Source organism: Calypte anna, chromosome 21 (genome assembly GCF_003957555.1).
Source record: "Calypte anna isolate BGI_N300 chromosome 21, bCalAnn1_v1.p, whole genome shotgun sequence".
In the NCBI taxonomy this organism is placed as follows: domain Eukaryota; kingdom Metazoa; phylum Chordata; class Aves; order Apodiformes; family Trochilidae; genus Calypte; species Calypte anna.
Window position 1 is genome coordinate 6501616 of NC_044266.1, and position 139677 is coordinate 6641292.

The following is a 139677-nucleotide window of genomic DNA, read 5'->3' on the forward strand; positions in this document are numbered from 1 at the left end:
CCAGAAGTTTTGCCTAAAAACCAAACCCAAACCCACAAAAATACCTGCAGTGGCACTTCATCCTTATTACAGCCCAATTAACTTCTCTCCCTCCTGCAAGCTGTGCACAGAACATTACTTCCATTTGCTAAAAACTACAGGAATCCACAAGGCAACTTCTCTTGACTCCCAACAGTTATCCTGGAGTCACAGCACACTCAAGAGTTTTCACCACTCAATCCTACAACCTCATGTCCTCATGATGGATGCCTGTGGAAATGCAAACCTCCATGTGCAAGGAGGTTTTCACTTGTGATCCACTAGTGACAAACAGCTGTGTTCAAGTGACAGCTCTTTGGGAACATGAGGCTCTTCCACAACTCCAGTCCTGCCTACACAGGTCATGCACAGCAAGGTTCGGAGGGGTAACACATTGTCAAGAAAATCTTACCTGATGGACAAACACATCTTCCTTGGTGTCATTCCTGCAAGACAGTAAGAAAATGGAATTTGTGTATAAAATGTCAGTCAGTCCAGTTTCAAAATTCAACTGTTTTGGGGTGGGGACAAAGCAGGAAATTATCATGACAACTAGCTTTCTGCATCAGCTTTGCATCTCATCCTAGTATCACCTATCCCCCTGCTAGCCTGCTGCCTGAAGAGACTGTAAGGGAAGAGACTGTGCAAGGGGCAAATCCTGCTGCATGGGAAAGCACTCTTCCTCCTCCTACAAACCCCTCTGTGCTTTGTATCCTACCAACAGAGATGTGTGAAGAAGAAAGAGCACCTGAGAGTGACCAGTCCATCATTTCTGACAGGGTTCAGTGTGGGAGATCAGCTGTCAGGAGTCTTTGTAAGAGGAGCACTGGCTGCTGAGTGAGGGCAGCAGGGTCAGTCAGGCAGCAGTGCTGAGAACAGAGTGGGACAGCTTGGATTTCTCCCCTCACAAGAAACAATCTGCACTCTGAGGAGTCCCAAAGCATCCTGCAGTGTGACCATGACACTTTCTGTAATTGCCATGCTGCAGCTGGATAACCACAGCTGGGTACCAAGTCAGTAAAGTTTCTGCTCTGCAATTATTCCAGAGGCACAGCAAAAAAAACCCAACCAAAACCCAAACCAGTCTCTGTGCTGAGAGCTGTGGGTGCTGTTTCCACCACTCTTGTAACAACCTCACATGGTACCAACAGCCCCTTGCTGCAGCAATACTTCCAGTGGCCTGTGGAATGGTAGGAATTGATAGCAAAGTGGCTTTCATTCCCTGAATGACTGATTAAAGACATCAGAAAGCAAGGTGGTGTGAAAATGTGCTCAGAATTGGAGAGCTTACAGGTACTGCTGACAGAATCAAGACACAAAAATTAAGATAAATGGCCATGTATCCCTCTCACAACTGCCTTCAAAGCAGGATGACAATTAGAACTTTTCCAAAACCACAATCCAAGCTATGGCTGTTCAGTCAGACAGCCCCACCAAAAATAAACCACCTTGTTTCCTCATGGAATTGATGCCTACAAACCTCAAAGGTGACTGGAAAAAAGAATCAAAAGGCACCAAAGCAGAGCACCATGAGGCAGCATGTCTCCAAGTACATCCAGAAGCCCTTACCAAGCCTGAGCTTAAATTCTTTTTTCTTCACAATGCAAGCTCTGTAACCAGATGCTGCAAAAACTGGAAACCTTCAGCAGAGCTCAGGAACAGGTTGTCAGTAAAAATCTGCTTAGCACCTTCCTTCTCTCTGAATGGTGGCACAACTCCCCAGCAGCTGTGCTCTGCAAGAGGATGCTCTTGCCCAAGTTTGATTTTGGACAACCATACCAGATGTCTGGTTTGGAAATCCTTTTGAAAATTAGTTTTCATTTCAGAGGACACTGGGGTTTTAGATCAATACATGAATTGATTACACAGATACAGCTCACAGCCTATACAAGGTTAGTTAAAAAATCTACTGGTAAATTCTGAAGCTCAGTGCCTGCCACATGAGCACTGGTAATGTTCTTCCAGCAAGTGCATCTAGAAGCAGCAAGCTGCTTGCATGATGTAAATAAAAGCAGTAGTGATCATTTTGTCAAAGAAAACTTCAAATGGTACAGGAGAACCCCCCCCTTTTTGAGAACCTAACACTTAACTGTGCACTAAATGATACCTCAATACCTTTAACATCTTAAAAAAAAAAAACCAAAAAAATGACTCAGAGAGGCAGACAGATAAAGAAAATGCCACTGGGAAGTTCTGCAGAGCACTAAATACACAAAACCAGCTACCAATGTGCAGCTCCAATTATGGTAAGAGGACTAAATCAGAGGCCTGCACATCCATTTCTTGCTTTGACAGCTGCAAGGAACACTTGACAGATACTCAGCATTCAAACCAGTATTTCAGAACACAAACACTCTGAATGTTAGAACACAGGGAACACTTGAAGTCAACCTCCATCTCCAGCAAGGCCACGTTTTTGGTCCAAAGCTAATTTTAGATGCAAGCAGACCTGGGTGAAGCAAAGACAAGCAAGGTCCACAGCTCCAACAACGTTTCCCTGGTGGTGAGGCAGAGGGATGCCAGAAGTGAGGAAATGTCCTCTAGTTTGGCTCTCCTGAGAACAAGAAACCACACTGGGCTTCTCACCCCAAATGGCAACCTCAGGGATTAAACAGTTGCCAAGTTAATGAGCAAGGAGCTGTACTGCTGCTCCTTAGGGAACCAGGAAAAATCCTGTTCCCAGAGGGAGAGCTGCTGGCCGAGGACTTGGAACACCTTTACAAAAGCTAAAGACCCTCAAGCTGACAGCACCAATGGCCTTTAACATTAAAACCCCCATGAAGAGTCCATGCTGAGACCCAGGAGTTGGTTTACAACTGGCAGAGACAGAACCAGCGAAGAAGCTGGGCAGACATTTAAGACAGGGTCCCAAGGGAACAAATACTTTTTAAAAGTAGTGTGGAAAAGAAACATAAATAAAAGGCCCAACAAGAGCACCTGTACCTACCCTGGACTTGGTTACCATCCCAGGACTCCTATGCTATGGACAGCTTCACCAAGATGCCAATTTTAAGTATTTACAAAACTCTTCCAAGTGCTCAAATTTTTCTTTAAAATCAACTACTGCCATAAAAAGAATTTTCTACAGCTATGTTCCTCAGGATCCCTTTACACATCCCAGGCTTGTGACAAACACCTGAATTTTGCTCATCTCCTTGTACATTTGGGGTTTCCTCATGCTTTTAACTACCAAGTGCTCCAAGCAACCTTTGCTTGCATTGATGCACCCGAGCTTCACACAATTACACAAACACAGCAAGCAGACTTTTATATCCTTCAGAGCATAAAAAAACCCTCTAAAGCACAAACCAGTATAAAAATCATCTTAACGTGAGAAACACAGCCACGAAATTAAACTCACAAACCGAGGCTTTCATCGGGATTAAGGCACTAAAAAGCCAACGCCGGGGAGGACGTAGAACCCCCCGGGGAGGAGGCAGAACCCCCGGGGAAGGGACAGAACCCCCAGGCAGGAGGCAGAACCCCCGGAGAGGGGGCACAACCCCAAGGCAGGGGGCACAACCCCAAGGCAGGGGGAAGAAGCTCCGGCGAGGAGGCAGAACCCCCGGGGAAGGGACAGAACCCCCGGCGAGGGGGCACAACCCCAAGGCAGGAGGCACAACCCCAAGGCAGGGGGCACAAACCCCGGAGAGGGGGCACAACCCCAAGGCAGGAGGCAGAAGCTCCGGCGAGGAGGCAGAAGCCCCGGGGAAGGGACACAACCCCCGGGGAGGGGACACAACCCCAAGGCAGGGGGCAGAAGCCCCGGCGAGGAGGCAGAAGCCCAAGGGAGGAGGCAGAAGCCCAAGGGAGGAGGCAGAAGCCCAAGGGAGGAGGCAGAAGCCCCAGCGAGGAGGTACAACCCCCAGGGAGAAGGCGAGCCTCGCCTGACCCGTGCCCAGGGTCGTCATGCAGAGGTGCCAGAGGTGCCAAAGCCCCGTCCCCGGCGCTCACCTGTTGATGAAGCCGTAACCGTTCCTCACGTTGAACCATTTCACTGTTCCCAAAACCTTCGTTGCTGGGGGGGTTGTGTGTGTCGGGAAGAGAAGAGAAGCGAAGCGGAGGCGGCGTCAGGCGGCACGTGGCGGCGCGCACACAAAGGCCGCGCGTGGCGGACATCTTGAGCCGCCCCGCCCCGCCCCCACCCGCCGACACGCGGGGCCCGGCGGCGGCGGCGCGCGGGGTGGGTGGGTGGGTGAGTGGGTGGGTGGGTGGGGGCCCAACGGCCGCCGCGGGCACGAGCGACGGGGGCGCGCACGGCGAGGGGAGGGGGAGTGGGGGGAAGAAGGGGAGCGGGAGGTGGGGGGGGGTTTGTGCTGTGAGGGGGCGGCCAAGAGGCGCGCGCCGCTCCTCAGCGAGGGGGAGCTCGCGCCGCCCGTCAGCCATGGCGGGCGGGGAAAGGGGAGGGAGACGGGGACAACGCGCGGCGCCGCCGAGGCCTCCCCAACCGCCTCCCTTCACACACACACACACACACACACACAGACACACACACACTCCGTCCCGCCTTGCTCACCGATGACCTTCTTGTCCCCGCCGGCGGGAGGCGCCGCCGAGGCCAGGCCGCTGCCCCCGTTCCCGGTCCCGCCGTTAGGCTTGGAGTCGGCGGGAGAGGCGGGGGCCGCCGCGGGGACGGGGGCGGCGGGCGGCTGGGTCTCGGCCTCGCTGCTCATGGCGGCGGCTGTTCGGTGCGGACGGTGGTGGTGACTGTTTGCGCCGCCTCCCGCGGTGTGATGGTGACTGAGGCCGGCCGTGGGGGGGGCTGCTCCCTGCTCCGGGCTCGCTGAGCTCCGCTCTCCGCTCCCGATACCGATCGAACTGCCCACAATGGCGGCCCTCACCGGCTAGCCACCCCGCGCGCCCCGCCCGCCTCACACGCTATTCGCCGTTCGGGCCGCCCGTTAAGCGACCAGCCAGCCCATTGGCCCGTGCCTTCCCGGCCACCTCCCCTTTCCGAGCGCCTATTGGCTAAACCACCTGCCTTTCTTCCAGAAAGCTCTCCCATTGGCTGTTCGCGACTCGGCTCCCAGGCTCGCTCCGCTTTACCGGCCTACCCCGAGTCCCCGCCCCCACCCTCTGATTGGCCGCCGCCTCCGCTGCTCCCGCCCCCCCACGGGCCCGGTCCGGTGAGCGCCAGCACCATGTGGTGGCGGCGGTTCCGTCCGCTCCCGCTGCGGGGCCGCCCGGTGCCTCCCGCTCGGCTGCGCCCGTCCCGCCGTTACCAACCGCTCCCCTCGCTCTCACACCGCGTGTTGAAGCGATCGAGCGGGAACCCGCCGCGTTCGGACCCTTGTGGCGGCACGTCCCGCCCGTGAAGGCGGGGAACGGCAGGGAGAGAGGGAGGAGCCCGCCGGTACAACCGAACCCGGGAGCCATGGCCCAGTGCTGGGATGTGCGGGTCCCTGCCGTGGGGATCAACCCGGGAGGCGGGCAGAGAGCGGGGCCCAGTGCTGCAGGGCGGGGATTCAGCTCCAGGAACTGGGATCCGGGGAAGCTGAAGCCCCCCCCCGCGCTGCAGGGGCTGCCACGGGCTCTCAGGGGTTCCCAGGGACTCTCAGGGGCTCCCAGGGACTCTCAGGGGCTCCCAGAGACTCTCAGGGGCTCCCAGGGGTTCTCAGGGGCTCCCAGAGCTCTCAGGGGCTCCAAGGGCTCTCAGGAACTCCCAGAGGCTCTCATGGCTCTCAGGGGCTTCCCTCCCTCTGTCTGCCTCCAGGAGATGAAGGTCCCTGCCTGGCTCCTCACCCACTCGGAACTGAGCCATTCCAGAGCCACCCTGCACCCCAGGCTCTGAGCTCTCTCCCAAGCCTTGTCTTCAGCCTTTCCCTAAGCGGCTCATCCCTCCCTCCCCAGTTATCTGAGGTGGCTCCCCTTGCCCTGAGCCCTTCTCCACACCCAGGCAGGCAGGAAAGCATCACCACTGGGTTTTTTTATCTCAACAGAGCATTTCTCTTTGCCTCCGTTTCCTAACTCCTCACAGCCCCTTCAAAGAGATCCAAGATCCCTGCTGGACTCTCCAGAGGGAAGGTCCAGGGAAACCCAGCCTTATGGCCACCAAATTATTTCCTTGGCCACCTGAAGAAATGTGGTGTTGGCCACATGCATAGTCCTGCCCTTGGCAGGGAAAAGTCACCAGCAACCCACCAGAAAAGTCTCTGAGAGCTGCTCCACCATCTCTGTGACCTCCCTTGGGATCAGCCCTCACACATCACCCACAAATAAATTACTGCTGGGTCCCCCATGCAAGGGTGAAAAATAAAAGCCAGGGACTTGGTTTCCCACATCACACCATGGCCAGGTGAGGAATGCAGACAGGGCCAAGGCCAACCCACCACAACAACCCACGTGGATTTGTGGATATGGGTCTTGCCAAGCTATCTTGTAGCTTCTCCATGAGATCTCCAACTCAGCTAACCAAGGAAAGAGCTTGAAAACAGTAATACCGTTTTGCATGGGATCTGCATCAGGATTGTGAGCTTGAAACCAGAATATCTAAAGTGGATGATGCTCACTGAAAATTAGTGTTAAAAGGGAATCCACCATGCAAGAACCTAGAGAGAGAAAATTGGGGAGAAAACATCAAATCTCAGTGATGAAACCTGTGAGGATTTCATAGCCATGCATACAGAATAAAGTGTGGGCCACCCAACAGCTAATGATGGGGTTTTTTTGGGGTGGTAACACTGGAGGGCCTAGAGCTAATCTGATCCTCAGATGAATAAAGAGAAATCCAAAATATTACCTCCAGTTTTACCATCCTCACCTGAAGGAAGACACTGGATGTAAGAGACAATATCCATCATCTGCTCCAGAGCAGGAGGTTCCAGGACTTGCTACACACAACATAACTGAAGGGGGACTTCATTTTGGGGGAATTACACCTAAAAATGTGGTCTTGGAGTAAACTTTCAACCAGCAGCTAAAGAACTGTAAGACAGGTGAGCTGGAAAGCTGAAACCCTGCACATTCAGCATGCAGGAGAAACATTCCCAGGACATGATCAGAAAAAACTTCCAAAGAGGTTGTGATGGATTTGCCACTGTTAATAACTTTGGAAAGCTCTGCTCCCTGGGAAGGGAGAGCAGCTGAGCACAGTGACATCAATCCCTCATGCTGAGAAAGTATTGCTGAGGCTAGGCCCAGAAATAAGCTATTCCTCTGCTGAAAAGTCTGGAGAATTCAGGTACCCACAGCCAGAACTGCAAACCTGCAGCTCCTGGGGGAGCCAAGCTCCTGCCTAAACCCCCAGGGAAACAGCTCTGGACACAGTGCTGAGCTCAGGACAGCAGCTGAGTTTCTCTCTTTTTGTAAGCTCTATCTCAGCTGTCATCTAGGTTGAGTTTTCTTGGGAATTTTCAACCTTCATCTCACAGGAAAAAGCCCTCTGCATGTTCTGCTCTGGTCTTTTCAGCTCTTTCTCCCCATTTTGCAAATGCCCAGCAGCAATGCCCCTGAGCAGAACACACAGCTCTGAACCAGGAAGGAAAATGTCCATTGCTAAAGATGCTCCAGCCCTTCTCACCTGAGGAATCTGTTTCCAAGCAGGTTAACTGATGTGCACTTCACACATATTTAACAAAATTCTTTACTTACATTTCAAAACATTAAAAAAAGACACGTGCCCATTATTAAATCATTTCAGAAGAATTGTCAAGAGTGCAGATCTGTGGAGAGGACTGGGGCAGGGGAAGAGCCTGGCTGGAACTGCAACTGCATGGAGCCAGCACAGGCCTAACCACTGGTGAAGCAGCACTGAAACAAAGAAGAAAAAGGTCTGAAGTGCAGGACAGACATCCTCAACTCACCCTGCAACACCAGTTGTACAGTGACACTGCTGGACAGACACCTTCAGGGCTGTGCTGCCTGCTGTGTGCTCATGTCAGCCTCAAGCCCTCCTGTGCTTCCATGTGGGGCACCTGCACCTACCTCTGAACCTAAAACCAGCACCTCCTGTCTTTCCTGGCTCATTTATAGGACCCTGACAAGGTAAATTAATTATTCAGTTGTCTGAAGATGGGCAGGACAAATGCCACTCTTGTTTCAAGGCAGTTCCTAAGAACTGGCTGGGGAAGAAGCAAGATGGCACCAGCCCTGTACCTAAAAATTAAAACCTTTTGAGTCTCAAGTTGGATGTTGGACATGGATCATGTACTCCAAATAGAAATGATCCACAAGTCTGGGCTTGAGGACAACCCTGCAGAGGCCCCAACCCCTCAGCACAGCCCCCTCTGCAAGAAAACCTAGTGGCAAGGTTGTCTCTTTCTTTCTTTAAAAGCTCTCAAGAGTCAGAAGTGCTGTAGATCTGAAAGACTTCTGGAAGTAGGGACAGGTCTTTGTGGGCAATTCCAGATGTCTTTGGAAAGCATCTAATGGAAGGTCAAAAAATGCAGGGATTTCATAGAATCATAGAATCATAGAATAGGCTGGGTTGGAAGGGACCTCAGAGATCATCGAGTCCAACCCTTGATCAGCTACCGCCACAGTCACTAGACCATGGCACTGAGTGCCATATCGAGTCGCTTTTTAAATGTCTCCAGGGACGAAGAGTCCACCACCTCCCCAGGCAGTCCGTTCCAATGTCTGATCACCCTTTCCGTGAAAAAATTCTTTCTAATATCCAATCTGAACTTCCCCCGGCACAATTTAAGACCATGCCCTCTTGTCTTATTGAGAGTTGCCTGGGAAAAGAGATCAACCCCTGCCTGGCTCCATCCTCCTTTCAGGTAGTTGTAGAGAGCAATGAGGTCTCCCCTGAGCCTCCTCTTCCTCAGGCTGAACAGCCCCAGCTCCCTCAGCCTCTCCTCATAGGATCTGTGTTCGAGTCCCTTCACCAGCTTGGTTGCCCTCCTTTGGACCTGTTCAAGGACCTCAATATCCTTCTTGAACTGAGGGGCCCAAAACTGAACACAGTACTCAAGGTGTGGCCTTACCAGGGCTGAGTATAGGGGCAGAATCACCTCCTTGGACCTGCTGGTGACGCTGTTTCTGATACATGCCAGGATGCCATTGGCCTTCTTGGCCACCTGGGCACACTGCTGGCTCATGTTCAGCTTCCTGTCAATCCAGACTCCCAGGTCCCTTTCTGCCTGGCTGCTCTCCAACCACTCTGTCCCCAGCTTGTAGCGCTGCATAGGGTTGTTGTGGCCAAAGTGGAGGACCCGGCACTTGGCCTTGTTGAAGCTCATCCCATTGGAGTCAGCCCATCTCTCCAGTCTGTCCAGGTCCCTCTGCAGAGCCCTCCTGCCTTCCAGCTGATCAACACTTCTCCCCAGCTTGGTGTCATCGGCAAACTTGCTGATGATGGACTCAATCCCCTCATCCAAGTCATCAATGAAGATATTGAACAGGACTGGGCCCAGCACTGATCCCTGGGGGACACCGCTGGTGACCGGCCGCCAACTGGAAGCAGCCCCATTCAGCACCACTCTCTGGGCCCGGCCCTCCAGCCAGTTCCTAACCCAGTGCAGAGTACGCTTGTCCAAGCTGTGGGCAGCCAGCTTTCTCAGGAGGATGCTGTGGGAGACGGTGTCGAAGGCCTTGCTGAAGTCCAGATAGACCACATCCACAGCCTTCCCCTCATCCACCAGGCGGGTCACCTGATCATAAAAGGAGATCAGGTTGGTCAGACAGGACCTGCCCTTCCTAAACCCATGCTGGCTGGGTCTGATCCCCTGTCCATCCTGCAGGTGCTGTGTGATTGCCCCCAGGATGATCTGCTCCATAACCCTGCCAGGCACTGAGGTCAGGCTGACGGGCCTGTAGTTTCCCGGGTCTTCCTTCCGGCCCTTCTTGTGGATTGGCGTGACAATTTCCTTTTGTTACAGCCTGCCTGCCTGCTGAAATTTGAAAAATCAGCAATCAAAAGGCTAATACAGCAGGGTTTTGATGAGCTGCAGCCTGGCACATTGAAATCTGGACAGATTGTTTTAAATACTTGTGGTTTTTACAGTGAGGTGGGTGGACAAATGGAAACAGAATACTGTACATCAGCCTGAGCTCTGTCTTGAGCCTATCAGTTTAACCAAAATGAAGCTTTGTAAAGCTTTAGCCATGTACAAAGCCTCGTTTGTAAAGCTTCAGCATAGTAAAAATGCTGGAAACATCTCCCTTTAGATGAGGACAGTCGTATATTTTTTGAGTTAAGGCAAGACTAGTGGAACACAAGGATTCCTCGGCTCTTCAGTGGTGGCAGACCCATGGTCCAAGTGCTCTTTCTCCTCTTTTCTTGATCCCTGCTTGCCCAGCACGCAGATATTCTGTTTTCTGTTGCAACTGGAGAGTTCCCCAACCTCCAGGTCAAAGTGAAGCCCAACCCCACCTCAGGCAGAGCTCCCACAACCCCATCTTCCCACTGACACCAAAATCCTATTCCCCCAGCACTGCCTGTGGGGCTCAAGGGCCTCAGAAAAAAAGCAAGTTCAGGGAGCTGAGCTGGCAGAAAACTAACACTGTTAGAGAGGTGTTTTCTGGTGTTTCACTGAACTGAGTCAGCTCTTCACAGGCTTGAAAGGGGAAATAAGTCAAGGGAAAAGTGGGGAGCAGAGCAGCTCAGCTGCACTGGGTGTCTGCAGACTGGGACTCACCACATCTCTTTCACTGCTTCACATTTCCCCACACTGGGAGATGACCACTGGTAGCTTGGGTTTGTTGTTGGGACCTGTGGGCACATTCTGGGGAGAAAAAAATACATAATGGTAAACCTTTAAAAAGTACAGCAAATTCAGTGAGTGGCAAGGACCTTAATACTGGTTAAGAGGTGTTTTTGCAACATGAGGAGCAGGGAAATCCAGACACAGCTCTGTGTCACAGAGAAGCATCAGCACACATTCTGGCAGTGGATCCAGCCAGAAGCTGGTGAACTCTGTGCACAGGTTTTTTGGGATACAGACCAGATCCTGATCCTTTGAATGGGAGGCAAGAAACAGCAAAATCTGGAGACACAGCAGGCATCATGTCACAAGGATGCTCTGGCTGAACTTTTTAAAGTTACTGATTTCAGCTTCAAGAGTCAAAGCAAGAAGGGGAATTCAAGTAAGAGACAACCACAAAGCAACCCTCATCCTGCACCTCTCATTCTGCTGTACTTGGCTGCTCTTTCAGCAGTCTCTGGTTTGCTTGAACTTGTCCCTCACTGCAGTGATGCACAAGCAGACACCACCACATCCCTTCTGGCACAGAGGGACAGCAACACAGGGATTCCTCCATGCCATACAGTTCCTTCCATGCCACCTTTTCTCAGCACCTAACAGCTCTCAGCTGTTTGCACCCCAATTTTTGGATTCAGTGCTGCCAAAGCCCTTGTGCCATGACTCAAGGAACACACCACTGCTTGTGAACTCTCAAGGAAAACACCCTGCCATGAGACCCACTCAGATCAGACACTGGTAGAAACCACCACCCCTGAGCCAATGTATCTTCAGCTCCTGGAAGCCACTCAGAAGATGGATTTAATTTTTTTTTATTAAAGGTGCTGATCACAGATCAGCAGGACTGATGATTTAGCACCCACTGAATAACTCCAGGCAATGGCACAGAAATGATCTGCCTTATGCTTTTGTCTGAGCTGCTGATGGAACAGCTTTCAGTTCAGCTTCCTGAACAAAGGCAAAGCAGTGCAAATACAGCCAAAACCCACAAGCCTCACTCAAAGACTAACAAGAGCACAGCATTTTTAAAGTCACTTTATATGACAGTTTGTGCCTCAACAGATTCCCTGCTATTTTATAATTCCAACAACCAATAATATCAACACTGCTATTCCCTGCTATCCTCTACAGACAGCAGAAGAGGAGAAAACAAGCCTGGTTAATCCTCTACATGACTTGGAAGGGTGGATATTCCCAGAGAAACAGGCAAATTCAACTTACTTCAATCTTTCTCATGACCAGCAGCCCATCAACGATTTTACCTAGAATGAGAAAATAAATCCACTTCAGGATGGCTGCTGCTCCCACACTCAGCACAGCCACACACACTGGTGTTCCTCCTGAGGAGTGCAGTGTAGAACTACTGGGCACCTCAGGGTTTGTTATTTATCTCTACAGTGATAAAGAAAACAATGAATTCTTAAAACATTTTAACATTCAGAACAGATCAAGCCCATTTCCCCACCACAGGAGCACGTACAGAAATACAGGTTCTGAGTGGGACCTACCACCAACTGTGCTAAAATACAGCAGGACTCTCCCTCTGTCAACAGAACCTTTGTAACAAGGCAAGAAAGGCAGTAGAACAACATCAGCTGTGCTCAAGAACCAGAGGCAGTGAGTAGAACATCAGCTTAAAGGCCCTGAAATCCTACAGCTCTTGTGGCAGGACGTGAGGAGTTAGCAGAGGTGGTTTCATAGAATTGTTCTCTAAAATTCTGCTGAGAGTGCAGAGAAAGCTGTCCCTTCCCTCCTCTGTCCCTTCTGCACCAGCACGAGGATTTCTGTAGCAACTTAATACACTGCTCAAGGAACAGATCTAGATTAAAGCTACCCTGGGAAAAATTCATAGAATCCTAGAATGGGCTGGGTTGGAAGGGAGCTCAGAGCTCATCAAGTCCAACCCTTGCTCCACTCCCCCCGTGGTTCCCAGCCCATGGCACTCAGTGCCACATCCAGGCTCTTTGGAAAGATCTCCAGACACGGAGAATCCACTACTTCCCTGGGCAGCCCATTCCAATGCCTGATCACCCTCTCCAGAAAGAAATTCTTTCTCATCTCCAACCTAAACCTCCCCTGGCACAACTTGAGACCCTGCCCTCTTGTCTTGCTGAGAGTTGCCTGGGAAAAGAGCCCAACCCCCCCTGGCTCCAACCTCCTTTCAGGGAGTTGCAGAGAGTGATGAGGTCTCCCCTGAGCCTCCTCTTCTCCAGCCTCAACACCCCCAGCTCCCTCAGCCCTTCCTCACAGCATCTCTGCTGGATCCCTTCACAGCCTCCTTGCTCTTCTCTGGACCTGCTCCAGCACCTCAAGCTCCTTCCTGAGGGGCTGAGGGGCCCAGAACTGGACACAGGACTCAAACCCTCACCAGGGATTTAATTTCAGCAATAATCCATCTCAGTATCTGATTTATAGGTATCTCTGCTGGTCTGAGCCACAGGGGAAGAACAAGCAGGCCCTGGGTGTTTATTTCAGGAGCTGTGCCAGTGTTCCTGAGCTGGTTCACCAGGTGTCCACACCAGGTACTCACCAAACACCACGTGCTTTCCATCCAACCAGTCACATTTGGAGCATGTAATGAAGAACTGACAGCCATTGGTACTTGGGCCACTGTTTGCCTGGGGGTTGAGAATGGCAAAATTAGGTAACAGGTACAAATTATGATTTCCCCATGTAGCACATAGGGAAGAGCTGCTACACCCATCCTCACTTGTTTTTATCTTACAGCTCTACAAACCAAAAAACCACAAGATCTACAGGAGAGAACCCTGTGCTGGACATGGCTCCCAGTCTGGTCATACCAGCATGCACAAAATCTGCATCTCCAGCTTTTTATTACACATCTGTGAAAGCTCGTTCTGCACAAGACTGTGCTGAAATCTGGGCTCTAGAGCATGCTCCTGAAAAAAAGGGTTACAATTATTGGCAATGAGCACTTGCTGGTGTGGTGTTGTCCAGGGGAAAACTGAAAGTCAGGAAACAAGGCAGAAAAAAAAAAAAAAGGAATCCAATTTCTGCTCTTTGGAAGGTTATAAATAATAGAGAATAAAAGTAATACAGAATAAAGTATTGGATAAAAAAGGTATCTGTTCTGAAGATCAGGATGAGAAAGCCAATGATTACAGTGGCACAGGCTTCACAGAACAGGGCTATGCAGATTTCAAATTTAATTCTCACCAAGCCCAACACCCAGAGCATTTGTGCTCTGCTAAGGAAACATCTCTGCAACACTTAAGTTGAGTTCTTTTGACAACCAGGAGGTGCTAAAGATGTTTCTGGGCTAACAAGTGAACTGGGCAAGCACTGAAGCTGCAGGACTGTAAGGACCAGCCTGGAAAGGTCCAGCAGGGATGGACCATGGGTTGGCCCAGCAGAACAACTCCAGTGCCATTCCACTTTGACACAAAACTGGTAATACTTGCATGGAATTCACTTGCATGGTGACTCTTCTGGGGCTCTGAGGAATAACTACTCCAAATTATGAATGCCCAGAGCAAGTAGTTTTAAGGGCAGGGCAGCTGAGCAAGCTGGGGGAGAAGCAGCTGCAGCCAGGAACACTGAACCACTGGTTCCACTTGCTTTCTATTGCAAAAGTCAGTGGATTGTTCCTACCAGATAATGTGCAATAGTTCCAGTTTTTCCTGCAAGGTTGAGCAGGAAGGTGTTATAAAAGATACTGTGATAATGCTGCCATGGCTTTGAGACTCCCAAAGCTCTTTGTTTCATCCTTACTGAGCTCAGTGTTTGATAACACTGCCAGGGAAGACAGAACACACTGCTTGCTGCTGTACAAACCCTGTAAGGATCTGCCTGTTCTGAAAGATGCTCAGTGCCTGCCCCAGCTCTCCCAAAAGGTAAGAAAGGATGGTGAAGGATCCCTCTTGTGTTACTCAACAGATTAACCTATGAAAAGCCAACGATAAGTGGAAAGTTGGTCTTCCAGATCTTGTATCTAATATTGGGAGATTTCCACTGCCTGGCAAATACTTTTCACACTTTAGAGAATATTTTTTTATTCCCAGAATGTCCCTTTTTTTCTACTCACCATAGAGAGCAGCCCAGGAGCAGAGTGTTTCAGCTTGAAGTTTTCATCTGCAAAAGGTCCCCTATAGATACTGGCTACTCCAGTGCCATCTCCCTGCACAAGGAAGGTGCCCAGTCAGACACAGCATTTGCTCTGTATCAGCTACCAACTTGAAAATCCCCAAGCATGACAGGGTTAAACTCAGACCAAAATCCCCAAGCATGACAGGGTTAAACTCAGACCAAAATGGATGCTGTACTGCCATTAATACACACATTAATATACTCATTAATATACACATTAATACACACATTAATACACACATTAACACACACATTAACACACACATTAACACACACATTAATACACACATTCAATGGTTCATTTCCAGAGAGGGACACCAACTGGTTTCTAACTACACAGAACATCATTTGCCATCCATGTGTTGGCAGAACCCCACTGGGATGGTAAGAATTGAGTTGAAGCCCCCCAGGATGAGCTGGGGGCTTGCATGAACCCACCTGAAGTGGGCAGAGAAAAGGGAGGAGCTGTAGAAGCATGAGGTGCTGTGAGAAGGGAAGCAGACATGGCTGTGTGGGACAAGTTTGCTGCTGGAATGGTTACTGATTTCACCTGGTATTCTGTGACTGTGCTGGAAACAGCAAGGAGAGCTTCTAACCTCCAGACTTTCTGATTTCTGTTTTACCTTTCCCCAAGCTGAGACATCTTATATTTAACTTCAGTCACTGGTTGTGACATGGGAAAATACAGCCTGTCTTTGGGGCCAGCAAGACTGTTCTTATTCCACATGTGGCTTTGTAGGAAGTATAATTGATCAATTATAAATCCTGGTGCCATCTGCAATGCTTGTTGAACTCCAGTGGAAGGAATCAGAGCAGCACCACAATTGCCAACTACCTGGAAACCTGGTGTGGCTGAGCCACCTGCTGGGCAGTCAGTATTTCCAGTTACTTTCATGCAAGTTTTTAATTAAAAAAGCCTTATTGCTCCCCCCAGATTTAGGAAACACTTCCAGAAATTAAATCATTTTACTGGGTTGTAGGACAGTGAAGAAACCCTGTGGTCCTCCAGCCTTCCCCATAGACTCTGCTAATCCTCCAGCCAGAGGGCACAAAGTCTTCTCTATTTTAAAACATTTCACTAACAAAAAGTTACTTTTGATTGAAACTCTCTCTCACTCTAGATACTTGGCTCTGTGGTTAGGCTGTCTCTCCACAAAGCTAGTAAAAACTTGCAAGGTTTCTTATTTGGGAGTACAGAAGGGGAAAGACAACAGGTAAAAAACCCCACAATCTTTGCAACTTGGAAAAGCCTCTAATTGCACTGCCAGGCTTTCTTTTGATAAGAAATGTTTTGGGAAGGAGAAGGGATGTTCACCACAGACTGGATTTGTTTTCTAGTACAAAAGGAATACAGAAGTACATACGTTGACAAAGTCACCTCCTTGGATCATGAAATCCTTTATTACCCTGAAGAAGGAAAACAGCACTTAGTTCTAACACACAAATGCCTCAGGAAGCTTCATATGTGACAAAAAGGAGTTCTAGCATTGAACACAACTAAAGTTGTTAGGTTCTAGGAATGCTACAGCCAAAAATCTGCAATATTCACCACTGGTTGCTCTCAGGTCATTTGGGACCTGCTGCTGTTTGGCCAGGGAGAGCCATTAGGTGACAGAAGTCAGAAAGCCACCTCCAACCAGGCATACCAGGAACAGGGGATTTTCCCAGTCACCCCATCAGCCTCATCTGCCAGCACCCCAAAGTGCAGGATGTTATCAGGCACAGCCTACAAATGCCTCCCAGACCACGAGTGCCTTGAGGCAGGTCTCAAAACCCCCTCTTACTCAGGCTGCTACTGCAGTCCCTACACAAAAGCACATGAATTACCTGTGGAAAGTGCTTCCTTTATACCCTATAGGGACACCATCTTTCCTACAAGGAAATAAAAAGGTAAAACATTGCAATTTACTGGATAAACCAACATAGAACCCACCCAGAAATTCAGAGTCCCAAAAGACTGCCCCATACCTTAGTAAATGCTTTTCCCTACAACCTAAAACCTCACCTGCTGGGGCCTGGCTCTCAGCTCCTGCCCTGGGGCCAAGGGAAACCTCAGTCAGGCACAGGCAATGCCACCATTCCCTACAACACCCACACCATCACCTTGACAGGATCTCACCACAATCTGCAGCACAAGGAGGTGGGGTTTGCAGACAAGGCTTCTTAGAGCATCCCCAGCACAACACAGCTGTGCCCAAAAGGCAAAGTCTGCAGCTCTGCACCCAAGCCCATCACCGTGGTGTCAGAGCAGATGCTGACAACCTTCCCTGGGTTTGTACTGACAGAGAAAGAAAAACACACTCAGCCTTCTTCCCTCTCCCTCAGCCCTGTTCCTCAGAGCAAGCTACTTCAAAGGACTGTGTAATGCTATGTTCACTTACCTGAATTCACCTGTACAAAACTGCCTGGAAAACAAAAGAAAAACAGAACCTGAGCCACATCTGAACTCTGAGGACACCCAGGGCTGCATCCAGCAAACAGGCACTGACTGGGGTGCAGCATCTCCCCCACTGCATCAGGGATGTCCCCAAGGAGAGGGGAACCAGCAGCAACTCCTCCCCAATTCCATTCCAAAACAGACTTGTGCACTTCTTCCAGCTGAGGAAGTCAGATATTTAACAGTGAGCTTGTCAGAAACTGAAGGTGGAGGAGGCACCTTGGTTCACAGAGAACACAGGATATTCATTTAGCCCCTGGCAGTGGGAAGTCCAAGTGTTACATCCTTCACCCAGGGGCAGAGAACCCATCAAGGTTCTGCCTTTTATAAACACACTGAGCAAATCAAAAAGCTTCACCTAAGGGGCAGAGAAGGATTGAAGTCCTCCAGCTGCCAGCCAGATGGGCTGCCCTGATGGATCAGAGTGTGGAACAGTGATGGATCAGAATGTGGAACAGCCACTGCTCTCAGGGAACAGAAAGAGCAGCAAAGGAGTTTCAGGCAGGGGGCTCAGGGAAGGGGATTCAGGCAAGGGGTCCAGGGCAGGGGGTTTGGGGCAGGGGGTTCAGGCAAGGGGTCCAGGGCAGGGGGTTTGGGGCAGGGGGTTCAGACAGAGGGTTCAGGCAGGGGGCTCAGGGTAGGGGGTTCAGGGCAGAGGGTTTGGGGCAGGGGGTTCAGGCAGTTCTGGGGGGCCCCAGAGACAGCCCTGCACCCTAAAGCTCTCGCAGCCCATGTCCAGCCCCTGCTGCTGGAACGCTGACTGCTCCCTACCTGAAGTTCTCTGCCGTTTTGGGTACAACATCAGCGAACAGCTCGATCTTCATGCGGCCCACCTCCTGGGGAGAGGGAGGGACAGATCAGCCTTCTGGCCCTTCACACACACCTCAGCACCCGGGGAAATCCCACTAATTCAGCTTCCTGACGCATTTCTCATTCCTGCAACCCCCACATCCTCCCAAGCCCCCCGATGCAACCTGCTGCACAACACCCGCTCTCCTGCCCACCCTTTCCATGCAATCCTGCAGTTCCCTCCTGCTGCATCACTCCAGCGGCTCAGCCTTACCCCGCAATGGCCCCTTCAGCCCCCCTGTACCCCAACTCATCCCTGCAGGACCCGCACCCCTGCGAACCCTCTCCCGGAGCAGCCCCTCCGGTGCATCCTCAAGGTCCCGGTGCGCTCCCTAAGCCCCCGCTGCTTCCCCGCCAGCCCCTCCACCCCCCCACCGGCACCACCCCGGCCCGGCGCTGTTGGGTCCGGGTCCGGAACGCCCTGACCCACCTGCCCGCCGATGCTGACATCGAAGAAGACCACGGGGTTGTTGGGGTTGGCGGCCAGCGCCGACATGGCGTCCCGGTCTGCCGGAAGCGGAAAGCGTGTCAGGGGCTGAGGGTGGGACGGGGGCTGTGCCCACCCGCTACCGGGATAACGGGGCTGGGCCGGGAGAGTCCTGGTGGTCCGGACTCTGCGGGGCGGTCCGTGGGTCCAAGAGCGGGTCCACCGCCCCTGCTCACAGCCCTGCCCCGCGTTCTGCCCCGTGGCACCAGAGGAGGCCCGGGGGGTGTCCGAGGCGTGGTAGTGGGGTTTGGGTGTCGGTGTTGATTGTTCAGGTCACTGGTTTTGTCCCTCGTGGGTCACTCCGTGTTTCCTAGAAGCACAGCGCTCATTTCCAGGGCCGGGATGCAGCCCCCCACCCACCGCTGCTCCTTGCTGCCGAGCATGCCCGATCCACCCGGGAGGTTCCCCCGGGGGCTGGGTTCAGGGCAGGGGGTTCGGGTCAGGGGGTTCAGGCAGGGGGTTCAGGGCAGGGGTCTCAGGGCAGGGGTCTCAGGGAGGGGGTTCAGGGCAGGGGGTTCAGGACAGGGGGTTCAGGACAGGAGGTTCAGGCAGGAGGTTCAGGAAGGGGGTTCAGGAAGGGGTACAGGCAGGGGGTTCAGGACAGGGGGTTCAGGAAGGGGGTTCGGGGCAGGGGGTTCAGGAAGGGGGTTCAGGCAGGAGGTTCAGGACAGGGGGTTCAGGGCAGAGGGTTCAGGCAGGGGCTTCAGGCATGTCGCCTCCTTTAGCTGAGCAGTGCAGAGTGGAGATAGGAAATCCCTGGTGCCTTGGTGTGAGAGTTTAATGGGTTGGGGCAAGTGGCACCTAAAGGGAAGGTCCTGAGGCATCAAAGCTTCCCTGAAGGTCACTGTGTGGGCTTTGATCAAGGACATCAGCTTCGTGTTCCAGAGCTTCAGCATCCCGGGGTGCTGAGGAAGGAGAGGAGGTTCTTGCTTCCAAAGAAGTGGATGAGGTGGGGGTCCTGGCTAATGCTTTTCTCCAAGCATGACTGGCACATTTTCAGTACTCCTGTCAATGCTTTTGCAGCCAGTCAAGGCTGTGGGCTTGGACAGGTTTTCCTTGGACTCATTAGTCAGTTCTGCAGAGTCACTGGAATGCTGCTCAACACCTGGATGGTCAGGTCATGGTGTTTCCAACAGCTCCTGTCCCTACACAGCAGGCAGGGCAGCTCCAAGCCAAACACTCACACCCCCAGACCAACCCAAGACACATTTATGTGAGTTACAAGACTTGACCTCAAGATAAAACTCTCAGCAAGAAGAGTGATGCTGGAATCCAAGACTTTTGGGCAATAAGACCTACAGCAATGCAACTGGAAAGCAAGGGTCTGAAGGGACAGATGCCCAAGAAGCCAAGTGCTGAGGACACAAGGATGCAGGGAACGAATCCCTGGGAAACTGGATGGACAGAGATCACAGATGCTGATAGAATTGTGAGTGACATTGCAGAAGAGAACCATCAAGAAACTTCCAAATCAAGAGACCAGTCTGCACTTTGGATTTGTCATGAGAGAGAAGACACTACCACTCAGCACTGTGCTGAGGAGTAAAAGGCTTTCCAGTGATGATGCCCGAGATGCACAACTTGCTCTGTGAGGACAAAGAGGTCTAAGGAAGCTCTAAGCACATGGGGGGGCTGGAGAAGCCAAGGAGCATTTGGGATGTAAAGATGGGGTGAGGTGGAGGAGATGGGGTGCAGGGGTTGCTGGAGAGGATTCATGGAGCTGTGGGGTGGTGTGAAGAAGATTGGGTACACAGTGCCCCAAAGAAGGGGCTGATGTTTCCCCTCCTATCCCCACCCCAGATCATCCGTGAGCAGAAGCACCATCAGCTGGGGAAGATTCAAACCATTGGCAGCACCAGCACGGCAGCCTCGGGGCCAAACACCTCCAGCTCCAGAGCAGGAGTCCCACTGAGTCTCTGGATGGGCTGAGGGACATCAACCAACACTCCCTCAACAGCTTCCAGATGAAAACCAGCAAGCAGCTTTACACACCCCTTCCATACACAGCCAGTCCCTGCACACCTGGGCATACACCAGGTGTGTGTGGCTCTGTGCCTCTTGCACGCCTCCTCTCTCTCACAAGTGTGGCCCTGGTGGCCTTGCACACCTGGCCTTTGCACACATGGCCTCTGCACAGGCAAAGCTGTGCACACCCCTGCCCTTGTGCACACCCTTGCACACCCTTTCCCCTTCCTGCACACAGTCCTCACACCCCCCTTTTGCACATGCTGGTGTTGCACAACCCCAAGAACCCAGGACAGGGGGGATCTGAGATGGTAGGGGAAGCCCAGGCAGGGTCCTGAGGCAGGTCTTGGGGGTAATGGGGAGCCCAGGAGGGGTGTGGTGGTTGGAACATTGGGGTGCTCAGGAGGGTGTGGTGGTTGGAACATTGGGGTGCTCAGGAGGGGTGTGGTGGTTGGAACATTGGAACCCCTGCCCCCCTTAGCAACCAGTGTGCATCAGAACACACAGTAGGAACCAGGGCCAGCGAGCACATCACTGGCTCCTCTCCTGCACTGCTCTGCCTCCATTCCTCACTGTGCCCATTACCGGCCAATTGCTATGGAGATCCCACGGGCTGGCATGGCTCGTGGCATGGCTCATGGCATGGCTCGTGGCAATGCTGGTGGCAATGCTGGTGGCATGGCTGGTGGCAATGCTGGTGGCATGGCTGGTGGCATGGCTGGTGGCAATGCTGGTGGCAATGCTGGTGGAAGAGCTGGTGGCATGGCTGGTGGCATAGCTGGTGGCAATGCTGGTGGCAATGCTGGTGGAAGAGCTGGTGGCATGGCTGGTGACATGGCTGGTGGCAATGCTGCTGGCATGGCTGGTGGCAGGGCTGGTGGAAGAGCTGGTGGAATGGCTGGTGACATGGCTGGAGGCATGGCTGGTGGCAATGCTGCTGGCAATGCTGCTGGCAATGCTGCTGGCATGGCTGGTGACAGGGCTGCTGGCATGGCTGGTGGCAATGCTGGTGACATGGCTGGTGGAAGAGCTGGTGGAAGAGCTGCTGGCATGGCTGGTGGCAATGCTGGTGGCAATGCTGCTGGCATGGCTGGTGGCAATGCTGGTGGCAATGCTGCTGGCATGGCTGGTGGCAATGCTGGTGCCAATGATGGTGACATGGCTGGTGGCACTGCTGGTGGCACCTCGGGCCAGCAGTGGTACTTCAGCCGCCAGCAGCTGGAGCAGAACCCTTCGTGCCGGGCCGGGCTGAAGCCTAGCAGGGAGCTGTGGTACCGGCAGCAGGCAGCAGGGCTCCTGCAGGACATGGGGCAGCAGCTCAGCCTGTACCCAGCCACACTTGGGCTTGAGTGGGGAGAGGAGTGGGGAGAGGTGGCTCCTTTGGGGAGCAGGGAGAGCTGCAGGGGGTGTGGGGAGGGCTGGGGAGTGGGAATGGAAGGAGAGGAGCCCAGCGTGGGAGCTCAGCTCAGGGACAAGGAAAGGCAGGGACCTCTGGGCAGCAGGCAGAGAGAGTGTAGGGGAGCCAGGGGGTGCCATGGGGTCTGTGTGTTTCCTTAACAAGCCCATCAGCTCCCAGCTCACCATCAACACGTCCATCCTCTACATGCACCGCTTCTATATGGTGCAATCCTTCACCCAGTTCCACAGAAACGTGAGTCTGCTGGGGCCTGGGGGGTGGAGGGCTCTGGGAATGCCCCAGCCCTGCTCCTGCTGCCTGGCAGCCAGCTGAGGGGGGATGTGGGGGCATGGACGTTGGGAAGGCACAAGGGGCAGCTTCCAGAAGTCACTGGAGACTCCAACTTCTGCTTTCATCTTGAACTTACTAGCATTACAACAAAATTTTAAAAAGCTGGTTTTTTTCTGTGCAGTTGGTTGCCTCAGCAGCCCTGTTCCTGGCAGCCAAGGTGGAGGATCAGAAGCGTTCTGCTTGTGAGGTGGTCAAGGTGGCATGGGCGTGCCTGCACCCCATGGAACCTCCTCTGGATCCCGAGAGTGAGGTAGGAGTGGGGATGGAAGAACCCTGCTCTGAGGAGAGGGCAGGAGGAATGGGAATGGTAGAAGTGTGCTGCATCCTCTTGTTCTCTGCTGTGCTGCTGTAAAAGGGGCTCAGCCATGCAGTGTGGTGATGCCTGGCTGAAAAGCAGAAGGCAAAAGTGGCTTCTTCCTCCTCTCTGCTGCTTGTACAGCCGTGGTGGGCAGTGCAGAGGAGCAGGAGGTGAGGGCTGTGCATCCCAATGCAGCCATCCCCCAGGGAAGCACAAGCATGAGAGCACATCCAGCCCAGTGCTCTGCTTGCTGGCAGGGAGTCTGTGCCACTTTCCCCAGTGCAGATCAGCAACAAGATTCCCCTTTGCTATTTTTACCTCCCTGAGAAAAGCAAAGGCTTATGGAAATGTGCAGGCTTTATACTCAGTGCCTCAGTGTCACTGACTTGCTCTCCACCCCAGGCTTTCCTGCATCAGACTGAGGACATACTGAGTATGGAGAGCATCATCCTGGAGACCCTGGGTAAGTTTCTGAAAGCCCACGGGCTGCCACAACAATCCCAGACCCGAGAGGCTTCCATGGAGAAGAGAGCCCAACCACACAGCTGGAAAGCAGATGTGGCCAGGGAGAAAGCAAGAGTCCAGACAACAAGAGCCCTTTTTCATGCCACTCCTCCTGCTTTCCTTTTAACCTCAGTTCTCTTCAGGTGTAACGTGGGTCAGGTTCAGTGCTCAGAGACATTAAAGTGTGGCTCATCTCTTTTTTTTTTCCCCTCCTCAAGAGGGTTTGAACCAAGCAGACTCTGCTCTTGAATGCTCTGGTCCTGTGAGGAGGAAGCAGTTGGTGCTGGGAGCCTTCTAACAAAACCTGGGCTGGAAGTTAATGTTTTAATCATCCAGCTGAACATGAGGGAAACCAAACCAGCCCAACTTCAAACTGCTTTCATCTGAGCAGAGAGCAGGGGCTGTAGGAGGGAAGGGGAGAAGGCCTTGTCCCCCAGGAGCAGGGAATGCAAGGTTCATGGATCTGTGAGGGTGTGCTGCTGATTTCTGATGGTCACTTGTCTGTGTCCTGCAGGTTTTGAGACCACTGTTGAGCACCCCCATATGCACGTGGTGAAGTGCACACAGCTCGTGCAAGGTGAGCTATCTTGTGTTTGGTGGTGAGAGGCCCAGGGTTCTTGTGGTAAGATGGAACAATTGTCAGGGTCTGCAGACTAACCCATGGCATCTGTCTTTTCTCTTTCAGCCAGCAAGGACGTTGCCCGAACTGCCTATTTCCTGGCTACCAAGAGGTTATTATTTTATAGTTGATGCCTATTTGGTGTTAGCTGGGGAAAAAGTGTGCTGCTGGTGACCCCTGGGGCAGTGGTCAGCCTGTGAGCCTCTGAGAATCAGTTGGTTTGGTTCAGCAAGAGCTCGCTGCTGGTGTCAGCTACCAGCCTGGACACAGGGCAGATGGGGCTGCTCAGGAGCCTCACTGCCTGCCTTGCTGGGGAGTTAGTTACCTCGGCTGCCAGGCTTCCTTGTGTGCACTCCTGAGTCACCCTGGTGCTCTTCTCAGCCAAAGCACCAGGGCTTTGCCCAAAAATCATTTGGGAAAGATGAAAGACTTCCTAAAAGCTCAAAAAAGGCCAGTTTGCTCCTGGAATGCCATGCCAGTGCTTGCAGCTGGAAGTATCTTCTCAGACTGAGCAGAGGTGAGGGCTGGATCCCAGCCTTTCTCTTCCTCCCTGGAAGAAGGGCTGGAGCAGGGCAGGACTGTGCCTCACTGCCCCTGCACAAGCCCTAGAGCCTGGAGGGGCCAAGAAGAAAGCTGGGGAAGGACGTTTCAAAAGAGTGTGTAGACAAGGGGTAGCTGGAAGAGAGGAGATTCAGGTTAGCCATTAGGAAGAAATTCTTTGGTGTGAGGGTGGGGAGACACTGGGACAGATTATCCAGTGAAGCTGTGGCTGCCCCATCCCTGGAAGTGTTCAGGACCAGCCTGGATGTGGCTTGGAGCAACCTGGGCTAGTTGGAGGTGTCCCTGCTCATGCAGCATGGTTGGATCTAGAAGATCTTTAAGGTTCCTTCCAGACAAACCCATTCCGTGATTCTTTGAGTTGATGGAGTTCCATGGACCCAAATAAGCTGCAGGGCAGGGGGGAAGAAGCTGGTGCAGCAGCAGGGTTCACCTAGAGGAGGGGAGGACTGGCAGGGTCTTTTCAGTGGGTCCTGATGATGAGGGCTGAAGTGTGTGCTTGAGAGCTCACAGCTTTCTGTTTCTCCTTCCACCTGGTGCCCTCAGCCTGCACTTGACCACGTTCAGCCTGAGGTACCCCCCTGCTGTGGTCGCCTGTGTCTGTGTCCACTTGGCCTGTCAGTGGTGCAACTGGGAGATCCCAGTGGCCACGGAGGGGAAGCCCTGGTGGGAAAACATCGATGACACTGTGACCCTGGACCTCCTAGATGGTAAGTTGTGGAGTAAGGTTCCTTCCCAAAGGCTGTTCAGTTGTTTTGGGATCTGTATTCCTGGCTCTGCCCATCAAACATGGCTGGCATGCCACATGGCCTCCAGGGATTGCCAAGGTTTGCCATGCAGCAGCTTCTCTGAGACAAGAGATGTCCCAGGGCACACAGGGAGATGAGTTTCAATGTGATGAGGACTCCCAATCCTCAGGGTTTCCTCTGTAGGAGCAGCTCCACCACCTTGGTAGCTCCACTTCATTAGTAACTGGTTTCCTGCTGGCCTGCTCACCTCTCGCCCTCCTGCCTGGGTTTGTGTTTCCTCTGCAGAACTGACCAACGAGTTCCTGCGAATCCTTGCCAAAACTCCCAAGCAGCTCAAACACATCAGGATATGGCGGGTAAGAATCTTTGCTTTGGAGCAAACGGTGCTTGCAGGAGAACAATTGCTCTGAGCTCTTCCGTGGCCCCTCTGGTGTCAGGAGCAGCAGCACAGCACCGGGGTGAACACTCTGTCTGCCAATGTCACCTCAGAGCTCATCCACCTGAATTAACTCCTTAGAGACCTTGGTTGTTTAAGTGCAGCAGGGACAGGAGGGACTTTTACCAGCAGGAGGGGTGAGGGCAAAGTGGGTCTGTCTGTACGGGAGAGCTTGTGCTGCACCAGGAGAGCTGCTTGCAGCAAAGCAGCTCTGGTGACAGCCCAAAGCAAATGACCAGTCATAGAATCATAGAATCATAGAATCATAGAACTGGCTGGGTTGGAAGGGACCTCAGAGATCATCAAGCCCAACTCCATCACTGATATTCTTCCAGCCCAAGAATGTTTTTGATGACAGTGAAGATGATTGCCTGTGGGAAGATGTGAAACCCTCGACCAGCGCGGGGCCTTCCCTGCTGCCCGTGGCTGACTCGTGTGCTGAGCAGAGCAGTGCAGAGGTGTCCCAGCCTGACCACTGCCATCCCTCAGCCACTCTGGAGATCACTGAGACTCGCCCTAAAACCAAAAGCTCCTTGGCAGCTGGAGGTTCCTCACATCAAGAGGGCACTGGCAACGGGAAGCGAGGCAGCAAGAGGAAGGTGTCCCTGGAGGAGTACCGGGCCAAGCACCGCAAGGAGCTGGCAGCACACATGAAGGAACTGGAGAACTTTGCCACCAACCTGAGATCCCAGTATGCCCGTGCTGCCCAGGAGCTGCAGGTTGAGACACTGAACGACATCCCTCTGCCCATCCCTCAGCAGGGCCCCCAGCCCAGCCCCGAGCCTCCCAAAGGCCACGCTCCCCACGGCTCCTCTCGCAAGAGGCCCCTGAAGGAGGAGGTGGCAGCCACATCCACAGCCAGGGCTGGCACCCTGGAGCACCAGCCCAGAGCCAGCAAAGTCCCCAGAGGCCCCCCCGGGCCATCCCAGCACCTCCACCCACCCAAGGACAGGAAATCCCAGGGCATGCAGGGCCAGCTCTCCAACCCCCAGCCCTCTGGCACCCCCAGATCTGGGGAGGGTCCCTCAACATCAAGGCGCCCTGCCATGCCCTCAAAATCTTGCCTCCGCCCTCTCCCCAAGTAAAAATCCTTATTGATCCTGAGTTTTCAGAGGGCCAAACCCCCAAAACCATCATGTGGTGATGTGAAAAGGCTCACCACTGCCTCATGAGGAACTAGGTTCATTATGTTATAGGTTGTTTTATTATTTCCTAGCAGTTTAATACACTAAACGTACTCCTGATGAGGCTTCAGATAGATACTTAAGTCATAGTGTGTCAGATGCTAAAATATGTCAGAACTATTGATGTATGTTTCAATGTCATAAAGTTTTAAACTGTTTTAAAATACTTCCAGCAGTGACGTGTATCTTTGTGTCGTGTTCAGTTGAATTTTCTGGTGCTGCATGGGGGCCCTGACCCTCACATGGAACCCTACCCACACCAACACCAAAAATCAGGCTATGGGTTGGAGTATTACCCAAACCCTCAAACATACCACCCCTCAACTCATAAATTAATGTAATCCAAGTATTGCCCTTTACTGAGAGCAGCAGTTGTTACTCTGGCTAAAGCTAAATAGTCAGGATTGCTCACATTTTCTTCCAAAAACTCTCCAACAAGCACCACCAGTAAGCCCCACATCACTAAACACTTCTTACCAACCTCTTTCAGAACGCTGAACTCCTCCAAAGAGCCTCTTGCTGTTCCACTGACCTCATTCCAGGGTTGAACCCTGCAGCAGTTATCATGGGGAGAACCCAAAAAATACCAAGACAGAGCAAACACCCACTGCACTGGCCAGAAGCCCCCAGCCCTGTTCTGCAGAGCTCCAAGCACAACACAGCCCCAGAGCAGAGTTGGTGGCTTAATTACCCTGGACCCTTCCCCACAGGCTCCTGGGAAAGCCCCACATCCACCTGAGTGGCCACACCTGGGCTACTCCATCCCCAGCTGGGAGACCATCAGAGAACATCCCCCTCTGCCCCTGCCACAGCCTGGAGCTCTGCCCCAGGGGCTGCCAACACCCCCAGGGCCACTCTGAAGGCAGCAAAATGTTAATTAAAGCTCCTCAGATATCCCAGCTGAGTTGGGGACAAGGTTCAGAGCAAGATTCGAGGGGAAGTGGGGACACCATGCAGCTGGGAGGGGGCATCACATGGAGGCTGGAGCGGGGAACTTAATTACTTTGATCCTGTTGAAAGACAACAATATTCAGTTCTCATCTTACACATCTCCAGTTTCTGGTTAACTCCTGTGTCCTATTTCTCATTTTCATACCCATGCAGATATCAGTCACATCTGGTTTTGGTTGGGTTTTTTTGTTTCTTCCTTTTTCACGTTTCTTCCTCTACAGCACAAGCTTTTCCTTCATTGCATTTTCAACTCTGTTTTTTAATTAGGACACACAAGTTTTGGGTTTTTTTTTTAATTATTTTTTAAAGATCTTTCTACTTAAGATTTCTCCTCCCAAATCCATTGTGTAGTACAAACCCAGGAGGAGGTAGCCTGGCCCTGGGAGAAGGGCAGTGATGTCACCAAGCATGAAATGATGTCATAGGAGGGTGTAGATGATGAAATCCATGGGGCACAGCTGTCTCTGTGGGGCAGGGAGCCAGTTGTGGGTCACTGGAGGCTGGAGCAGCCCCTGGTCAAGCAGCCCCCTCAAAGTCTGTGGGGCAGCAGCCCCTCAAGTCCCAACTCCAGTTCTGAGGCACAGAAAAAGCTCTCAGGGATCCAGAAATGATCCCAACACAGCCCCACAAGTGCTCCCCAGGCCCAGAAGCTCACAGAGCCCCCCTTCACCCTCACATCTCACCCCACAGAGACCCCCAAGACCCCCCAGATTCACATTGCCCCATAGTGTCCCCCCACAATACTATTTAAAACAAGAAATGTCAGTGGAGCTGGACTGACTGCATCTTGCTGGCTTTCCCCAGCCCAGCTCTGCACTGGGCTTTTTTCCCTAATGCTGTTGTTTTCACTTTATAAATCACTTTATGGTCAAAACATCAGCCTCTGGCCCCAAAAGTCCCCTATTTTTTTCCCCTTAAAAATCTTGCTTATAAATAGCTGCACACTGCCAGGTAAACACTTCCTTTTTCACATTACCTTGTCTTCTCAGAGATGAGCTGTGCAGTTCAGTTTGTAAGCAAGGTCTAACAGAAAGCACAGGCTGCTCCTCCTCTGGGCTGCTGGGGTTTGAGTCACTTCTCCTAAATCTCTGTTATTTTGGTGCTGGTTCTAGAGATGCCAAGAGGTTTCTCTCACACTGCACTGACATGTTGGGTCTGGACTTCAAGCAACTCCAAAAAGTGACAAGTTTAAGCTTAAGTGTGCTTGAGGCCACAGGATAAATGTTCAAAATTAGAAACAAGGCAACAACATGAGTGTCATTAGAGAAAAATGTGAATAAAAGTGAAACCAAGTAAGATGTTTTCCTTTTGGAAAAAAAAAAAGGGGGTTTAATGGCTTTAAAAACTTTTCTGTACAAAAAACTGCTCAGTGAATGGTATTTGCCTTCCATGGTGACAATTCTCCTGACTATTCTCTTCAGCAGCAACTCCCACAGGTCCTGTAGCAGGGACTATCTCTTTGGCCAGTGGTGTCTGGAAGCCCTGCAAGACAAGTTACAGGAAGACTTTTTACTTCTTGCTCTAAATTCACTCAGAATTTAACATCTACAGTAGGTTACAACACTCCTGAGAAAGGGTCATGATGCAGACAGAACCTTCCTCCCCCCAACTCTGCCCTTCCATAGTCTTGCTCTTTTATGACCAAACAACAGACAGGGCCTCCAGCCTTGTAAGCTCCACACTGTCTGCTCAGAACAAGAATGCTCAGATTTGTTTCACTTATCTCCCTCCCAGGCCAGGCAAATGTTCTCCCCACCTTTGAGAGAAAGCACCTTCCACACCTTCTATTAACACAAACTTTCACCTCAGCATTTCAAACCTTCTGCCCAGAATTGTCTTTGCATTAATCCTGACTAAGCTTTTTTTTTCCCCCCCTCCTCTTTTTTTTTCCCTTTTAACTGATGTCAAGCTGTGAAATGAAGGTGGGGAGGTGTTCTGCAACCTCTTCCCCAGCTCCCACAGCAGGAGGGGACAACAGCTCTGCTTTGCCCATAGCTCCAGAGCACAGGGATGAGAATGCTCCACACCTTTCAGCCTTCCCAGCCAGGTAGGACATGCTTCTGTTCCCAGAGTGTTGCAGTTTGTTAGCTCCAGCAAACTTCTGCAGAGAAGAAAAAACACAAAAACAACCAAACTAAACAAAACAAAACACCACCACAGCCAGGTTCCTGCCAAATACAGTACATTCCATGGGATTCATATGCTGCCAGGTCCTTCCAGCTTCAGGGAACACTGCTGGTTTACACTTTATGTTTTAGGACACAATGATCTGAGCACAAGGATTTGTACAGGTTGCCCAAAATTCACCAATCCTTTGGGTTTTTTTTCCTCTGAAACCAGTTTCAACTGGCAGAGCAAAGGGAACAGTTTCCTCCACGATCAGGCATAAACTTCTGAAACATAATGCTTTTAATAACCATCCAAGATGTTCCCTGGTACCAGTTGCCCTCCAGTTCAACACGGAGGAAGGCAGAATGCACAGGGAAGAGGCTGAAATGCAAGAAATGAGCTTCAGAACTTAAAATTAATGCTTGAGTGCCCAATGAATTCCTGCATGGACAAACTGCAACTTCATGTCTGCATGTCACACATCAGCACCCAAAGGCTCCACACATAAGGACCATTCAGGGTGCACCTGGGGGGGCTCAGGTAACCTAGGTCTGCAGGGTGACCTCAGGTGAGGGGTGACAGTGACACTGGAACTACCCTGTGGGACTTGAGGGGCTGCTGCCCCACAGACTTTGAGGGGGCTGCTTGACCAGGGGCTGCTCCAGGCTCCAGTGACCCACAACTGGCTCCCTGCCCCACAGAGACAGCTGTGCCCCATGGATTTCATCATCTACACCCTCCTATGACATCATTTCATGCCTGATGACATCACTGCCCTTCTCCCAGGGCCAGGCTACCTCCTCCTGGGTTTGTACTACACAATGGATTTGGGAGGAGAAATCTTTAGTAGAAAGGGAACTTAGGTTTCCCTAAGTACCTGCTGGATTGTTTATGTTTTACTTCTCCTTTTCAAGCTCTCATCCTCATTTAGGAATCAGAAATTAAGCAACATTTCTGAGGCCTTTTTCCTAATCATGGCACTTGGTGGAGAATGTGGATAACACAAAAATCTGCCATGGTGTGGGATAAATGGACTGACTCTGAGATTTCTGAGTGCCTTGAGTTTGGTCTTGGGAATCTGTGGTGGTTGTGCCTGAAATGCATGTGGGCATAGGTGAGAACAATGTATGAAGAGACAGGAAACAACAAGAGAGCCTGAGGGGTCCCCAAAATGTCCAACCTGAGTGGACAGAGTCTATAATACAAAGTATAAGCTTGTGACTGGAAGCTGCACCTCAGCACCAAGTGCTGTCAGGGAACATTCTGCAGATCCAGAACAAATCCCCAGCTCCACATCTCTGTTCCCTCTTTCATGCCATGTCCATACCTTGCCTGCATAACCTTGCTTGGCAGGATCAAACTGTGGTGACTGCTTGGGTTTGCTGCTTCCTAAGGGAGAGAGGAGAAAAGCTGCCATTAAAATTTTCCAGAAAGAACAGCACCTTCCACGGAGTTCCTCTGCTAATAAGGAAGTTTCACTGCAGTCTGACACATGCTAAAACCCACAACAGTCTCTTAAGGGCAGGAGATGCTCTTCAATTGACACTTGATACAAAGGAGACAAATCTTTGCCTGGGGTCCAATTAAACAGATGTTTTTTCTAGAGAGAAAAGCAACAAAATAGAAGTCAACCATCTCTTTGGCCTATGGCTTCAGGACTTTGTCTCCAAATCAGACAAGGGATGCTGAACTGTCCAGTCCCCAGTTTCTTTTAGTATTTCTTTTAGTATTTTCCCCCTGTAAGGTATCAGTCTGCACTGCCTTGGCACCTCCATTCACACACAGTCTTCTCATGGATCAGCTGGCAACGTTTTCCACAGCCTGCAGCCCCCTAGCAAGAGACCCAGATCTTACCTGCAAACACTTTGAAGTTGGACTTGCTGTAATCAAAGGGGGTAAACTGCTTTGGTGCTTCCAGCTCCTCTGGTTGCTGGGAGGCTTTTGGTCGTTTCTTCTCTTGTTTTGGCAACTCTGTTCCTGCTTCACTCATGACTCTCTCCCTCTTCTTATTAGCTTGTTCCTGCTGGGAAAGCAAGACACAGAACAGAAACAAGGGCAAGAATGAAATATCTCTGTGCAGGCACAAACACCAACATGCAGATGAGCTGCCCAGTGGGCTCAGGCCCCAGTGACAGCATTGCCTGTGGCACTAACACTGCAGGGGAAAAGCATTGTGCTCTTCTTTGGGCCTAAACTGCTTTTTTTTTTGCCTCACAGCAGGGACTTCTCAGGTGAAAAGCCAAGCTGTCATTCCACAGGATGCTAGAGGCTGAGATGTGGCCCCACAAGCAGACTTGGGGGAATCTACCCAAGTGAGGAGCAGAGAGAGGCATCAGTGGGAAAAACTCCCTGCTGAAGCACAGCAGAGTTACCAGAGGCTGCTGCTACACACAGGACAGAATCACAGAAAGTCACAACCAGAGACTGTCACTCAGGGATTTGAGGGCTGCAGGGCTCAGGGTTTTGTCCTTCAGGTCCAAAGGGGCAAAGCAGGGGACTCAGGGACATACCATGGCTTGCTGACGAAGAGACACAAGATTTTCTGTTGCCTCTTTGTATGCTCTCTGTGCCTGGTCACGAGCAGCTGTGGAAGCAAACAAGGAGTACTGTAAAAAGCAGGAGTAAGTTCCTCAGGAGCTTAGAAAAAGCTCACAGCAAGTCTCAAACCAAATCTTTGAGTAAAAAGCAGGAGTAAGTTACTCAGGAGCTTAGAAAAAGCTCATAGCAATACTCAAACTAAATCTCTGAGTACAAATCTTTGTCAAACAGTTTCATCCATTAGTAAAATCATCAGCTAAGGTTTTCTGTAACTGGGTAACAGCCTGGGTACATTGGGAAGAGCAGCTGGACAATACACTGAGGGAGGGAAGAACCTCTACCTGACTGCTGGGCTGCTTTCTTCTTGGTTTCATCCTTGGGCTCCTTCTGTGCCTGAGTTGGAGTCATCAACTTCCATCTATTGCTGATCTGCAATGAAAACAACGACCTGGGATCACTTTCTTGGAAGTTTTAAAGCAAAAGGGAGTTTATAAACTTGCTACCACAGGCTGGTCTTTGTTAAGAGTACAAAAAATCAAGTTAGATTATAAAAGAGATTAAGATCTGCTGCACCAGGTCAAGTAAAACCATGGGCTTTAGAAGTTGTGAACCACAAACAAGCCAGGAGAACAAAGCTACAGACTTCAGGAGTCTGCAGCTCTGACAGACAGGGAATAAATGTCTCCAATCCTTGGTTCTTCAGAGGACACAAAAGCTACAGAAACAACTAGCTACAGGTTCAGAAAGGGTTTTCTCAGAAGTTAAGATCCTTTTTCTATGGCAAAACCAAGCAGAAAAAAAAAATCCCATACTGCTGAGGTTCACCAGTCAAAATATTCTACTGATCTGGTTCTTTTGGACTATTTGGCAAAGCTTTTTAGCACGTCTTACTTCATAAATTTTTGAGGATGGGTCAAACTTTGCAGCCTGGGAGACACGGGCAGGATTCTGGTCTGAGGGCAGGTACTGCAGAAAGGAAACAAACATTTTGATTTAAAGCCAGTTCATTGCCAAAATGCTGCTTAAAATGTTCTAAAAAAAGAGTTCCTTATTCAAGAAACACTCTACAGATAGATCACCTTCTGGAAAAAGAAGTTACCACAGTTATGACCAAGAGAAATGTCAAAGAAAAATCACCACCAACAAAAAAACCTGAAAAAGAAACTCTACACAAGGGAAAAAGCTGTTTTGGTACTACTGCCCAGCAATCTGCCAAGCCAAATCTATAACAAAGCATTCCATTGTTCTGATTTATTACAAGAGCAATAGCATCAGCTCACTAACTCTGGCCATAGAGATGAAAATGTGATGCAAATTAAACCTCAAACTTGATTTAAAAAAGAAACAAAGAGTGTGAAGTCTGTTTACTGTGTAGAAAGATAGATCTCTAAGAGGCATTTTCACTTGTTTTGAAAACAACTCCACACGTGCATGCTCTGCAAGGATGCAACTTGTAAGAGATAGCAGCTGATGCTGTACCAAGCTCCTGCAGATATGCCTGGAAAAAACAGCTCAGAGCATCTTCTGCATGAGGAGTTCATGAGTCCCACTAAAAATCTGCCCTGGGAGCTCTCACCATTCTGAAAGGGTTTTCAAAGGACTCCATGATACGCTGAGCTTTCTGCTGTGCTGTGGTTAAAGCCTTCTCATTCCCTTCCTCTTCATCACATTCCTAAAAAAAACCAATAAGGAGGAGTGTGGGGGAGAAAAATTAATATTTATTTTTAATTTTGGCTACTTCCATTATTATCAGGTAATTAATTGTGCTTTCTAATACTTAAATACCAGCACCATCATGTTCCTTACACTGAATATGCTGACAGTAGCAGTAGCAACAAGGGATATTGACTCTGGCTGAACAGCCTGAAGCTTCATTGTCCTCTCACTGTCTGAGAAAAGACAACCATGCTCCAGAACTGGTGCAGGTTCTACATGAAAAGGAGACAAAATTTGTATCAGTTACACCTGCATTTTACCACTCTTTTTTAATGAGATTTCACTGACAGTTTCCTTAGGGCAGCTTATTTCCTCCTGACAAAGCCCCAGCATGTCATTATTAGCACAGTTTTTAGGTTAAGTCCAAATTACCCCAGGCAGAGTTCTTCTGGAGTTCATCCACAGGCACCCGGGAACTGTCATGAGGTCCAAAGAAGGTATTCTCCAGCCTCTGCAGAGAAATTCCAATTTAAAACACCATTAATACACTCCTCTCTGAATCTGTATGTGTTATCAAATAATGTAGCTGATAAAAATTCAATTAAAAGGGTGAAATTAAGAGAATGAATATTCTTAACATAGCTCACCACTCAGAACACATTGCATCAGACATCAAAAGGGGATCTGTACAAACAGATCTGTGCAGTGGATGAGACTAAATGTACTAAAAGCTAGAGTTCTGCTACACTGGTTTCTGAATTTAAGGTTTAAATGTAGGATAGGATAGGATAGGATACATCAGGTAGGATGTTTTAGGTAAACCATACCTCAGGGTTGGACACAGTTGCTTTCCTCTTGACTGCCACAGCAACCTCAGACTAGAATGGGAGAGAAAGGAAAGTCAGGTAAATGCAGCTGCTTTGTTTCTTCTAGGCTGGCCTCCTTAGCAATGTTTTCAACACATTTACTACAGCTAGCAGGCTAATAAAATTACATTCTTACTTCTTTCCTCGCAGCCTTAGCTTGTGGATACATTTAAACACACAGAAGACACATCCATGCTCACTAACAGCTTTGTTTCACTGAAGCAGCAAGAGGATCTTGCTGACAACAAAACTGAACTCATGAACCTCTTACACCTGGGGTTTTGTTTGGTTGGTTGGGGTTTTTTTGCTTCACCTTAGGTGTAAAAGATTTATGCATCCATATACATGCACCCAAAAATTCCACAAGGTTCTTCCTCACACAGGCAAACGTGATGTGCAAGGTTACACAGACAACTGGAGTTCAAGTAGTTTAAGACAACTGTAGCCTGTTCAAGTAGTGTCTTTTCTTTTGCTGCTCTACTACACTGTGTGCAAGCCAGTACACAGCAGACAACAGCCACAGAATCCTAGAATGGGCTGGGTTGGAAGGGAGCTCAGAGATCATCAGCTCCAACCCTTGCTCCACTCCCCCCGTGGTTCCCAGCCCATGGCACTCAGTGCCACATCCAGGCTCTTTGGAAATCTCTCCAGACACGGAGAATCCACTACTTCCCTGGGCAGCCCATTCCAATGCCTGATCACCCTCTCCAGAAAGAAATTCTTTCTCATCTCCAACCTAAACCTCCCCTGGCACAACTTGAGACCCTGCCCTCTTGTCTTGCTGAGAGTTGCCTGGGAAAAGAGCCCAACCCCCCCTGGCTCCAACCTCCTTTCAGGGAGTTGCAGAGAGTGATGAGGTCTCCCCTGAGCCTCCTCTTCTCCAGCCTCGACACCCCCAGCTCCCTCAGCCTCTCCTCACATGCAAGAAGAAGCTGCAGTTTATCTTTCTGCTCTATGGAACACCACAGTCAGTGTTCAAAAAGCAAAGTTCAGCACAGACACCATCAGAGGTCAGCATTTTGCTCCTCTCCCTGGGTTAAGGGAAGCAGTGCTGAGTGTCTTGGGTGGTGTGAATGATTCCTACCTTGAGGAGAGGCATCTCCCGGGCCTGCCGGATGAGGAGATGCAGCTCATTGATCTGCTGGCGGAGCAGTGGTGGGACTGGGTTACAGCAAGCAATGATGCCCTGGGGCTCTCTAAGGAGAGGTGAGACAATGTCAGTGTGCTCTTTGAGGAAGATTCATCAGGCATTTGCATTCACACATTCGAAGAATCCCAGAATGGGCTGGGTTGGAAGGGAGCTCAGAGCTCATCAAGTCCAACCCTTGCTCCACTCCCCCCGTGGTTCCCAGCCCATGGCACTCAGTGCCACATCCAGGCTCTTTGGAAATCTCTCCAGACACGGAGAATCCACTACTTCCCTGGGCAGCCCATTCCAATGCCTGATCACCCTCTCCAGAAAGAAATTCTTTCTCATCTCCAACCTAAAGGATGTGGAACCAGACACAGCCATGGTCCTGACAGTGAGAGAAGGGGACGAGCCAGATCAAACCCGTTGGAGTTTGTTCTCTGTGATGAAAAGTTTTCCTGCAGGTTTGTGGAGTTAAGGAGAAACCATAAACTCAGCTCTCTTCTCATTTGTCTTTTCTGTGGTCTGTCTTTCCCTATCATAATTTCATGCCTTGTTCACATCTGTGGAAGCTGAGCCCAGTAGTGGACTTGCATTTAAGGATGCATTTTTCTTATTTAATCCATTATTTATTCTTTCATACAAGTATGGGTGTTTGATGATGAGTGCCAAGAGTTACAGAAAAGTGTTGTATTAATTGGGTGTTGCAAAGGATCTGCCCTTTGCTCTGTCCCCTTTATGAACTGTAAAAAAAACACTGAAACAAATGTTATGGGGAAACTCATCCCTCTTGCTCTGTAACACTGGAGGAATCTCAGGGGTAATGAGTGACACACAGCAATGCAAAGGACTGTGTTTTATAAGTGGAATAAAATCAAAGAGAGATGTATCCCAGAAGTTTGGAGCCTTCTGAAGGAGTATTCCTATTTATTTCTCTCCCAGACTGAACAACTACAGAAAAAAGCAGTAGTGACAGCTGGTGCAGGAGTTATTACACACTAGGAAATAACTTGCAGGGTACTAAAGTCAAATGAGACCCTTCATGGGTGAGCAACACTTACTTGGGCAGTTCCTCTGCTATCTTCAACAGCATATGGTTTGGTAGCACATATCTACAACAGAAAGAAGTGGTGTGAATATGAGAGAATGTTAAAAACTTTAAAAAACACCTTCAAAATGCACACGTTGACTCAGGAGAGGAAATCAGTTAAAAAGAAATTCAGTAGGGCTGATCTAGACACCTGTAAGAATTTATTGGTAAAATGACAGGATTTCTGTGAATAAAGGGGCACAATCTTGGCACAACCCAAGAGACTCACTGAAGTGCTGAGCCAACCTTTGTCACTAAAGACTTCCTACCCTGTGCTCTCATCCTCCTGACGTGCCATCTTATCTCTCCATGCAAACAGCAACCGAAATGCTGCCAGCTGCTGGGTGTTGAGATGTTTTTTCTGCTTCCTGTAGAGCTCCAGGTAGGATTCATCTGTAAAGAGGGGCTTGACGTATTTCTGGACAGGAAAAAAACCACCCAAAACACTCATGGTCAGTATCAGATTTGTGCTTTCAGGTTTGCCTTGCTCAAGCAAGAAAGCAAATCTCATGCAGACATAAAGGGACTGAATAAACTCAGCTACAAGATGTCTTGGAGCTTTGGTAGGAGCCTATCCCTGGAAAACAAACATCTCATCCATTTTTAGGGATAAACTCACCAGCTCCAGGAGCAGCTTTAGACATGCAAAGTCCTCAAGCTTTACTACATGAGACAAAGTCTACTTTCATAGACTGTATTTTCCACTGGCCCAACACAACTATCTCATAGTGCAACTCCAGCTAGGCTTGGAACTTCTAGGAACATCCAGAAGAACTGGAAATTAACATCCTTCTTGGAAAAGACACAACTGGAAGCATTAGAAGCATTGAAAAAAACAGCAAGAAGGCACCTGAATCCAAGGAAAGGAAACAAATGCTTGCACAGAACTGAGTCAGTTTACACAGCTGCTTTCAGACACACAAAGAGGAAAAAAATCTGTGTCCATGCAGGAGATACAAAATAGGCAAAGGACTTTCTGCCCTATAAAGCCCACCCTGATCCAGGGAATTCACCCTTTACCTTCAGGCAGATGTCCTTGCTCCGTTGCCACACAACCTGGAGCTGGGTGGGCTGCTCATTCCCTTTCTCCCAGAGAGCTTCCCTCACTTTATCATAGATGTAGAGCAGGTAGTGAGTGTCATCCCGGGCATACTGAATCATTTCTTCTGGCAAAGGGCTGGAAAAACAGCCAACATTTCAGTTGCTCAACTGTCACTTCTCTCTTGCAAGGTGTATTAGGGCAAACTGCATGTAAAACACACCAAGAATGGACATGGAAACCTTGTTTACTGAAGGGTTTGTTGGGCCACAACAGTAAGATGCTGTGCACCCTCCAGTTCAGCCTCTTGTTCACAAGCTGGGGAGCAGGACTGCTGAGCAGTGAGGTCAGATGGCAGCACTGCCTCCTGTGGTGTTTGTCTCTTCTCTCTCTGCTCAGCCTACACAAAGCAGACCTGGGATCTCTGTGTGGGCACTGCTCTACCTCCTGTGGGTGACTGAGTGTTCTGTGGGGGCTCTAGAGCAGCAAATACCAACTTCCTTCATAATACTGCAGTGATTAAGTGCTGCTCCTAAGGAGTTAACTTCCAGGAGCTTTTCATGACTCATCTTTCAAATAAGAACTCATCTTCTAAAGACACAGGGGAAAATACAACACTCATAAAGCAGAGCCAGGTAAATGCTGTGCTTGTTCACTTTGAGACTGATGAGCAGCTATGGGACCTAAAACTAGAAACATTGCCCTGCTCTGACAAAACAAACAAGGGTTAAGTGCTACCTTGCAGCTCCAGCCCATTTAAGAGGTCAGTTTTTACCGTATCCTCCAGTCAGCCAGCTGGTACTGCTTGTCAGCATCTACCCCACAGTACAGCTTCAGCAAGTGGTCCAATGAATGCCTGCCAAGATTGAGGAGACGAGCAGCTTGGTGAGTATCAAACATGTTCACCAAGTACAGACCAAAGTCTTTTTGCAGCCACTCCACATCTGAATCAGCACCATGAAGGACCTTGAAAAGCAAAACACATTGAGAATCATAGAATCATAGAATCCTAGAATGGGCTGGGTTGGAAGGGAGCTCAGAGCTCATCAAGTCCAACCCTTGCTCCACTCCCCCCGTGGTTCCCAGCCCATGGCACTCAGTGCCACATCCAGGCTCTTTGGAAATCTCTCCAGACACGGAGAATCCACTACTTCCCTGGGCAGCCCATTCCAATGCCTGATCACCCTCTCCAGAAAGAAATTCTTTCTCATCTCCAACCTAAACCTCCCCTGGCACAACTTGAGACCCTGCCCTCTTGTCTTGCTGAGAGTTGCCTGGGAAAAGAGCCCAACCCCCCCCTGGCTCCAACCTCCTTTCAGGGAGTTGGAGAGAGTGATGAGGTCTCCCCTGAGCCTCCTCTTCTCCAGCCTCAACACCCCCAGCTGAATGATACACAGAACACTTCTTCAGGCTGCAGGTGGTGTGGTTTCATAACAGCCATGTGTCTAGGATCTGACTTCTTTTCCCTCTGTCCTTCACTTAAGTGCAGAACCACTAAATGAGTGCACTGGGCAAGGAACCCTCCACTTACATCAAGGGAAGGGGCACACAAACCAATTACAATGACAGCAGAGACAAGTGACCATGCACACAGTGTGCTTTTAACTGTAAACTAAGAAAAAAAAGGAAAATTCTGGTGGTGAATTGGTGAATTTGACAGCTGACCTTCACAATTGCAGGGTCTGTGAAGGTCTCGTTGAGAATGCTCATGTCACTGCGTAGCTCCAGGGTGTCAATGATGAAATCCTCTGCTCGAGTGGAAATCTGCATCAGACAGGTCAAGCCCAGGAAGCTCCTGTAGGAATGGTGCTGAAAAACAGGGACAGGGAAGGGAAAGGTAAGTTAGGATCCATTACAGCACTAATACCATATGGAAACAGCACCCTAAATGAAAGAAGGAAAAGTAACAGAGGACTTGCTTAAAGACAGCTGGGTAAATGAGCTCTGTCCTTGCAGCCACCAACATGACAGAAAAAACCATGGGATGGATTGAAAAAGGATGAAATTCAGTCTGCTGCATGCAGCCAGTACCACCACTGGAAAACATCTTACTGACAAGAGTTTCAGTCACCTTTCCAGATAATATCTGGCAGCTCAGGGTCACTTAACTGTTTTCTCACATCAGACATTACAAAAAGCAGGAAAAAGGCAAGACTACAAAACAGACACCAAGAATACTAACAGTACACATGTCACTTTTAAAGAGAAAAGGCAATTTGATTACCTCTAAGTCCAGGGCAAACTCTTTACAGTTCATAAGCTTCTCATTCAGTTCTACCAGCTGATTCAGGGTGGTGACAAAATGGCAGGGTGTTTCCTTGATGGGCCTGTACATCTGTCAGAGCAAATCATTAGGCATGGTGTGTTCTCAGTCAGTTCCCACCCCCAACCTCCACCCTCAGGTCTGAAATTCATCAAGTATGGCTGGCTGTAAACTTGGAATTAATGTGGGCACCAACCTGGGGTTCTGGTTTTGTCAGAACTCCATCTGGTGGAGAAAAATGCTCCAGTTCATACTGGTAAGGGTGAGCAAACCTGTGGAAATCAGGAAGAGAGGCAGAGGCCAAACTTCAGTCATCTTTATGAAGCTGGGTCACAGAGACTTTCAGAGCTGTGGCAGTCTGCCTGCTGAGTAGAAACCTTGTCTCTTGTTAATTAATCACTGCAGGTGCCTACAGCAACTCACACGCAACAGTCTGCAGACACACACAGGCAGAGCTGTTACACACCAACAGCATCAGCACAACAGGACCACACAAGTGCATGTTCCCCAAGGGGGCTCCTTGCTGCCATTTGGATTTCTTACATGTCTTGCTCAGTTTGCTGTGTCCTCTGCTGGTGTATGAAGTCTGCCAAAGCAGCTGGCACATCCAAGTCCTCGGGTCGCTCCTTTCGTTCCCGTCCACTTTTTGTCAGGGCTGAACAACCAACATGGAACAACTGGGCTGGGTCCTACACACCACATCTCCTCACCCTCCTGCTCTCTCCCCCTCCACCCACCACATGATCCTAATTAAGATGATGAGGTGTCAAAAAAAATATCTTAATTTAGGCATGCAGGATTTCTGCCTGCACATCCAGTGAGAACTCGGGGTTTCAGCAGGCTGCTGTGACACAAGGCACAGGGGGTTCTCTCTCTCTTTCTCTCTCTCTGTTCAGTAACTTGGAAGGAGATTGAAAAATCTTCAGGAAAAAAAAAATCTTTCAATCATTTCCAGGTACTAAAAGCTCAGGATGAATCAAGAGCAGTGGAATGACATGTTGCTGAGGCAGGAGGTGAAGTTGGTGGCTGTAGCAAAGCACCCAAAGCAAAGCTAGCTCTGACCATGCACACAGTGCTCCCAGTTAGAAAGAGCCACTGGGAATGCCACTTCCCTCATCCTGTTTGTTCAGTGGTGGCAAAGAGAAGCAGTGCAGCATCTGGAACAGATTATTTACTGCACACCAACAAAAAGGTGCTGTGTGATCTGCCCTCCCATGAGATGCAAACAGCAGCATCACAGAGCTCACTGCACCTCCATGGCCAACACCTCCTGCTCTGACTTGTTCTTACAGATTTATCCTCTAAACTGTGAGGGCAATTTGTGTTAAATCCTCTCAACAGGTTAAAAAAGCAAACAACAAAACAAACCCTTACCTTCAGGCAAAGGTTTCAAAGCATTTGGCTTGATAAAAAGTTTAGGTACAAAGGGAGTGTTGGAATTGTCAATTTTTTCCCGAAACTTGAGCTGTGGCCGAGAGATGTTCCTGGCATGGAGCAGTCTGAAGGTTTCAGACTGAGTCCTCTTGTGGGATTCTCCTGCCTGTTTAAACAAAAAAAAAAAAGATAAACCACACCTAAAACTCCTGTCACTTAACAGACCTTCAGTTTCTTTTTACTCAGCCAATATTCTGAGGAATAAATTTATACCCCAAACTCAAAAGTGAGCCAAAGCTTTTGCAGTGAGTCCAGCATTTATAAACACAAGTTCTGTGGATCAGGAGCCTGAGTTCCAAGGAATGAGCAAAAGAAAAGCTGTTGTATCCATGGAGCTGAACTGGCAATTAAAAGCCAACTAAATCTAGAAACAAGTGGGACAGAAAAAGGAAAAAAGGGGAAGGAATTTAGGATGTGGAAAAAAAAATGGATAGAAGCTTAAACTACTCATCTCCCCTGGAAAAATCAGCAGTGGAAATGCTGGGAAAAAAGGAAAAGTAAGAGGAAACTGAGCCCAGAGACCTCACCTTGCGGTTCCAGCTGGAAATGAGAGTCTGGGGGGGCTGTAACCCAGCAGGGAGCACTGGCTGCTGGTTCTTGTTCACTCCTCCTGCTTCGTCCAGTAAAATCCCCTGAATTCCAGAAAAGAGGTGAAAATCAAACAGAGTCACACAGGTGGAAACCTCTAGAGTCACTTCCCATGGGTCTGGTGCAATGGGAGACAGACAGAGGGGGGAAGATTGTGTTGGTGATGAAGTTTCCTCAAAAGAAGCTCTCCACATTTACAGACCTCTTCTCATGGTGTAAAGTTATTGTGCCAAAATGCATTTAGTTTCCCCCAAAAGTCACCTAACACCTTCCTTCCCTCTGGGCCATGACCCCTCTGCTGGAGCTGCTGGGACCCAGCACAGGGAAATGGTTTGAAAATGCAGAGGAAAAGTCAGACTGAGGAAAGAGGGAAATGGTTTGAAAAGGAAAAGGAAACTCAGCCTGGGGAAAGAGGGAAATGGTTTTAAAATAAACAGGAAGCTCAGACTGAGGAAACAGGGAAATGGTTTGAAGATAAAAAGGGAACTCAGGCTGGGGAAACAGGGAAATGGTTTTAAAAGAAAAAGAAAACTCTGTCTGAGGAAACAGGGAAGTGGTTTGAAAATAAAAAGGGAACTCAGACTGGGGAAACAGGGAAATGGTTTTAAAAGAAAGAGGAAACTCAGACTGGGGAAAGAGGGAAATGGTCTGAAAATAAAAAGAAAACAGCCTGAGGAAACAGGGAAATGGTTTGAAAATAAACAGGAAACTCAGGCTGAGGAAACAGGGAAATGGTTTTACAAGAAAAGGGAGCTCAGCCTGAGGAAACACTCAGTGTAACTCAGTTCCACCACTGAAACTCTTGCAGTGACAGAAGCCCTTGTGGCACCAGGGCTGTTTCTGAGCAGAGCCCCCAGCCCATCACCTGCTTACCACTCGTTCAAGGATGGCATCATTGGAGTCAACCAGCAAATCAAATTTATCTTCCAGCTCTGTCACCTTGCTGTGATCTGTCAGGTGGCTGTGGCAGCCATGGAACTGCATCACCTTGCTCATGCTTGGGAGAGAAGAGCAGAGTTTGTGTCAGCAGGGGGACAGCTGAGCACTAAACCATCCAATTCCTTCCAACTTTCTGCACTTTAAAGTGTGAAACTACACCCAGTGCAGTCTCTGTGGATACCTCCATGTGATCTGTGGACAGCAGAAACCCCTCTGCACTTTTAGGACTGAAATATTTTCTTACAAGCCATGAGACTTCTGCAGTAGAGCACCTCATGCATTTTGCCTCAGCCTCTGCTCCCCTCGTGGCTCTTTAGTCAATCATTACCAAAGGCAACCTCTTGCAACTTGTTATTTGTACTGCCAACTGCTAGAAAAGTAGCTGAAATTAGGTATGAGGTAAAAAAAACCCCAAACATTTGCCTATCTACAGCTAACTCGGAGTCTCCACAGCAGGGTGCCACCTTCTGGTGTGGACTGGGAGCTGTCAGAGGTGCAGGAGCCTCCTTACCAGCGCAGCAGACGATCCCCCTGTGCTTCACAGTAGGCTCGGAACCCGGGGAAGCTCCTGTAGAAGTCGTACTCATCCCCAGGCTGGGGAAGCCCATTTGATGCCTTTGTTGCAGCCACCACGGTGCCGAGAGCATACTGTGTGCAGGAACACCCCGGGAATTAGTGTTTTGTTAAGTGTTTTCTTCCTCTTTTATTTCCCCAGGGTACGACAGGGCAGAACTGCCCTTTTGCTCTGCTTGGTTTAACGCTGGGGTTCTAATACATAACAACACCCTGGGACTTTTTTTTTTTCAGTTTACGGAGAGTTCGTTCCCATTGCCTGAGTACTTAAGGTCTGAAAGAACGCTTCACTCTGAAGAAACACACATTAGGATTATTTAAACACAAACAGACCCCGGGGAGCAGCAGCAGAGGCGCCCACTGCCGTGCTCAGTAGCCCCAGGGGGATGCCCATGGCCACACGCCCCAGAAGGGCCCTCAGGAGCCTCCCCATCGCTCTGCACACCCAGGAGGGTGAGGGTGAGGCGGCCACAACCAGGGAAGGAGCGTTCGCTGAGGAACCAAGCGGCTGCCAGGCCCCAGCGCACCGGAGGAACCCGCAGCCTCCCCGCAGAGAGCACGCAGAGGGCTGGGTGGCACCCAGCGAAGCGGGGATCCCTTCAGCCCCCGTTTTCCTGTCAGCACTCCCGGCGGGAGCTCTCCTCACACTGCAGCCCGGCAGCGGTAACGCAGGCCGCACCCCCCCCCCCCCCCAAACCCAAACCCAACCCCAGCCCCGCCGCCGCCGCCGCGCACCTTGACGAAGGCGTCGGCATCGTGGAATCCAGGCAGCACCTCCCCCGTGCTGCCCCGCTCCGTCTCCTCGGCTCGTCCCGGCGCTCCGCCTTTCCCCTCCTGCCCCGCCGGGAGCTCCGCGGCCGCGCAGCCGCTGCCCCCCGCCGCCATGCTGCCCTCACGGCCTCTCGCGAGAACTCAGCCGCGCAGGGCAGCGGACGGAGCGGCGCGCCTTGCTCTCTGGCGCCCCCTGGCGGCTCGGAGGAACCGTCCGTGGGACAGGAGGGACCCGGGGGGGGGGGGTCTGCTGAGTCTGCTGAGGTGAGGGAGGATGGCAAGAGCAGGAGGGTCTGCATGAAGAGGTCACAGCTACAAAAGAGGAAAGTGAAAACATCCAGCCAGTGGATAATGAGCAGGATGGGGCTGAAATGAATGAGGCAGATAGTGTAGAACCTGCAGAAACTGAAAACGGCAAAGAAATGGGACTAGAAACAGAGTGTGATCCTCAGCTAGAAAAAGAGTGTAACGTTCCTTCTCCTGAGAAGGAGAAAAGTATCAAACCAGAAATTGATGCTGAATCTGAAGAAAAGCAGGAAAAGGCACCTGGAGCTCAGTCAGAACCTGTGGCTGAGGCGCTCTCTCAGCCACAGTCTGTGCCACTGTCACAGTCACCTCAGTTGTCTCAGTCCACAGTGCCTCAGGCAGACAAGGATGACACTGCTGTCCTGTCTGTGAAGGTGGCTGAGGCACAGACAGAGCAGAGCCAGACACAGAGTGTAGAAATTAAGAATAAGACTAGGAGTAGAAGCAGGGGTAGGGCAGGGCACAACACCGGCCATGGCCGTAGTAGCAGCAGTAGTAGAGCAGTAGTACTTCAAGCAGTACTACTAGTGGAAGTAGTTCCACTACTGGCAGCAGTAGCAGTCAGAGTACTTCCACCAGTAGCAGCACTAAGAGTGGAAGTACTAGTGAAGCCGAAAAAGGCCAAGCAAAACTGTTTAGAGACAGAGTTTGAGTCTTTAAACAGCAAAGGTATTTATTTTCGGATCCGGGGAACCCCCCAGCTTGCGCTGGACAAAGAGTTCCAAGGGTTAAGGGAAAGGGTTAGGATATTTATACAGTAAAAGGGTAGGTCACATCATCCTTACATACATATTCATAACAGGTGGAGTCTGGGCGGAGTTGTCTTTTTGGGGATGTGTTCAGGGGTCTTTGGGGGTCTTCAGATGAAGTAACGAAGTCTTCCTCAGGGTTGAACTTTTTCCCTTTCTTGCTCTTGATGACTTCATCCCCTTGTTATAGAGGATAATTGGACCCTTGCAATAAAACTTCCCCTTATCTGCTGGTTCTGGCAGCCTCATCCTGCCTTTCGTGCCGGTGTTTGCACTCCCCCAGTGCCCAGCTGTCTCAGTGGTGCCAGGACTTACACTTCTAATTATCTCCAAGACAGAAGTTAATCCCATTAGGGTCTTGACATGTCTCATCTGCTTTTGGTCACTTCTTTCTTAGTTTATCCCTGAATTCTACTGGTTATGAACACAAATTCATTAACATATATTACAAGTTCTAATTCTACATAAAGTCAATTCACACAAACAGTTTGGCCTGATCCACTCTCTTCTTCACTAGCAGGGACAGTAGCAGCAGTAGCTCTACTAGTAGTGAAAGGAGAAGCCGAGGAAAGGGGCATAACAGAGACAGAAAACACAGAAGGAGCACAGACAGGAAGCGAAGGGATGCTTCAGGAGTGGCTAGAAGCCACAAGTCCTCAAGTTTGGTTTGGTAAACTTGAGGGTTTGCCAGGGGACACCCCCTCCCTCAGACCCCTCCAAACCCCCTCTGTCCCCAGCCCTGCACTGCCCAGGAGGGCCACACCAGCACCTGGGAAGGGGTCAGGGCATTGCTGCCCAAAGCCCCAAAGTTTGGGGGTCATGGGGTCAGGGTGGCACCCCAGCTGCTGGAAATGAGAATTTCAGGGTCAGGGTGACATCCCAGCTCCTGGAAACTAAGATTTGGGGGTCCGGGTGACATCCAAGCTCTTGGAAACTAAGATTTTGGGGTCAGGGTGATATCCCAGCAGCTGGAAACTAAAATTTGGGGTCAAGGTGACATCCCAGTTGCTGGAAATGAGAATTTTGGGATCAGGATGATACCCCAGCTGCTGGGAACTAAGATTTTGGGGTTATGGGGTCAGGGTGATATCCCAGCTCTTAGAAACTAAAATATTGGGGTTATGTGGTCAAGGTGACATCCAAGCTCTTGGAAACTAAAATTTTAGGGTCAGTCTGACATCTCAGCAGCTGGAAATGAGAATTTTGGGGTCAGGGTGATATCCCAGTTGCTGGAAACTAAGATTTGGGGGTCCGGGTGACATCCAAGCTCTTGGAAACTAAAATTTTGGGGTCAGTGTGACATTTCAGCAGCTGGAAATGAGAATTTTGGGGTCAGGGTGACATCCCAGTTGCTGGAAATGAGAATTTTGGGGTCGGGGTGATATCCCAGCTCCTGGAAACTAAGATTTGGGGTCAGGGTGACATCCCAGTTGCTGGAAACTAAAATTTTGGGGTCATGGGGTCAGGTTTTGTTTGCCCAAGTGCCAGCCCTCACCCAGCCTGGGGATTTTGCCTCCAGCTGCTTAGGAAAAGGGAAAGACCTGGAAGCACCTGGACTGATGTAGGAAAAGAGAAGTCAAATCCCTGGGAAAAGGAAACTTCCTGCAGAAAAAATAAAAGGAATTTTCATCTGCTTCCCTGCCTCTTCCTAAGAAGTACTTGGGAATAAACAACACGAGTGTTAACATCTTGGTGTAATTTATTGGCACAAAAATATTCCCATACAACATGGCATCTAAACATGGCTACTCTGTTGTATTTTGTGCATTGTTTTTAATACGTTTAATTAATAAATCATAACTTTATCTTCACCCACCTGTTTAAACACCCACTGCTTTCTCTTTCAAGTTCTGACCACCTTGCCCTGTGCCAAGAACTACCTTGCCCTGGCTACTTCCCAAAACTCTTTTTTTTTGATCCAGAATCTGTGGGGAGCTCCCAAGGGGGATCCCATTTGCACCCCAGGTTTGCCATGGATCAACCCTGACACCTTGCTCAGCTCCAGGGCTGCAATTCCTGGGCTCCTGCAGCAGTGTAAAAAGCAGACACAAGAGATTCCACCTCTGCTGTGTGAGTCAAGTTTGAAAATAAGCAAACAGCATGAAACAACAGTAAAATTCTGACTCTTTTTGCTTGCTTTCCAGTTACCCAGCTCACCTCCAAACCTCCTGCATGGAGCTCACTGCAGCCACAGCACCAGGGCAGTAATTCACCTGCAAAGGACTCAGTTACATGGCAAAGGAAATCCAAACCCCTCTGAGGTTATTCCCAGGGGATCACCAGCTCTCCCAGAACCCAGCAGAACCACAGATAGCTGTGGTACAACCAGATCTTCACTGTCCTGGAAACCCAGATCAGGTGTTGTGTTCCAGACAGCTCCTGTTGTCCCCCCAGCAGTCATACATTGGCTGACACCAACTTTTAATTGACAAGAACTCTTTTTCATTTACATTTCCACATATTTGACAAAAAGGCTGTATTTCAGTCCAGTGGTCAGTTTGTGTTTGTAGAAGGAGCAAGTTAGGAGTGCAAAAGCCTCCAGGATAAAAGGCTGTGGATGCTTTGGATTCTTCTGTTACCAGAAAGGACACCTGAGGAAAACAAAGGAGTTGTAGTGGTGCTGACTTGGCTGTAGCTCCAGACTCAGATTCCACACCAATCAGACACCACTTCAGCACAGGGAAAGTTGATAGATCATCCCTCATGCTTCTTTCCAGCTAACCAGTGTTTAAAAATGAAAAATATACCTATTTTCTTAAGTGTAGTGCAAAGTTTGCTAACTCAAGATGACAGAAAATCAGCTGTTTAGTTGGGGAAACGTGGTGCTTCACTGCAGCTGACATCAGTGGTCACCACTGATGCCATTTCACACACTTAAAATGTTAATTTTATACACTTCAAACTGCTAATTGCAGCTTAAATGTTCTAAAATCCAACCAGTTTCTTCCTGTCTATGGGACAGAGGTTTGTAGATTCACCAGAGCACATCCAAGATGTGGTGAGGTTCCTAACATAACACTGACTGCACAAGTGACATTTTCCTGAGCTTTTCTCTGCTCAGCTCATTCAGAGAAGGATTTTGCAATTACAAACTCACCATCCAATGTAGCACTGGCACAGGTTCTCATGAGAAGTAGCTTGCTTAATGAGCAGTTCTACTTGTGTGGGTACATCAAGAGTTTCATCATGAGAGAAGTCTCGACCTTTGAGATTAAACAATGACAAAATAAAACCCATAAATGGAAGTCACAACTCAGGTAACACAACTTGCTTCTGGGTGGCAAGATAAGGATTGACAGGACTTTTAACTCCCCTCCCCTTACAGTATATAAAATCAAGATCCTCTGCAGGCACACAGAGCCCAGAACTTCATTTTCCCTTTTATTGTGTTTTTTTTTCCTTTTCTATTCTCCAAATAACAGAGAAATCAACAACAGAGAACTTTCCAGTAGCTGGAATCCTGCTCCAAATCCCTTAAGGACACTGTTAGGCAAATGGGGAGTTGCTCCTCAAACTTTAAGACCTGAAAACTTTGCAACTAAATGCTAGAAAGCCAGGACAGGACAAACCCAACCTGCACTAACAAATGAAGATATACAAAATACAAGCTCTGTTTATTACAAGCACCTCTGCACTTCTCAAATCAGTTCCTTTGTACCTAAGTGCAGCAGTGGTGGATGAAAATGGGGAAGCAGCCTCATCCACATGACCAGATTAAGTTAAATTCAAGGATTACCCCAAGCTCCAAACACAAAAAGCAGTGCTGAGCCCTCTCATCAGATTTGCTCTTTCAGGACAAGGACCAAAGCTCACCAGTCAGCTTATCTCGAACCCTGTTGATGATCTGAATTGCCTTCTTATTTAGAGCTTCTGGCTTCACCAAACCATCTCCTACTGGGAGACAGAAGTAAGAAAGAAAACTGGGACTTGAGCTGAACAATAAAAGCATTTCTACTGCTGTTACATCTCCCCAGCCACCCCAAATACCACTATGAGAGCAAAGCAGACACTGGTACATTTTCTGTCACCCTTCTGGAATTGAGAACAAACCCAATTATATTCCTCATTTATTGTGACAAGGAACTGTATCTGTCCCATCTCATCCAGACCATAAGGACGTTTTCTGACCTAAGAACAATTTCTGCATCAGCACAGAAATGACAGGGAAACTCACTGAAGGAATGGATGGATTCAGGCACTGTGGTCCCAGTTTTCTTATGGGCTGTCTCACCCAGCTCCACACTGTCCAACATTTCTGTTGAAAAAGTATAAAAGCATAAATGTGAAGCTGAAATGCAGAAAAAACAATATTCTTCTGGAAACAGCAACAAAGCTGTTGATCACCTGATTTGAAAAGCATAATCCACTGTGACTAATTGTACCAAACATCTCTGTCACTAAAATGGGAGCATGTCACAGGAGAAAACATTATTTTTCCCCTGCTAACACACTGAAAAGCCTGATACAACTTGTAGGAAGGTTTTATATAAAAGTGTAACTGAGGGATATTTTGAAATTATGTTCAATTAACCTAAAATTAAAATTAAATAAGTATCTTTATTTGTAGAGTTCTCCCTTTGTTCCTATTCTGCATTCCACGAGCAAACAGCTGCTAAGATCCAACAAGAAGCTCTCAACATTCAATCAGATGATCGTGTGCCAGGCTTCTCACATTAATATTTGGTAGCCAAGTAAATAACCATCAAACACTAATTATACCTTGCATCACCTCAGTTCAGGGGTGTTCTAGAAGGGCATTAATCTAACTGTAAAGGATCACCTGCTTTCTGAGCCCAAGTCCTGAACTGCCAGTCCTACAGCTGGTGATAGGAAGCTGTTCATCTGTCTGAATTTTGAGACAAGGACTGAAAATACTCACCCAGTCTTCTGCTCTCCTAGAAAATGAGTTGCTTCAAACATTTCTGACACACAGGATCTTTTCTACTCACCCACTGACTGGCTGGCTGAGTAGGAGTCTGTTCGTGTTCGGGAGCGTTTATTGCCCTTTGTATTTGCTGCAAAAAAAAGCAAGGAGTTGAAAAGTAGGAACTGAAGTTTCAGTGTTTCACAGCAGATTTGTCTACAAAGGAGACAGATTTGACTGCCTTTCCCCTCCTCCAGATTTGTGGCATAGAATCCTAGAATGGGCTGGGTTGGAAGGGAGCTCAGAGCTCATCAAGTCCAACCCTTGCTCCACTCCCCCCGTGGTTCCCAGCCCATGGCACTCAGTGCCACATCCAGGCTCTTTGGAAATCTCTCCAGACACGGAGAATCCACTACTTCCCTGGGCAGCCCATTCCAATGCCTGATCACCCTCTCCAGAAAGAAATTCTTTCTCATCTCCAACCTAAAGGATGTGGAACCAGACACAGCCATGGTCCTGACTGTGAGAGAAGGGGACGAGCCAGATCAAACCTGTTGGAGTTTGTTCTCTGTGATGAAAAGTTTTCCTGCAGGTTTGTGGAGTTAAGGAGAAACCATTAACTCAGCTCTCTTCTCATTTGTCTTTTCTGTGGTCTGTCTTTCTAATGTCCAAACTAAACCTCCCCTGGCACAACTTAAGACACCTTAAAGTCACCTTAAAATAGCTTTCAATCTCCTGATGACAATCAATACAAACCCAATCCAAAGAATTTTGTAGCTTAGTTCTGTGCCTGTTTAAGGGCAAAAGTTTTTTAACCCACTCTGCTAACTTCACATAACAATCCCTAAACCTCTGTGCACACAGAACCAGTACGTGCAAACCAACCCTTTGATCAGATTGTCTCCAAACAGACTCTGGATTTCAAGCTCCTGGGTTGGTTGTATGAAATCAGGCTGATTACTCTCTTGCTTTCTCAGAACCACTTACTGTCCATCAGCCTCCAGTTCAAGAGTGGATCATACACAAAGGCCTCAAGCACAGCCATGACACTGTCCTTATGCTCACGCAGGACTTCCATCACTGTGTGACAGGTGATTCTGTAGTTCCCATCAAGGCCAGTCACCTGCAGGAAAGAAAGAAGCCAATCAACCCCACTGCTTCACTCAACTCCAACCCTAACACTCAGAGGGCAAAAAAGTGTTTTGTGCCACACCAGAAAATACAAGAACTGAGAGCTGAGTGCCATTTTCCCTAGGAACAACTCCCTTCACACTAAACCCCACTTCTTACCTCCATGGCATTGGTCAGCATCCTTGTTAACCTAAATGGAATCTTCTCAGGGAATTTTTCTCTTGTCATTGCAACCTAAACACATGATGATGGACAGATGGACAATCAGTGAATTATTAGCTAGATTAGTACTTAAGAGTTAATAAGTATTGGGGGGGTTTTGTAGACCTTGAAGACTGCAACCCAGATAGGGAATAAATTCTCCCCTTCAGGTTCCCCAGTTTCCACAAATGTTTGGCAGAAGCCAGATAATTCACTTGGTAACTGGGAAAACTCCACCATGTGCCCAATAACACACACTGGGTAGCAGCAGCTCAAATTGCTTCAAGGATTTTCCACACAGTGACATCAGGGCTTTTCTGCTGGTGCAGTGGTGCCTCAAGACATGCCTCTGAGATAAAGTACCTCTTACTGCCCAAAAGAGAGCCAAAGGGCCTGCCCAAGATCACACTCCTAAGGTCAGTGTGTCCTGACTTACAGATTCATTCCTGTTTCACCAGAAAATTTGGAGTATTACAGAAAATACCAGGTCCAAATATAAAGATTTACCTCAAAACAGTCTCCAAAGTCAATATGCAGGATCTTTCCACTCAGTCTGTCTAACATCAGGTTGGAGGGGTGTCTTTGATGAAGGGGTAGGAGAGAAAACAGGGTGAGAAACCATTATAAAAACCCAAACTCAATCACAGCAGCTCCAGTCTGAAATGAGATTTATCTTCATGAACAAGAACAGCCACTGACAGCTTGCTTGTCTGAGATGAGCAGATCAGCTTCCTGACAGTGCATTTATCACATTCTTTCTGTAATTACCTCCCAGGAGCTGGAGATCTTCTCACTTTGGAAGATAAACAATCTACTGTACCAGGACCTTGAGTACATTTTGTGAATATAAACAGTTCTTTTTCAGTCAGAATGACTTTTTCTACTTCTCTTATGCTTTTTTGTTTTCTCAGCATAGAAAACCATAATGAAATATGCTACAGGTGTAGTAATGCAAACTGAATTACTACCAGAAGAGAAGCAATCCAGAGTAGGAAAAATAGAGTGCTGCTAATTCCTGCTGACTTGTTCCAACTTTCTTGTAATCCAGTTCTCCAAGGTTTATTATAATTTCAGCATAAAGCTCTTCCAGTTCAGGATTTGTTATGAGAACATGTGGGGGATTACCTGTTTCTGCCTTACAGACCTTAAACCTAAAACATTTTGGAAGTTATGGTGACAGAAAACCATACACCAACACCAAATCAAACTTTTGTTCATTTTATCTTGCTGGGTTTGGTTTGGGGATTTTTTTTGTGGTTTGTTATTTATCTGTTATTTGGTTTGGTTTTGGTTTTTTAATTATGTACCCAACCCATTTGGATTGTACATACTTCCCTTCAGAACAGGGCTGCACTGCAGATCAGAAAAACAAAGGAATTGTTAGGCAATTCCTAGGCTAAACCAACATTTTGCAGTCTTTAGGGAGTATTTCTGTATTTTTGGGACTTCACATGTCTTTGACAACTGTTCTGAACATGCATAGCAGTCGAGATGCTTCAGAGAGCACCCACCAAGCAAAAAAGTATGCAAAATAAGTAGAGGTACTGAACCTATTTGGAAGGAGACTCACAAGACCTCCCATGCTGTGACTGAAGGAAAAGACAAGATTAGAACTTTTGGTCCTTAACATAATCCTGTGTGTGTTTGTCTCTAAATGGAAGAAACTCTTATTTGTAGTCAAGATAGACCCAGCCCTACATGTAACACCTCCAGTGCTGAAAACAGCAGCACAACTAGGTCCTGACAGCTGGTATTAATAACCAACAATTACCTCAATTAAAGATGTTACCATAAGAACAGAGCCAAGGAATTAGTGTTAGGCCTACACCATCTGGGCTTTTATTTTTAAAAAACCTTTAGGGTTTCACTTACCTGTCCCCAAGGCCCAAAATATACCCAACCATTGACATCACAGCTAGTGAACGGGTGTAGTTGGTTCTTCTGTCAAACCACACCTGCAAGTGGAGACACAACAGAACAAAACAGGCAGGTTCACTGCATGTTTAAGATTATATTTTCATTTCAACATGAACTGCTTGCATTTGGCACAAGGATAAACTGTGATATGCTCTGGTTTAAAGACACACCAGAAGCCTGAGGTTGTTCATAGAATCATAGAATTGTCAGGGTTGGAAGGGAGCTCAGAGCTCATCAAGTCCAACCCTTGCTCCACTCCCCCCGTGGTTCCCAGCCCATGGCACTCAGTGCCACATCCAGGCTCTTTGGAAATCTCTCCAGACACGGAGAATCCACTACTTCCCTGGGCAGCCCATTCCAATGCCTGATCACCCTCTCCAGAAAGAAATTCTTTCTCATCTCCAACCTAAACCTCCCCTGGCACAACTTGAGACCCTGCCCTCTTGTCTTGCTGAGAGTTGCCTGGGAAAAGAGCCCAACCCCCCCCTGGCTCCAACCTCCTTTCAGGGAGTTGCAGAGAGTGATGAGGTCTCCCCTGAGCCTCCTCTTCTCCAGCCTCAACACCCCCAGCTCCCTCAGCCCTTCCTCACAGCAATTCTGCTGGATCCCTTCACAGCCTCCTTGCTCTTCTCTGGACCTGCTCCAGCACCTCAAGCTCCTTCCTGAGGGGCTGAGGGGCCCAGAACTGGACACAGGACTCAAGCTGTGGCCTCCCCAGAGCTGAGCACAGGGGCAGAATCCCTTCCCTGGACCTGCTGGTCCCTGGACCTGCTGGCCACGCTGTTCCAGGATGCCATTGGGATTCTTGGCCACCTGGGCACACTGCTGGCTCATGGTCACCTTCCTGGCAATCCAGACTCCCAGGTCCCTTTCTGCCACTCTGTGCCCAGCCTGGAGCTCCCCATGGGGTTGTTGTGGCCAAAGTGCAGGACCCGGCACTTGGAATGTTGAACCTCATCCCCTTGGGATCATCCCAACTCTCCAGTCTCTCCAGGTCCCTCTGCAGAGCCCTCCTGCCTTCCAGCTGATCCACACTCCCCCCCAGCTTAGTGTTCAAACATCCTGAGGCCTTGAATTAGATGCCTGAGCCATCAAGAGGAACACTCTGAGGCTCTTGCTCTCCTTTCCCTGTGCACAGAATAAGGAGCTTCAGTCCTGTGATCCCCTTGTGAGAGGGTACACATGTGAGGATACATGTTCTGCAGTCACTCCTTTGGAGTTTATGATGAATAAACACCATTTATCACTCACTCCTTCTGCAGAGAAGGCAATTCCACATCATGCTGCTTGCCAAACACAAGCCATGACTTGTGAACTCACCTCTGAGCTTGGGCTTTTCAGCCACAGCAGCTTGGCAAGGTCATCCCCAGCTGTGTTATTGACAGCATGCTCAAATACTTCTACTTTCTGCATCAGAGTCAGGTGGTCATAATCTGGAGCCATCTGAAATTGAGAAGTGAACACTCAGTAACCTAAGGAATCCACCTCCAGTAATCCCTGGGTGCACTATGAGAAACCCAGTAGCCATAAATCATTTCATCTCAAGTTTATATTGAAATTATTTGCAGATTAATCCCAAACACTGTGAGATGACCACCCAACAATGAAGAATTCATTTTAGATGGGATGGCAAATGATTTAGCCATCCAAAAAGTATTCCATAACCATATTTAATTAAAATGCTGCAAAGGTAATTATGTTTCAAAAAATCATAATCCAAATAAGTTTTCTGGGCTGGCACACACATTTTTCTCTTTGGCAGGAGATTCCACCTGCTTTAGTAATGTTCAGTTTCTCCAATTTTGGCCCTGTTGCTCAGACACAATGTTTGTTAATGCCAGCAGCAGGGCTTTTGCATAAGGCACATGATAATCACCTACAATCCCAAACACATTTTAGTCCCCAGATGGTAACAAGTTCTGGTGGCTGCTGAAACAGGAAAGGAGAAACAAAAAAACACATGGCAAACTTTACCTCCTGGTAGCATTTTACATCTCTTACATGATATCATTGCACTTATTACTGGTACTACCAACAATCAGAATCATAGAATCATAGAATCATAGAATCCTAGGGGTTGGAAGGGACCTCGAAAGATCATCTAGTCCAACCCCCCCTGCCAGAGCAGGGCCACCTAGAGCACTTCGCATAGGAACGTGTCCAGGCGGGTTTTGAATGTCTCCAGTGAAGGAGACTCCACGACCCCCCTGGGCAGCCTGTTCCAGGGCTCTGTCACCCTTACAGGAAAAACATTTTTTCAAATATTCAACTTGAACCTCCTGTGCTCCAATTTACACCCATTACCCCTTGTCCTATCACGCTGTGCATGATTATTCTTCATTAAGGCACTGGAGTCCTACAAGGATGTGCCAAAACCTCTGTTAGCTTTGAATTTACCCTCAGCATGATGCGATGCTCAATGTTGAGCAGGATCTTTTTCTTCTCTCTGTAGTCTCTGATCAGTGCATGCAGAGTGTCACAGTGGGGCACCCAGCCTATCAACCCTGAATTTGTAGACAGGGGGATAACAGCATATCTCTGGATGCTACAGGAAAAACATGGAGAAACAGAGCTCAGATCACTGCATGTTCTCAGTCACTGCATTTCAAGATACTTAGGACAACTGCTACTACAAAGCTGATTCTGTAAGTTATTTTTCTTCTTTTCAAACAGACCTGAAACGTTCATTTGGACAGATGCCACCAGATAATCTACAGATGTTCTCAAAGCTTACATGGTTTTTATTGAAAGACTTCTCTCAGGAGGTATGTGTCATGTCACCCATGATGATCTATTATTTGCACAAGATTTAATATGTTCATGCTTGGAAGGCACCATTCACCAAGATGTTTAGTGACTATAGTAAAAAACTCCTTTTTAGGCTCTTAAGGCAGCACCTCAAGGTCCCTTGAAACAGGAGTTGCCTCAAAGACCATAACTATTTAAGAGATGTGACTTCAATTAAATAAAAAAGATGGTCCCATCAGGATGCATTTCCTCTGAGTTTGAATTCTAGGAAATTTTTCTTTGTTTTAATTGTAATTTTTTGCTGCTCTAAATTAACTTAGTTCCAGGATTTACTCCTTCACAAACCAGCTGGTTGTGCCACAGGTTACTTGTGAAGCTGCAGAGTGTGCTTCAGGCATGAGGAGCTGGAGCACAAGGGTTTGGATTTCAGCTTGCCAAGGGCAAGCCATGTGCCTCTCAAGTCCTGTGGCTCTGCAGGGCCAGTTCAAATTCTGGCAGCTCAGTGAAGCTGAGGCTGTGAGCAGCTGCCTTTAACAGATTTGAGCCTCTTGGGGGCTGATGTGAGACTAAGGAAGAGTCTTCCATTCACCTTCTGCTTGATTAACACTGCTCTGCTGAAGTTGTGATCATCTGCCTGCTGTATTCACTTGGCTGCTCAAGATGTTTCATGGAAAAACCCTGATGGGAACTCATTGGGATCTCTGCTTTGAGTGGGGTGTTTTTTTCCAAACATCTAGAAAGCAATTTGATGGGGAAGGATGAACACTACTTTCCCCTTGCTGGTGGGACAGAATATCTTTATCCCCAGTGCTTTTTGTCTCCCTTTTGCTGACTGCAGGGCTGCTTTCAACTTTATGAAAAGCTTAGTAGCTGTCTGTAGTAGCCTAGAGGATTATATTTACTTGCTCAACTATTCATAAGCAGATTCAGTGATTACCCACAGCACATACCTGAGGTTTTTACGAAGAGAAGTTGGGTCATTTGCTAGCAGAGTGTTGACCAAGCCAAAAAGCTGCATCACTCTCTCATCTTGGCGAAGGTCCTCGTGACCTTTCAGGAGGAATACAAACTCATGCCCATTGCTTCCTGCAAAAGGATTAATACAAAAGAAGTTGACCCTTGCTGGAAAGTGTAGCAGCCAGACTGACAAGACTGCTAGGAAATACCTCATTTGGAGGGATTTTACCTGGTAAATATGCAGTATAAAAGCCACAGCTGTTTGGAGACTAGACTAGCTGAGGGAAAACTGCTGTCTCTTACCCATTAATGTTAATTTCCTGGGCCTTTGCTTGGAGGTGATGACCTGGAGTGAGGGTGCAATGGACTGGATACGTATGATGGGCTGGTTGGGATCATATGTCCCTGGCACTGCCAGTTCCAGGTCCCGACACATTAGGAGTTTTGGTGACACATATTGTAGTTCCAAAGAAGTGAGCTACCAAAGCCAAAAGAAAAACAGCCCTCAGAATTTGAGTTAAATCTCACTGAAACATCTGAATTTTCAGATGCTGCTGTTGAGGCAACCTACAACAGTTGAGTCAGGCAGCTGTATGTCAGAGGCTTGCAGGAAATGCTGTATAAATGGCAATTTTGCAGCAAATCCTATGCAGGCATTTCCAAAATACTGAGTTTGGATGTTTTGAATAACCAGAAAACATGGAACAGAGACTGCTGCTGCACAGCAAGGGCAACAGAACTGTAACTCTGCCCCTACCTGAGGCAGCTGCTTGGAGATGCGTCGGAACACGTGGTAATAGAGATCCCAAGCCTGAGTTAGGTCTTTGACATTTCCTGATTTCATGTACTTCCTGCACCATTCCTGAGCTTCCATTAGATCTCTGCCATAGGCCTAAGAAGGGAGTGAAAAACAGCAGAAAAAAAAAGAGGTTTCTTCAAGACTACAGTAGAAGAGGTAGAGACCACTTAACACCTATAAAGAGCATCACTCTCTGTTTTCAAACTGCATTAAGAATGCTCAAGATAATGTTATATTGCATATTGGAATTGCAGATCCAGAAATTCCTGGATTCTAGACATGTATTCAGCTTTTTAGACAATGTTGCTTACACACAGACTTTGTGATAGCAGGCAAGAGAATGAACAAATTCACCCTTTGGCTCAGATTAATTCCTTTTGCTGGCTTCAGAAAAGTCACCTCTAGAACCTGTGCAGGTGGTTACCATGGAACAAGGCAGACTGGAGTTAGAAGAACTGACTGCAGAGCAGTTGTCTGCTTTCCACACCCTCTCAGACTGTACAGACAAGATCTGTACTGCTATGGCCCCTGTGGTGTGGCAGCAACACAGATCTGAAGATAAACAATGAAATCTACAACTAATGCAATGAGTCCCAAGAGATTTACTCTTTGTTCTAGGTTACAAAGGTCCCTGTAACCCAGCTGGGGCAGCTGACTGCCCTGTGAGCTGCTGTGGGCATGCAGAAGGTTGAGGATTTGCTGATACCTGATTGAAGGATGTCTCCTTTAAAGTCTGAGGTCCACGTTCCATCATTGCATGGAGAGGTTCCAGCACCTCAAACATTCCCTTCACGTTCCTTTCCCCAAAGTAGAGACGTGAGGCTTCTTCCAGGCCCTCATGCCACATCTCGTGCCACAGGATGGCTACACGGATTAGCTCCTCACTCACCTGGGTTAGGACAGGGAAAAAGAAAGATGACATGCCTAAAGATCAACTGCTCACTGCTGGCACTTAAAGAATTCAAACTTCCTTCTCTGAGGATCAGGGAATAGTTGTTGCTGGCAGCTAGAGGGAGCTGTCAGAACTCCCACAGTCCCACTGCACTGCAAGAAGCTGATGAGGCTTTTCTTACCTTATTTATTGCCTTTAACACTTTCTGTATGTTTGTGTAGCTTGGTCAGACTATTAGGTTTTGTTTAGTCATAAAAAATCTTTACAAAATGAATAAAATTACTTTCCATGCTATTTTCTGTAAGTTTTGTTTCCAACTTCCATTAGGCAAAATTTTCTCCTTATAGAGTAATAATTCTTCATTTATTTCTTCTCTAAACTTGTTCATAAGGAGACAAAAGGACTTAGTGTTTAAATCTTATGGTCCTTATAAATTAAAGGATTTTCTTGACATTATACTAATACTGTAGCTTCTCCCAAAGGAAAGAAAACCCAAATTAACTGTACTTAAACAAAACGAGCAGTGAGTACTCATTCTGTGTTATTATACCTGTGGTACATCCATCCCTGAGACACAACAAACACCCCTCCTGGTGCACTGAGCACTCACCATCATTGCCTGCTGCACCAGAGTGTTGCTGTGCTCACACATGTTCTTCAGGATCTTATTTGCAGCATTGTGGCGAGCAGTGGTTGTGGATTTAGAGGCCACAGTCAAAGGATAGATCAAAGCCTACAAAGAACATGAACCAGTAAGGTTTTAGAACCACACAGAAGAGCTCCACAAATTGAAGATTATCAAAGCATTAGCAAGAGCCTTAGGGCTAGACAAGAGAAAGCAAGCTTGCTTCTGGAAACAGGTGACAGGAATTTGCTATTTAAAATCTTCCAGTGTGCAAAGCTGACAATATTAACTCACTGAGGAGCAGAATGACTCTGAGAGCCTGCATCACACTGGAAGAACAGAAAAGTGTCATTAGCTTTCTGTTATTTTCTACTCTGCAGGAAGGAATTCAGTTAAAATGTCTGTGGGGTGGCCTCTTAGCAGTCACTTAGTGAGATTTAACAAGGTGATTTGTACTACTTAGTGTTCTATTAGAGAGAACTCCCTCTGCTGCAAGGCTCAGCTTTCCATCTTTCAGTCAACACTGTGAGGTGAAAGAAGCAGCAGCAGCAATTATCCCCACCCTCACTATCCTCACTTGCTCTCTATCAGCCTGTAGAAATTCCTCCTCTAAGCCAAAGCTTACCTGGGGATGGTACCTCCCAATATCTGTGAGGAGCTGATGAATCAGACGTCCTACCAGTGGTCTAGGGGTGTCAATTCTTGCAATGAGCTGAGGGATAACCTAGTAGTAAGAATAAGTAGGATAAACATCCCATGCATGCTTGTCACATCTCTGTTCAAGCTGCTGGTTAAATCAAGTTACAAATTGCACTGCACCATTGGTCTATAGGTGGTTAGCAAAGGATCAACATGGGATTCTTGTAACAAATCCCCAAGTTCCCTCCAGAACTGAGATTTCTCTGAGCCTTTTGTGCTCCTTACCTGCAGCCAGGTGTCTATTTGGATTGCCTTGACTCCTTCCACCAAAGCCTCATTCACATCAGGCCAGTGGCCGTAGTCAAACCACAGAGTAAGGACTCTTAGAAGGAGAAATACATTTGTTAGGAATTAAAAAAAAACCCAACCAAACAAAAAATCCCCCCAAACAAATGCAAACCTTTCCAATCAAATACCTTCAGACCCATTTCAAGTGCCTCTTCTTCCCATAACCTAGAGATAAAGCCTAACCCACCTAACATAAATCAGCTTGGACTGAAGCATACTTAGTTCAACCATAAAAAAAAGCAAAAGCAGGTTCTGCTTCATCTTAAACCATGTGCCCTTAGCAGCTGGATTTCAGTTTTCTGGATTTTTGTGCTTTATTACCTACCTCAGAGTGTCCTGTAGGTTGTTTCCTCTAGACAGAGATATGGATCGGAAGAAACCCTGGACAGCAGGGACTGTGTACATCAGGAGGGTCTTGGATAAATCCTTTTGGAATGAAAATTGCTGCATTAGTTCTAGACAAGCACATCAGCCTATGAGAATCCTAAGCTTAGCAAGGGAGAAATAGGTGGGAACACAGATCTAAGCCACGTTATTGTTGACTTCTGCTCACACTCCTCACAGGACACGTTGCTCCTGGAGCTGATGTTTTCCTTGGCTACACACAGGTCTCTCATCCTGGCAGGAAGCTTACTGTGAAGTATTTTCATACTTCAGTTTGTTGGCAAAACTACAGACAGCAAAGCAGCCTAAAAACTACAACCCTTCTGTATCTGATAAGTGAAAGAGATGAATCTAGGCTTTTGCTTTAGTTCACAGCTAATTTACAATCCTTGCACTCATGTAATCCTCTTCCTTTAAGCTGAACTTCCTCATTTCTGTAAATTATGTGCATATATATGTAGAATACAGACAGCTTCCACAGGCCAGGTGCACACAGCAACTTCTTCCCTGTCACATTTTCCTGTGTCTAAGCAATAGGTACCAATCTGCTGATGCAGCCAGGGAAGAAGGGTACCTCAGTGACTTTCTTCTGCACTGGAGATGGGATGGGGCTGTTCTCTGTGCTCTCTGCATCACTCTCACTGTTGCTGCCCTCAGTGTTAGCACTGGTGATGCTGGCTCCACTGGCATGACGTAGTTTCTTCTTCTCATCCCTGGCCTGGTTCTGATGTTTGTAGTGAAGCACTGCTTCAAAGTTCATCACTGCCCAGGCGTGCCAGGCCTGCCAAGAAGGAAGAACAGAAGTCACAAAAACAGAAGAACCCTCTCTGCAATCTCTATTTTCTAATTATTAGAGATAATAATCCAACTTTTCTGAGTTCACTGACAAGAGTAGTGAGTAACACCCCGCAGACAACACAATGCTTTGCTTCCTTTAATCATTTGTACTTTTAACTGCCTTATTATCTTAAATAACATCATAATGAATTCTTGGCCAGGAGCTCCCTGTTGGATATTAAGGCAAAGGAGCTCTGTAGCAAAAATTAAACCACCCCATTCCATCTACATAAACCTTTATTTTTCAAAGCTGAAAATGAAGGTTAATATGCAAGGACTAGGGGAGATATAACAGGAAGAAATGCAGGAGACAGTTGCTTCAGAGAAGACCTGGCACCAAATATTAATAGAAATTTCAAAACCCTGAAATCAAAGGCTCTTTGGAGAACTAGCAGCAAGGCTACTTTCCTAGTTCAAGTTTACCAAGTGAGAATAAGGTATTTTTCTTCCATTTACATTTTCCTCTCTCTGCCACTGTTAACTGACAGAAGGGAAAGTCCCAAAAGCACGAACAGAAACTGAACCTTGGCCCAGACAAAATTCTAAACAAGAATCTTGTGGATGCCAGCAACAAGGCAGCCAGTTATAGAAGATCTCCCTATGAATATTCCTTTCCTGTAGCAGGGGGTGTGATCAGAACCAGTGACCCCTCTGCAGTGGTGCCTTTGCTGACCTTGTACCAGTTGCGGTCGTGCTCGGTTGCAGCGCTGTAGTACTGCAGGACTTTGGGGATGGTACTCTCATTGATGCCTTGTAGGTTCAGCTGCCACTCACCCAGCTTCAGGAAACACCTGGTGAAGGAAGCCAAAAGGATTATTGACTCAGAAGCCAGAAGGAGAGTGAAGCCTGCAGGATGAAGAGGTAGACTTGTTCTGAGGTATGGAAGCTGTTCCATGAGGTCAATCCCCTCAGTCAGCCTCTCCTGCAGGACACACCAGGTTCTCAACAGCTACACTTGGCTTTCAAGTGTGTTTAATTTCATTAAATTAGTGGCTAGCTCATTAGTGGTTTAATTTCTAGGGGGTCAGACTTTATTCCTCATTTATAAAAGTTATCAAATAAATGCAAGAATTAGCTAACAGCATCATCAAACACTCCCTGGGTACTGACAGCCTGCACACTGACTACCTCTGCTTTCTTACCACATGAAACTGCTTTCTGGCAAGAACACAGGCACTGGAAACTCAGCAACTGCTCTTCCCCCAAGCCAGAACCCCATTAAGTCATCCTCTTTCAGAGGAAAGGAAAAACATTTTTACTGCAGCAGGGTGGGGTTGTGAAGGTTTGTGCAGAGTTTAATACTTTACTCCCTCAGCAGGCTTTAAATACCACAGTTACCTTGCTGCCTTTTCTATATTTTCAGTTTTCCAGAAAGTATTGTGCAAGAAAAATACTGTGTACAACTGATTACTGATCTGCCATCCATGATAGTCACTCTGAAAAAGACCAGACAATGCCATCATCATATTATCAAGTTCCCATTCTCATCCATACAAGCAAATCAAGTGGGAAAGGGAGAGGAAAAAGGCAGGAAAAAACCCCAACAGACTTGGCACCTTCAGAGCCACAGAGGAAAATGGTATTTTAATGTCTGTTTTAAATGCAACATTTCTTTGTTTTTGTTTAAGTGACCATCACATGCTGGGCACCCTTTGCTGTTGTATTAACACAGTACCAAGCACAGATGTACCAGACATGTGGAAAATGCTTCTTTCCTACTGACTGGATCTCCTAAAAACCACAGAAATACCCTGAGAGGGCTGCTTTCTGCCTGTGAGACACAGTGCTGGAAAAACACAACCAGCCACCAGTGACAAACAGAAGTGTGTTTATGCTGATGTGTCCCAATAACACTGATTGGAATTACATGACAGGTAAGACTGTCACATCAAGTGGGTCTCAACCAGCTAAATGAGGAATCCCCTGCTCTTTCATTAAAAAGCATGAGCTTTGTCTGAAATGTGTCATCTGCAGGGACCCTGCAACCTCAGAAAAGAGATCAGTGTCACCAGAAGGCTTGGAGGGTGTCCAGGGACCATGTGCTGACCGTGCCATGAGCTTGTGGAGCTCCTGCTTGTGCTGCTGGTCCTCAGTTGCAATTGCATGCTGTGCCTGCTGCTGCATGGTCTGCACGAAGTGCTGCATGTGCTGGAATGCATCAATCTGTAATTGCAAAGTCATTTCAGGTCAGAAACTTTAGAATATGATACCACGAATCCAATTTACTTACTAAAGGAGTGAGCTACTTTAGAGTGAGACAAGAATGAGCTGAAAATGCTTCATCTATCACAATTTATTTGAGATATATTCTCTTCCCACATCTCCTTAATCTTTGTCTTCTTCCATTCTGCTTTCTACAACTGCAGCAGTTTCCTGCATTGTATCTGTCTATTCCTTTATCACAGACCAAACACAGGGAAGTTCAGTTTTACTCAAAGAGGCAAGTAGAAAACTCCCATGTACTCCTGGGGTAATTTACTAAAGAAAGTAAGAGACCATTACACTGTTTTACAAAGCCAGCAGAACACAGCCTCATCAGCAGTTCCTTCTGGTTTTGAAATTCAAATAAAAACTAGTTAGGTCATGGCAATCTTCCCTCAGCAATGGCTCTGCTCCCATGCTGGCAGTCCCAAAGACAGGAAAAATAAAAAAAGATGTGGCAGAATATGAGAATAAATTGAGGCTTTAATGTATATTAAAAAAAAAGGTAAGCTATCCAACCTGGAGCTTATTGGATTTGATTATGTAAATTCTCCCTGTGTTTCAATGTCAAAAACATTCACCCTAGGCTCTTTGGAGTCAAACTGTTCTCATGACAAAACTTTATGTACTTTTCAGCTGCCTTCCAGTTAGAATTTTTCAATAAAGTCCTTAATAAAAGTCAGTTCTGCTCAGCAGCTAAGTACAAGCTGTTCAGGATCCTTTTCTAAAAATGGTAATAAAAAAACAACTTGATTTCTCTCTTTCAGTATGCAGCCCTGACTACAGGTACAGTGTGGAGACCTGGCAATCAGGGGAAAGGAAGGTCAAGTGCCAAGCCTACACAGTAAAATCCTGGTGAGGACAGAAGAGCTACTACTGACCAGTGATCTTGGCTGCATCCCTTGGGTTTCTGAAGCTGGTTTGACAAAAATAATCTAAATAAAATTAGGAAATAAAATTAGGACCAGGCCTTCTCTGTCACCACAGAGTTTTAAAGGAAAATATCAAAAGCTTATCTTCTGAATAGCAGTAAGGAAAGGGACTGGTTGCTCTTTTTTAGGTGATCAGAAAGAAAACCTTCAGCCTTGACTGTGTTCTGGGGGGATTATGAGGAGCTCATGTGCATGGCAGCCCACAGAACCCGAGCACTGAAATGCAGAGGGCACCGCGCTCTCTGTACCTTCCGGGCGCTCTTCCACATGTGCTTCATGTATGCATAAGTCACTTGGGGATGGACTGTGGGCAGTGGGTGATCCAGCTGTCGAGATGGATCTACTCCCAGAAGCAGGACAAGTGTCTTGTGGGCCAAAGCCTGGAGAAAGTTGCAGAGAGAAAAGGAGGTTAAACAAGCTCGTTCTTACCTCTGCTTCATACTGACTGCCGAATGGCTTGCACCAAAAGTACCTCTGACTCTCTGGGTAAAACACAGACAAAGCAGCCTCATTAGCACTCTCTGCACTCATAAGAACATCACAGAATAAACCATAAGTCTTCATTGGGATGAGAGCACTACATTTTCATTTCAGAAGCCAGTGGAGTGTGAAGTCTCTCTTTCAAACATTTTCGGCAATCAATCTTGTGGTGAACATTGAGATGGGATTCTAATGCTCAATAACAACATCACCTTCTAGATTTGACACACAGGGCTTTAGCAGAGAGACCCATTATTAATAATTAACAGTGCTGCATAAAAACTTTCAGTTACAGGTGTCCTGGTTTGGTCCCACAAAACATCCTTGGCTACAGGTATGAACTCTACACCGGTTACAGTTTTAGTAAGTCAGCAGTTTCTGACCTTGGAGTCAGAACTGACTTGGAAATGCTCAAGGTTAAAGCAGCACAACACAGGCAATTGTCTAGAAATCTGCTGTAGGAGGTAAAGCTTAACAATGCTCACCAGTCTCCCACTCTTGCCACACAAGCTGGCATACTTGAGCCAGGTTCTCATGTCTTCATGAGGATTCACAACAAGTGACCGGACCATCAGGATTCTTTGCCAATCTTCCACAATTCTTTGGCAGCCCTGAGAGAAAAGAGAACTTGGTTAGTGTTTCATCTCCAATCTACTCCACAGAGACTTGATTCACAATCTGAGGGAGCTTTTCCCAAGGTGGAGAAACTCCAGTAGCCACAAGTCACAGCAGGCCAATGCTAGGAACTAACTGGCTGTTTCTTTTAGCACCACAATAAGGGAAGGTTAAGCCCTTGACTCTCATTGTCTGCAGCCAGCTCAGTGTTTTCAGCCTAAAGATTTCCTCTAATGGAAAAAGGAGGAAAAGTTCTAAAGCAGAAAAAGCTCTATGTGCAATTCTAAAACAACTGGAGTTTTATAACCCTTCTCAACCTACTTTTAAAGCCTATTTTTGGTTTAAACAGTGACAAATCTCAATATGGAGACTGTACAAACCCAAATGATTGCAAAGATATTTTTGTTATTGCCTTTTTTTATTTTTTCCTCCTTTCATGTGTTGCCTTTAGAGGCTGGCATGGCTGAACTGATATTCTGCCAGAAACTGCAGTTCCAACTGCTTCAACTGCAGCTCCACTGCCTGTGCAAGCACTGTCTGGTACTAGGCTGTCTGAAGAGAGAGGCACAACGTTGTCCATCAGGGCAGGATGGAGAATATTTCAGATATTCAGGGATGCTACAAGAGAAGTAGAATTGTGGAACAGACAGTAGCAACCAGACACATTGTGCTTGCTGTAATGACTGTATGGTAACAGTGATGTTCTGAAGTTTGTGTTGATCCAGAGGTGATTTAGACTTAGTTTTGAGGTAAACAAAAGCCTTCCAGTGGCAGCAAGCACCTCAGCACCAAAGTATCTGCTTCTCTTTTTCTTATTCCCCAAAACTGAGGGCTGGGAAGTTAGGCAAAGCTTGTTCCCTAACATCCAAACAGACCTCATCCACTAGGCATTCAAAAATTATGTAAAAACAGCTATAAAATGTGCAAGAACTGTATGTGCAGCCCTCAGGACTATAAACAGCTGTATTCAGACATGACACTTCCTCTCACTCTCGTTTTCTCCACCCCACTGGAATGCTCCTGATCTTTCCAGACAGGAGTGCAGAGGGGAGACTAAAAGCTTCACAGTTTCCCAAACACCTAAGAAATATGCAGCAGAAACAGACTTTCATTAGGAGGAAGTTAGCAGCCACAGTGAAGAACTCTGAATAGGGAGAAATTCTCCCTTCAGGCAGTATATCAAAATTTGGTATAATGAGAGCATTTTACCTCAATAATGCTTTTGGTTTTGTTCCCCTTCCCTTGCAGGAATAACCTCTCTAAACACCACTGCTGTATGTGCTACTCCATCTGATGATGATCACTTTCACCGTAGGGATGCCTCTTGCAAGGAAGTAGTCTCAAAATACTGAAATATTGGGCTGAGCTGAATTTTCAGAGGTGCTTTGGTGGACATATGTAACTTCCCTGCCCAGTTTTTCAGTGTTGTGAGACAATTCACTTCTCCTTAAATTGCAGCCAGGCAGGTAAAAAGTTCAAACTAGCCTCCTGGAAACCAGTATTTCCAGGTGCAATCCAACACCAAGATTTCACCACCTTCTCCTTTCTATGCACAGCTATTTCCAGGCTTCAGACCACCCTCCTGAAGTGTCAGACAACCCAGGATAAATGCAAAGGAGACAGAGAGCTTGCATCCATGTAAGCAGATATGCTACTGGCCAAGGAAGAGAAATGAAGATTTGCTGAGCCATCACACCAGCTCAAAAGGAAGCTTTTCATGCCAGTAAATCAGTCTCTCTGTTCCTGATCTTTCCCCAGATGTACCTGCAGTCTTTCCCACCAGATCTGGCGGATGATCTCCCGGCGTTCTGGTACAAGTTTGTACTGGATCACCTCTTCCAGCTCTGACAGCATCTGGCAGGACACCATAGCCTGAAGGAAACAATCACATTCCATCCAAATCACTACAGAACTAATTTATAATTAAGGAGCAGTATTTTGGCACCAAAATCTTCAGTACATGCACTGCCCAAGAGGTAAAGGACCCGATTCAAACTTTCTAAAAGTCAATTCTTATTTCTTTTCATGGGGGTGGACTCACTTTGCTGTGTGTCCCCAAGCTGCTCCTACAAAGTTATGCTGCTTCTCTGAGAAAAACCATCTAGTTTGTGGGTCTTCAATTGGACACAAGTGCTACTGAAACCTTTTTATGCAGCTTCTACATCCAGGCTGAAGCAGCAGCAAGGAGGATGAAGGCTCTGAGTTGGACACTCACCCCATAGGCTCGACTGTAGCTCTCTCCAGCCATGGCAGTCAGCTCAGCATCAAGCAGATCTCTGGCTTTGTCAATGCACTGAAATAGAAGAAGATTTTGGGAGTTGGTGGTATGTTTTACCCAGAGCCAACTGTTGGTACTGCTGTTATCTGCTCCATCTCATGAATAAAGCTGGAACTGATCCCATTCTCCAACAAGAACCAGGAGAGGATGTTACCAATAGAAAGACTTGACAAGAAAACAGTGTCCAGGGGCATGGATAGGGGAGGACAAGGGGGCTTAATTTATCACCTGCAGAGTCTGAAGTTTGTCTTTATACCAAATAAGAGTTTGCAGTATTGCTAATCCTGCTGGCAATGCAGAAATAATCTTTAGTAACATTTATAGAGAAAAAGAGAAGTTCACACTTCCATGCAAGAGCTTTGGTTACACAAAAGCTTCAAAAACTGTCTCTTGATAATGCACAGTGGCAGAAAATAGCTTTCACTTCTTTATGTAACCCAACAGGTTTTTATGGATTTTACAGGACAGCAAATCCCCTTTCTCCTCCTCCAAATAAGATACACTCTTCAAGCATGAAATAAATTCTGCTCTGGTTCCTGTCATTATATAATCTCTCATCTATAGTTTCTCCTGTTCAAAATGTTAAAGGTTAATCATAAACTCTACCTCCTTGAATGCTTGGCTAATTTTGCTTTGCACATCACCCAAAAATCTATCTATGGGTTTTGACAGAGCAGACTGAAGTGCTCCTTTATCTGAGTCAGCAAGCCAGCACAGAATTCTGAGAAATGGTACTTGAGCTTCATTGGAAAGTAAACAACATGCTTCAGGTCTACAGAGGGGAAAAAGTCACTCTGCAAATCTCCTCTGTGACAAACAAGCATACCAAGGCAGCTCCACTTCATACACTTATTACTTGCCTTGATTTCTCATCTCAGTTTAAGGTTTATCACTGCTACCAGAAATACCAAGGTTCAGGTACATGATATGTATGAGCACTTCAGTGAAAAGGCTGCAACAGACAGAAGAGCACAGAACACCCATGAAGACTCTTGTGTGTGTTTTATGTCATGAATGCCTTTGATCCAGCACTGGAACTGCTGCCAAGATAATTCTTATGCACTGTCTGTCTAGAAAACAGTCATAAAAATCAGTTTAAGAATGACTACAGCATTCTGAAACTACAGCACTGGAGCACTATTACCTCTACAAATATTCACTGCTGTTTCTGGAAATACAAGATAAGCTCAATCACCAAGGTCTCACACAGCAAGAGAAGAAAGAATGAGAATTACCTGCTGAGCCAGTGAGAAAAGGTCCTGATGAAGAGCCAGCACAGCCCTGTAGAAAGCACCATCATGGGTATCCCTTGGGATCATGCAGGTGTATTCTTCCATGCTATCCCACTGGCCTGCAGAGACACAGAAATCCTCAGCAATACATCAGGTGTCTCTACAAGAACAGAACTCTGCTACAGTGCTTAAGCCTCCAGCACCTATGGCTTCAATGCTGTGGTAATTTTATCTTTAAGTCAGCCCTCCAGCAGCTTGTCTGTTAATCACAGAGTCATACATATACATACACCTATGTCTATATACATACATGGAGTTACAGACAAGCAAAACCACATATATTTTTCTTCCAAGCAACTGTTACCCTAAAGGAGAAGGTTCTTGCATTTCTTATGATGAAAAAGTTGAACTGCTGACATTTCCAGAACATTTGAATGTATCAGTGTTTTACAAATTAAAAGGTTCATTTGTCTCAGCAAAGGCTGGCAGCCAGCAGGTGGTTTGTAAGTTTCTCTAGTAAATACCTGGCTATCAGGAAAGCTGGAATTTGGACCATTTATGGACTTATTCCATTTAAGACTGTCTTCTCAGCAGACACAATCTAAAATGCTGAACAGATATTGTTCTAGATTGTAAATAAATTTGTCAAAAATCTGAGAAGTTTCATTAATCTGATTTCAAGTCTGAGCTCTGTTCAATGTAAATAAGTCAAGGTGACCACTTAAGCAACTGATTATCTGCTCAGCCCAGCAAGGCAATCACTTCCATACTTGGGACCACACTGGGAGACTGGACATAAATGTAGTTGAATGACACTTACTGCATTCCCCACCATAAATAATTCTGTTATTTGATTGCAATCTGTGCTTCCACACTGTGGCTTCTCACATACTACACCAGGATACATTACCTAGCCCCCAGGCAGCAGCAGCAGCCATCCTGGCCATCTTAGCTTGTGTCTCATCATTGACCTGTGTCCACTTCTCACAGCATTGCTGGTGGAGCTGCCCCCTGAGAAGAATCCACAAGTTCTGATCAGTGAAAAGCCTTCTCTGAGAACTGCCACCTTGTTAAACAACCACTTTTCACAGGTAAGGTGACAACCAGCCCCATCAGTCTTTTAATATAGAAAAGGGAGAAGTCTTGTAAATCCTGGTGGGAACTGCCTGCTGCTAGAGATGACTGAGAAACACTCAGTAAGAGGAGCTATTTTTTCTTACTGAAAAAGCTATGCCCAACATGCCCCACCCTCCCCTAGAACCAGAAAGGGCAGAAGTATCCTGTCAGAATCAGGTTTCTCAAAGAGCTCTGTTTCTCTCAGAATGAAATGACTTTAGTGAAGAGGAATCTCCTTGCTGTGTGTCATCCCATGAGTTCATGTCAGGACCCATCAGGACAGAGCTCCAGTGACACGAAAAGTTCAGTAGAAAGGCAGAACCTGAAGCAACTCAGAGATGCCCCTGGGTAGAGCTGCATGCTACACTGCACAGCATGCCTGCTCCAATTACCTCCTCTGAGCTCAACAGGGAGAAAAAACCTGAATCCCCCAGTTAAGCAGCAAGCTAGAAGTCACTGCCAGCTCACCCTCTCACAAGAACCACCTCTGATCTGTTATATCTTGACAACACATTTAACAGGGTTTGAAATACCAAATGCCCACAAAGAGAATGCTTGATGGATGCTAAAAAAAAAAAAGAGTAATAATGCAAACTCAGGCATCACGTGGGTAAAAGGGTTTAAAGTGGGAGTCATCTATTTGGCATAATCTTACTCTCAGGTGACTACTGGGAAGCAGATAATTTCACTAACAGTTGTGCAAAAGACTGTATCTTCTGGACAGGCATAGGTCTGGCCACAAATAAATACAGAAATCTCATGTTTTAAGCAAGAGTTTAAAAAGAAGGCTCACAACCAGCTCCTCTTTTGATTGCTTTTGAACCAAGTGCTGCCCAGTTCATGTTTCCTGAATGGTCCCCTCTATTTACAGTTTCTTTCTTTGCTACAAATGGGCTTGATCACAAGACTGAAGTGTCTCTTTTAGAGAGAACCTACCAGATAGTCTGTCCCCAAAGACTTGAGAGATATTATTATCAATTCTGACTTCAATGAACAAAATGAAAAAGTCACTGGACAGTGAAGAGCCAACTGGAAAAACTCCAACTACAAAGTAAATAGGAATTCAGGCAAAACAAGTTCACCTGGAAGTGAGCATCCAGAGAAGAGTTAAGCACCATTTTTAAAGGCATCATTTTACTCATCCTTCAGGCAGTTCCCCCCTTACCATTCCCCAAGTGCTTCCAAGCAACGCATCCGTCCCAGCATCAGCTCAGGATCATCTTTGTTTGTGTCCATCTTCTTGTCATAGGCCACCAGAGCATCTTCCCATTCATGAAGCTTTTCATACCAGGTAGCTTGAATTTCCTAGGGGGACAAATATGTATCAGAATAAATAGTGGGATTAATATTCACCACTCTGTATTACCTACTGAAGGTTTTCCTGAGAAATCCTGTGCCTGTAGTGGTCACTCAGCCCTTTTTTAGTTCTAAATATCCTCATGGACTTCTACAAAGCAGAGAAGAGCCTTGAGCTAAAAAAAAAAAATCCAGAGTATTGCTTAACCTGCACAGAAATTAATTCAGTTTTACCAGAGGATCAATCCAACATCACTCCCCTATTCAGTGCCACTAAAATACTACCTCTGTAGCTGGTGCTTTTCTTTTTGGAGAGAGGGAGTGGCACATGAAAATGGGTAAATCTATAAAATATTCCACTTCCCATTATTGCACATGCTTGTATTTAACTAAGAACAACAGGCCTGCACTCAGGAGTGGAGTGTTGAACTGGGAAGAAGAAACCAAACCCAAAAACCCAAACCCAAGAAGCAAACTGTGCATCTGGCTACTGCCAGGCCATTTTTTAATGCAGCAGGTTGTATGATGTTGGGATCTAATCACAGCACTCAAAGGAAAGGCTGTTGGTTTGTAACAAAGACTGGAAAAGTAAGCCAAAGAGTGATCCTTATCAGCTGCACAAACTTTTCTTCAGTCTTGGTTTCTAGATTTTGTTTCTAATTTTCAAGAAATAAAATGCCCTAATGTCTTTTCCATACTTTTCTCTGCTAATGTTTTTCTGCTTAGTCCTTGGCAGCTCTTGGCTTGACCTGGGCTGCAGAAGGGATTCTATTCCCAGCCCTGTCAGCAAGGTCAACATAAACCTCACTCCCCACACCAAGTCTTCCACTTAGGATCTTTATATACCAGCCCTCTAACTTGTAAACTTGGTCAAATAAGCTCCTGAAAGCAGAGCTCTGAGCTCCTCTTTATTTCTTTTCACTGCCTATTCTGGCAAACCCTGTGTTTTGAACTACATTTAGTGCTACAACTACATCACTGCACAAGAGGGAGGTCAGAATTAGGTAACACAGAGCTTTGCTCAATCCACCCAAGGGATCATAAGAGGCTGCAAAGATGTTCTGCAGTCTGTACCTCTCCCAGAAAGGATTTCTTTTCCAGCCAAGGTCAAAATCACTCTACCAGAGGAATTCCACCATTTTGAGCTTATATCTGTTCCCACTTTTTAGCAGTTCCTAGTGAGATTCCAGGGTTCCCTTCCTGTTCCCAATCACCCCAGGACACTGCAAGAATTAACACTGCAAAAATCATCTCTTTAACACAGTAGAACTGGGCAGAAAACAAAGATGATTGAGTCTCTGAACACAAATTAAATACTTACAAGTAAGAAGAAAGAAAACAAAGGTAAGTTGTGCAAAGACAGACACAGAGCAAATACAGAATGGGGTTGTTTTATTTCTGTGAGCAGTCAGAATTGTACAGGACTGGCTAATTTCTTATTTTAAATTAAATCTGTGGGACAAGTTCATCTGCTTCCTGGAACACAGAGGTCAGAGGCACAACTTCCATTAAATTCTTACCTGGAAAGTGTTGATGCTGTTCTTCAAAAACCCTCAAGCATTCAAAGCTTGGAATAGGACCTTCCTCCCTCCCTTCCCAGCTTCTTCTAAATAAAATTACTTATTTTGTCAGGTTGCTAGTTACCCACAGCTGTATTTAGTGCCAACAACAGCTGCTAAATTCTCCCCCAACTCAGGTTAGAATCCTAGAATGGGCTGGGTTGGAAGGGAGCTCAGAGCTCATCAAGTCCAACCCTTGCTCCACTCCCCCCGTGGTTCCCAGCCCATGGCACTCAGTGCCACATCCAGGCTCTTTGGAAATCTCTCCAGACACGGAGAATCCACTACTTCCCTGGGCAGCCCATTCCAATGCCTGATCACCCTCTCCAGAAAGAAATTCTTTCTCATCTCCAACCTAAACCTCCCCTGGCACAACTTGAGACCCTGCCCTCTTGTCTTGCTGAGAGTTGCCTGGGAAAAGAGCCCAACCCCCCCCTGGCTCCAACCTCCTTTCAGGGAGTTGCAGAGAGTGATGAGGTCTCCCCTGAGCCTCCTCTTCTCCAGCCTCAACACCCCCAGCTCCCTCAGCCCTTCCTCACAGCAATTCTGCTGGATCCCTTCACAGCCTCCTTGCTCTTCTCTGGACCTGCTCCAGCACCTCAAGCTCCTTCCTGAGGGGCTGAGGGGCCCAGAACTGGACACAGGACTCAAGCTGTGGCCTCCCCAGAGCTGAGCACAGGGGCAGAATCCCTTCCCTGGACCTGCTGGCCACGCTCTTCCTGAGCCAGCCCAGGATGCCATTGGCCTTCTTGGCCACCTGGGCACACTGCTGGCTCATGGTCACCTTCCTGGCAATCCCATGAAAACATGAAGAGTTATCCAGCAGGACTCACCAGCTCTCCAAAGTGCTTCATGGCATATTCCAGTACCCCAGCAGCTGCTTCTGGCTGCTGCAGTTTGTTGTTAATGCTGAAAAGGTAGGAAGAGAAAGACCATTTAACACAGCTGGCAATGACTACAGGCTGGTGTGAGCTTCTGCTTGACAACAGCAAGCTCTATAATTTAGAAATACCAATGGAACACCCTCCTTTTTCTTTAAAACTTTCAAGTGGATGATGAGGCTACACATGACACACGTATGTAGGCAGGCAGAGTCTACATATTTGCAAACCAGTAGGTGCACACATATTCTCTGCACATATTCTCAAGACCTGTTACCCAAAATAGGGACTGGATATGATAAATTCTCAGTAGCAGCCTGCAAAGGGGGAAGAAAAGTTGCCATTAGTTTGAGAGCTTCTCCAACAGGTGCTTTACAGGTAAGAGCTTTACAGCAGTGATTTTAAACAGATCACCAACTCCTTTAAGGATCAAAGTTGAGATGTTAATGCTCCAGGAAAGAATCTGCATCATGAGAACAGATGACAAAGCTGGTGACAAAAGTTGGTGTCAAAAGTTGACAAAGTTGGTGACAAAAATGTCACTAACACAGTTCCTGACCTCCCAAACCAACAGGAGAACCAAGCTGTAAGACACACTCTGGCAGTCTGGGAAGGTCAAGTAAAACATTCTTGGGAACAGGACCTCAGAATGAACCCAAATCAGATTTTGTCAGACAAAGACAGCACCATAACCACAGCTGAAGAAGACAGGCACCCAGTAAATAGGAAGCACTTGAACTACATCCATGCTTTTTTTGAGCAAGGTACTGGAAGAACATGCTACCTCCATGCTTCCCAAGGGACAGGCAGGCAGCACTGCTAAATGACTGTCATGTTGCCCATCCTGATGGTTTCAAGAGCCACTGGCAGACTTATCACTTGCAGCATGGCAGAGTTAATTACTGCTAACTTATCCCTCTTGTCAAACACTTCCTGGGAAAACTGGCAGTTGAGTTCTTCCACAATCAGCACTGTTCTTTTGCTGATGTACTCTGGTGCACCCTGTTATTCACTTTATGTTTTATACTTCCTTGTTTGTTCAAAGCAGAATTAAATGTCTTAAAGCTGCCTGTGGCCAGGTTTAAGCAAAGGGAGGGAAAAGAAAGGAAGGAGAAGGAGAAAGACTTTGATTTAAAAGAATACACAGCAGTTAACCCATCCCAAATACATGTTTGGAAATCAGGACACTATTCTGTGCTTCCCTACCCTTTCACCTGCCCATCATTAGGGTATCATCCCTCTCTCTCTCTCCCTGCAGATTCAAGGAGCTCTGCACTCATTAAATTCTGTAACCCAAAGCACTGCAGAGCTGTTTCCCAGTTATGGTGCTGGAGACCCTGCAGAACCACCAGACCTGGAAAAAAAGCATACAGGCACACAGGAGAGGCCCCAAAGGGCTGATCCAGCCAGGTAGAGTTGCCAGGGGGTTTTAGTCAGTATTGCTGCTGGAAATCTGGGCAGTTGACTGGATTAGCATCAGGGGAATAGATTTATCCTTGTATCTGGGAAAAAGACAACTACAAAATCTTCCTGGATTAAAGGAGAGGATGGGAAAACATCTCTGAAGATCAAAATGATGCCTCTGGCTAATTCAAGCAGACAGTAACTCAAGTCTTTGTTTGCTGGGGGGCATACTTCCACTTGTCCTAATTAAGCATAATCTGAAGTTTACTGTTAAGGTGAAGATTGAGGGTAGAACACACTCACCTCTTCCTTTGTTGTTTAGAAGCTAGAAAAAAGCCACCACTGTCACCTACTGCACGTGAAGGCTTGGCAGCAGGACACAGAAGATGACTCCCATGTCTCCTTACTCACAAGTTTTCAGGTACAGGTTTGGTCAGTCGTGGTTCCTGGGTCCCCTTCCAGGTCCCTTGGGTCACTTTTCAAGTCCCCTGGGTCACTTTTCAGGTCCCCTGGGTCCCCTTCCAGGTCCCTTGGGTCACTTTTCAGGTCCCCTGGGTCCCCTTCCAGGTTCCCTGTGTCACCTTCCAGGTCCCTTGGGTCACTTTTCAGGTCCCCTGGGTCCCCTTCCAGGTTCCCTGTGTCACCTTCCAGGTCCCTTGGGTCACTTTTCAGGTCCCCTGGGTCACCTTCCAGGTCCCCTGGGTCACCTTCCAGGTCCCTTGGGTCACTTTTCAGGTCCCCTGGGTCACCTTCCAGGTCCCTTGGGTCACTTTTCAAGTCCCCTGGGTCACCTTCCAGGTCCCCTGGGTCCCCTTCCAGGTCCCTTGGGTCACTTTTCAGGTCCCCTGGGTCCCCTTCCAGGTTCCCTGGGTCCCCTTCCAGGTCCCTTGGGTCACTTTTCAGGACCCCTGGGTCACCTTCCAGGTCCCTTGGGTCACCTTCCAGGTCCCTTGGGCCACCTTCCAGGTCCCTTGGGCCACCTTCCAGGTTCCCTGGGTCACCTTCCAGGTCTCCTGGGTCACCTCAGCTGTGCTGCCTGGTACCAACCAGCAGAGCCTTCCTGGAGTAAATCTCAAGTGAAATACTTCCCAAATGCCACAAACACATAGATAAAATCTTCAGAATCTATTTCAGGGCAGAGCTGTCCTCATGTCTGCAGGTAAAATATTAATATTGGAGTCCCCAGAAATACCAAGACCTGTGGCCTGAGCCATAACAACAAGATTTTCATATGGCTTGAAATAATGCCCTCATTTCACTGCTTAACACCCACCAGTTGATTTGTATATTACAAGGGCTATTTCAACAGAAACCAGACAAAGACAGGGGATGAAAAACAACTTTACTGTCCTCAGCAGGAAAAGCACTCAAGTGATGGCCACAAGCACTAGGAACAAATGTCTAATGTTTACTAGAAATCTCTTTTATACAGTCCTGGGACCTTCCATTATCTTTGAAGATCTCTTAACAACATTCTCTGTCAATCAAAATATATTAATTTTTCAAGAAGTCAGAAGTAAGAGACTGGATTCTTCCCCATCTTCCTATAAAACCAAAAAATATTTATTTTAACAGAGCCTTTTCAGGACATCCCAAGCCTATGAGTGAGGGAACAGATTTCCTATTGCCAAAAAACATATCAAAACTTGAAAAACCTTATTTTTGAAATAAAGCAGTTTGTGTGCACAGTCTAAACAAGAAGCCAAGCTTCTTTTTTATTATTATTTTTAAGGTCTCCCCAGGTTTGTCTAAAAATCCCTTCTATGGGACTGATTTTACCAACCTAACTCATTATTAAGCCTGTTTTTCCTTCTGAAGAAATGCTGAGAGCTTGCTTCTGGGATTAGAAATGGAAGGCACTTCTACTTTGGAGATACTTTGGAGAACACATAATCCTCTGGCACAAGGAACTGGCTTCGTTGGACAGTTTCCCCAGCTCTACAGTTTGTGTTCAGGCATCCCTGATTAAACAAACCTCAGAAAAGAGTCAGTAACCCCCAAACAACTCTGGGAAACAACCCATTTCCATCATGCCACTAAAACTGATTCTCATGCTGGGAACATTTGAGAAAGCAGCAATAACCAGTTGTGAGGAATGATTGCTTACAGGGCAGAGGAGCAGCCCCTTCAGCTTTTCAGCAAGGGAGCACCACATTGCCTCCAGGCATTGACAGTGGCCAAGTTCCCAATCTTGATAAAAATGCTTGCAAATGAAACAAAAACATTCATGAGCTTTGAAAGAAAAAGCCATGAAAACCACTATGACACTGTCCTTAGCCAGCCCTGCTGCTCAGGCTGCAGCAGTTTTTCTATCACTTACTCTTTATTAACCTGATTCTCTGGAAAAAGAATTGCCAAGGAAGGCATTAAGCTGAAAAAAGGTGTAACATGGAGCCAGCCTGTGTGTATTTATTATGCAAAGGAAGGATATATTAAACTAAAAACAAAGCATAAAGGATTGTAGGAAGTACCAGTGGTTTGTTCCTCATCAGACCCTCTCACTTGTCCCCCTTATTCCTGTACAACTCTTTACAACTTGCTTTGACCTCACCAGGGATTCAGTTGCTACTCTGAGCTGTAGCAGAGTGTGTCACAACATTGATGAGCATCCCCAAAGCCAGAGGTGAAGTCTCACATCTCCTGGGAGGGGAAAGCAGTAATTCCCAGAGCATCCACCAAGAGGGGACTCTGCCAGCAGAGAGCCTTTGCCATCTCAGCAAGCACCAGGAATGCAGGACTGGAAGCCTCTGCTGGATGCATATTAAGGGTTTTGCAATGCCTGCCTACCAAATAAATAGCCACAGGGCACTGAGCCTTTCTTCTTGTCTCAGCTTCACCAGCACCTGCCAGAACAGCTTCCCAGAGAAGGCAGTCATTTAAACCCACCTCAGCTTTAATCTGGCCCTCCAGGGACAAGAGATACCTGGTTCTAATCAAGTAATGCTAATATTCTTCAATTTGCTAACACCAACCAACATTACAAGCATAGGGCACACACCAGCCACGTTCAGACTCAGTTCTCCCAGCCAGTTCAAAGCTGCAGCATTCACAAAATCCAAATGGATTTGCCTCATGCTCTTGACTTTAGGAGCTCAGCTTCTTAGCTGCCATGTAACAGATGATTTCCACACACAATATACAGTGGAGAAAAACAAAGGTGAAAGATATTCAGTTTTAATCAGTGTTGAGGGAAAGCTTAAAACCCCAAAAGAATAACACCCATTCAGTCATCACACCACTAGTTTCTTCCTAGGTATGCCCAAAGTTATGGCTCTTGCCAAAATGGAGCAACCCCCTGAGTTCAAGCTGTAAGTACAAAACCAGTGGAACAGTTTCCTAGGGTTAAGCTTCTCAGCTGATCTAACCCAGCACTGACTTGCATCAGTACCTACTGCTGCCTGCAGGAATACACTTGGTTCTCCATCAAACAGGGAAAGATCCAGCTCCCAAATACTCATCAAGTCATCCAATTCCATTCAATTATTCCTCTGCTAGAAGAGATCTGTCTGCCCTGATCCCTCTCAGTGCTTCCTCAAGAGTAACAACAGGGAGGTGAGTTCTGTTCCATTCCTGCACACCAGGTCTGCTCTCACTCCCTTACACAGAACGAAGCAAGAGGACAAAAGGATCATTTCTGCTTTAAAACAGGTAAGTCAAAGCATGCAGAAGGAAGATGGCCTGCCTTAGGATACACAAATCAAGAGTTTGAACCCAAAAGAAAACCTTGGCTGTCTCATTCCAATTAAATAATCCTGTATAGAGAGGATTTGGAGGCCTTTCTGCACTGTTTCATAATCCCTGTGCAGAGTTTGGATCCTGCCAAAATCTGTTATCAAGAGGGAATACGTGGACCTACAAGTGGCTCCCATCTTCCACATCTGCTCTTCATGATGGGAGCATGTGTGAAATCCAGACTGCACTACATGGATAAAAGAGTTACAGTGCCTTAGAGCAGCAGCACAACAGATCCAAGTCCCATGGAACACAATGCAGGGGTTAGCAGAGTAGTTTTTTAGGGCAGGGTAGCTTTTTGGGGCAGAGAAGCCAGAGTTTGGCCTGTCCCATTCTTTGTTCCAACTTTGACAAAAACATGTTTCTCATCACAGGAAGCCTGAGAGGAATTTGCCCCTGGGAATGGCAGAAGCTCCAGCTGGAAGAGGGCTCAGACAGGATTAGAGACAGAACAAAAAGGTCAGGCTTTCATCCATGTGCAGTGGCACTTGCAGGTCTGAAGTATAGAAAGCAGTTTTGCAATGGAAGCTTCCTGGAATGTCCATGAAAATGTGACTGAAGGCTGTGGTCTGCCATGGAGGTGTCTCTGAGGACTTTAACCCAACTGTACCTGCACAGCTTAGGTCACCAATCCCACCCTGCAGCCTCCCCAGCAGACACTACAGAGCACAGTGGTTTCTGTCTGAGCACACTACACAAGCTGTCACCCACAGAGAAACTCAAGACACTCACACCTAAGTACTCACTGCTTGTAATACCTAATCCTGATCTCCAAAAGATCCCTTCTTCCACCTCTAAGAACATGCAGGTCTGTGGAACATCTGTACTGCCCATCACAGGACAGTTTGATGCTTTCATCTTCCTGAATCCTGGCACCCTGTAGGGTCTCCTGTGACTGTTCTGCAGCTGTGGTGCAAATTAGAGGCAGAAACCAAACATCTAACAGCAAGTGTAACAGTGCTAAGGAGGAAGGGAAACTGCACCAACAAGAAATCGTCCTTCCTCTTTCTCTCCAAGTGTCAGATGAGATCAGCAAGGCTCTTCTAATCTTTTGTAATGAAGCAGAAATCCTGCAGCCACTCTGGATCAGCAAAAGAAGTCCAGATGGGACAGCACGTCTCAGTTGGGTTTGTCCTTTTCTTTGTAAAAGGATCATGATTATCTTTGGTTTTCTTGCACACCAAGAAGTTTCAATGGCATTCACCCCAGAAGCAGACACATGAGCCATTTACTCCTCTACTTACATTTTATCTCTGCCAGTTATCACAATCAGAAACACTGCAGGAAGAGGCAAGAATGTACATGTTGGCAATTACAGAGCAGCTGGCCTGGAGAGAAACAACTTCCTGTAAGGGTCTAGAACAAAAACTGCAGACCTTCTACAAAAGGCTGCACCATTGCTGAAACTGTTCTACTTTGGGATCCAACAGCTAGAATCAACTTTTGAACTGTTAACAGGTATAAAAGAGAAGATTGGAAGTCACCATCTCAGCCAGCTGATACTTGAGCTATGCTCTGAATCTCTAAAGATTTATTCTGAAGCCTACACTCTGTCTAACTGGGGGGCATTTTAATTACCCATTGATTTTCCTCTCCAAATCCTGTCAATAAACTGGCCTCCAAAATGTTGGGGTTAGACTGAGTGCACTGCTTGTAAAAACCCCACTCTTGTCAATTCTCAGTAGCCTCCCTCTCAGCATTAATGTCCTTTCTCTTGTCTACTACAAGTAGCCACAGGCATAAGGTTTGATTTCACTGTTTTGCAGACCCCTTTCCATCTCACTCTCACATCTACCATCTCTAAATAAAGAACAGCACTGAATTCCCAAAATAAATAAAAAAGCAAAGCAATAGTGCAGGAGCACCACTATCCAGAAGAGGAGGATTCGATGCTGAACTCATGAATTTGGTAAAATCTTATTTACATTAAGAAATAATGCAAGCACAGAGTCACTACCTACAACTTCTGACAATGTATTTGTAGGACCTGGGGCTACCTGCTAGGGAGTTACCTTCCTTGAACATTTATATTATAAACTCACAAAGTTTACAGAATCATCCTCTTTGGACAGCCTTTCTACATTCTGGACCTCTAATGTCCTTACATTATTGAAGTGCCAGAACCAGGGCTACAATCCAATAGGCAATAACTGCTGGAAACTCTCTCCATTTCCTAACTCTCTCCCACACCCCTTCAAGACAGAACTGAGTCCAGTCTCTCTTGCTCTCCTCAACCTTTTTGGCTGAAACCTGTTCCAATTTCACTCTGTAAACACCTGATGTGAACAGAAGAACTGGGAGGGGCCAGAAAACTCTTCATAGCTTCAGGGGGTGGAGGTAAACAGAAAAATAGTATAAAAGATGCTTTGACTTTCAAAGGGCATAGATTCCAACAGGAGGGGTCTGAAAAAAGAAGTTACTTCCTCAGGCTCCACCTTCAGAGCCTCACTTCATTGGAAGACAGTGAGGTACCAGCCTGCTGGAGCACTTGCAGCCAGTTTCATACCTACCCCAGCTGCATTCAGACTCCTCTCAGCCAGCTGGAAGTTTTCTATTGCTGTCAGCAGAAATGCCAGGAAGATCCAGTGCTCAGCTGGCTTGGCTCTGCATTGTCACCCTGTCTGTGGCCACTTACCCAGCAGTGCTGCAGAAACCTCCCAGAAGGAGAACCCTGAATGGGAACACCCAACCCAAGGGGACAGGCTGCTGTGAGGAGATGAAGGAGCTGAAGCTGCAAGTAGCCAACCTGAGCAGGATGCTGGAGGAGCTGAGCAAGAAGCAGGAAGGTGACTGGGTGAACGTGGTGATGCAGGTGATGGAGCTGGAAGGCAGCACCAAGCAGATGGAGTCCAGGCTTATCGATGCTGAGAGCAAATACTCAGAAATCAACAACCAGATAGATATCATCCAGCTCCAGGCAGCCCAGACGGTCACACAAACTTCAGCTGGTAAGGAGGGAGTTGCCAAGCTCCCAGATTTACCCCCTAATGCCCAAAATAAATGTATGATCAGTTCTTAATGCTAGCATTAATGCCCCCCTGATGTGATTGACAAGGATGCATGCGTACTGAATACTGCTTAAAGTATTCAGTATGAATACTTTAGTATTAATAATTCAATTAAGTCCTAAAATTAAAAATTAATTAAAGTATTAAAGTACTTCTGTAGGCAGTGGTCCTGAAATAACTACTCTGAAGTCATCTGGCAACAGGCCAAAGATTTAGCTGTATTTTCAGATCTCTGTGTCTGCTATAAGGGAATGGAAAAGCTAAACAGGTCCTACATTTGTACAGCAAGGAACTGAGTCCTGTATTTCATTCTCTGCACCCTACAGTATCAATCCAAAAAAGAATATTAGCTGGGAAGGGCTCTGGCAGCAAGATCCTCTGAGTTCCCAGTGCTGACAGGGGACTAGGAGCTGGTAAAACAATTAGAAATGCTCTCCAGGCATAACTGGATATTTGTAAATGTATCTTGATGACTATCCCTGAACCAGAGTAAAAGGATGATCCATTATCTGAGTGGTAATTCTCAAAATGCAAGGTGTATATGAGGCAGGACACAAGCTGTGATAGAAGCCTAGCCAGAACACAGTTAAAATCTTCAAAACTCTCTCTTGCCTGAGGGAAAATTTCACTGCACACAGTGACTGCACAGGCCTGTCCTAAATGTGGAATGTAGGTGGATTTTGTAGATCAGCTACCTGTAAAAGCCTCTTCTAGAAGAAACTCTCTTTTTTGTTGATTTTTCTCTTAAAATGAAGTCCACTGCAACAAGCTTAAAGTTCCTGAAAAAGAAACTGCTGTTGCCTGGGACCATTCTTCTCCAGAAGTCCATATGAGGATTTATTTTTTTTAAATGCAAAAGAAAACCTTCTCATTACTAAATTCTTCTCTCAAGTTCCACTTGGCTAGTTGTGACACACCACTGCTAACAGTAGGTTTTAAACTAAAGTTGTACTTTCACAAGTCTCTTTGGAGCTGTAGCAGAGGTTTGGAAAAAAGACAATAACACAGAAGAAAAGAGGCCAGGAGGTATTTAAAAGAGATGCATCTCACCTCACCAGGTAAAGAGAGATTTAATCTGTACTAAATTAAAAACTGTCAGGATGGATAAAGCCAGGCTTCAGCTGGATTTTTCTTCCTCAGAAGAATAGCTGTGAATTTTACCATTTCACATCAGCTCCTGCAGCAGCAGGCAGGAGATGGGCAGATGGACTGAATCATAGAATCCTAGAATGGGCTGGGTTGGAAGGGAGCTCAGAGCTCATCAAGTCCAACCCTTGCTCCACTCCCCCCGTGGTTCCCAGCCCATGGCACTCAGTGCCACATCCAGGCTCTTTGGAAATCTCTCCAGACACGGAGAATCCACTACTTCCCTGGGCAGCCCATTCCAATGCCTGATCACCCTCTCCAGAAAGAAATTCTTTGTAATATCCAACCTAAACCTCCCCTGGCACAACTTGAGACCCTGCCCTCTTGTCTTGCTGAGAGTTGCCTGGGAAAAGAGCCCAACCCCCCCCTGGCTCCAACCTCCTTTCAGGGAGTTGGAGAGACTTTAAACTTTTAGTTTAAAGCACCTTCTCTGTCAAGGGCTCTGGTGCAAAAAGTGTAAAAAGTGCTGAGCAAACACAGCTCATCCACAAACCTGACCAACCTGTCCCAGCACCCAAACCAAACTGGCAGCTGGCAGCAGGCCTGGCCTCTCTGTTAGACAAACCTTTATTTTCTGGGTTGGGGGGAACACATGCACAGCAAACATTTCTTTTTACCTTGCAGCACAGACCCACACAGTAGTAATATGAAGAGAAAGCAAAGATGTTTCTATGGACAGGAAACAAAAAACAAAACACAAACCAAAACCAAAAACAGAGGAAAAAAACAAACCACAAAACCATCAACAAGTCTCAGTGCTACAACCTCTTGTTCTAATGTATGCATTGATCAAAACTAAACCATTTTCAGGAAAACATTAAAGACAGACTTTCCAGAAATCTAATTACTGCTTGTATTACAAACTAACCCTTACAGAACTATGCTTGCAGGAGAGGAGTTCTTGCTGCTTAGATTCTTTCTGGTTCTGATTCAAGTAGATGCTGTCTATGACTGCTCATCACTTTACCAGAGGAACTACAGAATCTCTGGTGTTTACAAGCTACCACCTGATGAATTTTTGGGGAGTCCAGAGCTGGAGGTAAGGATGCAAAGTACACTATGGATGTTCCATATCTTTTAAAATATAATCAAGAAATACTTCTTTGCCACAGAGACCAGAAGAGCACATTCTGTGTTATGATACCCTGTACTTGGGGTCAGCATCTTTCTGTAGGCAAACAGAGTAGGAAAGAGTTTAAATTTGAGAGGGAAAACAGAAAAATGGTTCATTTAGTATTTTTTTTTCCACGACTTTAAAACAACAAAAGGAATTTCTTTAAGTTGTGAAATCTGGAATGATGCCTTGTGTTCAGAGAACTGATGCTCCCTAGGTTTACTGCCTTTTTCCCTGTTCTAGGTGTTCTGTGACATGGAGACAGATGGAGGTGGCTGGACTGTCATCCAAAGGCGTAAAGTTGGTTTGACATCTTTCAATAGGGACTGGAAACAATACAGGGAAGGATTTGGCAACATTCGGGGAGATTTTTGGCTGGGAAATGAAAACATTTACAGACTCTCCCGGCGCCCCACGGCTCTGCGGGTGGAGCTGGAGGTAATTCACAAGCTGTCATTTCAGCAGCAAAAGGTTTTTTGTACCAAATGGTTCTCTAGTAGCAGATACCATCTCCCATCTCCATAGGAGGCCCCAAGAATTTGCATGTTTTAATTGCAGAAGGAGGTAGGATGGACCTAGAAATACACTCAAGGACAAGACAGGGAATTATGTTCCCCAGCATGTAAATCTGACATGGAGTGTGTAAGTAAATCTGACAGGAGGAGAATCTTACATCTGCATACAGGTTGTGTCTTTAGGAATATGGGGGGCTTTAGAGAATCCTGCAGAACCCCACTGGAGATGCCAAACTGCAGATCACTTAATGATTCACAGAAACGTCCCACAAAGTTTTAAAGGCACAGAGTCATCTCCTCTTGCAGCACTTCCAGCCTGCATACAAAAGAATTTGCCCTGTATTACCACAAAGCAATTTACTAAAGGCTTGGGTTTGACTTACCTAAGTTTCTGGCTGGTGCAGTGGCTTTGAGGGACAGGACGTGTATAAGGGAAACAGTAAGCTGAGAGGCTTTATATCTAAAAGTAACTCAAGTAATTTTTTTCCTCTCTGAAAGAGAGAGCACACTATGAGACAAGGATGTTGAATGCAAGAGCTGTCCACCAGGTTTATGGTTTAACAGCAGTGCAGAGAAGAGCTGGATACGTGCTGCTTTGCTCCAGAAAGTTTCTTTGCCTTAACAGATAATTTTCTGCTGTGTCTGAGACAGAAATAAAAATAATTGTGAAAAATCTGGGACTGAGAAAAAACACTCAGTGTTGCAGTTTATAGAGCCACTGGTGACTTGTCCTGACTATCCTAACAGGACCTGCTTCTTCTTCCATGTTGTGTGGCAGGACTGGGAAGGGAACACCCGCTACGCAGAGTACAGGCAGTTCACCCTGAGCAATGAACTGAACAGCTACAGGCTGTTTGTGGGGAACTACAGTGGGAACACAGGGAGGGATTCCCTGAGGTACCACAACAACACAGCCTTCAGCACGAAGGACAAGGACAATGACAAGTGTGTGGATGACTGTGCCCAGTTCCGTAAAGGTAAATCACACGAGTGCCCTCCTGCCCTTAGAGCACTGCCTGGCTCATTTCTAGAGTTTTGTCTCTCCATCTGTAAGGTTTTTATTTTTTCATACATTTTTATGAGGTTTCAAGTTGTAGTATTATTGTGTTGTAATTATCCTTGCAGATTATTACCCTACACTCAACCTCAAGGTTCAACCTGAATTCTGATCTTTATTTCTACTCTATTAAGAGCCTCTAATGAGGCTACTGTCTTCCCTCAGAATCATCTGTCAAAGATAATTGTCTTTGCTGCACCTTGCCCTTCATTTTTTTTCTCCCCATTGTGCCCCTGTTGATAAAACTGTTGGTGTCAGCCTCAATAAAACACCTTGGCTTACTCAAAATCCAAGGAAACTTTACAACTCCTTCAGGTGTCCAAGCCAGGAACCCAAGTTCATTCCCTGTGCTAGCTTTGAAAGTCAGAGACAGAATTCTTTCTTGACATGTTTCTAAGAGGAATGGGCAACTAAATGAAAAGGTGCTGGACTCATCTATGTAACTGCAAAGCCTTTATGGATTTAGTGCCCATGTCCAGTTTTGAATTTCCCTCTAATCTCAGCTCAGGGATTAAATGCTGCACTCTGGTTTCTCTTCTCAGGAAAGAGCACTAAATTCAAAATTACTTGTTTAAATGGCTCACCAGGAACCTATTCGTTTGTTTTGTGAAAAGGTGGATATTGGTATAACTGCTGCACAGATTCCAACCTGAATGGGGTTTACTACAGGAAGGGAGAGCACACCAAGAACATGGATGGCATCACCTGGTACGGGTGGCACGGGTCAACCTACTCCCTGAAGAGAGTTGAGATGAAGATCAGGCCAGAGGATTTCAAACCCTAGAGGGAACCACTCTTTGTCCAGCTACACGATGCCACTGCACACAAGGTGGGCAATGAACAGCTGAAGAACAGCCAAGGAATTGTTAATTTCATCTAACAGCAGCAACAGCTACACACTGGCTATGCACACACAAACACTAAGGCACATTAAGCACCAGCCACAGCCACTCAAACTTGATTCCCCCTCTTCAGGCATTTTCCAAAGGGAAAAAATACTCTGGTAGAATAGGTTAGAACAGAATGCACTTACAGCACCTTCAGAAAACTCACTGGTGTGTTTTCACTAGCATTGTGAATAATGGGTCAGTCTCCTGGTTGCCTCTCCTTCACTGTGTAAGTAACTTGTTCCAAGGGGGACTCAAATCACAAAAATATCAGTTCAAGCCAGGGGAATCAATCAGAAGTGCTCCTGATGCACCTTTCTTTAGTGTACAGAAGTGGCTGACACTCACACAGAGGAGTAAAACAAAGCTCAAGAATTTCTGATTCATTAGGTTCTCTCCTGAGGCATCAGATAACCCCGCAGAGGGCTGCAGCCAGCAGAGAGTAACCCTGGAGGGAAGACTTGTCCCACACACTCTGTGGTGCTTATTTCTATCCACACATCACCTAAAGGTTGATAAACTAGAGAGCAGCTTTCTGGGCTGCCACCACATTATGTTCTGCTTAAAATGTGCTACATGTCAGTAAGAGTAAGAGACAACAGCAAGCTGGCAAAGAAAAAAAGAATAAATCTAGACAGAGCAAAACCAACTCAACCCCAATACTTGAAACCAAGAGCAAAACACCAGTACACACCAGAGAATCCATAATGCCAGAAGTTATTAAAATGTAAGGGAACACTTGCTAGCATATCATGCTGAGGAATATCAAAATCTGTTCTAAAATGACCCCAATTACATGTTACCTAGAGAGGTTATGTCAAAACTCACAATCTTTCTCCCTCACACAGCACAGTGTTAAAAATAACAGCTAAAAAAGACACTCCTCCTGTAGCCATATTGTCTCAGCATGTTGGAAAAGATACTTATAGTTAATATATCTATTTTTATTCACCTTAAAGAGAGTTTGAATCTATATTTAAATTGTCTAGTCTTTTGTGAAACAGGAGGTGAAGGTGTCCTGGGAGTTGCCTTACATAGATTTGATTTCATACTGTCAATTTCAACTGAATGGAACTATGGTTGGAACTTTAACTGTGGTCTATAAAATCAATTTTTAAACTTTTGCATTTCTAATAAATTGTCTCTTATTTTTAATTCTGCTTTACTTCAAGTCTTTGCTCCTTAGCTTTCTTTCTGGTACACAAAGAAACAGTTGTATACCTGACTGAGGCCAGGGAAGGGAATACACTGAATTCTGAATTCTTGCAGAAAAACAGAGGAAAAAGGATGAAAGAATAGACAAGGAGAAGAAAGAGGAAAAAAAAGAACTAGAAGGGCTGAAAAATTCACTGCATCCAGACAAAGCTAAGTTTCAGCTCGACCAAATTCAAATTATCCATCTCAAATGGTAAAATTAACATTTCTGTAATATGAAATATTGTATATATATGAAACTAAGATTCAAGTTTTTAAAAACGTAGCTCAGTATCCAAATCCTGTGTGGCTATTTCAGGCTAACATCTTTCTTGTTGACAAAGCTCAGGAAAAGAAATTCTTGTTCTAATATCTTCTATTTGATGTATGAAGGAGACCAAAATAAGTCTGATGAGTGGAATTTGATGAGAAATTTTGATGAAGAACTTGAGTTTTTCCAGCTTGTTTATATGTAGGTGTAGAAATTGCTCATCTAACTCAAAGCCACTCCACAACACCCCATACTAAACCTGAAGTCAGAAGTGGAAATCAGAGGACTCCACTTCTTCATGCACAACTTCCCACAGCTTCTATCATAATTTTAAGCACATAACAGAGGGGCAGAACTCAGCAGTGTACATTTGCAAGCTGGTTAGCAAGCCTGCAACAATGTCTTGTGGCAGAAATCCCAAGAATGGTCTGGATTCATCCTAATGGTATCCTAAGCTGTGGATCTTTCTGCTCTGCAAAAGCATTAAGTGTCATCAGTTGTTGTCCTACCTGATGAGTGACTCTAGAATGGCTGGGGTGGGACCCTTCTGAAATTCCAGCTCCTTGTAGTGAAGAGCCTTGGCATATGCTCGACATTTTGCAGCTCTTTCCCCCAGGAGGACAATTCCATTATCATCCCTCAGAGGCAGGGGACCCTGGGGAGAAGCACATGGATCAAAGGCAGGATGAGTATCAAAAAAAAAAAAGAGGAGAAAGTATGCATGAACTCCTCCCTCTTTCCAGAGACCAGACATCAGCCAAGGAGCAGCTCTACCTTGTCACTGTGCTCCATGAATTCTGCCAAGTTGAGCAGGGTCTGAGTGACTTCTGCAATGTCCTGAGAGGTCAGGGCCAGCTCAATGCTTCGGATCAGCTCATCCTGTTGGTCTTCATTCAGCTCAGACCAGCAGGAAACAAAAGCAGCATTGAAGAGGTCTCTGAGGAGGAAAAGAGAGTGAGAAGTGAGGATTCATTATTAATGAGAAAGTGTCTATTTGACAGTGAACCTGCCTTTGTATTCAGAGAGCTACAAAATGCATTTTTATGTCTACCTGGCATGAACAGTGATTATCACAGGAGCAGCCAACAAGGAAGGATGGAAATAAAATCAAGTTGCCAGCTACTTGGTTTCTTCCCAAAGCAGAAACTATTTATGGAACCTAAGAGCTTTTAAGTAACCTTCTTTTTCATTATAATATCTGGCTTTTCTGCCATTTCAAGTGATCCAAACAAATCCCAAACAGAATTACTCTACCTAGCCATGGGATTGTATGCCTGAGCCAGGGCCCAGCATGAGCGCAGGGATGGGGAGGAGGAATCTTTCAGCAGCTCCAAACTCAGTCTTCTTAACCACTCCAACCAGTCATCTTTGGAGACTCTTCTTGCTGCTCCCCAGGCCTGCAGGACAAAGGAAGATAATTCAACCACCAAATGAAGCAGAAGAAATCCACCAGCAGGCAGCATTGCTGCTTTACAGCTCCAAACCCCATTGCTGAGATTCCTGTTTCAGTTCCCTGGAATCTGTTGCCTTCACCAGGGAGTTTGCAGTGCTTCAGTCTCATTCCTAAGAAATCTTCCCTAAATTCCAAGACATGCCCAGTATTTAACAGGAATAGTTCTTTCCCTACAAAAATACCTGAAGAGCTAAAGCCACTGTTGAAACAGCTTAAAAATAGAGAATTTGTTTAGTATTGAATTTTTAAGTCAAGCATTTTCAGACCAATCCATTCCACCACTGAACTGAGTGCAGGAGTTGTTCAAATTATCCAGTGCTTAAGTTCTATACTGGCTTCAAGAGAATATAGCACTAAGATCTAAGAGAAGTGGCTGATGAAAAGAGGCAAGGGCTCTGAAATAGATGCCTCTAGAGTTAGATTCCTTGAGATCTATGGACTCTGGTTCATCCTTCACACAACAAGAAAGTGTCAGGACTGATTCAAGGCCACTAATGGTCTGGTAATTCAGCTGCTCCTATCTTTCAAGTTGTTTAGCATCTTTAAAATGAAAGAGAGCCTCAGGTGCTCCTCTGACCTCAGTTTTGTACAGACCCAGCAACAGGAGATACATAAAAAAAAAAAATTGTTTTAGATGCACTAAAAAACTCCTTAGCTGTGACACAATTGTCCTCCCTTCAGTAGCAAACTCATGCTGTGTAGTGTTCCAGTCTTACCTTCTGCAGGTTGATGGTGCTAACATGTAATTTCTTCATGGGACCTGTTTCCACAGGACCACTGGCCAAAGTTTCTCCCTGGTTGCTTCTTAACATTCGGTGCTGATAAATCAGGGGATCCTCTTCCTCATCAGCAAGAGTATAGCCCTAGAATAAACAGTTTACAATGAAGATCCCACCCACACATACAAAAGCAATTTTCTACAAAGCAAATGGATGATAAAAAGCTGCTGAGAAAGAGTACTGCCACTGGCTACAAGTTCAAGTTCTTAGAGCTTGCATGATTTTTCTATAAGAAATAACTGATACCAACTGACAATACTTTTTGCAGCGCAGTCTCCTTAAAAAGATGTATTTAACACACAGCAACAACCATTCTTTATTTTGTAACTCAAAGTGAAGCTTCCAGCTACACCTGGAATGCCCTGCTGAATACAGTCATACAGCTGTCTACTCACCTTTACAATTCTGCAGATAAGAACATCATAGCGTTGATGATTGATTCTGTGTCGCACCAGAACTTTGTTCACCATTGGGATAAAAATCTGGTACTGGACAGGGGAATGGAGCAAAAGCTGGTTACTCAGTCTCACCAAGAGCAGTAAAATTTGATGTTTCACTGGTTTCTTTTAAGAAACCAATTCTAAAAGTCTGGTTTCAGTAACTCCCAGTTCCAGAAACAACTAAAAGCAAAAAAAGACTGTTTTCTTTAACATCCAGAATGAGCACATTATAAATATTCAACCTTAAAGCCTTCATCTTTGGAACAGTCCCTTGTGGGAAAACAGTCTGCGGAGGCTTAAGGATTCCATGTGCACATCAATATGATTGTATGAAATCGTTTATTAACAACTTGCACTCACTTTATGTAGAGAAGCCTTGTTTACACCATCTTATCATGCAGGTGGCTTTGTATTCCAATTACACATACCATTCTCATGGAAAGATTCTTCTCACATAATTATTTTTCTCTTCTGTTGCCAATTAAGTTATCTCTTTCCCATTAGCTCATTCTCAGAAAGCCTCTAACTAGGCCTCAATAACCATTAACCCAATGTGGCCTAAATTGAAGTAAGTCAGGATTGCTCACAACCCGTATATTTCTGAACTGTTTCCCCAACAGTCCCTCCTTCTGTGAGCTTTCAAGCCTAAAAAAAGAATATTACCTTCTTTCCCAGCTGGAACACTAGAGAGGAGAGGGTGTCCATGGCAGTTGTTCGTAGCTCAGGGCTCTGATCCAGCGTCCGCACGATGGGATGAATAATCCGAGAAGCATAATCAGTGAAATCCAGGGACTCTGTCAAACGGTCCACTGTTTCTAGAGCAGCTCTAAAGCCAGAGGAGAAAGAAGGGAAGACTTAGCTTTATTGGAGTAAGACAGGAGAAACAAGATGTGAGAACATCTAAGTGATTCGTGCTCAGTGTTCCTGGGCAGCAAATGAGAAACAAGTCACCGGAACTCGGTTGCTGCAGGACAGGTTGCAAGTTGCAGTGACTGAAATACTGGCAGGTGAGAACCTGAAAGGAATAGTCTAAACCCAAGAGAAGTTAAAGTGCTGTGACATCCAAACACAACAGTTTGGTTTATCATCATGATTTCATCATAGAATCATCATAGAATGGCTGGGTTGGAAGGGAGCTCAGAGCTCATCAAGTCCAACCCTTGCTCCACTCCCCCCGTGGTTCCCAGCCCATGGCACTCAGTGCCACATCCAGGCTCTTTGGAAATCTCTCCAGACACGGAGAATCCACTACTTCCCTGGGCAGCCCATTCCAATGCCTGATCACCCTCTCCAGAAAGAAATTCTAATATCCAACCTTAGCACAGAGAAAACTCAACAGAAGGAAATAAGTGATATTTCACACGGCCTTTGTGGAATTCAGGTATCTCAGGCAAAAAAAGAGGCTGCAAAGGCAGCAGTACTTACTTGCGAGCCACCACTGGGACATCTGGGGCATCAAATAGCTTTACAATGGGAGGTAGCAACAAGTGAAGGTAGTCATCCAAGTTAGCTCCAAAGAGCTGGATTGCATTCAGTAGCTGGAGGGGAAAAAGGATCCAGTGCGAGTCAAAATCACAGAGGAAATGCATTTTAAATAAGTATTATCAAGTGCTGCTTCAAACTTGCACTTTCAACCAAATATTGTCTGCATCATTGTGTCTTGCAACACAGAAACAAGGAGACATTTGGTGTGCTCCTGCCTAAGGAATGCCCAAACCAAGCCAGGAGCTGCTGCTTCCCCCTCACCTTGACAGAGACAATGCGACTCTGACTGTTGTCGTGCATGAAGACCCGTAGCATGTGAGGAATGAGCTGAGGCAGGTAAAGCTTGAATTCACCTCCTAAAGCTACCACAATCTGCTCAATAAGCAGGATTATTGTGCTCTGTATGGAGTTGTTCATGACCCAGAAGTCCTACAGAAGAAAAAAAGGGAAAATTTAAACAGTTCTTCAGCTGAGCTGTGCCCTTTACAGGAAAAGTAAACTGTAGGAGACAGCTCTAGATAAATACAAGAGATACTTCCCTTAAAGACTGATAAAAACTGGCAGCTTTGATGTGTTTTTAACTCACTTTGTGCCTTCAGTATTTATAACTGTTAAAACCAGCCCCCAGGCAACTATTTTTTCCCTAATCCTTTTATGTGTTTACAAACAGTGAAAATAAAGTGAAATGCCTCCTGTTCATCAGTTCCAAACTAAAACTGTCTTTCTGAACTCTCTTTTTTCTTTGCACAGACTCCAAGCACTCAAAATAACTCAGATGCCAGCAAAACCTGCTCTTACTGAGATTATAAACCTGACAATGACAGAAACACAATCCACCTTCTCTGACAGTAAAATGCTGGCTCCAGGACTGTACTCACTCTCATCAGGGTGACAATTTCATCCATGTAAGGCCGAATATGACTTCTGACAAAGGACACCAACATCCCCAGCTGCTGGAACAGGAACTGGAAGGAAGAAATGCAGGGTGATCAATGGAGCTCACTCAAAACATCAAATCAACAGAGGATAAATAGCATTTCACAGGCCAATTGCAAGCACATTTACCAAACAGACAGCATGCACAGCTCCTTTGGGCTCAAAATCTGGGGCTAAATTCTTGGCAGCTTCAGCTTAGTGGTTTGGATCTCTGAAAGTGTGTGTTTTGAGCTTTTTGGGTTTAATTTTTCCCAGCACACAGGCTTGCACAAAAAAATGTTATGAGCTGCAAGCCTTAAACAGTCAAGCACAAAAATAGGGATTTTTAACACATCAGTAGATTTACAAGGTGTCAGAACAGACTTGCAAGCTCAAACACCTCAAATACAGGGCTCTGTATCTTAGGTGTTAAGAGTGCTTCCAAAAACATAGCCCTCAAGCTTTTTCCTTGCCTGCAAACCAAACTGGCACACATTTTAAGATACTCTTTCTGTACTCTTTCCCATCCCCACCAAGATGTATTGGTGAAAAGCTGCTGAGGAAGAGAGTTTGGTCCTTGCCAGAAATAAAAAGTTTTGAAAGATGGTTGTGATTGTGGGTTAAATCCCTGTGCCCACAAAATAAATGTATAAGCTCCTTTTTCCTCTAGGAAAATGTAAGTTACCATAAATATCAAATTCCATTTCTTCATGCAGTATTTGAAGACCACAGTGACAAATACAAAGTGGAGCTCAGAACAAGACCCAGCAGAATTTTGTGAGAACTAAGCAAAAAATAACATCAGTTACTTGAGTGAAAGCAGTAAACCTACATTTAACCAAGAATGAATCCTGAGCTCCTGTACTGTGCCTTTTTTTAGTGTTGTGAGAGGATGCTGACATACAGGACAAGGCTCTGCCTCCTCTAGGCTTTATGTCACTCATACCCACCTCAGCTCTTCTCCCCAGTACACTTTCACCATCTTCTTTTACCTGAAAATTTTTAAACAGAGTGTGCACAACTGCATAGCTTTCAAGCAAGTTAGATCAGTCAGGTCTAGGAGTTCAGCCAACCCAGGCGTGTGAGGTGCTTTCCTTCCAATCTGAGTAGTAGTTCAGTCTGGGAGAAAACAGGAGTTCTATAGCAGGGTTGGGATTCTGCTAAGGGAGGACCCATCCCACCTATAAAACACAGGACCAGTAACTAGTACAAACTGCCCTTCCCACCCCAGAGAACCTCTAGAATCACAGAATGGGCTGGGTTGGAAGGGAGCTCAGAGCTCATCAAGTCCAACCCTTGCTCCACTCCCCCCGTGGTTCCCAGCCCATGGCACTCAGTGCCACATCCAGGCTCTTTGGAAATCTCTCCAGACACGGAGAATCCACTCCTTCCCTGGGCAGCCCATTCCAATGCCTGATCACCCTCTCCAGAAAGAAATTCTTTCTCATCTCCAACCTAAACCTCCCCTGGCACAACTTGAGACCCTGCCCTCTTGTCTTGCTGAGAGTTGCCTGGGAAAAGAGCCCAACCCCCCCCTGGCTCCAACCTCCTTTCAGGGAGTTGCAGAGAGTGATGAGGTCTCCCCTGAGCCTCCTCTTCTCCAGCCTCAACACCCCCAGCTCCCTCAGCCCTTCCTCACAGCAATTCTGCTGGATCCCTTCACCAGCCCAGTTGCCCTAGAGCTGCCTGAGGAAAAGGCTTGGTAAACAGCAGCCATCTCTGGTGAGGTAAACCTCAAGCCCATTATTACCTTCACACAATTCTCATTTCCTTCTGAGACTGTAACTGAAGTGGGAAGGAAGAGAAAGCACTGCTGTGGAATCACCACCCACACTGCTCTGAATGTTAGCAGACTGTGGCAAATTGAATTTTCCTTCTCACAGAGGAGCCAAAGTACAGGGTTGCATCAGAAATTTAAAGAATCTCTCTCTATTATTCCATAATACTGTTTGCAACAGTATGTTTTAATAACACAGAGATCACTGAAAGCTCTGGAAGCTGCACAGGCTGTTTTCCTGACCAAGACCAGCTTGATAAAAACGAAGAATCAAATATCAGCCTTTAAGGATTATGCTCAGAAGCAGCTGTTTCAATAAGCAGAGACATTTTTTCCACCAGATAGTCTACCAAATGCTCACAGGAGAGAAAAAGCAAAGCCAGCCTCGCTTCTGCAGCATGCTCAGCAGCAACATATAGCACAGCAATGCCCAAAGCCAGTTGCATTCCCTTTTAACAAATGGATTCTTGTGTTAGGGGAGTGGAACAGGAAGGAAGGAGTTGTCCTCAGTGCACTCACCTCTCTGATGGCACCATCACAAACCCGTATCACATTAAGGAATGTTGGCATGACCTGGGGCAGGAACTGCACACACTTCAGCCCAAGAGATTTGAAAATAAAGGTGATGGCCTGAACTACCATAGTGTGGTGCTGGGACAAGGATTGGTCTCGGAAAATCCTCATCAGTGCCACCATAGAGACAGCTGGATAGAACTCATCCAGAGGAAGGTTTCCCATGTTCACCAACATCTCACTGGTACTGTAGTCAGCTAGGAGACAGAAGGTAGTGTCACAAGCTACATATTAAATGGTCTTGAACACCCATTCTGGAGTGCCTGAGATTTAGGTGAAAACGTGTACACTGGTGATTTCTTACTAAGAGATGACACATTAGTAATGACAAAAAAAACAAAGACAAAACCAAAAGACAGTCTGTTTGTAAATCATAAAGAAATCACTTGAAAGCAACTGAGATGCTTACATGAATCTTGGCTGGATTTGGACTCTGAGAGGCTGACAGCTGAAGCATCTCGTGACTGATCAATCATGCCAATGTTCACTTTGTGTTTGTAAGGGTCCAGAGCCCCCAGCAGCCCCAACACACGAATGGCCTGGTAAGACAGAAACAAAATTAACCAGAAAGTCATCACCAAGGCAAAAAGTCAGCACACAAACCCACAAGTTTGGAAAGGTCCTAGGAATGACAGAGAGAAGATCCAGAACTAAAGGGACTGCCTGGGAAAAACAGTGTTTTTCATTCAACAGCTGGAGACCATTTTCACTGACTCAACACATTCACCCTCTTAATTCTGCTCATTGTGCCCTCTTAGCAGCCACAACTCTGCTCTTTCACCTCCCTTCCCTCAATCCATGCAGACATTTCCCTGACAGCTCTCTCCCCCTCAAATAAACTTTCAGAAATGGCTGAGTGATAGCTTCATTTTCATACCTCTCTACGGGTGCCTTGGTTCTGTTCAGTCTTCAGGAAGTTGAGAAGCACCTCTAGCAAAGTTGGGTACTTCCTGTAGGGTTCTACCACATAACCAGTGCTGGCCACAAGCTGTCCCAGTGTCCAAAGAGCCACCTGGAAAGATCAAGCCCAAAGATTAGTTTTAACCAGGGAATTTATTATTTCTCCTGATCCATAGGTCATTTAACTACCATGAAGTTTCTTTGAGCATTTTAGGATCACACCACAAACCACAGCCCATTGTTTGAAAGCCTCTGGGGTTTCTAATAAGGAACAGTAAAGAAAGAGATAATCAACAATCTGTTAAACTCTGCCAAAACTGCTCTCAGTCAGAAATACAATTCAACTTGACATTCAGTCCAGGGAGCCCAAGCCTTCCAATAAAAATGGCTTCTTTTTTTTTTTTCCTTCTCATTTTTTGCTTTTCACAATTCTTGTCACAACAGACAGGCACTGCAACTCCTGACCTGTGTGCCATGAATGTCACCATACACTCCACAAGAGACCTGAGTAATTTAAAGATTCATTTCAGCAGCTGTGACAGGACATTTGGATATTTCATTTGAGTGCATAACAAGTTTAGTGCAGCTGTCAAACACTTACTTGTCTTTTAGCCAGCAGGGAAGAGTCCTGCAGCATGTCCATAATTATAATGAAGAGCTCATCCACCCACTTCCTCATCTCCAGCCCACTGACCTATTGAAAGACAAAAATCAAAGTCCTACATCTAGCACTGCCAAAAGCTTAACAACAAGCATGGCAAAGTGGTACCTGCAGTGTCCCTACCTGTGCAAGCTCCCCTATGGTAGCAAGGACGTTGTTAATCACCCCTGGATTTGGATCTGGATCAGGATCTTTCAGTTTCACAATCAGTGCCTGGTAGGTGACAGAGAATCAGGTCAGAATGTGCTTAGAAGACTCCTTGCTGGTGGCCCAGTACTCAAAATTATCCTTCTTCTTGTTTACACCTGAAATTGCTTCCACAGGGGCTCAGCCTGCATCCTGGTGAGCTCTGCAGCAGGAACTGAAACTTTCCTTTCACAAACTTTATGTGAATCCAGAACCATTTAGGCTACACTGTTCCATACACACCAATATGATTTATTCCTGCTATGATGAAGCAAAAGAACAGCAGCTCCTGGCAGTCATGTATGAACTTGCTGTGTCTATCAGTGGATGATAATCTCACCCCCAAGTCAGCAGGAAACACACAGAGACTCTACCTTCAGGATAGGCTCCATATAGGGACGAATGAGGCGTGGAGCATTAGAAACCAGGTGACCCAACATCCTGGCACTCTGCTCTTTAATCCTGCCCACACCACTGTGTTCCAGCTCTGTTAGAATCTGCAGAAAAGACAACTGAAAATATGAGAACAGGGAAAGTACATGTAGAACAAAAATTCTTTGGGTTTCCCCCTCTCCTGTCCAATGACAACAGAAAGGAAAACCAGTCTCAGCACTTGTAAAGAGTGTTCTGCAGTTACACCCCACAAAGTCTAAATGGAACTAAATTTAATTGGCTCCAAAACCATCTGCATACAGGAAGTGGTGCCATCCATTCACCTGAAAGAAAAACAGAGCATTCTTCCTCAATACAGATGAAAAGCACTCCAGCATCATGAATACAGGGTGAAATAACAACTGCAATCCTTTCCTGTGAACTTCCTTATCCTTTCCATCCTTAGAGCTTCCATCCAAGTACCTACCACTAAAAATAGCTCCTGAAACTTGCTAAACTGGGCAAGAAATGCTTCCCAAAAGGAAGGTTACCCCACTCTCCCACACATTCACTCCAGGCAGATAGCTCAGTTCTTTAACACCACCTCAATACCAGGTGTTCTCTTTTCACTTCAGACACCCCTCTCCTTACCTGGATCAACATCTTGCGCAGGAAAGGCATCACAAAGGCAGGGTTCATGCTGCTCAGGCGACCCACAGTGCAGATGGCCAGCTCTCTGATTTCAAATACTTGATCATTCAGGGCCACAAAAAGAGCTTGCAAGTTTTCTGCCTGAGCGAGGTGAGCATCAAATCGCTCATCCAGAGAGGCCAACACACAGAAACGTATATCAGGGTCTGCAAGAACACAGTTGTTTCTCTTTAAATGCAGTCAGTAGGCACAGATCAGCAAGGGCATGGTCTGAGCACTTTCCACTGCTGCTCTACTAATATCTCAAAGAAGAGAAACTGTGAGACCTTTCTGAATTTGTAAAGAACAGCAGCTTGAGTTAATGGCAAATATGTTCAAATTTTACCACAATCCTAGAATGGGCTGGGTTGGAAGGGAGCTCAGAGCTCATCAAGTCCAACCCTTGCTCCACTCCCCCCGTGGTTCCCAGCCCATGGCACTCAGTGCCACATCCAGGCTCTTTGGAAATCTCTCCAGACACGGAGAATCCACTACTTCCCTGGGCAGCCCATTCCAATGCCTGATCACCCTCTCCAGAAAGAAATTCTTTCTCATCTCCAACCTAAACCTCCCCTGGCACAACTTGAGACCCTGCCCTCTTGTCTTGCTGAGAGTTGCCTGGGAAAAGAGCCCAACCCCCCCCTGGCTCCAACCTCCTTTCAGGGAGTTGCAGAGAGTGATGAGGTCTCCCCTGAGCCTCCTCTTCTCCAGCCTCAACACCCCCAGCTCCCTCAGCCCTTCCTCACAGCAATTCTGCTGGATCCCTTCACAGCCTCCTTGCTCTTCTCTGGACCTGCTCCAGCACCTCAAGCTCCTTCCTGAGGGGCTGAGGGGCCCAGAACTGGACACAGGACTCAAGCTGTGGCCTCCCCAGAGCTGAGCACAGCACTCAATACCAGAACCTGCTTATGCACTACAATTAGCAGGTGGCAGGTAAACCCTTTTCTCTGAACCCCACACCAACCTGGGTCAGTTATTCCAACCACAAGCAGCTTGCTGAGGACATCAGCCACAACCTGCACTGCTGTCTGACTGACCACGTGGGCATGGCCACTGATGAGGTGGATGGAAGGGGTGAGCAAGCGGGAGCACGTGCGGGCGGCTTCCATCCGGATCTCCTTGTGCTCACTGTTCAGAAAGTGATCTGCACAGTGCCGGACAAACTGAGTCAGGGAGTGGCCTGGGAAGGGAGAAAAAGATGGGGATGTGAACACAGTTGTACACCACAGTTGTGATTTCAAGTGCTTTAAGTGCTTTCCTGCTGCTTGCACTTTGCTACAAGCCCCCTGCTCCTTTGTTTCACCTCACCTTCAAACTCAAAGCTACCCAGTGTGCGAAGAGCGAGGGTGATGCTCCCCACATCGCTGGCCTCTGGGATGTTGGTGAGGCTGGGGGAGGCAAGCTGGTGGGCAAGGCCCTTTGGCATGCCTGGATGTCTCAGAGGTTTGTGCATCAGAACAAGGGAAAGCATCTTCAGCAGCCCATCCTGGATGTCCTTCTTGAGCTGAGGGATCTGACGACTCAAGTCGTACAGCACGGCTGTCAGGGCAGGGCTGAGGGCAAGAAGCAGGCAGGCAGCCATAAGAACAGACACAATTTGAGGTGATTATTTCACTTTTTTGTTTATGCCTTTGCCCATCAGAAGGTAATTGTGCTTTTTAGACACTGAGGCAACTGTATTCACTATCCACACTCATCTAAACAGCCTGGATACATTCTCCATACCCTCCCATACTAACAGCTTTACGAGGCAGGATATTTCCAACATGGTCAAACAAAGGTGAAGGAAACTAGGAGCAAAAAATTCAGCACCTCACTTCTTCCTCTCTGCTATCTTAATATGGCAGAAATCTGGATGCCTTTAGAGGCTTTCTAGATTTTTTTACAGGCTGCTGCTTTGAGTAGTTAGAAAGGAGATTGCATTTCAATTCACTCGTGGTTGTATAAAAAGGTTTCTTTCCACTGAGACCAATGCTTTTAAGTAACTCAGACACAAGAACACTTTAAACACATTATTCTACCAATAAAGCTAAACTGATCTTCTGAAAGATCATTTAACAGCAATAAACTACCTTCTCTATCTGGAAATTCTTGAGGTTTTGTTCTGGAGGGCAAACAATGCCATCCAGTGGCTAACAGAAGAACGAGCTCCTCTGCACTGACCTCAGCCCCACAGCCAGCATAGGTTCCAGAAGTTCCTTGATGTCCTGCTGGATACTGGGTCCCATGGCTCGAGCCAGCATACTAATGCAGGTGAACACTGTGGCATCAACCTGCACAGACTTCTGCCTCCTGGAAAGGGACCACAGGAAACTTTTTATTAAGAGAAGCTGCTATTTTTTCAAACATCTTTCCTCACCCCACTTCTGTGTTGTGAGTCTGAGAAAATTATCTGATTTTAATACAATAATTAGACCCTCACCATCACAAAGATTACACCAAGAAGAGGTGTTTCACATACTTACTTGTGGGCAAAGTCCTTTGGGGGAAGAGCTGCTTTTATGATTTCAAGGACTTTTGGCAGGTAGGCTTGAAACTCAGACCTCACAGCCACAGAAAGCAAACCCAAAGCCTGGAAGGCTGCAGTTCTCTCCTTCTCCTTTTTCACACAGCTGAGAACATGATTCATGGTGTCTGGAAGGTACTGATCAGCTGCCCACAAGAGAGAACACAAATGATTGGGACCCACTTGGGTTTATACAGTTGCATATATAAAATAAAATGTTCAAAACCCAGAAAGTTTTCTTTAAAAGAAACAAAACAAAACCCTAAAAAAAACCTAAAACCAAACCAACATTGCAATAGGTTCTTTACACAGAGAAGATCCAAGCATCTTGTCTTTACAGTTACTGATTGGAAAGCTTGAATAATAACACCAAGTTTGTTTCAAACCACTCAGAGCAGCTTGGTGACTTGCCTCAAACTGACACTCTCCTAAGCTTGCTTAATAAATCAACTGAACTGCTTTAAAGCCAGCAGGCAGTTCCTATTTTTACTTGGTATTTCCTGGCATATTCAGCAGAGAAAACCAGTGACAACTCCACTGATAACATTTGGGATACACTGAATGGGAGCAAGAGATCAGAGTTCAGTCTGAAGATTGACATACTGAGAAATAACCCCAGAAAGCAGTTTCTCCTTCTTATGGCATCAATCACAGATTTCAGACAAGAGTTCCCAACCCATTTTCTTCATGACAGCAATGCTTTGACATCAGATAAAAAGTCACATTTATTCAGAAAAAAAAAAATTACTGTCCACCCAGAGAGAAATCTGACCATCTTACAAGCACTACATTTGGACCACTTCATTGCCTGCACAAGCTCAGCTGGACCAAGGGTTTCTGGCTAACTTCCAGCCCAGTTTCAGCACTACTTCTGTCACCCAACCACCTCCCTTGTCACCTGTGAATGCTGAGGGTCGGAAAGCTGCCAGCCGAGGGAGCAGATTCAGAACTGTCATCTGGATCAAAGAATTCTTGCTGGTTCTGCACTTGAGAACCCACTGGCACACCTGGAAGGAGACAGATCAGGCTCTGAAGGGTAGCCAGTGGCTGTAATACCTGAATGTTTATTTCCTGGGTGTTTTGAGGCATTCTGCTGCTATTTGGCTTCAGAGCCCATCAGAAAGATGGATGTTAAGAGTGCGACCCAGTGACAAAGCCAGGATGAAGATAATTAATGAGTTTTCAGGCCTTAATTCAATACCAGGCAGTACAGCTGCCAAGTAAGGACACAGACACAATAGCTCTACAAGAACCAGTGCTGTCAGTGCTGGTAGAGAAGCTGAAGAACAACCACTCACTTGATCAAACTTCTCTTCCATCAGGTCCCTGCAGCATCGACTTTCTACCAACGTAGACTTTGCTGGCACAGGGGAGGTTGCAAACCCCATGATCCCTTGGTGGGAGCTGTACCCCAGGAGACCAGCCAGAGCATTTGACTGGGAGGGCTGAAGAGACTGGAAACTAGTGAAAGGAGTAATGTGGCGAGGTTTGGTACTGAAGCCCATCAGGTCTTTGCAGTACTTGTCATGCACAAGCTGCTGCTGAGTGATTTCTTCCATCTCCTCTCTAAGGCGCTGGAAAAGTGGAAAAGCAAAGTTTTAGAAAGGAGCAGTTGAATAAGAGATTCCCAAGACAATGTTACCCAAATACCCCAAGCAGCATCTCGTATCCAAACGGCTGTAAAATACCAACTAAGCAAAATTCAGAAAGATACTTGTATTTCTAACATGCAACAGAGTCCTCATTCTACATAAAACTCTTTTTCATTGCAATTAATTCCGTTAACAGTGCTTTCCACCAGAGCTTAACACCTCCTCAGCCCAAACTTGTTGCCATTATTTCTCTGATATAGAATCATAGAATCATAGACTGGGCTGGGTTGGAAGGGACCTCAGAGCTCATCAAGTCCAACCCTTGCTCCACTCCCCCCGTGGTTCCCAGCCCATGGCACTCAGTGCCACATCCAGGCTCTTTGGAAATCTCTCCAGACACGGAGAATCCACTCCTTCCCTGGGCAGCCCATTCCAATGCCTGATCACCCTCTCCAGAAAGAAATTCTTTCTCATCTCCAACCTAAACCTCCCCTGGCACAACTTGAGACCCTGCCCTCTTGTCTTGCTGAGAGTTGCCTGGGAAAAGAGCCCAACCCCCCCCTGGCTCCAACCTCCTTTCAGGGAGTTGCAGAGAGTGATGAGGTCTCCCCTGAGCCTCCTCTTCTCCAGCCTCAACACCCCCAGCTCCCTCAGCCCTTCCTCACAGCAATTCTGCTGGATCCCTTCACAGCCTCCTTGCTCTTCTCTGGACCTGCTCCAGCACCTCAAGCTCCTTCCTGAGGGGCTGAGGGGCCCAGAACTGGACACAGTAATACTTCAATTTATGATAAATCAACGCTCTGACTCTAGGCTCAGCTGACTTTTCAGCCCAAAAACCCCACTTGAAACCCCATTTCAGCCCAAGAACCCCATTTCAATGTGGAAAGCAGAAGCTGCAATTCCCATTTCATTCCTGGGCTCACCTCTCCCTCCATACTGCTGATTCTCACGAGCTCATTGAGGATCAGTAAGGCACCATGGATTCGGTCATCACGGTTCATTCCTTTCTCTTTGGCCAAAGTCTCATCAAAGCCCTTCTCAGCTTCCTCATAAGTGTGCTTGGGGGAAAAGCAAAAAAATCCTAGTGACTGTGCAGAAACAAAGCCAATGGAAATGAAGCAGCAGTGCCAGCCAGGAGTTACTGATGTGTTGGGACTTTGCCAACTGTTACTCAGTTGAGGCTTTTGGCTACAAGTCCAACACCTCAAAATCTATTCACCCAGACTCTGCTGCAGAGCATTTCCAACAGCACTCCCAGAACAGCCAGGCAGTTATGCCATGGGATAAACTTCATCAATATCTGCATCACATGTAACTGAGGAATACAAATGGACATTTTTTAGTGTCCAAAACTGATTTGATACTCTGAAGCTTGAATTCACATGATAATGGCAGCAAAGCTACAGTTCAGACAGAAGAATCCTCATCTTTTTCACCTGTGTTTTATAGCCACCCATAAAACCTCCTGCTAGTAAGAGAAGACAATAGGTAGATAATTGCATGCCTGTAAAACTAGGTCAGGCTCAACAGCTAAAAATGAGCTGCAGATAGAGCAATGGGTTTTTGATGGATTTAAGTCTCTTTCTTACTCTTACAGTGCACTAGAAAACCTACTCATTTTGTAAGCCATTATATTTCCATTCCTTTCAAGGGGAGGCAGTTATCTGCTGACAATCAGACATACTGACAAAGGTGACATGGGTTCCTAGCTCAGGCAGCTCTTCCCAATCATCTGCATTGGATTATCAGGAGCTGCTTCAAAACAAAGTTATTTTCTTACTCTGTACCACTGGGGCTTCTGCATCTCTTTTGGCTCCCGTTGAGTGGTGAGGATAAGGCAGGCTCTTAAGGCAGAAACAGCTCCCTCTCTGATGGCCTGTTTGGGATCCCAGACAGCCACAAAGATGTTATCAAAGAATGGCTGCACTTGTTGGAAGAAGAAGGTGGGCACACTGATGGCCAGCTCACGCAGGACAAGAACCTGGAGGTGGGAAGAGAACAGTAACAACCTGTGAGGATGAGCACCCACAGACAAACCTCATCATTTCTAGAGTGTGGAATCATTTATTTAGATTACCAAGGTGGCTCAGCCTGAGCTGTTCCCAGCTCTACACTTCTGCAGTTCCTACACAATGGTGTCTCACTCTTCTCTAGCCACCACGCTGAGGTAGCACCACAGATTCTCAGACATGGCCTGGCAGCAATTCTGATCCCCAGAAGAGCTTTTGCACAGCTCCCTGCACACCCCAGCCCCTTCCAACATCACAAAGACAAAAAACAAAATAACAGATCACTTACAGCTGCATGTCTACGGCCTTCATTCCTGTCAGCTCCCAGCCACTCCAGAGCTCTTTTCACCTCAAACTCCACATACTCAGCTGTGAAGGTGTCACCAGCCATGGCAAGCCTGCCAATAGCCTTGGAGGCCATCTCCATCACCACGGGATCATTGGATGGCAAGAGGTTCCTCAGGTAATTGGCAAACCTGCCAATCCGGGTGGCATTGCCTCCTTCAACACCAATGAGGCTTGCTGGGGAGAAAGGAAGCAGTGCTGTGGGTTGTCCCCAAGAGCCAGGGAGGCAGCAAGAGGCAGTTCCTGGAGGAGCTGGCATTCATAGAATTGCCTGGGTTGGAAGGGAGCTCAGAGCTCATCAAGTCCAACCCTTGCTCCACTCCCCCCGTGGTTCCCAGCCCATGGCACTCAGTGCCACATCCAGGCTCTTTGGAAATCTCTCCAGACACGGAGAATCCACTACTTCCCTGGGCAGCCCATTCCAATGCCTGATCACCCTCTCCAGAAAGAAATTCTTTCTCATCTCCAACCTAAACCTCCCCTGGCACAACTTGAGACCCTGCCCTCTTGTCTTGCTGAGAGTTGCCTGGGAAAAGAGCCCAACCCCCCCCTGGCTCCAACCTCCTTTCAGGGAGTTGCAGAGAGTGATGAGGTCTCCCCTGAGCCTCCTCTTCTCCAGCCTCAACACCCCCAGCTCCCTCAGCCCTTCCTCACAGCAATTCTGCTGGATCCCTTCACAGCCTCCTTGCTCTTCTCTGGACCTGCTCCAGCACCTCAAGCTCCTTCCTGAGGGGCTGAGGGGCCCAGAACTGGACACAGGACTCAAGCTGTGGCCTCACAAGAGCTGAGCACAGGGGCAGAATCACTAAGGATTCCTCTGAATTCCTCCTAAGCTGCAGATCCATAGGAAAAAAAATAATCAAGCCATATGAAAGGGCCACTGCTCTTTCAAGCCTGAACGTGTTAACTGGGAGGGAAAATTCATAAATTCATCCAGTGGCTTCAGGAAGGGAGAGGGAAAAAAACCAAACAAAAAACAACCAACCAACCAAAAAGCCAACCAAAAACCAAACAAAAAACCCACCAAAAAAACCAAACAAACTACTCTGGGATCACAGACCCATTCCCAATAAATAGGAAGGCAACCACTGTGCCTGGGCTGCTCATAAGTCAGAGGCTGCATGGCCCAGAGGAACTGCTCCCTTCCTCACCCTGGATTTGGTCTCTCCTGGGCAGGGGGAGGCTGCAGCAGGGCAGAAGTTTCCAGTGTTTAACAGCTAAAGAGGCCATCAGTGCTGAGGCTGTCAGGCTGGCACCTCCCAACAGCAATAAATTCACAGGAATGATTTTACAGTGATTCTGTCAGCCTCATGTTGTCTCTGGCTAAGAGACTTCCCACCTTCAGACACTTGGATGATTTTGTGTGTGAGCCCCAACAATCAACATCTCCTGTTTAGGTATCAAAGTTCTCCTTTAGTATCTCCTTTAGTTATTATTAGTTATTATTATTAAAGAAGGAACTGCTACAGTACAGGCTGCTTGTGTGGAAGGCAAAATGTTGATGCAAACTCTCTGACTCAAAGTGCAGGCAGCTCTGCCCATCAAAGTCACAAGAAAATCACAACCAGAGCAAGTGATAGAGCAGCTGATCAGACCCAGAGCAGGAGGGATGGAGCTCCTCCAGGTGCTGTTAATGAGCCAGGGAAATTTAAGTAACAAGAATTAATCTCAGACAGCAAAGAGCTGAAAGTCAATCCACCCTGATCCACATAAATGGACAGCACAAACCATTCTCAGCTAAGCTCCAGACCAGAATTTTCAAGTGCTCAGCACTCAGTTTGATTCTCAGCTCCCAGAAGAGCTCAGGGCCCATCCAGCCGCAGGGTTTCAGCCTCTTTCAGCACCCAGCAGCTCCCATGCTGACACTTGCAGACAGAACCCAGTTCACCCACTGAACTCAGCAGCCAGCCCTAAGGCTCTGATTAGACAAGCTCATTATTTTTTAAAAGCTGCCCCTAAAGACAGATGCATGAAAACTCCCCAGAGGCATTAAGCACTTTCACTCACCTATAGCCAGAATGCCTCCCTTCCTTTCATTTGCATCAGAGCTTGAGACCAGCTCAAATATGTGATGGTTCAACTGATCATAAAACCTGGTGGATTCCTCCTGACTCATCTGTAAAACACAGAAGTTCAAATCAGCTTGCAGTATTCTTTCCTTCCTTCCTTCCTGCCCCCCAAACTTCCACAGACTGAGGCCACTTAGAAATTAAATCAAACACACATTACAAACACAAAACAGGGTCTCTTCTTTCAGCCCTAGCCATGTCAACTTTATTTATTTATTCTGCTGCTTGAACACCCATCCGTGTCACCCACCACAAGCTGGGACCAAGGTAAGCCCTTGCCATGCCTCCTGTCTCAGACCAGCTTGCCAAAATCTCCATCCCCAAAGCACCCAGGCAGCACCCTAGCCTCAGAGGGTAAATCAGGACCCCTTTGGGAGCACTCACCTCACGGAGCTCCATGGTGACATAGTGCTGCAAGTCCTTGGCAGCTTTTGCCCTGGTCTCCTCACTGCGACTCTTCAAGCCATTGGCAAATTGTTGGAGAATGGACACAGTGCCTGACATGATGGTGGCAGCTTGGGGCTCAGGGGCATCAAGTCCTGCAAGATCTTCAAAGAGAAACTTTGGGTTTTTTTACTGCTTTCTATAAACCTCTGAGCTTCCTTCTTAATCCTGCCCTTGGTGTTTCTGAAGTCTGTCCCTCTGCATGCAAGGAAGCTGTGCCATAAAATGACAACTAATGATCATAGAATCCTAGAATGGGCTGGGTTGGAAGGGAGCTCAGAGCTCATCAAGTCCAACCCTTGCTCCACTCCCCCCGTGGTTCCCAGCCCATGGCACTCAGTGCCACATCCAGGCTCTTTGGAAATCTCTCCAGACACGGAGAATCCACTACTTCCCTGGGCAGCCCATTCCAATGCCTGATCACCCTCTCCAGAAAGAAATTCTTTCTCATCTCCAACCTAAACCTCCCCTGGCACAACTTGAGACCCTGCCCTCTTGTCTTGCTGAGAGTTGCCTGGGAAAAGAGCCCAACCCCCCCCCTGGCTCCAACCTCCTTTCAGGGAGTTGCAGAGAGTGATGAGGTCTCCCCTGAGCCTCCTCTTCTCCAGCCTCAACACCCCCAGCTCCCTCAGCCCTTCCTCACAGCAATTCTGCTGGATCCCTTCACAGCCTCCTTGCTCTTCTCTGGACCTGCTCCAGCACCTCAAGCTCCTTCCTGAGCTGAGGGGCCCAGAACTGGACACAGTAATACTTCAATTCATGATAAATCAATGCTCTGACTCCAGGCTCAGCTGACTTTTCAGCAGTGTGCCCAGGTGGCCAAGAAGGCCAATGGCATCCTGGGCTGGCTCAGGAACAGCGTGGCCAGCAGGTCCAGGGAAGGGATTCTGCCCCTGTGCTCAGCTCTGGGGAGGCCACAGCTTGAGTCCTGTGTCCAGCTGTGCCTCACCAGGGCTGAGCACAGGGGCAGATGTCTCCCTTAGGCCTTGTAACCCTCTCACAACCTGTATCACTGCATCACATCCTGACCCACAGCCTGTTTGCTCTCAAACACCAACATATGCTCCAGCAGCTCAGGTGCCTGACCCCACCGTGCTCTAATTCTACACCAAGGGAAGTGCAATAGCTGGAAACCAGCCCAGTCTGATTAGGTTTTACAATTACTCCATAATAAGTAAGTCAAATGATTCCCATTATTCTGTGACTATCACATCTGACTCCTCCTTCAGCATTTCCATCCAAGTTTCTCCACAGAAATCCCAGTGTTATGCCAACACAGGGAAGACTCAGCAGCCAGGACCTGGCAAGTGTTGGGATTCTCCAGCTGATATTCAGGGACAGGAAGGCTCCATTCAGCAGCCCCCATCACTGCAACGGGACATTTTACTAAAACACCCCCAAAACAAACACCCTCGGGGGTCTTTATGCGAGAAAACACTTCCAAGCCTTAAACCTCCCCCGACTTCCAGCTTACATAAGCCCAAACCCACCACTCCATAAAACAACCCGCAGCAACACCAGACACCGAAACTTCCCCTCCTTTCCCCCCCAAATAACCCCAGACGGTCACAGAGATTCACCGAGCTGACAACCTCAGGCGGCTCCGGGGCTCGGCCCGGAGGGATGGAGGAAGGGAGGGAGGGAGGGAGCAGCCCGGGGCTGCGGCCCCTCCACTGCCGGCCGGGAGCTCCCTCACAGCCCCACCGGGCGGGCGGGAGCCGGCAGGCCCGAGCCACAGGGCCGGGAGGGAAGGGGGAGGCTGGGAAGGGCTGGCGGGACGGCTGAGGGGACTCGGGAGGGCGGGGAGAGGCTGAGGGGGAGCAGGGAGCCGGCCCGGCGGGGACTGGGGGGGAAGAGCCGGGAGTGCCGTGGCGGGAAGGGAGGGGGATGCTGAGGGGAGGGGGATGCTGAGGGGAAGGAGAGGCTGAGGGGAGGGGGATGACTGAGGGGAAGGGGATGACTGAGTGGAAGCTCCGCAGCCGCACTCACCGCCGCCGCCGCCTCCGGTTCCCCCGCTCCGGGCCCCGCTCCCTCCCTTCCCTCGCTTGCCGGAGCGGCGAGCCGCCGGCAGCCAATAGGATCCCGCGCAGGCTTTGATAGGCATGGCCTCGGACCAATAGAAAAAGAGGAAAGGAGAAGAGGCTCCGGCAGCCCCGCCCCTCCCGGCTGCAGAGCCGCAAAGGGAGACAGTGACCTCCCGGCCAATCATCAAGCCCGCAGAGAGAGAGTGGCAGTAGAAGTGACCAATGGGAAGGCGGTAAACGCCCGATTGGTGGACAGCCCGCTCTAGGCCCGCCTTCCCGGCGCCCTCCGGTTTCCGCCTTCCCTAAGGCCCCGGCGCCGCGCGCGCATGCGTAGAAGCAGTGCTGCACCGCCCCTTGTGCGTTACTGAAATGAGTCCGGCTGCCCACAACGGGACCGGGAGGGGCAGCGGGGGCGGTGCTCGGTTGCAGGTGCGGCTTCGTAACAACGCATAAAACAGCGCGGGAAGAGAGGGCGTGCCTCAGAGTGATCTCTCGGAGCCGACTGCGCCGTCCCATGCCTACACAGGGTGCTGGGTGTTGTCTCTCGGTACCGGAACCTTCTGCTGGAGGGCAGAGCGGGGTGGGGGGAGTGGAGTGGAGGGGCGGGAGCGGCGGTTGGGCGGTGGCGGCGCGCGGCAGGCTGGCGGTTGGGGCGGGCGCGCGAGGCGCCGCTCGTGCGGGTAAGGGCGGCGCGTGCGTCCCCTCAGGCCCCGCGCGCGCCCAATGGCGGCCTCGCTGCCGCCTCCTCATCCTCATCACCCCTCATCACCCCTCATCCCCCTCACCTCCCTCCTCATCCTCACACCCCTCATCACCCCTCACCTCCCTCACCTCCCTCACCTCCCCCCTCGTCCTCACACCCCTCATCCCCCTCACCTCCCTCCTCTCCCTCCTCATCCTCACACCACTCATCACCCCTCATCCCCCTCACCTTCCTTCTCGTCCTCACACCCCTCGTCCCCCCCCATGTCGTCCCCCCCCCCCATGTCGTCCCCCCCCCCCATGTCGTCGTCCCCCCCTCATGTCCCCCCCCCCCTCCTCATGCCCCCCCCTCTCATGCCCCCCCTCTCATGCCCCCCCCCCCTTTCAGCCCCCCTCAGCCCCCCTCAGCCCCCTCAGCCCCCTTCTCCTCCTCCTTCTCCCCGCCGGGCAAGCTAAACCCCCCCTGCCGTTCTTCCCCTTCCAGGTGCTGCTGTGGTGAGGCGGGGCGGCGGCAGGGAGAGGATGGAACTGGGAGACATGGTGCAAAAAATCAGCATCGACGGCCCCCGGGGGAAGGAGAGGAACGGAGCGGCAGAGGCTGAGGGGCTCCCACCCCCCGGCACCTGGAGGCAGAAGTGTGCTGCCTACGTCCTGGCGCTCAGACCTTGGAGTTTCAGTGCTTCCCTGACCCCCGTGGCTCTCGGCAGCGCCCTGGCGTACCGGGCAGAGGGAGCCTTAGACCCGGGGCTCTTGGTGGGAAGCGCTGTGGCCGTCCTGGCCGTGCACGGAGCCGGCAACTTGGTGAATACCTACTACGACTTTTCCAAAGGTATCGATCACAAGAAGAGCGATGACAGGACTTTGGTGGATCAGATTTTGGAGCCTCAGGACGTGGTCCGGTTTGGAGTCTTCCTTTACACTGTGGGCTGTATCTGTGCTGCCGGGCTCTATGCAGTCTCGACCCTCAAGTTGGAGCACCTGGCCCTGATTTACTTTGGAGGACTCTCCAGCTCTTTCCTGTATACTGGAGGTAAGTGCTGCGGCCTGTTTGCTGTGAATGGGAAGGTAAACGTGGCACAATTACCTGAGCTGTCAAGGGTTTGTACAAGACACAAGTGATGTGTTTTTCTGCCACTTCCCAGAGTTCTGGTACCTTAACTTGGTCCTGGTAGACAAGAGGATGACCATGAGCCAGCAATGTGCCCTTGTGGCCAAGAAGGCCAATGGCATCCTGGGGTGCATTAGAAAGGGTGTGGTTAGTAGGTCAAGAGAGGTTCTCCTCCCCCTCTATTCTGCATTGGTGAGGCCGCACCTGGAGTATTGTGTCCAGTTCTGGGCCCCTCAGTTCAAGAAGGACAGGGAAGTGCTTGAAAGAGTCCAGCGCAGAGCTACTAAGATGATGAAGGGAGTGGAACATCTCCCTTATGAGGAAAGGCTGAGGGAGCTGGGTCTCTTTAGTTTGGAGAAAAGGAGACTGAGGGGTGACCTCATCAATGTGTTCAAATATGTAAGGGGTGAGTGTCAGGGAGATGGAGTTAGGCTCTTCTCAGTGGTGACCAGTGATAGGACAAGGGGTAATGGGTGTAAATTGGAGCACAGGAGGTTCAAGTTGAATATCTGGAAACATTTTTTTCCTGTAAGGGTGACAGAGCCCTGGAACAGGCTGCCCAGGGGGGTCGTGGAGTCTCCTTCACTGGAGACATTCAAAACCCACCTGGACACGTTCCTATGCAAAGTGCTCTAGGTGGCCCTGCTCTGGCAGGGGGGGTTGGACTAGATGATCTTTCGAGGTCCCTTCCAACCCCAAGGATTCTATGATTCTATGATTCTATGAAAACTTGCATCCTTCCCCATTGGTTGTTGTGGTAAGAGGCATGTTAAATTCTTCAGTTTGGAAGTGGTGTTGAAATATTGTCTTCTTTGCATCACATTTACATATGTGGCTTCAGATGTCTAACAGAATTACTGCTGCAGGTTTTGGTGATGTATAGCTCAGCAGTATAGTTTGCTGTATGGGGGTTGGGGTTTTTCTATTGGTGTAATCTGGTTTGGAATGTTTTGTTATTATTCTTCTGATGGAATTTCATTGTGAATAAGGAATGGTTCGTGTTTGTTCTCGACAAGAGAAGGATGTTTTTAATGTTTTCCTGTGCTGATACAAACATAATTATTAGAAAATGAAAAGCAAACTGGCTCCAACTATCAACCATTCAGTTTCCTTCAAAGAACCTTGTCAGTTTTGTGTGCTGTTCTGAGCACTTTGTGCCTTTCTTTAGGAACAGGTTCTGGTATGTACCATCACACTAGAGAGCACTTCATTTCTATACTGTCTGTACAAATGGGCACTTCACAGAATCCTAGAATGGGCTGGGTTGGAAGGGAGCTCAGAGCTCACCAAGTCCAACCCTTGCTCCACTCCCCCCGTGGTTCCCAGCCCATGGCACTCAGTGCCACATCCAGGCTCTTTGGAAATCTCTCCAGACACGGAGAATCCACTACTTCCCTGGGCAGCCCATTCCAATGCCTGATCACCCTCTCCAGAAAGAAATTCTTTCTCATCTCCAACCTAAACCTCCCCTGGCACAACTTGAGACCCTGCCCTCTTGTCTTGCTGAGAGTTGCCTGGGAAAAGAGCCCAACCCCCCCCGCCTCCAACCTCCTTTCAGGGAGTTGGAGAGAGTGACTTCTAGATGTGAAGGCTGGTATTTGAACCTGCTCCTTAGTTTCTGCTACATTGCTGGACTAGAGAAACTCAGAAGCTGCATTCCCTTTATTATCTGGTAAAAAGAGAGCTCCCTGCTCAGCCAGGTGTGTTGTTCATTTTCAGTGTTTCTGTGGGGAGGAAGTCTGACCTGTCACATCCTTCATTCCCTTGTGCCACTGGAGTTGTTTGTTTGACCCTTGCTTCCTTTTATTCTTGTCTCTTGCCACAGGCATCGGATTTAAATACGTAGCCCTTGGAGACGTGGTGATCCTCATCACCTTTGGGCCTCTGGCTGTCATGTTTGCCCATGCTGTGCAGGTTGGGTACCTGTCTGTCTCACCCCTGCTCTACGCCGTGCCCCTCGCCCTCAGCACTGAGGCCATCCTGCACAGCAACAACACCCGGGACATGGAGTCAGACCAGCAGGCAGGCATTGTCACCCTGGCCATCCTCATCGGCCCTGCCTTCTCCTATGTCCTCTACACTGTGCTGCTCTTCTTGCCCTACCTGATTTTCTGTGTGCTGGCCACACGTTACACCATCAGCATGGCCCTGCCCCTGCTCACCATCCCCATGGCATTCTCCCTGGAGAGGCAGTTTCGGAGTCAGAACTTCAACAAAATTCCTCAGAGGACAGCCAAGCTCAACCTGCTCTTGGGGCTTTTCTATGTTTTTGGGATTACTCTGGCACCAGCTGGTGCTCTGCCCAAACTCTGACAAAGGCAGCAAGAGCCTCACAATTCAGTATTAAGAGTGGTTAATAGGGGATATTGTGGGTAGATGACCCATTCTTGACAGTGGGAAGAATGGAGAGGCTGTTTTGAGCTGTTGGTTTGATGGGAATGTTGTAATTTCTGGGCTTGGGGAGGTTGTACAAGACACTTCAAGTTATGTCAGTCCTTCAAGAAAAGGAGCAATGGTGCAGCTTTGCCTTGGGGGAGCAGGGTGATGTGAAGATGAGGAAATGGTTCAAGAACCTCGTCCTTCTGCCACTGAATTCAACTCAATGAAAGTAAGATTGAGCTTCAAACACAAACTCTGTTCCCTTCACAAGCACAGTGATTGCTCTTACTTCCCTTATCATGGTCAATAGTCCAGCAGCTCCAGTGCTCAACAAAACACTGCCAAATGTTTAGCATCACAACGATGTAGGTGCTATTCCTGCACTCCCATGTGAGCATAGTTCATCTCTTGTATGTTTTCTTTTTTTTTTTTTCCTCAGCAAAATGTTGAGCTTTTCTTTCCAAGCCCCCTGAAATGCACTAAAAGTTAATTCATTTAGCTGTTGCTTCTGCTTGGTCCTTAACATCTAGAAATTTATGTCTCTCTGGCACGTTGGTGCTAAAATGGAGCATGAACAGCCCCCTGCCCAAACCATAAGCCAAAACCATAAAGTTATGTTCTGCTGTGAAAGCTGAAGCTGTAAATGCAAAGGATGCAACTGAAAAGCTCTCATTGAGGAGGAAAACAACTGGTTTCCATTTTTGCATTTCTTTAGAATTTACTCTCTGAAATTACAGTCTTGGAGTTAAGGGGGAGCACTGTGTAGGGATTAATGGCTTCATGAGTGGAAGAAGAAATTCTTAGGTTGAAAAACATGTCATTTTTTCAGTTGTTGCTCTCTGTTTATTTAGAGGCCTGGAGTATTACAGTTAAATGGCTTTTTATAAGAAGCTCAAAAAGAAGCCCAGTTGAGCAAAGAAAGAAAAGGGTTAGAAAAAAGCATGAAGAATATTGCATTGGCTCTGAATAAAAATTAGGACTGGAAACAGGAAGAAACCAGTTTTGTTAACAAGTTTTTCTTAATAGAGCCCAGAGTTTGTGGGATGGAATCACTCATAGCTGTTAAGATAGCTCTGCAGTGAAGTTCCTCACCTCTTTTTCCCTTCCCACACCTTATCCTGGTTTTTTTGTTCTCTTCTGCAGCTCTTGCCATTTGATATTCATGTGGCCATTTGGAGAACTGATTGTTTCAGCCATTATGTAGCAGTGTGAAACCTATGCCAAGTGAAACTTCCAGTGCAGAGATGAGTTTGATCAGTTACATGTTGCTCAGTGGCAACTGAGTCCTCTCTCTGTTGAAGGAAAATTTATTCCTATTCTCTGTGCAGGGTTTTGGTGGAAAATTTGCTCACAGGAGTTCTGGAAAGCTTCAGAGGAATTGTGCCTGGAGCACAACCTTGGGTTTGGACCAAGGCAGAGTGTGGCTGGCTACTGTGTGGAGGGCTTTTAAACACAAGCAATAAGGTAGCAATAAACTTAGATCTGCCAGGGGTAAGTTCTGAGCTTGTGGTGTTCACCTGGGAGTGCTGAATGTTTATTAGTGGGGTGTAAAGTCAGGGTGATGATACAGGACACATGCTGTAGGATTAAGTGACTCTTCTTAGGACTTCAAGCTGGAAATATTTTGTGCAAATGTATTTTATGAGCCACGACTTCACCTTTTGTTAAAAATGGTCAAATGATCTCTCTTATCTATCTCACCAGGCACAAGACAGACTTCAGCAAGTGTGTTGCTTTCTACAGCAAAATACTTTAGATTAGAAATAGGAGGAGGAAGTGCAGAAGGTCAGCTCAGCTGGAGGGAGGGAGGCAGCCAGAAAGTTTTGGAAACTGTTTTTAAGACAAACACAGCACAGTATCTCTTGTTACTTCCTTGTGAACCTACAGAATAAAGGAAAGCCAGGGTCTGAGACCCACTCTGTTCTTCTGCAAGGCCAGAGCTTTTCAGGGATGTGATCTGAGCTGGTGAATCTGCTCACCTTGCAGTTGGGGTTTTGTGGGGTTGGTCCCAGTGTGGCTTTGTTGCTGCCTGCTTGGTTTGGTGTCAGCTTGGTCTCCTGTAGCCAGCACCTGAAAAGAATGCAGAGTAACCTTTTTCTACTTCTTTTACATAAACCAGAGTACTCCAGCTGAGTTCCTTAAAGTAACAATACTTGGCTCTTATCTTTGATACCTGTAGTAGTAACAGTGGAAAGATGCAGGGTCTGATCCTTGGTGGAGCAGTTTTCCATTTACTACCAGGGAAAAGCCCCTTGTGTAGGGTGTGTGCTGACTGCTGGAAAGGACCAGTGCTTTTTGTTACAGAGATTAAGGCAGAGCTCACTGCTGTGTGTGTATGTTTGTAGAACACTTTACAATGTGGGGGGAATTCAAAGCTTTTTAACAGTAAGAATGAGGTTAAAATGTAGTAATTCCTGTTAGCAGGTGCTGGTTGCCTCCAGTTCTCTGTCTGAAAACCAATATCATTCCACATTCTTAAAGATCCTAATGCTCAGTAACACACCTTCACCATGGCTTGGAGGAAAGTCATTTCACTTCTCTGTTTCAGAAAACAGCTTATTTTTTGCCTACCTCACAGGGATGCTGAGCCAACATCATTGTTTGAGAGCTTTGGAAGTAAGAAGTGCTTTATCTCTGTGTGCTTTTCAAAAAGCAAGTTAGAACTAGAAAACATTTTAGGTATGAACTGACCCAACAGGTGACTTAACCAATGTAAGTAGACCAAAATAATCTCCATGGAGGTGTTAAGAGAGGTTCCTTTATTCATTTGCTTCGTGCTGAGGATGCTGGTTCTCTTTCCCTACTCCTCTGTCCCGTGCTACTTTATTTCCACGTGAACTTTGACAACTTTCAGGTCCCTCTGGATGAGCTGTTTGCAGTGTGATGAGTCTGCCCTGGTAGATGAACAGATCTGTAGCCCTCCTGTTACTGTGTCCTAAGGCACCTCCTGGCCAATAAAACATCTGAATTTCATTCTCTTTATTATGTTTGATTATTTTGGATCACTCCAGTTGTATTTTTGCACATCATGTATTAGAGGATCATCCTGGAAGGAGGAGAATCTTTGGCTGCTGTGTTTATAGTGCCTGAAAGAGCACAGCCTTCTGTGAGCTGCATATTCCTGTCCTTCCATGTCACTGGGTAAACCTTGAGCAGCCCTGCACCTCTCTTACTGATGGCAGACTTGGGAGTAGTTTCAGTATTCTCATCAACAAGCAGAATTCTCTTTGATGCAGCTTTCTGTGCCATGTTCTGTTCAGCATTTGCAAGGAGGTTTCAGCTGAACTTTTAATCTTTTTTATTTAATAAAGATGGACTTTTTCATCCTCACCTGTGTGGTCTGCCATTCTTCCAGTGCCATGGGCTCTGCTGCTGCCTTGTCATGATTTGATTTGCTCCATCCTGCGTGGCAGCACAGTGCCCACCCTGGCTCTCAGAAAGGAGCCTAAAGCACAGTTGGAATTTTTTCCTCTCAGCCACTGATGCAGCTTCCCATTTGATTTATTAGTAGCTTAAACTCAGTTTAAAGAAACTGGACCTCTAAGGGAAAACTGGTGAGATTTGAAGTTCATCCACACCTTTTAGTCCTGTGCCTGGCTCGGTGGAGCTGTAATTCTGATTATCTGCAGATGGCAGCAGTGTTCCTGAGCTGTGCCTTGGGCTGAGAGATCCTCTGCCAGGCTGGCAGAGTGCTGGCTGCTCCTGAGATCTCTGACTTTGTTCCATTGGGTCGAAAAACGATTCCCCACCAGAGGAAGGGTGGCCAGGTTGAGGTATTGCTGCTCCTCTGCTGTTCTCAGAATCCAAGGTTCACTTGTTATTGAGTGGCAAAATGCTTCCTGCATCAGACTGAAGTATTACTGGAGGATGAGGAAGGGGTGTCCTGGTGTTTGAGGTTTTAGGGGTGTGCAGACTCAGTGCACTGCTCAGCACATCCTTAGTGGTGAAGGCTGCCAGCCAGCTGGGAGGTTTTGGAATGTTTTCCCCCTCTACAGCCAGTGGATCAAAAATCTTGAGGATAATGGAGAAAGAAGACTTAAAACTACCTCATTTTTTTGTCTTTTCAGAAACATCTACTACCTGTGCTTGCAAGGGCTTTGAGCATTTCTCTGGTGATACCTCCCTGGGTTTTCTCTGGTGTAAGGAAAGTTGGAAGGTAAATAGGTGCAGATGAATTTGTAATGTGCAGATTATGTCTGCATGCTTCTGAGCCCAGCAGGTAATGGCAGCAACAGGCATTTGAAGCAAGGCAGTCAGCTCTCTCTCAGATTTTAAAAGCTTTTGCTCATGGCTCACTAAGCTTGTTCTGGTAAGATGCTGAGGGCTGAGCTTTCAGAAGAGTGTGAGCAAGCCATGCATTGTGGGGAGCATTCTGGGGACAAAATGCAGTGTCTGCACACTAAGAGATGTTCTCTCCTGTCAAGTGGTTTTAACACTCACATCTTCAATCACTGCTGGGAAAATCTTAAAACTTTTATAGTGGTTTTAGGAGCTTGTTCTATATTCTTCCCATTTCTTGGGTGAGTAGACTGAGTTACTGCTGCTTAAGCAAGGTCATGCTCCTTGGAGCAGACTACAGAGCAGTTCCCCTTTCCAGCCTGGTACCTTAATAACAAGGCCTTTCCCCTCACATATTGGTCACTGGTAGATTATTTTTATATAAATCACTTTTGGTTGCATTATACTTGGAGTTTTGTGCCTGCTGAATCACATACTTAAGGAATGAAATGCTGCTCTGGGTTTTTAAGGCTATTTTTCATTATAAGGTGGAGCTAAACATCTAGTCAAGCTAAAATCTATAGCTCCCAGAACTCCTAAAAATTTTGGAAGGTTTAATAACACTCAGCACAGCTGGTTTATTGCAGCTATGTGTCTAAAGGAAACAGGTTCAGCATTGGACAGAGTAATGCCCATGCTTTACTGTCTGAAATCAGATATTTTGCTCAGGTATATAACTCAGAGCAGAACCCAAAGGAGACAAATCCATCAAGATTTCTTTTACATCTCCAGATGATAACTCTTACCACTGCCAGTGCTTCTGCTTTATTGCTGCCTGTCTGTATAGTCAGATCACAGGAAAGCCCATCTTCTCATCCAGATGTTTCAGTGGCCACATGGATTTGTCTGAAGGAGAAGTACCTGAAGGACACATTCAGGAGTCCTTTGGGTCAGCTGAGAGAGTGGGATTTGCTTCAACATTCAGGTCTTGCCCATCTGTATTCCCCTGGCAGGACCCCTGTGCTTGGGCATCTGTCCCAGACTTCACGTGTGCACTGTCTTGTTCCCAACCTCTGCACATGAAGACCCAAATGTTTTTTAAAAAAAAAACAGAAAAAACCATCCAAACAGAACTGTAATCCCTGACACTCCTCTGCTGGTTTCTCATGAGACTGCCAAGGCCACAGTGGGTTGAAGAGTTAAAAATCTCTGCCAGCATTGTGCTGCTTTCTCATGAAAACCAGGAGGAGAACCTGGCCATGAATCAGATGGCTCTGTCAATAATGAATCAAGATGAACGTGCTGGCTGAGACGTGTCACACAGGCAGCTTGTCAAGGAGCAAGGGAAGTGAGAACCTTGCTAAAAGACAGGATCTGACATGCTGCTCTAACAGCAATGAGAGACTGGGCTCTAACTCTTGATCTAACCCTTGGTTGGCACCTTCCAGGTGTCTTACCCAGGCCAGGCTAGCACTGGGCAGCTCTGCTGTTTTCTGAAGGAAAAGATAGAGGGAACAAATGTTTTCAGCATTTACCTCAGCAAGGCTTTGCTGTACTTTCTAGGGGAAACTGAATTTGATGTAAAATCTGTCTTACACTCCAGATTTGACCATCTGAGTCACCACTCTCCTGCTAACAGTTTTTGGGAAAAATTTGAATTTTGTGAAGGGGGAAGGGACAGGGAACAGTTTGGGTGCCAGAGAGTTAGTGCAGTAGAAGCATCTACCCTGTGATGGGAAACAGACTGTTCAGTTTTCATCTGCCAAACAAGAGTTTTAACAGTAAAACTGACCCAAATTCAAACAATGTTGGTGCATATCAGAGTGTTGCATTGGGAGCTTGTGTAGGTTCAAACAGCTTGGCTGAAAGAGCAGCATAAAGCACCTTGGGGATGGGGTTGACACTGATGGAAGGAGCCACCATCAAATGGCCAGTGGCCAAAATGTCAGTGCCCCAGTTTTTATTTTTGATGTGAAACAGCTGTCCAAAGGGAGTGGTGTTCCAGCAGGCACTGCTTCCCCTTTCCTCAGGTGACAGCCCCACTAGGACAGAAAGGACATTGGAGTGCTGGGAGCTCGGAATTCTGCATCCCATCCCTGTGTGATGGAGCTGCAGACACCTGCATCAGTCACTGTCCTTGTGCTAATAAATCACCCTGGGGTCCTTGAGCAGCTCAGGGACCAGCTTGAGGAGGAGTCCTTTCCAATAACAAAGCTGCTGTGGGTGGGCATGCAGATGAAAAGGCAGAAAGATGAAGGCAGTGCCTCGTGGAGCTCTAATGGCATTATAATGCATTTCCAGAGCCCATTCCCAGCTGCAGTTTTACAGGTGACAGCTGAATCAGAGCTGGAAATGAAACAGTTTCATTATCAAGTCCTTGCAATTCAATTTGCTATAAATTGTTCCAGTCACTGCCAAGTGAGTGACAGTAAAGAGAGTCCCCTGGCTTGTTGCCTAGCCCATGAATATAATTTCAATCAATGCTCACTGTAGACATCCTGGAAGGACATGATAGCATCCATATGAGGTTGCAAGGCAGGGCTGAAATGGGCTGGAAGAGCTGTACATGGGGAACCAAGACAAGAAACAGATTTGTGCTGAGTCCTGAGCCCTCTGGGGTGTGTCAGAAGTTCTGCTGAGCAGGGGGCTCATCCCCTGGCCCTGGTACCTCTCTGCATCACCTGATGTTAGTCCTTGTGCTTTGTCCTGCAGTAGATGCCACAGCTTATTGCCTCACCAACTGGGATGCTGGGCTTGCTAGAGTTCAAGGTTGGGCTATAAAAATCTCTTCCAGTCTGAAATCTGCCATAAAAGTATTTTCACACTGATGTATTTACCAGGCTGCAGGGAGAAATGAGCTCAGCTTTTGGTTTTTTGGTTTATTTCTGGCATAACTTTAAGAAGTCTCCATGTTTTTCTCATGCAGGTTTTTAGCACACTTATTAGAAATTCTTTCTACCTAATATAATGCTCAACCTTGTGGCCTGCTGTGACCTGGAAAATATCAGCAAAGGGTCATTCCTGGTACAGCACTGGTGTGTGAGAGGATTCAGACAAGATCCCTGGCTTCTCAAAAGGTAGAAGGTTATTAACCTGCAAAACCATCTGCATGGAGTAAGCCTTGCCCATATTAACAAAGCAGGGGGGTTGATTTATCCCTAGGAACCACAAGGCTTGGATTTTCTTTTTGCTGTGCTCCTTTTCCTTCCACAAGCATTTTAAGTGCCTGCAAGGTGACATAATTTTGTCTGAATGGCCATGATCTTTATGCCTCTTTTGGCACCACTCTCGTGCCAATGAGAGTGTGTCGTTTGGTAATGAGCAACTCCTTGAGGATGCTTTCTTTTCCAGAGAAACATTCCTTCCTATTATTCATTGGTAGAGTTCTTACAGGAAGACACTGCTTAAATCTGGACTTTTATCCTCATTAGCTCCTCAAAGTCATTCTTACACACCACTGCTCATTTGGGTCTTTTTTTGGGTTTTTTTGTTTGGGTTTTTGGTGTTTTTTTGTGGTTTTGTTTGTTTATTTTGGGCTGTATTTATACCCATTAATGCTGATTTCCTGCTGAGATGGGGACAGCGTGCTTCACTCGCTCTCTCTGTTTCGTTCTGCATTTGTGAAGATGTTTTACAAGAGCTGAGTTGCTTCCCCTGCATTTACCAGCTCCTCTGTGCTGCAGTCCAACCCTTCAGTCCTTGAGAGACTCTGATTTCATGTGGCTTCTCCTTAAAGAATTACATGCCTCCCCAGCCCCCATGCTACTGCCTCTCAGTGCCAGGATCTTGAAAAAAGATGACAACAGAGCAGCAATACCACCCAGACAACTCATCTGCTGGGCACTTCAGGGCAGGCTGCCAAATCCATCCTGGAGAGGTGTTTATCCAGCTCTGAGGAGACAGGAAGAGGCTCTGGAATCCAAGCTAGCCAGCCAGCATCCTTCAGGGAATGAATGACTTTATCAGCCTTTGTGTTTGGGGATCTTGTGAGCCTTTGTTTTCCAGCAGCTGGGAGAAAGGCATACCCTGCTCTTTTCCAGGGGAAACAGGAAAAGGGACCCTTTTCCAAGGGGAAACAGGGGACTGATGTGCCAGTGCCTGCCTATCTGTATTTGGAGCATTCTTGGTTTTGCTCTCCTGTGATGACTTGCAAATGGGAACTTGTGTCTTGCAGGCACTGGGGAGCTTGCACAGGATAATGTGATTGTGTGCTTGCACAGGATCATGTGATAAAAAACTCATCAGGAACCTTCCCAGAGGAATCAACTGAGATCCTAACTTTTCAGGGATTAGGAATCCAATTATCTGGAGAAGCAGCCACCAGATTAAAATACCCCTTCTAACCTCTGATTGCTTAGTGTTCCAAACCTATGCCTTCTGCCTGCACCAGAAGTTCCCCAATAAAAACTATTAGGATTACTTTTAAGTACCTTCCATAAAGCTTTTATTATCCAGTGCTAATTCCATCCCTGAGCCTGTCTTGAGCACATTCTGTATCTAGATGAGCCAAAGAGAGATGATGGCTGTAAAATACTGCACTTATTTACAGGCTCTCTAGGGTGAGGCAGAGTTTGTGGGATTAATTGTGCCCTTCAGACTCTGAGGAGGAGCCTTTCCTCTTTCCTCCCCACTCTTTCCTGTTTGATTGCTTTACAGAACTCCCCACTGATGGCAGGACTGAGAACTAACCTCAGGAACACATGAGCACAGGGTTGGAGATGCAGATAAAAAGCAGCTGCTCCATCCTACTGATATGGGTCTGCATAGAATCATAGAATCATAGAATCATAGAATCCTAGGGGTTGGAAGGGACCTCGAAAGATCATCTAGTCCAACCCCCCCTGCCAGAGCAGGGCCACCTAGAGCACTTCGCATAGGAACGTGTCCAGGGGGGTTTTGAATGTCTCCAGTGAAGGAGACTCCACGACCCCCCTGGGCAGCCTGTTCCAGGGCTCTGTCACCCTTACAGGAAAAACATTTTCCCGGATATTCAACTTGAACCTCCTGTGCTCCAATTTACACCCATTACCCCTTGTCTGAACTATCACTGGTCTGAACACGAATAAGCACTTGACTGGCAAGGTTTAAAATTATTTTTAGGTCAAGAAGAAGTTTGCCTCCACAATTTAGCACAACAAAAGCACTCAGCACACATCATTAGCAACCTGTGATAGCCCAAGTGAACATCTCTGAGAGAGATGAATCCCCTCTGGGCTGCAGACAGAACAGAAGCCTTCAGTGAGGGATGTTCTGAGCTCATCACTGTCTACAACAATCTGTTTCTGTTTACAGAAAAGGTCTGTGTCACTCTGGGTTTCCTCTCTGTTGGGTGAGCTGCAGATAGATGAATAGGTAGATTTCCCCAGGATGTAATCCAGAGGAGCAGTATGACATGGAACAAGCAAGAGAATATTTGAGAGCTGAAGGATACAAGGAAGGGAATGAAAGATGTGATCCAAAAGAGGCTTTGTTTTAAACAGAGGCCCAGTGAGGATTGTGCAGACAAAGTACATCTGTTTCAGAACAGCCTGGGTTAAGTGCCTACCTGGAGACTGCTGCAGAAAATTCTACGTGAGCCAGACTTCTACTCCTGGCCCTTGAGATGGTATTGAAAGAGATCAGAAAATCCCAGGAGTACAAAATCCAGCATGCTGTGGGAATGTTTCCTCCTACTGGTGTGACAGTGGTCCAGGCATGGTGGGAACCACTGGAACAGGAAAGCTATGAGACACTGAAATTTTTCCTTCAGCACCTCTGCTTGTGATTCCTCTCCATGTGCAGCCTTACAAAACCTGATCTAAAGCTGGAAAGAATTTTATGCTGCATTGACTGCTTTTTAATTTTGGCCTTACACATTTTTTCCCAGCCTTTCACTGCCTTCTCTTAACCCATTGAGTTAGATAATGTATGTCTTGCCCTCCATTAATTTCAAGTGGAGCACCTCCAGGAAACAACCAACCTATGAATTATTTTCTTGGAGTTTTTGGAGCACCACAGAAGTGTGCATTTATTTTGTTTCCAAGACACAAAATAGTAATTCAACAGGCAATGGTACAACAGGCTGTTCCCTTACCTTCCCACTGTTTCTCTGCAGGGTAGTGGTACAGAATCAAAAGTTTCCCCACCAAAGGAGTTAGGAACATACACAGTTTGGTTTTATCTGGGTTTTGAGCACAGAGATCACCATGGCCATTGTTTTTTATTAGTCTAATACATGGTGAAGTCTACAAATAAATGCTGGGACCCAGGTGGAACAGATGAGATGTGACTAAGTTCTTGCATGATTGATAATGAGCAGGGACTAGAAAATCAATTGTGTTAATTCCTGGCTTGTCACTGGGATGGAGAATTAATGAGAAAATCCCTCTGCCTTACTGGTATTTACACTTTATACAGACTGTGATAAAATTGTCTTCAGGCACTGCCTGACATTACAATTTCAGATTATTGTAGATCCAGAGGCAGGAGCAGAAATCCACAAGCACAAAAAACTCCCTTCACAAACAGCAGACACGTGATGGCACAGACCAGCCAGGAGGCCTGAAAACAGGCATCATTTTTTGTTTCTTCTGCTGGACATTTAGGAATTAATGTCAGGCTGTGACATGGGTGTGTGATCAATCCTTCCCTCCTTAAGGCACTTTGTAGGCAGTGGGAAAGCTGCTCATCTCCCAGTGCACTGGATTCTAGGGAGCTGTTTCAGACATCTTCAGCCCTTGTCTCTCCTGGGTTAAGGACTGGTCTGCAAGTTGTGACACTGAATGTGACCAGTTTACTCCAGCAGCAGTGTTCTGCTGCCTTCCCTACACTGACCTGCCCCCAAAACCAGGGAGGAAAGCAACAGATGGGCTGTCAGCTTCTGCAGAAATGTTTGAACCTGTCAATAATTCCTCTGCAGCCCCCAGTGCTCCTGGACCTGCCTGAAGGAGAAGGGAACACTGATCTTCATCATGTCTGACAGAAAAGCAAATCCATCTCCCTGGCTGCCTCCTGTCAGCCAGGGAGTTAATCCAGCTGAGACAGCAGCAGTGTCACTGATGGTGTATTACTGAATACATCCATAACCTTGGCTACTCAGAACACCTGCAGCCCTCCTGCTTTCCTGTCAGCCTCAGTCTCCTTGCTGTTGTGCTTCAGATGCCCTCCCATCCTCCAGCCTGCATTTAACTGTGCTGAGTACTTAAAATTCCAGCAGCTCCCAGAGCTGTTGAAAGGGGAATAAAGGGAGATGCTGTACACAGAGTGACACTAAATTTATTTGCTGTTCTCCCTCTGAAGATTTCACACAGGTTCTTTTCTTGCCATCAACATGTGGCAAGGTCTTAGTTGAGCTGGAAGTTTGGAAGAGAATAACTTCAAATTCCCCCTTCTGGGAGGCAAAGAACTACAGGTACAGGAGTCAGAGGTACAGGCCAGACCTCAAATGCCTTCAGAGCTGAACTCTGCTGGTTCTGGATCTGCCCAGACAGTCTCTGTATAGCCTAGAGGTCCCAATTTGCAAATCTAAATTGGTTTTGGAGAATTCCTACACCAGAAATCCTGGTTATCTCCTCTAGGTTGTGTTATCCTCAGTTTTTCTACAAGGGTCCTTAGACTTGTAAATCATGGGTTGTCTGATTCTGATTCTCTCCAGTGGAGGATAACAGCTTTCCTGCAGCTTTACTGCACATTTCCAGTTAGCCAGCAGGCAAATTGAGGAGCAGCCTGCTCAGGGCCACACAATGGATTGGTGCTGTCACAGATATAAAACCATAAAGTGAAAATATCTGCTAGTCCTTTTTTTTCCCCCTTTGTTTGTTGTTCATTTCATGGAGGAGGGAAGATTACATTTCGAGGCAAGGAGAGCAATAAAGGATCATTCTTTGCCAAAATGCACTGAGAAATCTCCAAGCCCCAAGGAGTTTGTCACTACATTGTTCCTATTCCTTGGAACCCCTCACAAAGGAAGCAGCTGTCCAGAGTTGCTTTGGACCTGTGTCCAAGGTGATTTGGACTTAAGGCCAACAGAATGTTGTTTCCCATTCTGAGTGTAATTGAATTCAACCCTGACAAAGCCAAAGGGGTGAGCACTGTGGCAGCCAACTGTAATTAAGAACAGAATGCTCCCTCAGTAGAAGAAAATAAAATCTCAGGCATCCTTAATTCTCAGGATTCCTGACAAGTCTATGGAAAGCTGGCTCCTTAATCCCCAGGTTTCTTCTGCTGGGAGTCCTTCTGTTTCATGGACTCCAGATCAACATCAGACAGGAGGATCAGTGAGCAGATTGGCATTCCGTGTGCTGTGGTGTCACAGTGTTAATTACATGTTTGGGGGGCCCCAAACTGGATCACTTGGATGCAGAGAAGACAGGAATTAATTGTGAGTCTGTGGGGTCAATCCCTGACACGTTGTCTGCTTGACTGATGCTCTGAATGTTGCTGCCACCAGGAGAAACAAGACAAAGATGCTACCTCCAGGAGAACAGGAGAAACAGGACAAAGATGCTACCTCCAGGAGAACAGGAGAACAGGAGAAACAGGACAAAGATGCTGCCACCAGGAGAAACAAGACTTTCTCCACCAGGAGAAACAGGACTGTGGGAGAGGATTCTCAGCACTGGGAGCCTCAAGCAGTAAAACTCTGTGACCTGCCCTGGGAAGAGGGGCAAAATGTTCCTGTGGGAGGAAAAGGCTTGCTTCATGCTGAGTTTTATGTTTTGGAGGTAAATTATAGAAGCAGCTAAGTGGTTAAGGCAGTTTGCAGGCTTATGTTAAATTCTTTGCTAAATAACAGCTTTTTGTCTGATAGTGATTCAGATGCATCCCTTTCCTGGTCTCAATTCCTTGTCTGTAAAAGAGGCATAATTGTTCTCATCTTGCCAGAGCATTGTCACAACACATCTGTTAGACTCTGAGGTACACAGATACTGTTGTCATGAAAGTTTCATCAGTAATTAACATGGAAATTTAGATGTTTTTCTAAGTGTCCTCCCCAGCCCAAATTCTGGGAAAGGCTGAATCAGGACTTCCTTTCTTTGTTCTACTCTTGACTACAGGAGAATTTCACCTTCTCCTGTTGTGGGCTTAACCACTGGAAACTCTGCAGTGAATGATAAGACTGGGAAGAAAAAAAGATTGAAAAGCAAAAGGATTAAAATCTAAAGAGCTCACTCACTGGTGGTTTGGAGCATCTGCTGAAATGAAGCCTCCTGGAGAAACTGCCCAGATCTGTACAGCAGTGCTGACCAGGAGAATGTCTGGGACTCTGTTATGAGGACTGAGCAACTCTGCTCCTGTACTTTGGGACAGAACTTCAGACAATAGATTGGGACAGAAATTCAGACAATAGCTTGGGACAGAACTTCAGACAAAAGTGGGTGGCAGGACCTGGAAGCTTAAACTGGAAAATCATGTCCCATGTAGTAGAGTGTATTTGATGGGGCTTAGCTTTGTTTTCTTTCCTGGGGAAACCAGGATGAGTTTCTCTGATTTGTTGTTTGATTTCTTTTAAAAATATCTTAAACATTGTGGGCTGATCCTGAGAATCTCTTGTGAGTGAATGCAAGCAGCTTCAGCCTTCTTATGCCAGCTCATATTTGGGATGTGAGTAGGATTTAGGTCAAGCACTGCAGAAGAGAGGAACCCATGACCTGGGGAGGATGGAGTCTGTGTTTTGTCCACAGTCATTCAGAGATTTCCTTGAAATCGCTGGTGTGAATTGCATAGGAGCTGAGAATGAGTGGTTGCAGAGGGAAAGGAAGGCATGGAAATGGAAATAGGTCCAGGGAGAGAACTCAAATCAAAAATAACAAAATAAAAATCTCAGCACCTTTTTTCCTGCACAATATTGATACTTGTATGGGTCCTCAAAGACCTCTGAAGACTTTGATTTGGCAGAGCTGAATGCCAGCAGTGCAGCAGGGTGTCCTTCATGGGGAGAATACTCATGAATTTAATTCCAGGGAAAGATATCTTTGCTTAATTCTTAAAGAGCACTTGTAGAGATTCATTATCTGGCTTCAGAGTTTCCTCTCATCTAACTCCATTCCTGTCTTAACAGGGGATTAATGTGGCATCTGTCTGGCTTCTGAGTTGTGATGGGAGAGTGGAAAATGATGGATTTGACAGAGGAGCTGAAGTTGATGTTCATCTTAGGGAATCAGATATTAAAATACTTCAACAAAACCAGAGTCTCTGAATGCTTCACAAGCTTGAAGTGACTGAGGGGCTGATGAGATGTAACAATAGGAGTAAGGGGGAGGTTTATTAACAATATCCCAGGAACTCAGAGTAGCTGAATAACTCATAAATCTTTCATGAACATCACAAAAATGTGGGATGAAATCTTAAACACTGGAGATAGACATGTGGAGAGATTTAGGTAGATTTCTTTTGTATGAGAATGTCTTGGTAAATTCTTATCTTTTGAAATGAAGGAACTATCTGGTTTGGATTTATATTATTTTTCTGCAGTCTGAGAATCTATTGAACACTTTGTCTCAGAGTGTTTTGAGCTCCTTCAATAGAGGGTTTGGGCAGGGAAAACATTTAAATAATAAACAACAGCTGACTGTGAAATAGTTACTCCAAAACAGGAACGAGATAGAGCAGGGCAGTGAGATTGCACTCCAGTTTATTAAGAAACTTCTGGGATTTGATAAAAAAAATCTGATTTTCTCTTCTTCTTCCCTGCTGATGGCCCAGTAAAATGGCCCCAGGAAGCCAAAGTTGCCCAGAGGGGGAGACACCTGGGGAGAGCACCCTGAGGATGTGTGATGGACATTTCTTTTTGTATCTGCATCCCAAGTAGTAAGATCTTATACCCCATTTTCCTCTCTGCTTGGACTCTCCCATTCTCCAGTTGCTCTGCAGAGTGCTCTGAGCTCTGGAGGCTAAGAAAGCACTTGTCTTGTCTTCAGAGAAATTCCAGAATTTTTTTTTTTATCCCAGAAAGGGATAAAGGTTTTTTTTTTATCCCAGGTATCTGTCCCAGTGCCCTCACCTCCAGCCAAAGCAGTGTCAGTTCTGGTGATAGGGCTTCAGTTACATCACTAGATGGAGCTCACAACATAAGAAATACTTGGATTGGAAAAGCCAAATGCTGTTTTATTGACAAAGTTGGCTGTTTCAGAAGGTAGTGTGGGAGGGGTGGCAAACTAATGTGTGTGGATGGAGTGGAACATGTGTCAAGGGAAGAGGGGTTCTGGATGATGGGGGATGAAGAAACATGAGCTTTGGAGCTGCTGCACTGGAGTGAAGGTTTAAACTCCAGTGAGAAACACTGATCTCTGAGCATCTGCTGGAGCCCAGGTTTGTGGATAGTTTGGGCATCTGTCCTATAAGCATCTTGCTCTCAGGTAAGGATGATCAATTCAGGACCCAGCTCAGGTGGGTGTGAGCACTTTGCAGGCAGGTGTACATCACAGTCATCTGTTTGCATCAGGTTGTTCCAGCCCTTCTTACATTCCAGTTTTATCACTGGTTTTTTTTTATCACTGGAGTTTTATCACTCCAACTTTATCACTGACACCACAGAGAGGAAAAAACTTTCTGTATGAGGGAATTACCCAGATTGGTGCCTTTGTGTTCACCTTCTGCACCATTCACACCACCTGAGGCAGAGGCAGAGGCAGAGGGAAGGACATTTTGAATTCCACTTCTCTCAGCATCAGAATCAATGAAGAACTCATCAGTTGTCATTGATAAAATAAATACCTATAATTTGTCAATGATCAAATTATAAAATAATTCCAAATGACAAACTGAAACTAAGCAGCCTAGCCTGGCTACTGAGCAGTATAGGGAAATGAAATCAAGTGAAACATTTTTATAACTGATTTCAGGTAACAAATTTGTTAGGTAAAAAAAAATCTCCCTCAGAGACATTTTGCAAAAGAAGGAGGAAAAAACTTACTGAGAAAGTTCCTTGTGATTTTCCCCTGGCTAGTAAAGTCTCTGCTGCAGGGATCACCAGGGGTGATCTGGCTCAAGCAGGAATCATTCCAAGGATGAATTTGGTCTCTTCTGCTCTCTCTCAAGCATCCCTAGTGTATTAAACCCAGCCCAGGAGAGGTGATTTCTCTTGCTGGCTCAATCTGTCCTTTGAAGTTGGAGTCCTTGGGCATTACAGACTCCTCCAGAGCCAGGCAGTGAACAAGCAGCAGCATGTTTGTGGCTGTAGTACCATTCTTTAGTTTCTTAATGGCACAGTGTAATGACTAGCTCTGTTACCAATATCAGCTGACACAGAGCATTACTAATTATGATGATTAATGGGTTTAATTACTTAGAGAGAATAATGGGCAATAATTCCATTGTCAGAGCTGAAAATCTGGGAGTTCCAGCTTTCGATTGCTGTCAGCACTGTTGTTACAAACCCTTTTGTGCTGGAGAAAGTCATTGAGAGATGGTATTTCCCACGTGGGTTAGAACACAAGCTGCCTTGGGAATTTCTCTGCCACGAGAAGGCTGCTTGTGCCACCAAGAAGGCATTAGGAGAAATTCTGTCTTACTTTTTCTTTCCTGTGCTTAAGATTTTCTTATAATGATGCTTATAAACAATAGGAAATATTTATTACCTGTTGTGTGGAAGTAAAGGAGCGTGCTGGGGTTTTTTCTAGTGGTAGATGAGAGATAGATCTTGGGTGGTAAAGGAATATGAATGTGGTTATTTCATTGGAGCTGCTGGCAAGGTACAGGCCCTGAAGCAGCATTTCCCAGCTCCCAGGCTACCTGGTACTGCCTCCTGCAGGTCTGTGGGTCTCCTAAGCGTCAAAGGGGCAGTACCTGAAGGGAGTGCTAACCGCCCCAGGGCACACTGCAGTTCTGTCCATGTGAAGTTTGAAAAAACATTATGTTTTTAGTGTCATAGAATCCTAGAATGGGCTGGGGTTGGAAGGGAGCTCAGAGCTCATCAGCTCCAAACCCTTGCTCCACTCCCCCCGTGGTTCCCAGCCCATGGCACTCAGTGCCACATCCAGGCTCTTTGGAAATCTCTCCAGACACGGAGAATCCACTCCTTCCCTGGGCAGCCCATTCCAATGCCTGATCACCCTCTCCAGAAAGAAATTCTTTCTCATCTCCAACCTAAACCTCCCCTGGCACACTGAGAACCCTGCCCTCTTGTCTTGCTGAGAGTTGCCTGGGAAAAGAGCCCAACCCCCCCCTGGCTCCAACCTCCTTTCAGGGAGTTGCAGAGAGTGATGAGGTCTCCCCTGAGCCTCCTCTTCTCCAGCCTCAACACCCCCAGCTCCCTCAGCCCTTCCTCACAGCAATTCTGCTGGATCCCTTCACAGCCTCCTTGCTCTTCTCTGGACCTGCTCCAGCACCTCAATCTCCTTCCTGAGGGGCTGAGGGGCCCAGAACTGGACAGGACTCAAGCTGTGGCCTCCCAGAGCTGAGCACAGGGGCAGAAATCCCTTCCCTGGACCTGCTGGCCACGCTGTTTCCTGAGCCAGCCCAGGAACAGTCAAAGCCTCCAAAGATCCTTGGGGCCCCAGCTGAGCTGATCCAAGGGTCCCTGCAACCAAGGGTCTCTCCAGGACATCCTGACTGATTTTCTGATTTCTTCCCACTTCTCAGGTTTGGCCTGGGCGTGACCTCCAGGCCCCACACAGTTGAATTCCTTAGATCAGCAGATCACTTTTGTGCTCCCTAAGCAAGGCAGAAGAGGTCAGATTACCAATGCACTCTGTCTGTGGATCCAGAACCTTATGGCTTTAATTGTTGATTTAATTATCTCTTTCCTCTGAGCAAGAAACGTTTCCCCAGAGGTAAAATATAAGAAAAACCAAACCACATTCCTCTCCAGCTGTCAGCCTGAGAATCTAGTGGATGTGCTCACCGCAGCTATAAATAAACTCTGCTTAAGCCCCAGTGCCTGTTATGATTCTTGTGAATCCACCCAATTGACACAGCTTTGATCTCTGCATCTCCATCACTTACCCAGGATCACAGTTTCCTGAGATCTGTGCTCATGTCAGGGCTTTGCACCAGGATCTGTGCCTGGCATAGAAATAGCTGACATGCCCCTAGTTTGCAGAAGCATTAAACAAATGAAATGGCTCTATGATGAGAGGAAACTGAGGCAGGGAAAGATCAGCCAAAGCTTCCCATATTTTTGATATAAATCATTTCCAATGTTCCAGATGTTAAAAATACTTTTCTTTAATATGGTTACAAGTCTGCCAGGATTCAATGACACATTTTTCTTCCTAAAGAATCTGGATTTGCTTTACAAGAATGTCTTTTGGGAGCCTGTGACCTGGTGGTGGAAAACAGGGTCTGTATCTTTTCATAGGAGGCTTGGCTGATTTCTCAACCTCTGTATTTAAGAGACTGCCTGCATTACCTGAAGATAAGAAACAAAACTGAGTACTCATTTTAGGAAATCCCTAGCAGGGGCCAGCTAGTTCTTTAAATAGATGCTATTTTTTTCTTTAGAAGTAGTTTGAAAAACAGACCAAGGTTCATGGATGGAGAAGGAATCAGAAATTTAAACCAGAAAGATTTGGACTGCTGGTGTATTGTCAGAAACAGGAGGATGCAGCTGTGCCCCACTGAATGCTGATTTCTGACTTAAATCTCATCTAATCTCTGCAGCATGTGGGCACAGGTATCCAACCTTTCTGCAGAAATCTCCCTTTCAGTGCTTGCTGTAGCACTTGCCCTTTCATATTGAATGCACATGAAGGTCACAGTGATCCTTGATAGGTGGATGAGACTTCTTCAGCTACACCAGATGAAGGAAAATCTGACGTGACCTTACAATATTGAGCAAGGACTTGTCAGAGATCTGCGGTTTTTCCAGCCCAACCCAAGTCTCATTGAAGCCTTACATGGATTTTTCCTGGCTTCAATGAGAGTTGTAGGAAGCTATTACTCTGCCAGCAGCTGGAGTGCTGAGGTGCTTAAATGCATTTTAATGGTTCTGCTGCTCCCTGCCTTCCTGCCACTTGTCAGCAGAGCAGGATCAAGGGCGTCAGTGAGGTGGAGGCTGCACACCAGTAATGAGCACCAAGGTGTCCTCCTGCAAGAGACTCAGGACACTTTGGAGGAATATCCTGCTGGAAAGAAAGGATGCTGCTCCCAGCTATGAATCCTCAGAATCATCGACCCGGGCAATCCTGCTGGTCCTTGCTGAGCCTTTCCAAGCCAGTGTGTTGTGCACCCCCAGGCAGAGTGCTCCTGCTCTGCAGAGCTTTGCTTTGTGCTCTCTCTCTGCCTGCAGTCCATGCTGCTGGGCTTACATACCTAATGAACTGACAGCTTGCCAAAAAACCTTCTTTCATTCTTCAGCTGCTTGCTCTAAAACCACAAAAAGAGAATCTGAAATCATCTGAATCTGAAACCAGGGAGCTCTCTAGCAGGCTGACTCTCTCACCTCCTGCACTTTTCTGCTTTTTCCTCTTTTTTTTTTTTTCCTAGCTTCTTTCCGGGGGCTCTTTCCTACTCCCCTTTGTGCACTGGAGGACATGGAGCAAGATCCTCATTGAACCTGCTTAGCACTCAGGTCATGAGTTGTTCATTCTGTCACTGTCCCTTCATAGAATCACAGAATGGGCTGGGTTGGAAGGGAGCTCAGAGCTCATCAAGTCCAACCCTTGCCCACTCCCCCCGTGGTTTCCCAGCCCATCAGGCCTCAGTGCCACATCCAGGCTCTTTGGAAATCTCTCCAGACACGAGAATCCACTCCTTCCTGGGCAGCCCATTCAATGCCTGATCACCCTCTCCAGAAGAAATTCTTTCTCATCTCCAACCTTAAACTCCCTGGCACAACTTGAGACCCTGCCTCCTTGTTTGCTGAGAGTTGCCTGGGAAAAGAGCCCACCCCCCCCTGGCTCAACCTCCTTTCAGGGAGTTGCAGAGAGTGATGAGGTCTCCTGAGCCTCCTCTTCTCCAGCTCAACACCCAGCTCCCTCAGCCCTTCCTCACAGCAATTCTGCTGGATCCCTTCACAGCCTCCTTGCTCTTCTCTGGACCTGCTCCAGCACCTCAAGCTCCTTCCTGAGGGGCTGAGGGGCCCAGAACTGGACACAGGACTCAAGCTGTGGCCTCCCCAGAGCTGAGCACAGGGGCAGAATCCTTCCCTGGACCTGCTGCCCACGCTGTTCCTGAGCCAGCCCAGGATGCCATTGGCCTTCTTGGCCACCTGGGCACACTGCTGGCTCATGGTCACCTTCCTGGCAATCCAAACTCCCTCATAGCTCCAAGCCAGATAAATCCCAGCTTGCCAGCAAAAGCCCACTGACTCCTCGTCTGCTTTCTCTCCAAAGCTTTATCTGGGTTCAGATGTGGCCTCCACCCCACTCTTGAGCTGGCAGGGGAAAAATCTTCTGTGCACTGCAGGAAGTGCCTGGTGAGACAGAGGGCAACTCCACACTGGCAAGTAGCACAAGTCCTTTTTCCTCCACCCATTTTCTCTATTTTTAGGTAATGTCTTTGAGGTGTTGATACAGAACCAACACACAGGGCAGAGGGGCCATGATTTCATTTCAGATCTTTAGGAATGTTGTGATATCTGGGGGAATATTTTGCCTCAAAAAGCAAGTCACTGTCTGTGATTTGTGATTCCTGACTGGCTCAGCTGATAAGTACCCATTAAATCTGCCTCCCCTCAAGTGGAGCAGGATTGTCAGTATCCATTCCCTCTTGCTCCACTGAAACAGTTAATAGATAATGTTCATGTTTGTAGTCCTGCCAGGAGATTTTTAATTACCTGTATGGTTTTATTACATAATGGCAATGTTTGCTCCGTTAGGTTATTGGCATCTTTGCAGGAAGCAAACAAACCTACTGGCATCCATCAAGTTGAGTAATTACAGAGAATTTGTTTGCTTTTTTCAGCTTTCCTGATCAATACTGGCACTGGCTCTGCAGCCTGGGCTCTGAGCCTGCCAGGCTCTTATCCTCCTGCCTTAGCAGTCAGCTTGCTGGGAGATGATGAAAGCTCCATAGTCCTAAAGGATCAGGAAAGGACCAGACAAAGGTTGAAGTTTCCTTCCAAAAAGCCAAGGCCCAGGCAATGCCAGATTGTGCCCTGAGCTCTTCCTGTAGTATTTTACACCTAGTAGAATCCAGACTGTTGGACCAAAGCTGCTTTTTACAGGGAGGTGGGAAGTGCCTTTGGGACATGGAACAAAGAGGTTCCCATTCTCATCAGCACCAAAGCTGTGTGGTGTAGAGGCAGAACCTCTTCTGGCTGTGTTAGGATTTACCTGACAGGGCTGTTGTAATGCTGAAGGGTTGTGTGGCCTGACCTTCACCAAGTGAAGCATGGCAGAGATGTGTGACACTCTCAGTCCCTGAGCTCTGAGCTGTGGCACAGCCTGGTGCAGGGATTTCCTGAAGGGAAAGGAAGGGGCAGTGAGCTCTGGGAGGTGGTGGGGAGACTGAGCAAGGATGGCAAAGGAGCAGGAAAATTCATATAACTGACAGTGCTTTAACCTTCCTCTCCAAGGCATGATGAGTCTGAATGCCCTGGTACAGGGACATATCTGTGGAGATAACTATGAGCTGGACAGCCCTAAGAGAGGGGAGGAAAAGCCAGGTATTCCCTCACTCTGTGCTTGTCACCTTTCCTCCCCACAGTGAGAGCCTTTGGGAAGGAGAAGAGGGGCCTTATGTGCTGACATGCTGTTGATCTGCAGACTGCTGTGCCTTGGAAAGTCAGAGCTAAGGTTCATAATTGAATCCAGCAGGCACAGGAACCCAGCTTGGGGCTGATTGGTATTCCAGCTCTGGTGGAAAATGCCTAAGAAAAAAACTTATTAATTTCCCCTTCCACAAAGAGCAGGAGTGCGACAGTAATCACAGTATCAAGTCATAATAATAAAAAAAAAAAAACTCCATTGAAAATAGCTGTTAAGACTCTGGGAGGTTCAGCAGGGTAAAGATTGTATTAAGATAAAGTAGATTATAACACCAGCAGACGTTAAAGGTTGTCATTGTATGGTAAATCACATCAGGAAGTCACAAAAGCTGCTCTTTACACAGTGAGGGATAGAATACTCTGATATAGCACCTGATTTATTCTCTGCCCCCACTATGCCATCCCTGGCAAATGTGTTGGTGGAAAGAGGAGAGGAGGAAGGGAGAGACTTGACAGCTAGAGTGCAGTTCTGAGCTGGGATTTTGGGGGCACATTGATCCTTTCCCCTTCTCTGGGGTGCTGGGGCTCTGCATACCTCCTGCAATGCAGAGGCATGGACTGAACCTTTCCCCAAACCCCTCTCTCCTGTGGGGTAGCAGCAGTGATCTGAGCAGGAATACTCAGAGTTGTAATGCTCCAAGTCCCACGGGGAGCATCCTGTGCTCCTCTTGATGCTGGGGGCTGTCAGCTGGGCTCCCCCACTCCTCACTCCATCTCACTGCCACCACTCTCCCTTCTCAGCCCAAACTAAGCTTCTAAAAATCTCTTTAGCCCTTGCTAAAGGACAAGCATCTGCAAAGGGTCTTTCCTCTCCTCCCGTTGTTCTTCTGCACAGACATTCTGACACCAATCCGCAAAGAGGCTTGCTAGCTGCCAGCTTGTATTCCTTGTGCAGATGGTTTTAACTCTGCCACCACTGGATTTTCTCCCCAGTGCTCAGAGGAAGGGTTGTACCATCCAGGAGGCTTAGCAACTGTTATAACACTGTTGTCTTCCTATGCACACCCAAAATAACCTGCTCTGTCACCAATCAGAAGTGTCCTGGAGACCCATAGTGGTGGGTGTCCATGTTCAAAACTTCCCCCCAAAGCACCATTTTTTTCTACTTATTTTTTCAGACCAAGCAATATTTGTTTTCAACACTTCTCGCTCCAGATCCTGTGGCAAAGGAAGCTGCATGGGAGCAGCATCTCCCCACCTTTTCCTAGGGAAATGTTATAGTCCCATTGAGAAGAGTACAGATGGAGAGATCTTCGCTAGACCTCCATGAATGCCTCTACACAAATGTGCTTCTGTAACTAAAATGTCTCTTTGTGTGTTTTGGCACCCTGATCTCTATTCTGGGCAGAGAGTTGGTGTGCTGGTTTCAGGATATGGTCCTGAGAAGCAAGGAGAAGGTGTCTTAAGTGTAACTGAGTTTTGCTGAAATAAATGTTCAGCTCGAGTAGATTAACTCAGTAAATTGTTTCACCACTTAATATGCACATTTAGGAACAATTTTAGAGTGTGAAAACATTTAAAAGGATGCCTAATTTCAAGCTGACAGAAATAAGTTGATGTAGAGAATAAGAAAGCCTGGGCTGGCCAGGCAAGACCCAACTGAGTTGATTCTGATTCTGGTGGTTCAGCTGCATTGCTCTGCTTGTTAATCGTCTCTCAGCTCTCTTGCTTGTCATGCTGGCTTTATGAGCTCTGATGAGGTGGAGGGAGAAAGGGAAATCAGTCCCCATATTCCAAAAGGAAGTCAAGGGGAAAACATTTGGAATAATGAAATGAAAAGCTGTGGCAACAGGCAGCAAGTTGGAATAATGACATTAGCAGGAATAATGTCAGGGCTGCATCCTGCAAACAAGCACTGGGACTCAGCTACAGGAGTTCATTAACTTCCTACTGCTTGGTTTTCCAAAAACCAGCCTGGATTCCCCAGGTCCTGGAGCTCTGCTGGAAATACAAAGCCTGCTGGGGGGGCACTGAATGTGTCTGCATGTCCTGCCAACCTCAGATTGCCCCTTCCTGCTAAAAGCAGAAAAAGGTTAGGGAAGCCAACTCTTGTTTGTCCCTGATGCTTCTTCTCCCAGATATTTAAGCTGGGGGATTTTGCTGGTACAGAGTTTTTTGAAGGTATTTGGAGTTGCACTCACAAAGCACCCGGAGTCAACACAGACATTTACACACTTCTGTGCTCTTTGAAATTGTTCTGTCTCATTTACCTGTCCAACAGCAAAGGAACAGCTGCTGAAGCCAGTGAATTTTTTGTCATAATTTTATGTCCAGAGCAGATGAACTCAATTAACAGCTCTAAATAATGACTGCACTTCTGGAAGTTCTGTTTCCCATCACTGAAGAATCACAACTTGACTGTATTTATCATTACACAACTCTGCAGTGTGACAGTGCCAAGAAGTTTGCATCTGGTTTATACAAAGGGAGCTAAAGAGGTGACTTGATCTGAGTCTTTAAGTACAAGGAAAGAATCTCTGATAACAAGAGGCTCATAAATCTTGCAGACTGGCTGCAGAGATCTAGTGCCTGGAAGCTGAAGAGCTGAAGTGTGTCAAGTCTGACTCAGTTCTCAGTTGGGGCTGGGAAGCAAATTTAAAATAATTATGACATAATGGAACAGCTTGCCCAGGATTGTGTTGGTTTGTCTGTCAGCAGAAGCCTTTGGATCAGGCTGGCTGGCTTTCCAAAAAAGTGTATGGTACCCCAGGTGGCTGGGCCTGGGGGAGAAATGAGGTGCTCTGCTTTCTAGCTTGGTCTATACAGGAGGCTGCATTGTGCAGGTTAGAGATCCAAAGAGTTTCTTTTGGCTGTAGCAGGCAGGAGCCTTGCTCTCACTTCCACAGCTCATCTACCTTCTTAGAGCAATAAAAAGGGTTTATAGGGGGGCTGTGGACCAAGTCCCACAGCTCTGACTGGCAGGGGGTGGGCAGGAAATTCTCCTCTTGGCACCTCAGGGTTTCCAAAGTGTCCAGGAAACAACCCAGCTCCTCTCCACAGCAGATGTTGGGACCAAAGCAGTGGCCTTGGTTCCAGGGACCACAGGGCAGGCACTGCTGGGGGAGAAGGGAGGAAGGGAGGGAGGAGGGAGGAAGGGAGGAAGGGAGGGAGGAAGGGAGGGAGGAAGGGGGAGGGAGGGAGGGAGGGAGGGAGGGAGGGAGGGAGGAAGGAAGGAAGAAAGGAAGGAAGGAAGGAAGGAAGGAAGGAAGGAAGGAAGGAAGGAAGGAAGGAAGGAAGGAAGGAAGAGAAGAAGGAAGGAAGGAAGGAAGGAAGGAAGGAGGAAGGAAGGAAGGAGGAAGGGAAAGGAAGAAGGAAGGAAGGAAGGAAGGAAGGAGGAAGGAAGGAAAAGGAAGGAAGGAAGGAAGGAAAGGGAAGGATGGAAGGAAGGGAAGGAAGGAAGGGAAGGAAGGAAGGGAAGGAAGGAAGGAAGGAAGGAAGGAAGGAAGGAAGGAAGGGGTGGTGGGTTGGTCACCCATTTCCTCCAGCCACAGTCTGTGGCACCATGGCCCTGCCAGGAGAGTGGCTCTTAGGGAGTTTCCCCTGCCAAACCTCAGCTCT

The 139677-nt window shown here is 47.0% G+C and overlaps 8 protein-coding genes across 14 annotated transcripts in view; 4 read left to right on the forward strand and 4 right to left on the reverse strand.

Moving 5' to 3' along the window:
* Positions 1–4836, reverse strand: part of YBX1 (Y-box binding protein 1) — an 11703-nt gene extending 6867 nt beyond the window's left edge. For 4 of the 5 annotated variants that reach the window (XM_030463803.1, XM_030463802.1, XM_030463800.1 and 1 more), the window contains exons 1-3: positions 4535–4836; positions 3973–4036; positions 431–464 (exon numbers count right to left, since the gene is read on the reverse strand). In XM_030463803.1, coding sequence (XP_030319663.1) covers positions 431–464; positions 3973–4036; positions 4535–4691 — 255 coding nt within the window. In that variant the 5' untranslated portion in view covers positions 4692–4836. The remainder of the gene's footprint in view (positions 1–430; positions 465–3972; positions 4037–4534) is intronic. The other variant, XM_030463804.1, reaches the window with a different exon arrangement.
* A 5762-nt stretch (positions 4837–10598) lies between these two features.
* On the reverse strand, positions 10599–18601 carry PPIH (peptidylprolyl isomerase H). The gene is made up of 9 exons (XM_008491174.2): positions 18485–18601; positions 17977–18041; positions 17150–17173; positions 16596–16640; positions 16133–16175; positions 14707–14799; positions 13192–13279; positions 11883–11923; positions 10599–10685 (listed from the first exon to the last, which is right to left on the reverse strand). Exons 1-9 carry the CDS (start codon positions 18548–18550, stop codon positions 10617–10619), a joined length of 534 nt encoding a protein of 177 aa, XP_008489396.1. The 5' UTR covers positions 18551–18601; the 3' UTR covers positions 10599–10616.
* A 2535-nt stretch (positions 18602–21136) lies between these two features.
* LOC103526182 (cyclin-T1-like) lies at positions 21137–26502 on the forward strand. The gene is made up of 9 exons (XM_030463427.1): positions 21137–21831; positions 22076–22157; positions 22375–22503; positions 22954–23014; positions 23570–23632; positions 23741–23786; positions 24779–24942; positions 25267–25337; positions 25753–26502. Exons 1-9 carry the CDS (start codon positions 21137–21139, stop codon positions 26500–26502), a joined length of 2061 nt encoding a protein of 686 aa, XP_030319287.1.
* Positions 26503–28845: 2343 nt separating this feature from the next.
* On the reverse strand, positions 28846–44674 carry EXOSC10 (exosome component 10). Its single transcript, XM_030463876.1, has 25 exons — positions 44512–44674; positions 43715–43851; positions 43138–43261; positions 42204–42308; positions 41617–41782; positions 40786–40897; positions 40439–40514; positions 40204–40314; positions 39645–39788; positions 38755–38945; positions 37961–38117; positions 37210–37358; positions 36912–36962; positions 35806–35917; positions 34683–34733; positions 34288–34366; positions 34006–34127; positions 33776–33871; positions 33091–33165; positions 32541–32628; positions 32172–32245; positions 31516–31684; positions 30989–31050; positions 29580–29653; positions 28846–29034 (listed from the first exon to the last, which is right to left on the reverse strand). Exons 1-25 carry the CDS (start codon positions 44659–44661, stop codon positions 29004–29006), a joined length of 2706 nt encoding a protein of 901 aa, XP_030319736.1. The 5' UTR covers positions 44662–44674; the 3' UTR covers positions 28846–29003.
* A 2611-nt stretch (positions 44675–47285) lies between these two features.
* MTOR (mechanistic target of rapamycin kinase) lies at positions 47286–110076 on the reverse strand. Of its 3 annotated transcripts, none has more exons than XM_030463873.1 (58): positions 110045–110076; positions 108000–108163; positions 107554–107662; positions 105491–105723; positions 104973–105173; positions 104116–104250; positions 102899–103174; positions 102499–102607; positions 101560–101746; positions 101258–101386; positions 100403–100647; positions 100059–100274; positions 99056–99261; positions 98407–98529; positions 97970–98059; positions 97787–97879; positions 97163–97297; positions 96695–96824; positions 96232–96482; positions 93899–93985; positions 93282–93449; positions 92961–93073; positions 92199–92361; positions 91491–91583; positions 91033–91179; positions 90118–90260; positions 89638–89800; positions 89373–89518; positions 74488–74563; positions 71965–72104; positions 70594–70694; positions 69687–69802; positions 68389–68466; positions 67938–68045; positions 66044–66169; positions 65327–65458; positions 63992–64107; positions 62618–62735; positions 61682–61888; positions 61049–61149; positions 60661–60757; positions 60362–60460; positions 59722–59844; positions 58926–59108; positions 58178–58312; positions 57724–57898; positions 57414–57549; positions 56113–56260; positions 55036–55158; positions 53671–53753; positions 52306–52378; positions 51757–51831; positions 51454–51589; positions 50552–50617; positions 49777–49857; positions 49416–49496; positions 48700–48805; positions 47286–48193 (listed from the first exon to the last, which is right to left on the reverse strand). In XM_030463873.1, exons 2-58 carry the CDS (start codon positions 108117–108119, stop codon positions 48178–48180), a joined length of 7566 nt encoding a protein of 2521 aa, XP_030319733.1. In that variant the 5' UTR covers positions 108120–108163; positions 110045–110076; the 3' UTR covers positions 47286–48177. The 3 variants fall into 3 exon arrangements, with proteins under 3 accessions (XP_030319733.1, XP_030319734.1, XP_030319735.1); XM_030463874.1 differs by lacking the exon at positions 110045–110076 and adding an exon at positions 109652–109668; XM_030463875.1 differs by having other exon boundaries at positions 47298–48193; positions 49416–49493.
* Positions 82241–87295, forward strand: ANGPTL7 (angiopoietin like 7). The gene is made up of 5 exons (XM_008491176.1): positions 82241–82619; positions 84764–84864; positions 85183–85377; positions 86233–86431; positions 87126–87295. Exons 1-5 carry the CDS (start codon positions 82241–82243, stop codon positions 87293–87295), a joined length of 1044 nt encoding a protein of 347 aa, XP_008489398.1.
* Positions 110077–110549: 473 nt separating the features above from the next.
* UBIAD1 (UbiA prenyltransferase domain containing 1) lies at positions 110550–115571 on the forward strand. Its single transcript, XM_030463676.1, has 3 exons — positions 110550–110630; positions 111270–111815; positions 113719–115571. Exons 2-3 carry the CDS (start codon positions 111308–111310, stop codon positions 114204–114206), a joined length of 996 nt encoding a protein of 331 aa, XP_030319536.1. The 5' UTR covers positions 110550–110630; positions 111270–111307; the 3' UTR covers positions 114207–115571.
* An 11363-nt stretch (positions 115572–126934) lies between these two features.
* LOC103526185 (ubiA prenyltransferase domain-containing protein 1) overlaps positions 126935–139677 on the forward strand; it is a 21361-nt gene continuing 8618 nt past the window's right edge. Inside the window, 1 exon segment of the mRNA XM_030463428.1 lies at positions 126935–127192. Within this exon segment, the coding sequence (XP_030319288.1) occupies positions 126935–127192 (258 nt within the window).

Coding starts and splice junctions, on each gene's coding strand:
- PPIH (XM_008491174.2), bottom strand. CDS start 18,550: ATGTCGGCGCTGGCCGCCAACCCCAACAACCCCGTGGTCTTCTTCGAT. Junction 17,174..17,976: donor AAAACGGCAGAGAACTTCAG/GTAGGGAGCAGT, acceptor TTTGTTTTCCAG/GCAGTTTTGTACAGGTGAAT. Junction 13,280..14,706: donor CTCCTGGGCTGCTCTCTATG/GTGAGTAGAAAA, acceptor CTCAACCCCCAG/GCAAACAGTGGCCCAAGTAC.
- LOC103526182 (XM_030463427.1), top strand. CDS start 21,137: ATGGCTCATGGCATGGCTCGTGGCAATGCTGGTGGCAATGCTGGTGGC. Junction 21,832..22,075: donor ATGGGGCAGCAGCTCAGCCT/GTACCCAGCCAC, acceptor CAAGCCCATCAG/CTCCCAGCTCACCATCAACA. Junction 23,633..23,740: donor GTGCACACAGCTCGTGCAAG/GTGAGCTATCTT, acceptor TTTCTCTTTCAG/CCAGCAAGGACGTTGCCCGA.
- EXOSC10 (XM_030463876.1), bottom strand. CDS start 44,661: ATGGCGGCGGGGGGCAGCGGCTGCGCGGCCGCGGAGCTCCCGGCGGGG. Junction 36,963..37,209: donor CAGGAGGATGAGAGCACAGG/GTAGGAAGTCTT, acceptor TTTCTGTTGTAG/ATATGTGCTACCAAACCATA. Junction 32,629..33,090: donor CATCCTCAAAAATTTATGAA/GTAAGACGTGCT, acceptor TTTTCATTGCAG/ATCAGCAATAGATGGAAGTT.
- ANGPTL7 (XM_008491176.1), top strand. CDS start 82,241: ATGCCAGGAAGATCCAGTGCTCAGCTGGCTTGGCTCTGCATTGTCACC. Junction 84,865..85,182: donor TGGGGAGTCCAGAGCTGGAG/GTAAGGATGCAA, acceptor TCCCTGTTCTAG/GTGTTCTGTGACATGGAGAC. Junction 86,432..87,125: donor CTGTGCCCAGTTCCGTAAAG/GTAAATCACACG, acceptor TTTTGTGAAAAG/GTGGATATTGGTATAACTGC.
- MTOR (XM_030463873.1), bottom strand. CDS start 108,119: ATGTCAGGCACTGTGTCCATTCTCCAACAATTTGCCAATGGCTTGAAG. Junction 105,174..105,490: donor AAGGCCGTAGACATGCAGCT/GTAAGTGATCTG, acceptor TCCCACCTCCAG/GTTCTTGTCCTGCGTGAGCT. Junction 51,832..52,305: donor ACTTTGGAGACTGTTTTGAG/GTAAATCTTTAT, acceptor TCATGTGTTTAG/GTTGCAATGACAAGAGAAAA.
- UBIAD1 (XM_030463676.1), top strand. CDS start 111,308: ATGGAACTGGGAGACATGGTGCAAAAAATCAGCATCGACGGCCCCCGG. Junction 111,816..113,718: donor CTCTTTCCTGTATACTGGAG/GTAAGTGCTGCG, acceptor CTCTTGCCACAG/GCATCGGATTTAAATACGTA.